General features: G+C 42.0%; 3 protein-coding genes and 2 long non-coding RNA genes across 7 annotated transcripts in view; 3 read left to right on the forward strand and 2 right to left on the reverse strand.

Moving 5' to 3' along the window:
* The window catches only part of Mier3 (MIER family member 3), a gene marked incomplete at its 5' end in the record, with an annotated part of 25,553 nt that extends 22,366 nt beyond the window's left edge, over positions 1–3,187 (forward strand). For both annotated transcript variants that reach the window (XM_027401483.2, XM_035440568.1), the window contains 1 exon segment: positions 1–3,187. This exon segment is cut by the window's left edge and continues 791 nt beyond it.
* A 2,497-nt stretch (positions 3,188–5,684) lies between these two features.
* Setd9 (SET domain containing 9) lies at positions 5,685–10,476 on the reverse strand. Its single transcript, XM_035438782.1, is given in 12 exon segments — positions 5,685–5,923; positions 7,461–7,497; positions 7,500–7,565; positions 8,249–8,305; positions 8,308–8,350; positions 8,606–8,666; positions 8,668–8,701; positions 9,446–9,522; positions 9,524–9,635; positions 9,638–9,701; positions 10,161–10,307; positions 10,441–10,476. Coding segments are annotated over 12 exon segments (822 nt in total). The 3' UTR covers positions 5,685–5,835.
* Positions 10,477–25,155: 14,679 nt separating this feature from the next.
* On the reverse strand, positions 25,156–86,255 carry Map3k1 (mitogen-activated protein kinase kinase kinase 1; the record flags this gene model as incomplete). Its single annotated transcript, XM_035438784.1, is given in 22 exon segments — positions 25,156–27,627; positions 29,301–29,432; positions 30,123–30,265; positions 31,351–31,482; positions 33,170–33,332; positions 34,112–34,264; positions 34,585–35,851; positions 36,120–36,309; positions 36,572–36,663; positions 37,537–37,658; positions 39,492–39,770; positions 40,644–40,827; positions 41,046–41,127; positions 41,688–41,809; positions 44,735–44,883; positions 45,265–45,381; positions 46,055–46,255; positions 49,609–49,809; positions 53,242–53,392; positions 85,786–85,899; positions 85,901–86,090; positions 86,093–86,255. Coding segments are annotated over 22 exon segments (4,497 nt in total), but the record flags the coding sequence as incomplete, so codon positions are not given.
* Positions 86,256–87,075: 820 nt separating this feature from the next.
* LOC113834145 lies at positions 87,076–92,648 on the forward strand. Of its 2 annotated transcripts, XR_004768526.1 has the most exons (4): positions 87,076–87,214; positions 88,708–88,945; positions 89,484–89,711; positions 91,641–92,648. It is a non-coding gene; the product is annotated as an uncharacterized LOC113834145 (long non-coding RNA). The 2 variants fall into 2 exon arrangements; XR_004768525.1 differs by lacking the exons at positions 89,484–89,711; positions 91,641–92,648 and having other exon boundaries at positions 88,708–89,079.
* A 6,396-nt stretch (positions 92,649–99,044) lies between these two features.
* Positions 99,045–115,569, forward strand: LOC113834145. Its single transcript, XR_003482500.2, has 4 exons — positions 99,045–99,208; positions 100,364–100,442; positions 106,140–106,258; positions 115,515–115,569. It is a non-coding gene; the product is annotated as an uncharacterized LOC113834145 (long non-coding RNA).
* The last annotated feature ends 28,610 nt before the right edge of the window (positions 115,570–144,179 follow it).

The raw sequence follows: 144,179 nt of genomic DNA on the forward strand, positions 1-144,179 counted from the left end.
AGAGGCCACAAGCTCAAAACCAGCACAGATGTTTCTGAACTGATGTGTGGCTTCACTTCGTGTAAATTCCTTTTGCCGTAATGGATGCAGTGGAATAACAATGTTTACAGGTACCAACCCCCAATCCCTGCTCAATGTAGCATTTTTTTTTTTTTTTGGTTTTATTTTCTTTATTAATAAAAGCAGGGGTAAGTTTCTTTAAACTGCACAAACATGCAAGGATTTTTTTAAAAATGGAAACTTCTCTCATGTTATTCAACTAGAGCACTTCAGTTTACAAAGCAGCAAGACCATCTGTCTAGAAGCCAGCACGAGGAACTGCGTGCAAATGATGAAGACTCTTGCTTGGATCCTGTTTCAAAATTCTAGACCAGGGCTACCTTACACAGAGTTGGTCATTTTACTGCCGGGAGACTTCTGTGTCATTTTCTTTCTTCTTTTTTTTTTTTCCCCCCACTAAAAATTTGGCATTTGAAGATGTGGTGTTCATATGAGGTTTTGTCCACCATTGTCAAGATTGTAATATTAAAAATCATCCTGGTCACTGATAATTTAGTTTATTCCGAGGCAATTGACTTGCAGAAGCAGTCTACAAAGCCTAGGAAGTTCCACTCGGTGGTATACGTTTGGAACACCTCTTAAGTTTGGAGCACTGCAGTTCAAAGTGTTAATACTTAGAGAGACTTCTAGATGGTATGCATAATGCAGAACCTTGAAGTATATTTGAGCTATTTTGTTTAGCTTGAATAGTTGGGAAGAAAAAAAACGTGAGTTTCTGTCTGAAGTAGAATGGTACGTTACCACTTTTAAGTTTTTAGAAGTGACAGACGTTCACATGCATCTCAAATGCGATTTTACTTTTATCAAAACGTGAATAAGAAGCCATTGCCATAAGCTTTGACCATTTTTGCTTTATTAGACATACTCCTTTTAAGTTTTAAGGTGAATCAAACTATACAATACAGTATTAGGATATAATAAGCTTTGCTTTTATAGCACAGTTAAAGCAATTACTTTTTGCACCGTCTTAATTACAATTTTTGATTTTATTACTAGTTGTATTGCTTTGCAAAAAACCTTACCATTTGACTGTGTTGCTGTTTGTGTGTAAGTCGCTTCAAGGTTGTGCTGCTGACTAGGTAGGATGTAGTGGTCTTAGTGATGGAGGGGAGGGTATTTATTCTAAAAACTGTGAACTGCAATGACATCCTTAGTTTTGGATGATGTGTATTGTTTTTCTTTGCAGCATTTTAATGAAGATTGCTTTGAAGTGTTTATGCAGTAGCACATTGACTATAAAATTTAGTTTAGCACAGAGGACAAAGGGTAGTTAAATTAATAACTTAAAATTGGTCTCTAACTTATACATCTAAAATCTAGTATTCCTGTATGCACACAGTAAATAATGGGTAGCCTGGGCTCTGTGTTGCTTTCTGATATTGTTATCCAAGTGGTTAGCTTCTTTTTGCTGTGTTGTGCTAAACTTTGAACCTTGTCTCTTTTATTCCCTTCAGTATACTTTCTTTAATGTAGGAGGATACTGGGCATACTCTTCCATTGTTATAACTTTAATTTTCACTCTGGGTTTACAGTGGCTGGTCTGTATAAATAATTTACACAAAGATGACTGAATGCTAGTACCAGTTGCACTTAAATGAAGATGCCCATTCTCATTAGCTGATGCAGTAATATATCCAGTTTATCTATGCATTGCTGGGGTCTTGATACAAGATGGAAACAGTGTTTCTTATCTGAGTTTTGATTATCAGCAAGTTGAATGGACACTTTAGTTATTTAAATAGAATTTTGACCAAAATCCAGAAAATGATATGAGAGAAAAATAAATTCCAGCTAGTTTAACAGATTTTTAAATGCTAACCTGAATTTAGCCTCTTAGAGAGTGCTACCTAGCTGGTAACGTTTACTTTTAATTCCTTGTTAAAATGAGGCAATAATTTGCAAGATTTTTGTATATATATGTAAAGTAAATTCTTCATATCTTTTTAGATCTAATTCAATATTTTCTGACTACTCCTGCCATGTATAATACCATTTTTGTGCATGCTTGATGTGACATTCATAAATTGTACCACTATGACTTTATCCATGTAAAATAGCTATTTATTGAATTTTCTTTCAATGGCTGGACTTTTTTTTTTTTTTGTCTCCATTTAAACATCTTAACAGAGAATTTGTTACTGTTTATTAAAAGAATTGAGTTTGAAAGCATAAAAACATACTCGATTTGCAATTGTATGAAGAAAAAAAGCAATGCCTTTATTATCAAGCATTAAGCACAATTCTTATAGCAAACTGTGATAAATTCTTTGTTTTTTTTTTTTTTCATTTGCCGCAATATTTTCATATGAACAAACCAAAAATTCATGGTGAGCAGTTGCAGTGTCGGCTGATCCATCCTTTGTGTACAGGGAACTCGAGAGGACGTGGACTCATTCAGAAGTGTAACTGGTGCTGTGACTATAGCAATACTTTACTTTTGTTAGTTGTGCTTCGCCTTGCTCATGCTAGCTTTTTAAATGTTTAGTTTTCCTCTTGTCACGGTCAACTGCTGAATTTACTTGAAGGATGTAGAATACTGTTTAAAAAATACTAAAGTCTGTACAATTAGGTCAAAGAATTGTGCAATTGTTTCCTTTTTAATTTTTAAAATTGAAGGTCATAAATATTTGAGAACATCAGACCTAATAGAGTAGTAGTACTATTTAATTTAACCAAAGTCTAGTAAATATTTCAACTTTGAATGTAAACTAACAAACCCGACCACCAAGGAGATTGTTTGCCCAGAGTTTCAAAGCACATTGTCTACGAATGGAAATTGAAATAATTTATAAAATATTGACATTACTATGTTTTTTAAAAAGTTCCTAATTTTTTCACTAAAAGGAGGGAAACTATTAGTTTTATTGTTAAATATGGTAGATATTAATATTCCTCTTAGATGACCAGTGATTCCAATTGTCCCAGTTTGAAATAAGTATCCTGTGAGTATGAGATAAATTAGTGACAATCAGAACAAGTTTTAGTATCCAATGTTCAAGAGGAAGTTGCTATTGTTGCATTGATTTTAATATTTGTACATAAACACTGATTTTTTGAGCATTATTTTGTATTTGTTGTACTTTAATACCTGGTGTACAGTTCCAGAAATAAAATCTGGAAATCTGTTTTTCCTGGTTTGTGTGACTATTTACCAAAAAATTTATAGCCATCTTAAACTATATATACCAGATATGTAGATATTCAGCTTGAGAGACAAAATAGCTTTCTTAAATCCTCTCTACTAGCTTTTGATCTATATACTGATTCTAAGAGAACTCCTAAGTGAGGATTCTCACAGTTCAGGAGGCAGTTACTGAATATCTGGTACAGACAGTCTGAGGCAGCTGTATTTTAGGAAGACAGAACTGAAATACAATAAGACATCAAGACCTAATTACTCTTTTATTATAATGTTCATAATCCCATTGCCTCTGGTCATAACTTTCCCAAGCCTTCATCTTTTCAAGCTAAAGATCTTATTTAAATCCTGGCATTCCCAAAGCTAAAGATCTTATTTAAATCCTGGCATTCCCAGTTCCCATATTAATATCCAGGCTGCACATAATATCCAGAGTTTATACAAAGCAAGGTAACGAGTAAAAACCTTAAAACCCTTTTGCTTTCATTGCTTGTCCAGAAAGAACTACATCCTTCCACTTCCAAACACCACAGTGCTTTCCTGTGACACATCTGTGTGGGCACAAGCTCCCTGAGTATTCTAAATACAGTTAAGTACCATGTGGCACCTACATGGTACTTCAGGCTTTGGGGAGGGAGAAGCCTGTGGAAGCAGGAAAATCTTTAGTGACTTCTAGGGATTCTATGGCCCAAATGACTTTCTGACTTCCTTGTGTCCATTCCTAATTGGACCTAACATAAACATGAGCCTTCAAGCCTTCCTTACTATAGAGAAAATGGGGATAAACAGGGCTGTCAGGTGGGAAAAGGAGTTAAGGGTGCATGAGTCAAGCGTCAGTGAGGCTTAGGGTCCCAGGTGATCTGGGGAGAGGTCTCCACAGGTAGAGAACCAGGGGCACAATCCAGAGGTGGCTGTGGGTATGCAGCATGAGTGAGCAATGGGAAACAGCAAGAGGTGCTCTGAAGTCACAGATCACCTGTGTGAAGGAAGGAATCCTTGTTTTCTCCAGGGTTTTAAGTAAGAATGTGTCAAGTTAAAATACCCTTGGCTGGGTTTGGTGGCACATACTTTAATCCCAGCACTTAGGAGGCAGAGGCAGAGAGATCTCTTGAATTTCGAGGTCAGCATAGTCTACAGACCTGGTTCCAAGTCATCCAGGACACCCTCTCCACAGAAATACAAAACAGGAACAGGTGTCCTTGTTTCAGTGTAGTATTCCCACACTGAAACAATCTCCAGCACACCATTTTATCACCCCGCTCCCAGCCCCTTGTAGAAATGTTCAGTGAATAGTGGATGGAGGAGGATGACTTGTATCCAGCTGGAACAATCTGTAAATCACACACTGAGAAACTCAAAAAACCAACCAACTAACCAACCAACCAAAATCCCTCTCTTGGTGATATATTCTGTAAGGGGCAAGAGTGGAAAGAGATAGGCAGATTAGAAAGCTAAGAATTGCAACAAACGAGGCAAACAAAGCTAGTTGCATAGCTGTGACAGTGGTTAAAATCTGATTCTGCAGTTTCCCTAAGGATGGAGGGGCTAAGTGAATGATGACATCCTATCCAAGCTGGGAAGTGAGTTGGAGCAGGACTCAGATGGATTAATCAAAGAAACCATTATGAGTAAAACTGTGGGACGCAGCTTCAGGACTGAGTGTGGCTGGGCTGGCTTCATAGTATAGTACTTTACCTCTAAGTACAGTCATTTTGTCAACACCTGGGCTGGTGGCTCTGCACAGTCCAGAACACTGAAGGGTGTGAGCCACAGATACCTGGCTCTCCAAAGAAACTCCCAGAAAGTCACCCTTCTCCCGTGGGCAGAGAAAAGGTAAGCCCCCTCCACAGAAACGAGACAGGAACAGGCGTCCCTGCCATCAATTTTGTCCCCTTATAGTATTCCCACACTAAAGCAATCTCTCACACTCCTTTTTATCACCTACCTTGGTGTAGATAGATGGAGGAGGAGGATGACCCCATGAACAGTTTGTAAATTATACATGGAATAATTTACATGGAACATGATAGTTTCGTTTTTCTTCTGTAAAAAGGAAAGTTTTCACAGAAGCTTGCACACATCAACAGTACTGTAAGAATTGCTGGGGCTGGAGAGATAGCTCAGTAGTTAAGAGCATTTTGCGTCTCTTCCAGGGACTATGGTTCCTAGCACCCATGTCTGGCACACTGGGTAACACATAATTGCCAGTTAACCCAGTTCCAAAACATCTGACACCCTCCTCTATCTCCATCAGAAACTTGCTTAAGTGTATACACACACACACATACACACACACACACACACTATAAAACCTTAAAGAATTGCTGTTTGGCTAGACGTTCACAACTATAGAGATATGCAAATAAAAGAAAACCTGAAATGATAAGTAGTTTTAATAAATTATTATGAAAACCAATTAAATATTGGAATTGTATTATAAGTTAGAAATTATGAAGCAAGTAGCTTTTACCTTGAAATTGGCATAACTATAACATCAACAAATACAAAAAGTCCAGTTAAGTCTAAGAACTTTTGCCCTGCAGGTGGAACTACAAAAGTGACAAACAAACAACAACCACGAATTTAGAATGAACACAATAGCTGCTTAGTAAACCTTAAGTTTTTAATTCATCACATTAGCTGATAACCATGTCATAGTTTGAAAAAAGCTCCTGTCCTTGCTTGATGTCTGTAAGGGCAACAGGAACAACACATTCAAGTGGGCTGAAAACAAAAAGAGCAAAAAGAAGTGTTCAAAGACTAGTTTGCATTTGTCACCAATGTGGATTTTATCAGTGCACCATCCTTTGTTCAGATTCCTAAATGGCAGTACAGGTCCTCTGTTTCCATGAGGAAATAGCCCCTTTCCTTCAAGGAGGAATTCTATAGGGAGCCTATCATAGAACCTTTCCAAGGATCACAATTTAGTAAGTTTAGACCACCAACCACATCTTTGAAAACATCTCTATGGTTCCCAAGACTGGAATTACAAAAAAAAAAAAAAAAAAAGAGAGAGAGAGAGAGAAAAGGATTTTTAATCCTTTTAAAATAATTATAGCTTAAAATTTATTAATGTGTATCATAGAAATTCACTTAAAATTAATCGGGATGTTTAAAAGCACCATTTTTTCCCAGACACAAGACACCATTATTATATACACCTTCAAAATTCTCATGACATCACTGTGGAGAGCATACAGGCAGCACACTCTATTGTTAAGCACATACACACACACATAGGACCCAAAGAGAATATATTTAGTATTGTTGGTATCTGGATTCTTCTGAGTGTTATCATGTAGCCCTAGACGGTCTTGAACTCCTCTGCAGCTGACGGTGTCCTTGAATTCCTTATCTTCCAACCTTTACCTTATAAGTGGAAGCATTACTGACATGCACCACACCAGGCCCTCTGCAAGAGTGACAAGTGCTCTTAACTGCTCAGCCATTTTTTCCAGCCCCAACAATCCAAGTTTTAAATAGTCATCTTAAAAGGGTATTTATTTTAATAGGTGTACCAACCCCCATAAAGTTCTTTAGCACCTCAGTGAAATTATGTAAAGGACATGTCTTCTGAGCCGAGTAGTATGTAATTCTAGCATTCAGGCGGCGAAGGCAGGAAGATCTGAAGGCCAGCCTGGGCTACAAAGTAAGACCCTCCTTCAAAAACAACCACAGTATAACAAACAAGTACCTGACAATTTTACGAGGAGGAAAATCATAATAGAACCACTTGAAATAGGCTCTAAGGCTGATACTGACAAATACTACCCACAAGGAGAAATGGTTCCTAATAAGCCGAATGATTTAGTAAGTAAAAGTCCTCATCTTCAGATAAACCTATATTAAAGAAATATAGTGCTACGGATACACCTAAGTTTCTTATGATTTTTATTTTAACAATCCTGGGAATCAATTATTTAAGAATCTGGGTGGTGGTAGTATACATCTTTAATCTCAGCACTCAGGAGGCAAAGGCAGGCAAATCTAGGCAGTTGTAGATCAACCTGGACCACAGAGTGAGTTCCAGGACTACACAGAGAAACCCTGTCTTGAAAACAACAACAACAACACAAAGCCCAGGGTCTTGAACATACCAAGCAAGTGCTCTGCTTCTGACCCACCTTCCTATCAATTTTTTTTACTAAAACAAAACAAAAACAAAAAACCCTGCTCCTAATTCTATAAAGATTTTTCCTAGAAATCTTATTTTTCAAGTGTAGTGTAACACGGGAGATGGGGCAAGCTGATTTTAAAAAACTGTCTTTTGTCATAGCTGTAGGCAATGTTTGGGAGATTTGCTTCATTTCTACAGGGAAAACTGCAGGCACATCAAATTCCTAATAACACACATTAGTGGCTCTGTCTAGGAAGAGTCACATTCATTTGAGAGGAAAAAGTCACTATAGTCAGAAAAAACACTATTGAATTATGATGCTTAATTATGGTTTTGTTATTGGAACATACTCAAAATATTACTGCTATGGAGTAAAATAAAGCAGTAAGTACATGTGTTTAGATTATACACTAACCAATGAAGTAAATGGAGATGCTTTACCTTGTTTGTTTGAGACAGGGTCTTCTCATATAGCACATGCTGACCCTGAACTCTTGGTCCTCCTGCCTCAGCCTTCCCTGGGATGGAATAATAGCCATGCACCACCATGCTTTGCTTCATAGTTTACCTTGAAAATATCAGGAACTAACGGTTCCAGACAGTCGTTTGGTTAAACAAAGGAGTCAGGTCTCCTGCTTCTACTGTAGCCAGAGGGTCAGGGTTTTTCCTGTGGGAAAGTCCAGCCAATGAACGACTCACAAACGTAGCAGCAGAAAGGGAATACTAGTCCAGTGATGAGTGTCTAAGGCTGTACTACAATACTGACAAAACACGCTGGAATCATTCTAAAATAATAATGATCAAAAGCTACCTTTTCTCAAAATATTACAGTTGCTTAAGTGCAGATATTCAATTGTCTTTGTATTCAGTCACATGGATGAAGAGTTAGCCATTTTGTACCTCCTGTCAAAAGCTCCATCATGCCAACATACTGTCTGAGCGACTGTTGACATACTGTCCTATAGCCAGTGGATTATTAACTTCTGATTTAACCCTGTACCGTCACTCATTCTTAAAGGGCTAAGTTGGTCTCTCTCAGTGCAAGAATTAGCTGAGCATTCTATATATTAAAGTGGAATCCAAAAATACAAAATGAACCCTACAAGTATTGTTTCTTTCTAAAAAGATTGTCTATCAATCAAGCAACTACATTGCCACATAACAGCCATCTAAATGGATTTTTACTTAAAGTATAAATGGTTACACTATAATCCTTATGACAAATATGGCTCTACATCTGATAACTGAATTTGAATATGGACATTATCTGAATACAATTTTTATACTACTTTGTCATTTTCATCAATGCATATCCTATCCAAGCATCTGAAAATAAATGGATTTCTAATGGAAAAAGATTGGCTCATACTTCTGATATACTGTACCTAGTATACAACAAGGCAGAGACAAAGCAACATAAAACTGAAATATTCTGATAAGGACATTTTAAATTATAAATCTAAAATAGAGGAGTCTGTTTTAATACTTCCATCTTTAAACATAACTCATTAGTGTATATTAATTGCATAAAATAATGGGTTATTATGGCACTGCATATGTATGTTCTTCCATCTTTTTAAACAGTTAGTTTCCAGTTGAGAACATCATGTTTTTGAGGGAATTTTCCCCTTTACAGAGTTATTTCTAACAGCTGATGAAGCACAGAACCAACTGTCCATATAGCAGACAGAATCTAATTATCTTACTTAATGAGAATATGAACAGCATATTTTAGGCTCAGTTTTACAAAGTTTTATACACATGTATATGCAGACACATATTTATTGTGTCCACTGAAGAATTAATGGCTAATGTAGATTTATATGAGAATAGATGAATCTGACTGTAATGCTGTTTTTTTTTTTTTTTCTTCTACTGGCAAAGAAGGAAAGGAGAAAATTAATATTGGGACAGTCTTATGACCAAAAAGATGGCCCTAAAATGCAATTATCTCATCAAACATTATACTTTTCAACACACAATTCATAAGGTTAATTATGAAATTATAATTTTAAAAAGTATGGAAACTTGGGTTTTCAATCAAACCTTTGCTCTGATTACAAGGTTAGGTATTCTGTTAAACTTTGGCGATATATAAGGAACTTTGGCAGTACTAAATGAGCTATTACCAGAATACACAGACACAACTGCCCCTTTTGGTACTAGTCCTTTAGTGACACAACACTTCTTTCTATGGAAATCAAGGAGTTGCTCAGGCAACACTGAAACCCAAGGTCTTAAAAAGCATGTCTTCTGGTTTAATGACTTTACTTTGGTGGTGTCTTTATTGCTGAACTCCCTGTAGGTGTTGATATTTGACTCAACAGGTTCTGGAAGCACAGTCAAGAGATCTGATTGTTTACAGCAGTCATTTAAAAATAAAGCCTGCCCAGATGTCAGCATGGCCTCTGGTGGCAGTACAGGCCACTCAGATTATGACCCCAGCAACAGCATGGTCCCTGGACATCAACATGGCCTCAGGCCGGGATGGTGGGTATAGACAATGGGCATCCTAGGCCTTTGGTGGTACTGTGGACCCAGCTGCAGTAGGGCCATGTATTCACACATGGCCCTTAGCTGCAGCTCTGGCCCAGACGTCAGGATGGCCCTGGGTGGCAGTACAGGCCACACCTCAGCTCTCGAGGCCACTACAACAAAAGAACATATGATGGAGAGGTGGAAAAGACAGAGGAGCGAAATTTTATTTTATTTTTAATTTTATTGGGGTGGGGAAGGCTACAAGGGTGGAGGGTAGATATGGGAGGACTGAGAAATGAGTGGGATTGGGGTGCATGATGTGAAATTCCCAAAGAATAAAAAAATTATGAGAGAAAAAAATAGGGCCTGGGAAACCTTCAGTAACATTCCTAGTTCATCTTCACTTGAGATAATTTTGTCTTTGGATAATTTTGTCTTGGATAATTTTGTCTTTGGATTCCTCTGGAATGTGTCAAAGAATTCGAAAAATGGGAAAAGTTTCCATTCACTACCCTATTAATCGACTAAAGTCAGCGTTCTTAATGTTTTCTGGGTTACTGGCCTTAATGAACTAGGCCTTAATGAACTAGGTACGGAGAGGACATTAGGAAAAGCAATTGTTTGGGAAAGCTCCAAGCTACCTAACTCCCAGTTTTATGAAAAGGTCTATTCGGTTCAACATGCTGACATACTTTATTGGGTTTTTGTAAAGAAACCAAGGCATGGAAATGTTGGGGAACTTGCCCGAGGTAGTAAATGTAAGGGTCAGAAGCAGAAATGTAGCTCAGCTTTCCCTCAAAACATTCGTTATTTGAATGTTTTAAATAAGACCCCCCCCAAACTTTATCATAGGCACCTTCTTTTCAAAGGCAAACTAATTCAACTTCGCATCCTTTGTCATATTCTCTCCTAACTTCTTTGACTAGTATCACTTCCAGACTTTTTTTTTTTTTTTTGAACGAACTGTGGCTTCTGAACCAAAAGGAAGCAACTCTTCCCCAATTCTACAGTAACCACGCACCCGAATTCACGTCTCTGTGGTGAGAAGCTTCGGGAAAGCGCTTGGGTGTCGTGTCCCAGTTTTCCAGGAGACGGCTTTCTGGGTCTTCTGCTAGAGTGAGTACTGCGTGGACTGACTGAGGTCAGTCGCACTCTGAAGCGCCAGGCCCGAGGCAACGCACCCCGACTTGCCTGCAGTTACTTTCTGCACGTTCCTGTGCCTTAGTCCCTCCAACCTGTTCTGACCCTATCTGGCCTACTTTCCACACAATATTCCCTTCTACAGAACGATGAGAATGAACCACGGCTTTTCTGAGGAATTTCACGCACCTAACTATGACCCGGCTGAGAAAACGCCACACCCCCGCTTCGTAAGCACCCCATTACTCCGCGGCAGCGTCCCTGCAACGGCGGAATACGAAAGGAGAAAAGCGCGCGTGAGGCGCATCAGCGCGGCGCACGCTGGGAAAGGGTCCCGCCCCCGTAAAGTGGGCGTCGGCCCGCCACCCCAATCTCCTCGACTACCCTCAGTCTCCGGGCCCCGCCTACTTTTGGCCCCACCCACTTCAGGTTCGACCCGCCTCAGACTGAGGTGGTCCCAGGCTCCACCCACCTCAGGTTCCGCCTCCTAGGTCCGCCATCCATAAAACTTTGGCTGCATCCCCTGGGCTCCACCCACGTCAGGCTCCGCCCACTCATCCGCTCGCCTTTCCTTCGGCTTCCCCGGGCTTCACCCACGTCAGGCTCCGCCCACTAATCCGCTCGCCTTCGGCTTCCCCAGGCTCCACCCACCTCAGGCTCCTCCTCCTGGGCCCTCCCGCCAAAAAACTTTGGCTGCCCTCACCCCCCCTCCCCGGGGCTCCATCCACGTCAGTCTCCGCCCACTCGTCCGCTCGCCTTCACTTCGGCTTCCCCAGGCTCCACCCACGTCAGGCTCCGCCTCCTCCGTACGCCCGCCATAAAACTTTGGCTGCCTCCCCCTCGACTCCACCCACGCTAGGCTCCGCCCATTGGTTCGCTTGCATTCGCTTTGGCTTCTCCAGGCTTTACCCACGTCAGGCTCCGCCTCCACCGCACGCCCACCGCACGCCTGCCTCAGCAGGGCCGGCAGCCTTAGGCCTAGTAAAGTTGGCTTCACCCGTTCGCCCTCTCACCTCCGGTGTTGTGCTTTAGGTTAAGCACGATCTAGGGAACGAGGCGGCGCCATCTCAGATACACACCCTGCTAGAGGCCGCCCGGCGGCTGCTGGGCGTGCAGTGCCCAAGAGGGTGCGGGAGAGACGGGCCCTCGTCCCACAGTCGGCTCAGCCAAAGGAAGGGCCGGGTTGCGCTGTCATGCCCTCCGCATCTCCACCCTCGGTGTCGCTTCTGCGACCCGAGGCTCACAGAGCTGGAGCAGCCCGCGATGCCCGCTCTCGGTCTCTGCGTTCTTGCTCTCACGTGCAACACCGATATTGGTTGTTCGCGAAGGGTCACCGGGCTTCAGGGCATCCTGCCCTCTAGGAACGCGCCCTAGGAGTGGCCCCCCTGGTTTCTTCCCAACGCTTGTACCTGGCTGCTTGTCGGCTGTTTTCCCGCTGTCCTCAGTCTCTGCTCAGCCCCTTCTCTCTCTCTGCATCTTCGCAGCCGGAGTCTTCCCGAGCAAGTTTCAGCCCTATCCTAGACATCAAGCGCTTCTAAGAGAGCAGATCCATTCAAAGGGGTTTTTTAAATACTGACTTAGTACATGTGCATTAGTGATTTGCCAGCTTGATGTACCGTGCACTGTGTGCTTACCTGGTGCCTGCGGTGGTCAGAAGACATCGGATTTCTTGGAACTGGAGTTAATAAATGGTTGTGAGCTACCATACGGACGCTGGGAACCAAACCCTGGCGCTCTGCAAAAGTGCTCTTAACCACTGATAAAGTTCTATGTGAATCTATAAACGATAGACAAACTGCGCTGTTTGCACTTCATTCTCCTAAATATCCAAAGTCAAAACACTGGACAAAAATGTTTTCTAAAGGAGCTTTCAAAGGTATAGTTGTTATATGATAAAACACACACACTTTAAGTGAACAATTTGCTAGGTCTTTTGCACATGCATTAATCAAAATCAAGATTGCAAACATACTATCGTTTTCAAAATCTCCATAGAATTTTCTCTTTCCATTCCTATCTGTTCTCTTACTGCCAATGCCCAAGTGACCACTAAGCTTTCTGTTGTTGGATTAATTTGATCATGATATATTATTCTTTAAATTATAATATTGGATTCTTTCGTTAAGAATTTGTTTAGAAGTTTGGCATATGTATTTATGAGAGATGTGGGTCTGTAATCTTGTGTTGGATGTCTTTTTTTTTTTAATTTTCAGGCAAGCTTTATTAGAACATAAATAAGACATCACCACAATGGCCACTCATTTGAACCCATAGCACATTTTCCCTCTGTCTACAGTATTTTATTTTATTTTATTTTTTTATTGTATACGAATTTTTTCCATTCATTTATTTAGCTCATAAATAAAGTCACAAACAATTATGATACATAATACAGTATGTTCACAATGGCATGACTAACTTAAATCAATTAACATGTTATATCACACATATTCATCATTTTGTTTTGAGAACACTTAAAGTATTCTATCTCACAACTTTTAAAATATAGCATATTGTTATCAACCATATTTATCATGCTCTCAGTAGACCTCAAGACATCACAGAGTCCATGCCTCTTGTCCAACTGCAGTTTTATATCCTTAAACCAATCGTTTCCCCATTGTTAAAAGACCCACATTGAAGCCTAATAGCCACAATTCTGCTCTCTGTTCCCATAAGTTCATCATTTCTAGGTTACACATAAAATGAAATTGTGTGACATTTGTCTTCCAGTGTGTCACTTATTTTTTTTGGCAAGCATATAACTTTATTACTTGCTAAAGTTGAAATCAAATTTGCATGCACAGGTGTGCACTCACTGAAACACCTTGGATTCATCACATATTTGAGTTTCAATTAGCATATATATATATTTATATTTATATAAAAAGACCAATAATGGAAATATGTTATGCATCAATAGCAGCAACAGCTTTTCCAGGTTCTGCAGTCATTTGAACAAAATTGTAGAGACATCCAGTACACTCCATTTAAAACAAAAAACAAAAAACAAAAAACAAACAACAACAAAAAAGTAAAAAACAAAATCCCAGAAACCAACACAGTTCTGTTACATTGGATGTCTTTTTTATCCAGTTTTGATATTTAGAGTAATATTGGCCTCATGGGATGAGGTGGGAAGCCATCCCTCCATAGGTGATATTTGAAAGAAGTTTTAGAACTCACCCGGTGCACACAGGAAGCACCCACGTGTATTAATAAGTCAGGTGTCCACACAACAGATTTGGACAAGGTTCAATCCCAGTAAGGACAGCCTATTAGAATTCTGGACATTTTCAAATCAGCATGTTTATTAAAATGTGAATGTGCTGTTGCTGTTTCTTCAGGCTTGGGGGTAGCTTCCCTGCTCTTTGCTTGAGAGTAAATGTGAATCCCAATCTGAAGTTGAAAACAAATGGCTCAGATTCAGTGAAAATTCAGGCAGACGCTGGTGGCCTTCGAGCTGATTGGCTTTATTCCAGAGACATAAGGAGAATGCAAGAATGTCTGCTCATATCTCCTTTAATCTCACTCTAATGCCTTGAAAGTTGTGGGCAAACTTAGAGGTTTTCCCACTGGACTCTGCTATTCACAAGGATATAGATCAGATTTATCTAACCTGCTTAATGAAGTTGGTTCAGTTCCAAGATGTATTTTCCAGTCTTACCAATGGCATGTGAACAGAATGTCTTTATGATCTCCAGAGCTCCACCTGCCTCGGCCTCCCAGAGTGTGGGGATTAAAGGTGTGCACCACCACCAGCAGGCATCTCTGATGCTTCTAAAATTAAAATCAACTTTTAGTTCTCTGAGGAACTTATAGAAACATATCCCTTTTTTTTTAGGAATTTAAAAAAAATATTTATTTATTTTACATTCGGACTTGAGTTTCCTGTCCCTCCTCTCCTCCCAGTCCATCCACATCTCCCGTCTTCTCCCCACAGTCCATTCCTCTTCTGTGTTTCCATTCATAAAAGGTCAGGCTTCCTGTGGATATCAACAAAAGACGGCATATCAAGTTGCAGTAAGACTAAGCACAGCTTTTGTATTAAGACTGGGCCAGGCAACCCATTATGAGGAGTAGGGTCCCAAAAGTCTACAAACGAGTCAGAGACACTGTTAGGAGTCCCACAAGAAGACCAAGCAGAAACATTTATTTATTTATTTATTTTCTTCTTGTGTAACATTGTGATAGGGGAGGTCCTTCTGTGTATATGCTTGTCATATTGGTTGATTAATTAAAGCACTGTTGGCCAATAGGAAAGCAAGATAGGTGGATCTAGGAGTCAAGGAGGATTCTGGGAAATGTAGTAAAGAAGGAGCCTCCTGGCAAGAGAGGACGCATGCCGCCAGCATCCTCGATAAGTTAAGTCTTTATAAAATATATAGATTAATGGTTATGGTTGATACTTAAGACGGAGCTAGCAAATAAGAAATCCTAGTCATTGGACTGCAGACTCTGTGTATTATTTGGGGGCCCTAATGTGGCGGCAGAACTCAGGTGGTTGGTGGAAGGAGTTATCGTTACAACATTGTGCTAGTTTTTTTATTATTATTTATTATTATTACATCTGTTCATTTAGTCTAGGTTTTCAGTTTTATCAGTGTGAAATTGTTCACAATGTTCTATCACTATACATTTAAATTTGTAATTAATTTTCAAGTTATACAATGAAATGGGTTTAATTATGACATTTGCATACTTAAAAATCTTAAACTTTGTTCGTATTCACCCTACTAGCACCATACTCTATTCTTCTACCCTGCCTTGCTGGTACCTTTCCTCCTTGAAAGTGTTCATCTTCTACTTCCATGTCACATATATGCATATATTGTTAAATATAGATTCCACACATTAGAGAATATTATCCATTTTATTTCTAACTCATATTGCTCCCTACTGTTCCCTGCTCTCCTTTCATAGTCACTCTTACAGTTTTATATCATTCATGTATATATTTAAATATATATATATAATCTTCAGCACCATCCATTTTCCTGCAAATATCATACTTTTATTCTTTATGGCTGAATTAAACATCGTAATGCTATATACCAGATGTTGGTTAGCCATTCACCTGTTAATGGGCATCTGGTCAGATACCATGTCATGGCTGTCATGAATAGTGCCATGATAAACATGAGTGTGCAAGCATCTCTGTGGTATGCTTAAATTCCTTCAGGAGAGACAAAACTAGTAGTCATATGGTAGTTCTATTGTGTGTGTGTGTGTGTGTGTGTGTGTGTGTGTGTGTGTACATGCACATGAGCATGCCCCATAGCAATTTCCATAATGGCTGCACCAGTTTCCATTTCTACCAGCAATGGATAATTGTTCTATTTTGTCAATAATTAGGTATTCCAGCTTCGAGGGTTTATTCCTAGGTACTCCATTCTGTTTTGTTGGTTTGCTGGTATGTTTTTTTTTTTCCCCACCTGAAATCTTGCTGGTTTTGTTAGAGTGGCTCTACAATATATGTTAAGATTAGCAGCTTTGATACCTCTGGGCTCATACTTTCTGCTAGGGATTGTTCTGGCTGTCTGAAAACGGCTGTGCTTGCATGTGAATTTTAGGACAATTTTCTACTTCTGTGAATCACAGAGCTGAGGTTCTGATAGAATGTTACAGGATGTTCTGATAGAGATGTTACAGAATTGATATATGGCTTTTGCCGATAGAAATTCTGGCAATTCATGAGCACAGAAGTCTTTTCATCTTCTAATGTCGTCTTCTATTTCCTCAGTTTTTTAAGTTTTATTTTATTTCATGGGTATGAGTATTTTGTCTGCCTGTATGTATATGCACCATATGCATGCCTGGTGTACTTGGGGTTCAGAAGAAAGCACCAGATCTCTTGGAACTGGAGTTACTGGAGTTATCGATGGCTGTAAGCCATCAGGTAGGGCTTTGGTTCTCTTGAATAGCTACAAGTGCTCTTATCCACTCAGCCATCACCCCAGCTCCATATTTCTTCTGTTAAAGTATTCATTGTGATGACTTTTACCTCTTTGAGTAGGCTTATTACCAGGTGTTTTATTTTTTTAAAGCTACCATGAATAGGTTTTTTTTTTTTTTTTTTTTTTTTCTCCTACTGGTATCTTTTTTGGCAGATTTCCTAGTGGTATATAGGAAAGCTGCTGATTTTTATGTTGACTTTGTATCCTGATACTTTATTAAAAGTGTTGATTATAGCCAAGAGTTTCCTGGAAACTTTAGGGTTTCTTAAGTATAGGATCATACTATCTACAATAGGAATAGTTTGGCATCTTCCTTTCCTATTTGAAGCCCTTTTATTTCTCTCTCTTGCTTTATTCCTCTAGCTAACATGTCAAACAGTATATTGAGTAAGAGTGGAGATACCAAGCACCCCTTCTTATTCCTAAGTTTAGAAAGTATATTTTCAGTAATATTGGCTATAGGTTTGTTATGTATAACCATTATTGTATTGAGGTATGTTCCTTTTGTTCCTAGTTTCTTCTGGGCTTTTATGTGAAGGGATGTTGGCAGGCTCCCATTCCTCTCATTCTATGAAGCCATGTGTTTGAGCCCACCCCTGCACCTTTGCTGATGACAGTGATTCCCCACCCAGAGCAACTGAGAACTGCTGCCACTCAAGGCTGCCATAAGCACCTCTTGTCTTTTGGTTTTGGTTTTTTTTTGTTTTTCAAGACAGGGTTTTCTGTGTAGCTTTTGTTCCTATTCATGATAGCTTTAAAAAAAAACAAAACACCTGGTAATAAGCCTACTCAAAGAGGTGAAAGTACAATGAATACTTTAAAGCAGAAGAGATATGGAGCTGGGGTATTGGCTGAGTGGATAAGAACACTTGTAGCTATTTTCTACATTTATGGAGATGATCTGCGATTTCTTGCTTTGATTCTATTTTATGTGCTATATTACATTAATTGATTTGTGTATGTTGAACCATCTTTCTATTCCTGAAACGAGTCAATCTTGTTTATGATGTGTGATCTTTATAATATGTTCTTAATTCAGTTTACCAGTGCTTTTGTGCTGAAAGACTTCAAATGCTTCATTAAAAGGAGAAAAGTGGTCTCTGCTAGGTTTCATGCAAATTAGCAAAAGCCACCTTTTTCTTCAGCCACTTTACTGCCATCTGCCAGGACATAATTATAATAAATACACAACATACATAGTGTTCATAGAACTATGTAGAACACAGGTGCTTGTTGGGTGGTGGTGTTGTACACCTTTAATCCCAGCACTTGGGAGGCAGAGGCAGGTGGATCTATGTGAGGTCTAGGCCAGCCTGGTCTACAGAGCTAGTGCCAGGACAGGCGCCAAAGCTACACAGAAAACCCTGTCTCGAAAAACAAACAAACAAACAAAAAACAAAACCAAATGACAAGAGGTGCTTATGGCAGCCTTGAATGGCAGCAGTTCTCAGTTGCTCTGAGTGGGGTGGGGAGAGATGGGAAATCACTGTCATCAGCAAAGGTTCAGGGGTGGGATTGAACACATGGCTTCATAGAATGAGAGGAACAGGAGAAGAGCAGACATTTTTGTGGGCAGTAGTGGGAAATAAAGCTTTAGGTGGAATGAGTCCAGAGCACTAAAGCAGCAGGCGTCAGGTAGCAGTCCTTGATGGTTTGTGAGCAGAGCACTAGCTAGGAATAGTCTCTAGAGCTCAGGAACAATGATCAGCACAATGCATGAGTGGACAGATGGATAGATGGATGGGTTGGTGGATGATTGGCAGCTAGGAGTAAAGTGTTCTTGAGAGCAGGAGCCCTGGCAGGAAGGCAGTGTCTTCCCTTTGCTACGCACGTTGCAAGTGGGAGGAATAGGTAAATGCCAAATCTAGGTTCTAGTTGGTGAAAATGGAACTATCAATGACTTTTGTGGATTTTTCAGATTTCTGAGATTGCTGGGATTTATTCTGTAGTTTTGAGTAGACAATAACAAAATTTAAGCTTTCTTAGCAAAGTCAACACGCTAAGAAAATCCTTTAAAGTGTTACTCTGCTGCCCTCTTCTGGACATGGCTTAGTCAAACAATTCTGCTTAGTAGGTGCAGAGGAAAGAAAATAGGGGTACTTAGCTTCAAGAGAAGAAAAATAATTTTTTAAAAAGGAAAAATGAAGTAAAAAATTTTAAAAGGTCTAGTCAAACCAAAGACTATTCAGACTTCAACATATTTTCCTGATTTTTCATTTTAGAAATCTCTCATTCTATTCACACCTTAAGTATATAGAAGTTTATTCCCAAATTCTGCATCCTTGCCTCCGTGTGTGTGTGTGGGGGGGGGGAGCAGAAGGGGGGTTGAACTCAAACTCAAGGCCTCACACACACTAGGCTAGTGCTCTACCCTCATTTGATTTCTTTCCTTCTTTTTCATACCAGGAGCCTCTGCTGGCCACCCTGGGCTTTGCAGTTTGTGGACTGAGCAAGCTACCACACACTCCTAAAACTCTCCAGTTATCACCCTGGAATGGCTCATGTTCTAGCCAAGGTGTGTGTGTGTGTGTGTGTGTGTGTGTGTGTGTGTGTGTGTGTGTTTGTGTGTGTGTAAGGGTTGAGGAGATGGGTGGTGGGTGGGTGAAATACTCCACTGCATCGTCAGAATTCTCCAGTCCTTAATGTGCCTTTGACCTTAGGGCTATCAGACAGTACAATTGTCCTCAGGTTCAGCTCCTAGACACTGAAGGTGAGGCCACCAATCACATACCCAAGTTGAGCCTCATGGCACCTGAAACTTTTTGTTTTGTCAGAGTTTAGTCTGTTCCCTCTCCATGAGGGAAAGCATCATGTTCATTGGGGAGGAACAAAGGAAACTGATGGGTGCTTACACCTTGCCTGTAACTCCAGTGCAGAGGATCTGATTCCCCTCTTCTAACCTCCATGGGCACAGACACACACACACACACACACACACACACACACACACACACACACACACACAAGCAGACACTCATAACCAAGATGAATCTTAAAAGCAGGACGTCCTGGTAGATGCATCTGATAGCAAGAGAGTATGCTGATGCTGGGAAACGACAAAGGCTGGATGAGGTGGGTGGTCAGGAGAGCAGAGCTGAACAGACAGCAGGCCATGAAAAGAACCCTTTAAGCTGAGTTAACTGCTGTTAACTCACGCCCATGGCTCTCATCAAAATACAGCCTCATCCTTTCCTTTCTGCTCCACTGAGGTGGTCCTTGTCATTCATCTTCAGAGACCGGGTGTTCTTGTGTTAGTTTTTGTTCCTGTGACAAAATGGCTGCAGTTAAACAGCTTAACACAGAAGGGATCCTCTGGCTCCCAGTTTCAGAGGTCCATGATGTGGTGGCTGCCTTGCTTTAAGGGTTATGGCAGGGCAGAAACACCATAGTGGTGCCAAAGGAAAGCTGCTTACCCCATGAGTCTTCAAGAAAGCAGATGGAGAGACAGGAGAGGCCAGAGATGAGATGAACACCTCAAAGACATGTCCCCAGTGACTTACTCTGTCCAGCCAGGCCCCACCTCCTAATAGCACCTTCAGTGTGAACTCATTAACAGACTTAGTGTCTTTAAGGTTGAGTCGGCTCTCACAGCAGTGCCAGCTAGGAGCTAAGCGTTAACCGTGAACTTTTAGGACACTATATCCAGTCTGTACACTTCTTATTTTCACATTTGTGGCTTTTCAAATCGTTCTTTTCTTTCATCCCATCCCCTCAGAGTTTAGTTTTATAGCCCAGATTGGTCTTGAGTCCAGGAGAGCCTCAAATGTGACCCCTGGGACGGTAGGTGTGACCCACCACACTGCCTCGCCTTAACAACCCCTCCTCTCCTGATTTCCCTTATCTCACGCTTCCCTAGTTTTGTAGTAGGTCCTCTTGTTTTCCACCATCTAATGTTCCACTTCTTTTCTGATTGGCGCTTCAGTGTTCATCTTCATTAAGATCTGGTCTCTATCACTGCTCACTAGATAGTCTCTTTGTCCGCTGTGGTGATTTGAATAAGAATGGCCCCCATAGGCTCATACATTTGAATATATCAGGGAGTGGCACTACCTGAAAGGGAGTAGGAGTGTGGCAGTAGGTGTGGCCTTGTTGGAGGAAGTGTATCATTGGGGGTGGGGTTTGGGGTTTTAAAAGCTCAAGCCAGGCCCAGTGCCTCTTTCCGCTGCCTGATGATCTGGATGTAGAACTCTTAGCTCCTTCTCCAGTACCAGATTGACTGCAGCCTCCATGCTTCCTGCCATGACAATACTGGACTAAACCTCTGAAACTGTGAGCAAGCCCCAATTAAATGCTTTCCTTTGTAAGAGTTGCTGTGGTCATAGTATCTGTCTCTTCAGCATTAGAACACTGACTAAGACAATTCCCAAAGGAAGGGAGAATTCAAATTCTCTATCATGGGGTCCCTTACTTATGTTCACTCTTAAACAAAATGTCAAAACTGAAAAAGGCATTAGATAGTAGCCTATGAGAGCATCTGGATTCTGAAAGTCCAGAACACGGTGCTCTGTTCTTCTCTCCCCACCCTGTCTGCCTTTCTTGGTAAGAACTGTTTAAGTCACTTCTGTGACCCTACTTCTGTGCACAGAGTATTCCAAGAAATGCAGAGCCTTCAGTTAGCATACAAGGTACAGTTTTTAAGCAGTGTGAGACAGAAGGATGGGGATTGGGCTTTGCAGAGAGCCTGGGTAAGGTGCAAAGCAGGTGTGAACATCAGGGTCCTGGGTGTGTCTGTGCAGCCAATCCCCAGTGCTGTGAGCTGGAGATGATGGGGAGTAAAGGGTGGGGTCAGAGACAAAGGCAGGCTGGGAAACTGCTATGTCTGGGAGTGGGGTGGGGAAGAGCCTCTCAAAGGACAGGAAGTCACTTCCCACTGGTTTTAATAGAGCATTTATTTTTTTTCTTCTTCTGCTCCAATCTCTTTCCAATCTTATTCCACACTATGGCTTTTTGACAAACTCAGTTAAGCCTAACGATTTCCCATATAATTTCTTTTGTTTTAAATATTTAAATATTTATTTATTTATTTATTATGTATACAACACTGTTCTGCCTGCATGCATGCTTGCACACACCAGATCTCATTACAGATGGTTGTGAGCCACCATGTGTTTGCTGGGAATTGAACTCAGGACCTCTGGGAAAGCAGCCAGTGCTCTTAACCCCCGAGCCATCTTTCCAGCCCATAACACATTGCTTTAGCTTTTTGTTTTGTTTTCTGTTTTTGGAGACAGGGTTTCTCTGTGGCTTTGGAGGTTGTCCTCGAACTAGCTCTTGTAGACCAGGCTGGCCTCGAACTCAGAGATCCACTTGCCTCTGCCTCCCAAGTACTGGGATTAAAGGCGTGAGCCACTAACACCTGGTGTTCCCATATAATTTCTGAATGTGAGATTTCCAATTATGAACACTTGAAGATAGTCCTTTGTACCAAATACCTGCTGGCCATAAACATCAGTTCTCTACTTGATCCACCCACAATATGAGATTGGCGGAGTCCTTTATTATTATTATTGTGTGCATGGTGTGTGTGCCATGATGCATGTATGGAAATCAGAGGACAACTACTGCTTTGATTACTCCAGTACAGAATTATCTAGGAGTGGTGCATACCTTTAATCCCAGCACTTGGGAAGTACACACACACACACACACACACACACACACACACACACACACACACACTCACACACAATCTTTTAGGACTGGGGAGATGACTCAGCAGTTAAGAACACAACTGCCCTTGCAGAGGGCCTGGGTTTGATTCCCAGCACCTACAGGGTGACTCATGATGTGTAATTCAAGTCCCAGGGAATCCATGCTCTTTTCTGACATCCTCTGGCACCAGACTTGTATATGGCACAGAAAAATGCATGCACGCAAAATACCCATACATATAAAATAGTAAAATAGTACTAATAAAACCATCTTAAGTAGGAGAAAGGACAAAAACATAAGTCAAGTCATGTGAACATGTAGGTGGGTAGTTCTTATATTCCAGTGAGTGGTTCTCAACCTGTGGGTCACAACCCCTTTGGAGTTGCATATCAGAGATCCCAAATATCAGATATTTACATTACCATTCCTAAAAGTAGCAAAATTACAGTTATGAAGTGGCAACAAAGTAAATTGATGGTTGGAATCATCACATGAGGAACTGTACTAAAGGGTTGCCGTGTTAGGAAGGTTGAGAACTCATGTGGTAGACTAGGCTGGCCTTATTCTCACAGAGATCTGCCTGCCTCTGCCTCCAGAATGCCGGGATTACTGTTGTGTGCCCTGCTTACATTCATTTTTTAATATATAACTAAATAATGGTGCACATTAATGGGGTACCATGTGATGTTTAATACATGCATACCAGGCACTTAATTTTGAAATGCTATTGCACATCAAAGGAATCAGTGCATTTTGGGAAACATGGTTGCTATGGGGACTACACAAGATGGTGCCGGGCTGGAGAGATGGCTCGGGGGTTAAGAGCATCATTGCCTGCTCTTCCAGAGGTCCTGGGTTCAATTCCCAGCAACCACACGGTGGCTCACAACCATTTATGAGATCTGGTGCCCTCTTCTGGCATGCAGGCATACCTGCATGCAGAACACTGTACATGTAATAAATAAATCTTAAAAAAAAAAAAAAAAAGCTATGACCACCGGGCGTTGGTGGCGCATGCCTTTAATCCCAGCACTCGGGAGGCAGAGGCAGGCGGATCTCTGTGAGTTCGAGACCAGCCTGGTCTACAAGAGCTAGTTCCAGGGCAGCCTCCAAAGCCACAGAGAAACCCTGTCTTGAAAAAAACAAAAAAACCAAACCAAACCAAACCAAACAAACCAAAAAGCCAGGCGTTGGTGGCACAAGCCTTTAATCCCATCACTCAGGAGGCAGAGGCAGGTGGATCTCTGCGAGTTCGACGCCAGCCTGGTCTACAGAGTGAGTGCTAGGACAGGCTCCAAAGCTAGAGAAACCCTGTCTTGAAAAACCAACCAACCAACCAACCAACCAGCCAAACAAGATAGTGCACTAAATGTACTAAGTATTCATAAAATAATGGTGGTTTGCTTCGAAGGGTAATCTTAGTTTTTATGACTGGATATGATTAACTGAAAGGGTTAGCTGAGGAGAAGCACCTTCTAGTGGCAACTCAGATTTATGGAGGTCCCAGGAAAAGCTGCCTCTGCTTGCTGGCCTTCACTTTTTGCTGGTATCCTTCAGCCTTCCTATATGGTTGGAAGACCAGTGGCTCCCCAGAAATCTTCCAGGCCTTCAGTGCCAGATGGGGCTGTGGAGGTGCTCATCCTCTTGGACTGAGCAGTTCACAGTGACTCAGCTCTATAATGTACTGGCAGCTGTTGGGTCACCTAATGGTAAGCCGATCCAACAAACGCCCTTTGTAATATATAGTCATTCATTCCACTGGCTTTTATGTAGAACCCCGACTAGTACACTAGCCAAGGACAGAGATGCTAGCCCTCAGAAACTGACATTCTGTCACTGTCACTGATTTGTGACAACTTGAGCAAATACATGGTTCAATATACAGTAAATAAATGGAAGAAATTGCTCCCTAATAGCAAAATCCAATTGACACACGTTGAGAAATGAGGAAATTAAAAGAAAAAAAACCCCATTATTTGGCAACTATAAGGATAATATCTCGAGCAAGAAGGCTAAGAGCATATAGCTAAATTGGGTAACAAATGCTATTTATGTGGTCTCAAAGTATCCCTCTACAGAATACTTAACATAAAGGTGCCTGTTGGTTATAAAGGGGAACAGCTTCACAGTGCTGCTCGAAGCACAGAAGGAACAAATGAATGGTGTGTCCCCTCCTGCCATCGTCTTCAGAAGTGCAGCACTGCCCATAGTATTCCAGCCACTGGCATGTTCCCAGTCAGACTGAGGGCCTTCCATAAGTTAACAGCCAATAGGATACAAATACAAGGGCCAAGGAAGGAGCAAGGTGTGGTTCTAGACTGAATGAGACTCAAGAAAGTGGAGCAAAAGCAACACACAATCTTGTTCTGCAGCTTCTGGCTGCAAAGGGTATGACCAGGCAGCTGCAGTTGGGGTGTGACCAGAATGAATGGTAGAAATTTACAGTGGTTTCACAACCTTTCTGTTAGTATGAAGTAATAAAAAAAAAAAAAAACAAACCAAAAAAAAAAAAAAAACCAAAAAAAAAAACCCAAAGTACCAGTTAACTTTTGTTCAAAAACTTTTATTTACTATAAAGACAAAACACCAAAATAGGTACAAATACTATAAAATTGGTTCAAAGGGGTAAAAATTTTAATTAAAATATCTTGATATATTTAAAATAACAAAGGATACACTTAAGCCAAATTTTCTTAACCCAGAGGTTTTTTGTAGCATTTGCTTACACAGTAAGGTGCTAATAGGAGTTAGCCCTTAAGCCCTGGAAGTCTTAGGAATCCTAGTCACACAGCACATAGAATTTCATTGTGAGAGTGAACTTTGGTAGAAGAAAAATCTATAGGACACCTGAGGTAGTAGAAACTGGAATAAACAGCAGTAGACGTTATTTACAACTTGAGTACCAAATAACATTAAAAACACAAAAATAATTACACAATACAATTTTCAGTCCAGCTTTGATCCAAAGAAAATAAGAATATTACATCACATTTGCATCGAAAACAAAACACCACAATTACCAGCAAGCTGAGGGAACTGCAAACAAACCCAAACACAGTGGATCTTGACATGTGGAGACAGTTTGAGTTTGAAATGTGGCGGGCATGTTGATGTACACAGTAATACTGATAGCTGAGGTTCCTCAGTTTCTACAGTTTACACCTGTCAGACAGTGCTAATCTGACCAATGATCTTCCAGTACATAAAATGGCAAGAGTGCGTCCTTTAAAGCTTGCACACGAGACTTGGGAACAATCTGATTAGAATTGTGAAAATTCTAAGTAGTCAAAAGTAAAAATAAAAAGGAAATAAAAAGGAAGTCAAGTACAACACATTTAGCATTACCAAACTTCACATTTCTGTATTATTTTTTAACTCTTCAAATATTGCCAATCTTCCAAAACAAAGGAATGTAAAATTTCACTTAAGAAGCACATTCACAGAAAAACTGCCTTTGAAAATTATCTGCAATATATCCCTGTAAACTTATCTTGGAACTTAATTTACTTCCAATTTGTGTTGTACATTTCAAATGTACTACATATACATAGCTTATTTAGTTTATCCTGAGTCTTTGAGAATAACCAATTCTATTTCACACTGGCTTCTGAAGAGTTAAAACTTAACATTTCAAAGTTACATTTAATAGCTAATCAGTACTTGATTTAAAAGACACATGCAAAGTTCTACCATTTTCCTTCAGGATTCCATGCATCTGAATTCAACTTGAGGTTAAGACAATTAAATAGTTGTGCAAATTCCAGGAATTAGTGTGTAAATGAAATTCAAATTCATGTTTCTCTCTGGACATTCTCTAAATGCAAAGCAACTTTATTGTTTGTTTAGAAACATTACTGATTGGTAGTTGAGTAAATGAGTTTATCAACCAGGTCTAGTATAAAAACAACATGCATGGCAGAAGGAAAATAGCAGTTACATCATAATCAGTGGGACTGAATGATGGATTGTTACAAGAGGAAGATTTCAATGGTGGGAATTTCCTTTAGGCTAGCAAAATAATGAGATAATTCACCTAACTTTCAGATGATCTTGCCCTGCCTTGTGAGCTGCGTCTGAGAACAGCCAACTCTGAAGTGAGTAGATACGTAACCCGCACAGTGAGGGGAGAAACTGACGCTATGTAGCCAGTACTTCATTATACGCCAATGAGAAGAAAACACAACTCTTGCAATAGGCACAGATTTAATAAACTAGTTCATACCTACTTCTATTTTTTTTTCTGGTTTGAAGAGATCACCTTTCCCTGAATATTAAACAAAATGAAGGTGAAATGAAAATACAGAACCATATTTTCCAAAAAACGAAATGAACGGGCCAACAGTAAAATGCACAACAAACCACAACTGACCAGAAGTTTTTGTTTTTTAAAAAAAGGTCAACTGTGGGTCATAAAGAAGTTATTAACTTTTAAAAATACATGTATTTACTGCTACTCATAGCATACTCTGACCTAAAAGAGGCAGACATTGATTTCTTTATAGCCAGTGACAAAAAACCCAAACGGAATTGTAGAACCCCCTGCTGTGATCACTAGATGAAATGGAAGAAGTGACACATTAAAACAGATCCTGAGCCCTCAGCTGCTAATATTGCTGAAAAAGTGCTCCAAAAATAAATTTATGCTTCTGTTATTTAATCATGCAAACTCCATTGCTTTCCTGTTCACCCAGAGCCAGTCCTTTGAAAGGCACGGTTTACAGTTTCTGCACAAGTTGTGGACTTTTGCATATTGAGCTTAGGTACAGATTATGATTTGTCAATCACATACTTAGGTAAGGGTTCCCCACTGGCCTCATTTCTAGCTGTTCAGTGGCATGAGGGCCAGTAGATTCTCAATGTGGTTGCCCACAAGTTCTTTTTATTCTTTCCTTGTTGCACTTCCTGTCTCCATTATAGTTGATTTGAATGAGTAACTACCATGTAGTACGAAAGACAGGATGCTTCAGTAGCTCTCTTGATGGAGGTCTGTCCTGAGGCTGAAGTTCTAAACAACGCAGAGCCACGTCACGAAGACCTGGGGACAGATGTGATGGGATGGATGGCGCAGTCGTCGCACTAGCAATCTGCAGGAGACAAAACCAGAACACTGAACTTTTTCATCGCCTCCACCAGTGTGCGTGCACCTGTGTTGTGTATGGGTGACTGTTTTTTCAGGGTTGGACAAATCTTAATTCTTAGTATTAAACAGTACAAACAACAATTTTGTTTCTTTTGCAAGGTCTCAGCACAGGCTGCTGGCTTGGATCTTTCTGCCTCCACCTCCAGAGTACATTATCTGTTGTGTACCACCATGCCCAGATAAGAGCCGATTACTCTATAAACAGGTAAAGGATAAATCTAAGTAATTTAAACCTACTCTCTTTACTCTTAATCACAATAAAACCCTCCCTTTCCCTCACCTTAGCAACTTTATGAATGATTATTGAAAAATGCAAATTGCCAGAAGGAAAAAAGTTCGTGATCCTGTAACACTGAGTGGATGCATACACACCCATGATTCCCTCTATCTAGAGACACTGAGTGGATGCACAAACTTCTTAACATACCATAAGACAAAACAAAACAAAAATGACATCCCTTTCCACCTGCCTAAGAGTAATCACTCAATGCTCTTATTTTTCTTTCATGGGTGTTGGTATCCTGGCAATATGCTAACCCTGCCCCCTGGCAACTGGCAGGGTATGCACACAGGCATTCAGGCAGATACTTAGGCAGCTCAAAGGGTCCTGTGTTGCACGGCTACACAGCCGCTTAAGGACTCTGTACACATGGGCAAGCTCCCCCTTTTAAGCCAGAACCTCCCCCCCATTTCTGTCTTTCTTCATCTCTGTTCCATCTTCCATCTCTACTCCTCTCTTTGTTCCCTTTTCCCAATAAACTCCACATGGGTTTGTTGAGTCTTGTGTTTCACGTTTCATCACAGCCGCAGTTGCAACTGAAACAAAACAACAATGGGGTTGGGGTAGGGGGAACCCAAACATGTCAGTTGAACACTTCAGTTAATTCAAGTTTTAAGTACTCTATCTATAGTGCATGTCCTGAGTTTGACAACATGGAGTAAATTCCTTACAAGGGGCAAGATGGGTCAAAAGAAGTGCACTTAAAATTTGGGGAATAGAAGCAGGTATGGTGGGGCACACCATTAATCCCAGCCTTCAGGAGGCAGAAGCAGGTGGATCTCTGCATTCAGGGCCAGCCAGGACTACATAGAAACCCCATCTCCTAGCTAAAACAAAACAATATTGGGGATACTAGGGAGCTGGCTCAGTGGGAAAAAAAATGCTATGCAAGCCTGACGGCCTGAGTTTGGATCCCCAGAATCCATGTAAAAACCAGATATGAGGATGCTTGTCTGTAAGCCTAGCATTCTTACAGTGGGATTAGAGGCAGGAGAATCCAATCCCCTGGAAGTTCATAGGCCAGAAATTCTGGAATATGCATTGCAGTGGCCAACAAAAGAACCCTGACTCAAACAAGATGGAGAGTGAGCACTGACTCCTTAGGTCGTCCTCTTATAAGTAAGTATTACTTTAAAATTGGTAAAGGCCAGGGATCTGACTCCCTCTTCTGGTCTCTGCAGGCACCAGACATGCATGTGGTACACAGACATACGTGCAGGCAAAACACCCAAACACTTAACATAAAACAGACAAACAAACAATGATTGGTAGGGACAATCCATGAGAATTTGACTTCTCCCAATTTTAGTACAAAAAAGAAATCATCTCATAAATACCTTAAATATCAAAGCAAGATGATTGGAGTGTTTTTCTGCATTCCAAGGTGGTTTTGCACAAGCCATTTCTATAATAGCACAGCCAACACTCCATACATCACAGCTCCTACCATACTGCTGACCTCTTAGTACCTAAAACAAAGTAATTTGGAAATATGACTTACTTAAAAAAGAGATCTATTTTTTTTTATGTATGAGTTCAGAGCAAACAGTGGTGTAGACAGCAATTACATGAACTACTTGAAATCTCATTAACAAGCTTAATGTCCATGTGGCACAAAGGGAAAAACATCACAGGATTCAAAGGAGCCCCCCTTCCCCCCCAACAATGGGGCAAGGGAACAAGTCATCACTACATTGAGCATGAAGAGCTATGAGCTAAGGAGAGGCCACATTCACAAGCCAGTACTGTGTAAACACATCCACAGACAAGGCCTGTTCATGGTTTGCCTCCCTTCAGGAAGGAAAGGTAAACTTTTGTGTATTTCTACCACAAGCATTTTTGTTTTGCTGTAAAACTATTACAAACCTAAGCCCACAATTCTGTGTTAAATTTACTTTGTGTTTAGTTCATATTAACTGTGTTGAAGTAGCCTTTAAGCAAATCTATGAAATTTTATCTTTTGTAACCTTGTTAAGACACAAATGGGAAGCCTGAGAGGAAGGGTCTAAACTGCAGGGTACTATTACAACAAACTTGTAGGGTCGTGGACTTGCAATTAGTACGTGCATTCTGGATCTTACTGTGAAATAAGCTGGCACAAAGCTGTTACACAGAACTCCACAGTACTGTTCTTCATTACACTCAAAGCCACTCCTCACCTCAGGTGCCATAAATGCAATTGTCCCCAGTAACTGCCCCTGAAACTCTCCTGCTCCGGTTCCTTTTGATGCCAACCTGGCAGCAGCTCCAAAATCTGCAATTCTCAGCCTCTGACCTGTGCTGTCAATGAGCAGATTGGCACCTGTCAACAGAGCAGCAAATGACCTGGTATGTTAAAATCAAGTAAGGACATGTGAACAGCCTCAGGAAGTTCTACTAATGAGCTAAACAATGGGTACAGTCATAGCCTCAGAGAAAGCTGCTCTTGTCTTCCTTTGTTTCATTTCTGCTGAGGGCACACTAGGGATCCCTAGGGCAGATATAACCTAAAGCCTCAGTAGGTAAATTCTGAAGGTCAAGTCATAGGGCCCTTGGAGATAAGGAACACACTCAAAGACCATTTTAAAGTAAGGACTCAAAGCCCTTAAAATGATGATTTTGGCAAAATCTATCCTGAATTCAAACTTTTGTAAATTTCCATTTTAAGACTAAGTCTTGTTGACACATACTAACATAAGCCAATTCAAACTATATGCTTATTTCATAATCACAGTTTAATGGAAGTTAGCATCCTAACAGCACTTCTATAAACTGTCAAATAGTAAAGAAAACCCAAGTTGCCTTTAATAAATATGATCTAAACTGCAAGATCTTCCTCCCAACCCTCTCTCTGTGTAACCACACTGGTTGTCTGGGAACTTGCTCTGCAGACCAAGCTGGCCACAAACTCACAGAGATCTGCCTGTCTTTGCCTCTCAAGTTCTGGTATTCAAGGTGCCACCACCAGCCCCTGGCTATGATTTTCTAAGTTTATTATACACCAATTATCTCAGAAAACCAAGAGCAGGGATCTCCTGAGAATACCAAGATGGGTGATCAGAGACCTTGGTTCTACACTTCCTGTCAAGTCACACCCTTTCTTATATTGAACATACTGTTCTACTTTATAAAATAGGCTGACTGAAGACTTTTTTTTTTTGAACTTGCTCTGTAGACCAGACTGGTCTTGAACTCACAGACATCCTTCTGCCTCTGCCTCCCAAGTACTAGGATTAAAGGAGTATGCCACCACTGCCTGGTGGACTGAAGACTCTTAAGGGTCCTTTTAATTCCAATATTCATAGGGTTATTTAATATCAAACTAAAAAACTTGTGTTAGAAACCATCAAAGGTCAAGGTTAAAATTACATTTGCTTTCTTGTCACTAGAAAATATTAGGGTTCTTACCTTTGACATCTCTGTGAATGATCTGGTTTTCATGGAGATATGAAAGACCACGGAGTAACTGCTCAGTATAGTTAATGACTACTGACTCCTTGAAAGCTCCATATTTACTCAAGAGATGAGCCACAGACCCCCCTGAAAGACAAACAGAACTGTTGTGAAGCAGGCCAGAACTATTATTTGTTTATCACACTCTAGTTCCTTAAGCTTACATTATATGAGCTCACATGAAATGTTAAACTCATAGCACATTATAAATAAAACTGATTTCCTGCATTAACTCAAAACTGTAAATTAGGAAACATTTTTTAGAGAACTCTCATGAAACCAGATTACTACAGGGCCAAAATTTCAGAAAGCACTGAAAGTTCTCTATTTTAGATTTAATTATTTTGGCAATGTAGATTCTACTCCCATCTTTTTTCAAAGTGTATAGACAGACTACTACGGAACCAAGTAAACAACACTGATACATTATTTAGCGGGAAGCAAAAAGCAGGGAAGGGCCAAGAAGGCAATCAGGCATCAGATACCAAGTACCAGCTCTGATGGTACAAGAAAAAAACTCAATTAGTCTCACTTATAAATACTGTAAGAACCAACCTATCTGTTCTGTAGGTCCCCATGAAAAAAAACAGGTAAGGGACTGAAGAACTCCTGGGTGTCACTGGGGAGACAGCTAGGTAGGTGGTGCGCCTGCCATGCATGTATGGAGACCCAAGTTCAATCCCTAGAACCCACATTAAAACCCCAGACATGGTGTGTACGCCTGTAGCCTCAGTATGGTCCAGCCAGCTTAGCCTGACTGATGGGCTTCAGGTTCAGAGAGACCCTGCCTCAAAAAACAAAGGCGAATGACCGAGGGAACACACCACTCTGGACCTCAAATAGCTACATGCACACATGTGCATGCAGATGTGCACACATCTATACTAGTAAGCACACACAGACATGAACTAGAAACACACTCTTAAATCACACAAGAATTTAAGTAACTGGCTATATCACCTAGTTGCCACATCCTAAGTCACTGTTATACATATTATAGAAGTAAATTCAGTCTATGTTCCAGAGGGTGAGGCTTAACTTTATGACTCAGTGCTGTTTTATCTGCACTAAAGTTTTCAAATTATGCATTAGTTTATTTAGTTTGGTTAGCTAGATGGATTTTTGAGACAGATTCTCACCTATTAAAGTACGGGCTGGGCTCCTTCTGCCTCAGCCTCGAGTGCTCTGTCTGTAGGCACATGCCCTGCTCAATAACTTTATTTTTATATTGTTAGAAACATTTCCTAAATCTATACAATTAGTGATGACTATTCAGAAAAATATGGAATTTATACAATCCACGTTTGAAAAAGGTTGCTGGGGGAGCTGGAGAGAGGTTAAGAGCATTGACTGCTCTTCCAGAGGTCCTGGAACTACATGGTGGCTCACAACCATCTAAAATGACATCTGATGCTCTCTCTAATGTGCTGACAGAACACTGGACACACAGACACACACAGACACACACACACACAAAGAAAGAAAGAAAGAAAGAAAGAAAGAAAGAAAGAAAGAAAGAAAGAAAGAAAGAAAGGCTGTTGGAGAATATTTCTTAGTGGTAAAGTACTTGCCTAGCATGTATAAGGCTCTGGGCGCAAGTCCAAGTACAACAAAACAAAACATCAAGATGGGAAAATTTTAATATTTACTATATTTATAGACAAAATATTTGTGAATACTTGTATATTAGGGAAGATTTGTCTTTAGAAACCTAAAAGTTTTTATAAGAAAGTTAAGTTTGTGTTCTCATTCATGTTTTACACTGTGAACATACCCGCCATCCATTCAATGAAGAGGTTGTAATTGCTTTTCTCACATGTGGCACCCAACATCCGGATAATGTTAGGATGGTTCAGGTGGCTCATCATTCTTATCTCTTCCCTTAACGCTTCCACCACTTCTTCCTGTTCAGAAGACGTGTTTCTGACGTAAGTCACCTGTTTTAACAAACATGTTAACAAGATTTTGAATTTTGATGTTCTTTGTTTTCAAAACAACCTGATCTGAAATAGACAAATCCAAATTATCTTAAACATTGACAGCAAATGGCATTTGCCCTTATGGATGCAGTATGCTTTACATAAAACCAACAAACCAACAGGGAAACACAAGTCAGATAATTTTAGACAGTAAGAATATAGTAAGAATATTCTTAATAAACTATAGGAAAATCAGAAAAATGACAAAAAGGGGAAGGTGCTGTAGCCAAGACTGCAACTGTATAAAAACAGTAAAAATGAGAAAAGCCAGTTACAAAGGAACAATCAATATGACTTGAAATGAAAAGTCATTATTTTTGCATGTACTCTTAAGTATGCTCATTATAGAAGGCAAAAACAGACGGAGAAATCACCATCTTGCATTGGTGGAAAAGGGCAGGAATGAGACTGTTTCTCTGACCATCTTGATACCGTATCTTACAACGACCAGCTTCAACTTTTAGTAACAGGATTTTGTTTGGGTTGCTTGTGACAACATCTACTACCGAGTCTGAAGCATTTTAAACTGTCACGTGTGGTGGCACAGTTCTGCAATTCAAATACTAGGGAAGTGGAGGCAAGATGGTCCCAAGCTTGAGGCCAGGCTGGGCTACACAGCGGGCCCTGTCTCCGAAACCAAATCAAACAAAACTCTTGACACTAAAGCATGAACACACCAGCATCCCATCCCTTGTCCTTCTAGCTCAACAGTTGCACCCGGTGCTCTCGATACCAACCTGTTTAACAGCCATTAATGTTCCAGTCCCCACATCCTGTGCTTGGTAACAAGAAGAAAACGCTCCAAGGCCTATCTGCTGGCCTTTCAGCCATTCGGTGTCTTCTCTGTAAGGCTGTTTCGCTTTGGTATGTCCTGGGAGAGTCTCCGGGGTCTGCATGTTAAATAAAAGCAATTGTTGTACTGTTGAAAGAGCAAGGTCTTGTAAAATTCATCTGAGAAAATACTACTGTAATTCCTAAACCACCTATGCATTTGACCTCTGAATGGACAATGTTAACAACAGTATCTAGCGTGTAAGTGATAATCATTTCCCAATCAGCCAGAAGATCTCTGAAATAGGCGGAGTACTGCTATTGCAATGACTCAGAGTTATTATTACACACAGGAAACCCTCACAATCACCTCAAAGGCAACCCTTCCTTCTCTCAGGTCTTAACGAGGAAACTCTAAGACCGTGAAGACTGTACTCACATCCTGCTGGATGATGATAATATCTTCTCCATTTTCCACCTGTAGCTGAGGAACTATGGGGAGGGCATCTTGAGATGCTGACATTGCCATGGCAATTGCTAAAGCTTCTTCTTCTTCAGCTTCCATCTTTTCTTTGCACTTCTGATTATGGTTGACGTCATCTTTGTATGTATCATCGTTTTCTGCCTTTTCAGGAGAGAGGACAGCAACTTCAGACTTGAAAGTGACTGTTGTGTCACTTGAAGGCATCGATGCTTCAAGAAGGTCCTCGATACTGGAGTTGAGCTCTGTGTTGACATCTAATCTGCACTTGTCCTCCACTGGGGTGAATACTGTCTCATCGCTGGGTATAACGGCGTTACCACTATTGCTGTTACTGCCAAAGCTGTCATCGCATTTGGAAGCACTGTTGAGATCGAGTGTCATGCTATTTTTTGAGGCATCCCCCAGTTTGCTTGTACTACCTGGGATGGGTCGAGATGGCTTTGGCCTGTGTATGTTACTGGAGGGTGGGGGTCTTGACTGAGTAAAGACTGGGGAGAGTTTGTCTGAGTCTCTGTTTTCAGAGCAGTTCCTCTGGAATTGTAGAGAAAACTTGCGCTGTGTTTGAGGAGATGCGGAAGGTATTTTGCAGGGAACAAATGCCTGAGGTCTATGCTTAGAAACATCTGTTACAGAGCCAGCTGGGACAGATGGGTCAGATGAACAAGGGGTTGACACTGCTGGAAACATCTGGGAATGAGACAAAGGAGAGGAGTTCAAACACTGACTGTGGGGTCTGCCTTTTGTTTGAACCACTGGCTTTGGTTGTTCTGTTGTTGTTGAACTAGGAAGTCCTACGGAAATGCCAGCCAGTCTGTCAGAAATGTCCTCTGAACTGGCACTCAGTCTCGTAGCACATAATCCTTTTCCAGTTTTCTCTAAATGGACTGTATGCTCAAGGGAACTGTTGTCTGGATAGCTGGTAGGGCCCAATGCTTGCAAGAAGGTGTCCTGTTGGCCATCTAAAGTGTCTTCCACACCCATCTGGATGACCTCAGCGATTTCTACCTCATCTGCAATCGCCAACAAACGCCGGCGCATCCTGGTAAAGTGAGTGGAACCAGACGTAGTCAGCATTGTTACCAGCTTGGAAAACACAGTGGGCACTGAAGTCACCATTCTTGCAGAACTCAAATATATCCTTCGAGAGAGTTTGCCAACCATGGAGTGAGAGTTATCAATGGACTGCAAAGTGAAGGTCAAGAGGGACAGCAGCTTCTTATACCTGAAAGCAAAGCAAAGCAAACCACCTTCAATAAGCAGACAAGTTCAAATTACTGGAAAAAAAAAATACATTTTACAAAATGCAACTCACAGCATGCCCTTGTACACAAAATCCATTTTGGTACCATTTGGAAGACTTCGTAAATGTTTAACTAAAAGTAGCCTCCTCCCCCGGTTTCTATAATCAAGTACTAAAGTATTGGTATACCACTTGGGTGATATGTGAGCAATAGGAAGAGGGGAGTACTGACTTCCACAAGAAAAATTACCTGATTTCAACAGGCTCAGCTTGGGAGACGTCAGAACTGACGATATGAGGATAAAATTCAGCAGGAAATTCCAACAGCAACCTGTCTATAAGACACAGGCGGCCCAGGAGTTCTTGCCAGCTGTTTGATTCAGCTTGGCTTCCAAGAATACAACTTAAGACATAATCAACACCACCAACACCAATGGATCCTACAGAAGTAAAAACAAATGATGGGAGACTAGTGTTATAAAACTCTAAAACAAAACATGATCAAATGATGGGAAGGCTCATAAAAATGCTCTGGGTTATATTAGTCTTAAGGACTTCTTTTAAATTAATTCCTATTTTAAAAACAACCAAGTGAATCAATTTATAAAATTATGTCAATATTTTATAACAGTCCTATGAGAAATCTTATGTCAAGGAAAACAATAAATTGTGCTACATGAATTTTAAATTAGAAGTTATTACCAGCTTTAAGTATTTCTCTACCAACTGCCAACTCTCCTGCTTGGCCCTTGCACAGCTCCAGCAGTGTTGATATGGACAGCTGACTCGTGCGGCTACAAAGAAACAAAAGCAATTCACTGTTGAGCAGCAAATACATGAAATCTCTCTACTATATTTGTTATATTTTCAATTGTTCAAGCAACTACCTCAGATAAACAACCCAAATGCAGAGCTCCAGAAAGTGGGCTGCACAATACTTGCCATCTAATCCCATCCTCACACTGAAAAACAAGGTTAGTTCTGCACATTTACACACTCTCTACAAAACTCACGCATGACTTAGGAAGGGAAATACCAGAGTGAGAACCCTGAATAGAACAGCAGCAGAAGCAAAGCAAAGGTGATGGAGCAGTTCCGGCCAATCAACCATGCAGGGATGTGGAGACGGGAGTATCTACCATGGCTTATTAAATGAAAGTGAGCTTTTCTGCCCACTGATCTAAGAGACCTGGCCTGCACTCACTTTTACTTTCACCACTCTTTACTGCCAGTTTTGAAGGCTACCGTGGGAAGATACAAAACTTAAAAACAGTTAAAAACTCTCAAATTACAGTAAAATGCCATTAACTAATAGAACAGGATTCTTTTCTGTTCCACACAAGGCAGAGGCAGGAATAATGCTACATGCTATCTAAAGTAAGTTTATTTCTTATGGTTCTATATGCCAGTTAGTGTTCCTGTCAATTGGACTTCACATTAAAAATACTACAATCATAATACATTAGATGTGCAGCTCCAAGCAGTGTGCTGGCCTGGCTTTTACTTGCCATTGGGGTTTCTTTTCCTAGTCCTTACAAGCTCTAAGCCCTATGTCTTAATTTCAGATCTCACATTACAAAGTAATAATATTCAAAGAGTCACTAACGAGTATGTATCAAATGTTAAGTGTGAGGTATGGGGCCAGGTATTTTAAAGTGAGGCCTTACCTATTGGCATCTGCACACTTGACTAGGATGGTGTCTACAACTGGCCGCAGGAGTCGCTGAAGTTTGATTCTTTCTGCCAAACTGTGGCAAGGAGTATATACCAGCATGGCTCTCAATGTTTTCTGGGGAGAAAAAAAAACTGAAGGTCAGCTTAACTAGATTCAAAATGCATCAAAGAAAACGTCTTAAGCTGAGGTAATATGAGCAAACAAGTAAGTACTAATAGAAATGGATAACCACAGTGGTGCTAACCATTGCAGTGCTGAGTGACTTAAGCTAGAACTGGAATCAAGGTCTCTTCATCTGCTCCATGTCCAGACATCCTTGGTACTCCCAGTTCAACGAGCACAGTTAGTGTTCTAGTTGTAAAAGGTTCTGAGGTCACTGAACTCTGATTCCAATTTATTCATAGCCACCCATGCTTCTCAAAAGGAACATTCCCTAGACCCAACAATTAGGGTATGAGTTAGAAAAAAAGATTGCAAGAGGTAGCTTAGAGGCTGAAGTTTAAACAAATTTGGTAAGAAATCATGACAATGAGATGGCTCAGTGACCAGTGGCACTTGTGACCAAACATGACAGACTTGGGTTTGAGCCCCTGAACCCATATGGAAGGAGCAAAATGGTTTCTGTAATTGGTCCTCTCATTTCCACACACACCCTTATCCCCCTCCACTGAATGTTTTCTTTTTCTTTTTCAGGAACTACCCTGAGGCAGGGGATGGGGGTGTAAATTTGAGCTCCAGGGGTCATTTGGCAGTCCTGAAGACAAGCTTCATCATGACAGAGTGGAAGGGTTTGCTACTAGCATCTAGTCATTAGAAGTCTAAGTGCTAAACATCCTACAGTGTCAGCACCTCTGGTGTTCCCCCCCCCAGGTCATTATCTGGCCAACCACAACGGTGCTGAGATTGAGAAACAGTGCTCTGAGGACATGATTCTCAGAATGGAAAAGGTCAAATTCGTCTGCAAAGTCATCTTTTCATCATGCTATTCTACTCCTGAAAGATAAGCCAAAACAGTAAAAACTAGAACCATGCAGGTATGATGGTTAGCTCCAATTGTCAATGTGGCAGACTCTGGAATTACCAGAGATGGGCCTCAGGGCCCATGTTGGGGATTCTCTTGATTTTGCTAACTGCTGTGGTTAGCAGGACCTGGCCATGTGGCCAGGATGCCATGTGGCCAGGTCCCAGGAGTTTCTGCCACTGTGACTTCTCTGCTACGATGGACTGTCACCTGGAATTGTGAACCACAACAAACCCTTCCTGCTTAAAGCTTCTTTTGTCAGGGTGTTTTTATCACAGTTATAGGAAAGAAACTGAGATAACATGGGACCATTTTCTGAATTTTCTCACAACTGTATACGGAAGTCAAGAACAATTTTTATGACAATTGTTAAAAATAAATATCCATTAATGCTTCTATACATCAAAACCAACCAACCAACCAAGCAACCACCAACAACAAAACTTAAAGGACATTTTCTAACCCTGGCTTTTGCTTGTTTGTTTCTGTTTCCTGAGACAGGGTCTCCTATTACCCGAGCTAGCTCTGGACTCCCTGGATAGGGATCAACTTATCTCCTAATCCTCTGCCTTCCCCCTTTCAAGTGCTGGGTTTCTAGGCATGGCATTACCACACCAGGCCATTAAGAAGTTTTAATTTGGTCATATATGATATATTCATTCAAGAAAATATAATAGCAAGACATTACTATAACATGAGAGAAAAGTAAACAGTGCATAAGAAATCATGAACAGATTAAAATCAATAAAATTATATGGAGAGATAAAATGGAGTATTTACAATTTCTTAGGATTATAGGATTAAAAACCTGGATTTTCTAAAGTTAATTTAGGTAAAGTAGATTTATTGTTTATTAAAATTAAAACCTGCAAATGACCAAAGAAAAGAAAACTCGTGAAGATATAGTTATGGAACAATGTACTTACTAAAGCAGCAACATACACTTTGTAGACAGGGTCGGCACAGACTATGGACAAGACGCTGCAGCACGCCTCCACCACATCCCCTGAGATGCTCGTCTGGGAAGACCCACTGGTGGCTCCAGCACTCAAGCTGCCTCCACTGCTGCCTCCAGAATTTCCAGTGCTCTCCCCATTTGCCAACAACAGGGCCCCACTAACGTCATGTGAAAGACGCCTGAGGGCCATCTCTCTTATATTCCAGTTTCTAGAAAATAAGCAGCCAACGAGCTCCATTCCAAACACCTGTATTGCACAAACACAATGTGATGAGGGATTAGTGAACCTCTGGTATATTAAGAACTATTTCTGATGATTAAAGAAAAATCCGTCACTTCTCATTTCTTCATTGTATCTGATAGATGATTGATTGTCAAAATTTTACAATTAAAAACTTTAATAATATATACACATTCTTGTGTGGGGGCTTAGGTGTACATGTATATGTGAGCACACTGTGGAGGCCAGGGATCAACCTCAGGTTGGCTTTGGCTCTTTTCTATAAGACTCACCAATTAGGCTAGGCTAGCTTGCCACTGAGCCCCACGGCTCCACCTGTCTCACCTTTCCAGAGCTGGGACTGCAAGCTTTCTACAGGGTGCTGGACATCACTCAGGGGCCCATGCAACCAAGAAAATAATTTATTAGTTGGCCAACCAAAACCTGTGTTTACTGAAGATGAGGAACTGTTCTGAGGAGGTAAAGGCAACCAAAAACACCAAACCCAAGGACATTCTGAACCCTTACTTGTCCTCTCGGCAAGTGCCTGTTATATACCCGTTTACAGAAAGGAGAAACTGGGATTAAATGGCAGCCAACAGACTCACTTGCCAGCAATGGGGATTAAACATGAAGAAAGTCAGCATTCAGGAGCTGCATTTTCCTGTTTGCACAGCCTTTTATATTTGTTAGTTTAGGAAGGCACACATCTAGGTAGGTGACAAGGACAAACTTACAAGTGAAAACTTTGCGACATACATATGGAAAGGAATTAACACCAAGAGCAGGATTAAAATCTTTAGCATGCTAGGAGTCACATAGTGAAGCATCTTCCTAAATTAGAAACAACTGAGGAAAAGGGACAAACACAAGAAATGACTTAAACCAAGAACTGCTTACCTGGATCCACGGCTCAGCCAACTCTTTGTAAGCGGGAGGGATCTGCTGGGTTCCGTAGTGAGTAAGATTAAAATTGCTTTCTTGGTTCCTTCTTTGTGATCCAGCCACAGGCTGCTGTGGGGAGACCGACTGTGGTACAGCTCGCAGGGATGCAGGGGAATCCACGGGGCTTGACAACTCGTGGCTAAAATGAAAGGTCACAAAAACTTTTGGCAAAATATTAACAGATCAAAGTCACACTCTGTGCTTTGAGACAAGGCTCGGGCTAGTCTTGAACTCATGATCCTCCTGCCTCAGCCTCCCAAGAGCTGGGATCACAGGTGTGAGCCACCATGAGAGGCTTGATAATGTCATTTTAATTTTTTGTTAAACATACACGAATCAGTAATGAAAAATCATTACCTATAAAAGTCATGGGATCTCCACTTAGATCTACAAAGGGGACATATTAAAGGTTCTCTATTTCTTCTACATTCTTCTGCCCCTGAAAAATATAAAGAGAAGACTATCACAAAAATGTAAATCTTAACAACATTAAGAATTTCTAAATCCTGAGCGTTCACAACAGCTATTGTAAGACTGCTACAGAAGGAGCCTCATACAATGATAGGTTATCAATCCTGAAGCTGGCCAGTGCAGCAGAGTAAACATCCTGATACCTTACCTCCACAAACGCTGCTCATCACTCATGACAGCATAGCTTTGCTTACCACCCTTCAAAGCATTCTGCCCCACTCCCTTCTGCGGCTAGTCTTCCAGATGCACCCTCTGGAAAGCCGGCCCAGGTCTTCCCGCTACTTGCCGCCTCACAGCTTTGGGCTGGGAGTTTAAGTCTGCCCTCCTGCTATTCCCACCTGTATTACCCTACATACACTTTTACATCTACACAGATCCTAAACCCCAGTTTGTTGAAAATTTCCCATGGTACTGCAGCAGGACTTTCTTCTGCTCTCCTTAATCTCCCCACAAGCTATGCCGCAATCAAATAAAACATCAAGCTAAAAGACAGGCGGGTTGAGCATGGGGACCGAAGGAGCCACCTACAGATGGACATGCAGTGGTGGTGCAGCTTGTTCCTGCAGCCATCTTCACACACAGTCAGGCTTTCCTCATCCAGCATGCCCAACAAGCAGATGGGGCACATTTGCTCCTCTTCATCCTTTATGCTGCAAGGGAGGGAAGCGAAACACTGAGCACCGAGTCTACAACTCCTCTGGACAATGCACATATCAACCAGAGATCCATTTTTGACAGCACCATCTGATAACCGCAGGACAGTTAGTTATTTCTCTGTGGTGATGTACTGTTTATGATGTGACGAAGCTTGCCTGGAAATCAGAGTACAATGTTAGCCACAGCCATAGAGGCCAGGCAGTGGTGGTGCACACCTTCAATCCCAGCACTCAGAAGACAGAGGCAGATGATCTCTGGGAATTCAAGGCCAGCCTGGGCTACAAGAGAGTGAATCCGTCTAAAAGAAAAACAGAGCTCACGCCTTTGATTCCAGCACTTGGGATAACACACCTTTAATCACAGCACTAGGGAGGTGGAGACAGGAGTGATATGGCTAGGCAGAGAGAGAAATATAAGGCAGGAGGAGACAGGAAGGCATGGCAGACTCATTGAGTCTGAGCAGCAGTGCAGTTTGGAGCAGTCTGAGGTTTGGTGGATTGCCCCTTCGGTCTGAGCACTGGTAGAGGTGAGAACTCTCTAGTGGCTGGCTGCTTTGCTTCTCTGAGCTTCAGGCAAGCTTTACTAGATCATAAACAAAATATCACCACATTTCTCCTATCCATATACAGTAATTTAGAAGCAGATCCATAGAATCATATTCACAGAGTGTGGTATGAGTTAGGCTGTACTTACTGTAAATGCAATTCAATGAAGGAACTACAACCCGTGTGTGTGTGTGTGTGTGTGTGTGTGTGTGTGTGTGTAAAGTACAAGATACACATATATGTCATTATACTTGGTTCTAATCCATCCTTCTCCTACCTCTCCACCTAGTGCATTTTTTTATTAAGCATTTTTCAAAATGTTAGTGGGCTGACTGAGCATGCTTGCTAGTCTTTCTTTATGTGTTTTATCTATACAGTAAGGTTCTAGGATCATCTTTGCACTTTGAGTTTTTAAAAAGGTTGTGTATTTTCAATTTGCTTAAATTTTTTTTCCCCCCGAGACAGGGTTTCTCTGTGTAGCTTTGGAGCCTATCATGACACTCGTTCTGTAGACCAGGCTGGCCTTGAACTCACAGAGATCCGCCTGCCTCTGCCTCCTGAGTGCTGGGATTAAAGGCATGCGCCACCAACGCCTGGCTTGCTTTAATTTTCTTATTTTGAATTTTTATTGCAACTGTTCAAGTGTCTTGCCTGTATGTATGCATGTGTGCCATGTGCATGTCTCGAGCCTGTGGAGGCCAGAAGGTGTCAGGTCCTCTAGAATTGGAGTTATGGGTGCTTGTGAACTGTCATGTGCATGCTGGGAACTGAACCTAGGTCCTCTGGAATAGCAGTTGGTATTAACTGTTGGGACACCTCTCCAGTCCCTATCTCTATTTTCCATTCTTGGGAAATACCAATTGAAGTTTTCATAAAATTAGATTCCCAGATAAATATCTTTAATGGTTTTCTTTTTATTGATTTTAGTTTTTCCATAAAAATATGTGATTATATGGAAAAAAAACTTATATATTACAATCTGACAAACTTTTGTGCCCACACTGCTGATATATCAACGCACCTGGAAACCTCAAATTCTGGACCATATTAAGAAAGTATCTTTGATCATCTTAGGAACTTCAGATTTAAGCTTGAGCTATCTAGCTTTAAATATTTATTCTCTTCAACATAAAACACAGTAAGTAAACAACAACAGTAAGTTGGTTTCAGAAGCTCAACACTTCTTCCTTCCTTCCCCCCAACCCCCATTTATTTATAAGAGACAAAGGGAAACAGAAAGAAACCTGAGTCAGGAATCAACATACCCAAATTCTAGTTATACTATTACCTCTCTGGCTTCATCTATTTCTAAGTAAGCCAGAAGCTCTTTAGTTTCACAAATAACTTGAAACTTTAGGATTTTAAAGTCAGTCCACTGAATCCAAACTTTAAAAAATTCAAATATTTCTGTTTTCCAAAGATGAAAAACAGTTTTCCTCTTCACCCAGTGGCCACAGCACCAGTTCACTGTGCTCTGTTTTCTGTGGCGGTTACAACACTAAGAGACTGGTGGGATGAAGATGACACTTGACAGCCAGTGCTTCTCAAACCAGGGTGCCCAGGACCACAGATGCCCTTTCTCCTTCCCGAAGTAACTGAACCATCTCATTTTAACATAGAAAGGTAGTGTCACAGAATAATGCTACACAGTGCATAATACTCTCCATGTAATACTAGAGGCTCGGAAACACCCACATTTATTATTTCAGGCTGCACTGTATCCTGCAGAGCTTATCTTTACCATCTTTCTAGCAACTGGGCAATGTAAAGTTTGTGAAGCAGTGTGGACTTTAAGTAGCAACCATGAGTAACAGCTCCTGCACAGTCCACTATGACTGACCAGTCTACTTAGTGAGAACATGCTTATCTTTTCCCACGTAAAAGTTATCTGAACAAAACTATGAATGAAGTCCTGATGTTACACAACCAAAAAATCCTGCACGTGAAAGTGATTGTGGAAAGCCACTTTGCCTCTTATAATTGATTTCCAGAAGAATTACAGATGCTTCCCTCTATTTCACACTGCCTTAGCTTCATTATCTGGACAGCAGTGATAAAAATCTACCTGACAAGGCTTTTGTAAGAACAAATGAAACAATGCTAAGGCATTGTGTGACATAGCAGCCACTCATTCGTCTGCTACCTGCTTTCTCACAAGACAGGGCACTTGTTAATGTGTCATTTTCAACGTATAGTGTGGAGAGCAAAAAGTCTTCAAGTGACCTTTAATAACCTTTAGCTTCTTGTGAATATGAGAAATCAACACTCAATAGTTACATCATTGTTTAGCAATTTGGTAAGTAAAATAAAAAATTATTCCTAAAATTCAAACACACCACTAGATCGATGCTTAGTTTTGTGTCAAGTACTAACCTGTTTTCTGAACTAGATGTAGACGTGCTAGATGATGACAATGTATGAGAATTTGACATGCGTGAAACAAACTTCTGGATGGTGTTACGAGATGGAGCTTTGATCCTTGAGCTACGCCTACTGTGATATTTCTGGAACAAACTCTCAACCTAACATTGGAAAAACAGAGCGTCAATGACATTGATGCCATAATTATGCATATGAAGAGGTGAATTATTTATCTTTACTTACATAAATTTTGCATAAAGCTGATTTTAAGAGCTTCAAATGTAAGACTGAAGTTTACTAAGGACAATGCTTTTTACAGCAGGGCCAGTGTTTACTCAAGTCCTTTACAGTTTAGAAACCAACAAATAAAAACCCAAACCACTTATCACTCAATAAATCACCGAAGAACTTTAAAGGTGTATTACATTCCCATGTCCAACATGGCCACTGTCTACTTGAATTCAGTGCTCTTGGAAAAACGTCAAGATGTACTATACAAGTTTATTGCCAATTTACACTAGAGTTGCATATTAAAAAATTACCTCAAAATTTTTTAAAGTTTTTCTCCATAACATCGGGTCAGAGGGTTCTAGTTGGAACACTCGGAGCATAACAAACAAGAGGTGAATACAAAATGTTCCACGCCCACAGCTGCAGTTCTGGTGAACAGGAAGAAAGCCCATGGGTTAATAAATTGGGGCAGTTCAATCAGAACATCTATACCTATGCCACTTGGGCATTTCTAAGTCTATTTTATTAAAGTGTCTATTAATATTCTTCATTATCCTCACATACAGATATAGATGTTTCTATGTATTAATCTATTTTCAGTGAATTTATTCAACACATTAAATTTATTTTGTTCAAGGTATTGTTACAGTAAAAACACCATACATAGTCTAGATGCATTTCAAACTCACTTTATAAAATTGAGAGCCAGGCATATACATGCCTGTAATTTTAGCACTTGCAGACAGAAGGATCACTATGAATTCAGGGCTACAAATTTGAAGTAAGCTGGATGTCATAGTGAGACCCTGTTGCAAAGTGAAAACAAAGCTGGAGGTGCACCCCTTTAATCCGAGCACTCGGGAGGCTGAGGCAGGTGGACCTCTGAGATTAAGGCCAGGACAGCCCGGGGCTACACAGAGAAACCCTGTCTCCAAAAACCACATACATACAGAAACAAAACAAAACACCAAAGGGAAGACTAGAAGAACCCTTCCTGTGCATTCAGTTTCTAACCACAAAAAGAAACAAAATGATTTAATAGTACACAGACTTAAAATGGTACCATATACTAATAAAATATAAGACAGTATCAAATACTACCTGTGGCCCAATGAACACCCGGTACTTATTGTCTGGACTGTCTCCTCCAATCAGGAAAGAATTGGGTCCTATCTGCTGCAGGAGGTACAGCCTGGCCCTCATTACTTTGTTCACACGGCGGTTTGTCTCCTCTGGGCTATATGGTGAGAAGCCATCTGGTGACGGTGCTCTTCGAGGTGGTGTGATTCTGCCGCTCTGAAACTTTACAACATTGTTTTTGATTAGGTAAACTTCTCACTTCGTGATAAGAAATTAATATCCAATAAAAGCTCATACCAGAAAGTCATGTGGCAGATTATATTCCCAGAAAAAAAAAGCTCCATGTATGAAGTATAATGAAAAGCAAAATGCTGTTATGTGACACATTCATTTTAGAAGAACTTCTGAAATCTCAGACATTCCTAGAAGTGATGATAAATCTCTGCCCAAGAGACAACAACGGTCATTTTTACAAACTACTCCATAAACTTGGGTCTTTTAAAGTACCATGCAAACCAAACTTAAAGGCATTAACAGTGACCACCATAAGCAGGCAAAGTGCCGTTTCTAGCAGCAAATGTAAACATGAAATCTCCTACTTAAGGCTCTGCAGAGCATTCTCTAGGATGGGATTCACAAACACCACCATGGACTCCTCCCCAGCTACTCTGTGTAGACTCTTCCTCCTTTAAAACTCCCTACTAGAGGCTGACCAAAACCTTCTGTGATCAGAGTCATAAACATCATGCTCACCACACTACTCATTTCCCCCAGAAACTGGTCTTGTCATCAACACCCAGCAGGAATTACGATTGGTGGAGACACCTGGACTGAATAAATGGCAGCAAAACAATGCAGCATCCCAGAACCCTTTGGTGTGTAAACTGTGCAGCTGCTGTGGCAAACAGTACAGCAGCTTCCGAAAATGTTAAACTTTCCACCCAGGAACCCCACCCCTAGTTATGCACTCAAGAGAAATTAGGACGTATCTACACTCAAACCTGTATGTGAATGCTCACACCAGTATTACTGGTAGTAGCCCAAAGGGAGATGCAGCCCATGTGATGAATGCATAAACAAAGTATGATATACAATCGCACAGAAGAATACTCAACAATTGAAAATGGAGCACTGATACGTGCTGTGACAGGACCCAAGTCAAAGGTGCCTGCAACAGAAAACTATCCATAAAAGGAAAACACAGACAAAATAGGCCAGTGGTTGCCTAGGGTTAATGAAGAGATTGTTGTTAACAGAAACTGTACATAAACTACAGTTTACTTGAGCAAGGAAATGAAATGGGCTGCACTCAAAACCTTGAGTTTCAGAGAGTTGATTTAGCAATGTCCAGACAGCTTTTATAGGCTGAACACAAAGCAAGGTGAAGCAACTGCTGGACTGGCTACCATGAGTTTTTGCCATATTGGGGTACGTGCAATGAGCACATCCTGGTTATGTAATGAACAGTCTGTCTGTGACTGACTAAAGTTCAGTCTGATTTCCAAGTCTAGAAACAACTTCAGGTTAATGGTGTCTAGCTCATCCTTGCTGTGCTATAAAATAAAAATGGGGTGGTTTGGGAGAGGAGATGGGAAGATTCGATTCTGCTTATATTTATTCACAGTCCCCCTTTCATGAGGCTTGGAGGCCTCATGAAATCAAGATGCAAATGGGGACTTAAGAAGAGCTGGAAAGCCAGCAGCTTCTGCTTCAATCCAGCAGCCACGCCAGGAGGTAGATGCCAACAGCCCCAACTGTTTGAGCTTTGCAAATGAAGCCATGCATGAACAGAAGCAAGGCTGGCTTGAGCACAGGCTATCAGGAGCAGGGACAAGCTCCTGCCCCTGACTCTCAAATGTCTGAGCTAGTCACAGTGCTGGGGATAAAAGCGTGCTTCAACAACCATGCTCCCTGCCACTCATTCACTCACTCTTCAAACTCGCCAAGTGTTCATGTGCACATCCACCACGTTTTTACCACCTGGTCTTTACTGTCCTTGTGCACATCTCTTTGATGTCAGATTTAACACAAGAAGCTGTATTTGGTGTGCTGATTAAAGTACACATATGAAAAAGAATCTGGCTACCAGAGGAAGGAGGATTTTAGAGCCTTCCCACAAAATTATGTCAATTTTCTATGATACCCATTACAGGGTCCCAAATATGAGCCCAAAGCTCAAAGAGCAGATTGTTTCTTTAGATCTATTTTCTTTTATTTCATGTGTGCAAGTGTTTAGCTACATGCATGCTTGTATGTTCAATGTCCACGAAACCACAAGAGGGCATCAGATTCCCCAGCACTGGAGCTACACTGTGAGCCACCTTGTGGGCACAGGGGATGGAACCTTGGTCCCCTGGAAGAGCACAAGTGCTCCTAACTGCTGAGCCATCTCTCCAGCCTCATGGAAGCAGTGGTGATGTGAATATCAAAGAGAAGCATCTGCTTTTTCCAGCTGGCATAATAAATCCCCACGGTACACTTCATACTCGGAATGGATCTTATGAATAATAATAATTTGGAAAATATTAGTTTACTAAGTCACACAGATATAACTAGTTATATAATGTTAAAAAACATTTTATATCATCAGTCTTGGAAGTCTAAATACCAAGAAATGGTAAAGCATAGTGGAAATAGTTTCTTTTTTTTTCTTTAAAGATTTATTTATTATATATATTATACATGTGCTTACATGCCAGAAGAGGGCACCAGACTCATTATAGATGGTTGTAAACCACCATGTGGTTGCTGGGAATTGAACTCAGGACCCCTGGAAGAGCAGCCAGTGCTCTTAACCTCTGAGCTATCTTTCCAACCAGTGGAAATAATTTCTAAAACTTTAATTTTTGCTTTGGCACCTGGAGCCTTGTCAGTGGTAAAAACACTTTACTGTCCTTGATAAGGCAGTGTCATTTGGTTAACTTCAGTGACAATGTCGACTATACATATGTCTGAACAACCAGACTCTGTTGACCATTCCTTCAATGAGTAATTTTGTGTCATGAAGACAGGATGGTTGGTTCAGCTTGCAACTCCAACAGCTGCATAAGGCTTTTCCTTGAGATGGTGACCATATTTTAGTGTGGCAGAAGTGCTTTACACTAAAGTGTCCCATTTCATCACACATCACAGAATATTTTACAGGGTTAAGATTTAAACAGTAATTTCTCTGACAAAGGCATTCTTAAAACTAACTAGCCCTTTTCTTTCATGGACAATATATAGCAATGAAGAGCAAAACTTCTCTAAGACAGAGTAAACACAGGGAGGACAACAGGTATGAAAATGCCATATCAGGGGAAACCCCAATTCTAATGCTGCAGTCTAGGGTTAGCTAGGGCGAGAGCACCAGCAACTTCAGCAATCACCAGAGGCCTGAGCCAGAGAGACAACACATTGGTTTTAGTACAAAACTAGCTTTGGCCTGACAGAGACCAGATCACACTTTGAAAACCATGGTTTATTGCATAGCTGGGCAACCCTTCCTGTGTCATGAGTGAGTCAAAAAACAAAACAAAACAAACAAACAAACAAACAGACAGACACCAACAAACTGGGTTCAAATCTTAACTTACAGGCACCGGGGAGACTCGTTTCCGTCTCACTCCTGGGGATTCCGGCTTCACTGAGCGCCCTGATGGGGAGCTGCCAGGAGATGGGCTGCGGCGGCCTTTGGAGGCTGGTGAAGCAGAGCTTGCTTGGCCCTCTCCCTGAGGCTCAGCTGCCAAGTTACTTATTTCAGATCCGTCTCCTTTAATAGGGATTGGTTTTACCACCTGAATCAAAAAAAGTTCAATATTTTGATTACTTAAAAATACACAAAGTACACTTGAACATCACAGTGCGGGAAATAAATCTGAGTGATTATACATTAGTAATACAACTATACCAGATAACAGGTCCCATTTTGTTTGAGATTACTTTGTTACTAATGTTGGGAGTTACAAATGTCATTATTTGTGGTTTACACTAATTAAAGTACTGTACAAAATTTTAGAAAAACTACTAGTTACTATTTATTGTAATCTCTAGCTTATCTATTATTCAGAATTAGCATGAATTAGGAGCTGAATGTAAAAAAATTAGCACTTCAATAAATGTTCAATGCAATTGAAGAACTCCTTTCTATTTGTTTTGAAAAAAATGTAGGTCATAAAAACAGCAATAATGGGTATTAATTTAAGTAGTCAAATATAGTTTAATGCCATTAAACTATCATTAAAATGTTATTTTACAATAATTTTAGGGAAGGGCCAGGAGCACAGCTCAGCAGCACAGGGATTGCTCAGCATGCATGGGGCCCTCCGTTCAAATATCAGTAGTAAGAGGCAAAAAAAAAAAAAAAAAAAAAAAAAAAAAAAAAAGATTAAGGGGCTGGAAAAAGCCAGGGATGCTTCAAGCTTAAAGACCAATTTCTTAAATTGGAAACATGTAATTTACACAACCTGCTGCTGCTACTGCCAGGTTTAAATATAGGCCTCTCAGACTGAATCCTCAGTACAGTTGAAGCCTCCTGGCATTCCCTCACCTTCTCCTATGTACGGCCAATTTCACCAGCAGGAAACTCATCCACCTTAAGTTTTGGTTAAAGTTCTACTGTTCATAAAACCTCAGCTAAAATAGCCTATATTCTTTAAAAGTTTCTGTAGTTTAAAAAAAGATTTATTTTTATTATTTTTAACTATGGGGAATGTGTGCACATGGGTGCAGGTGCCTGAGGGTAATAGAGGCAGTGATCTCCCTGGAGCTGGAGTTACAGGCAGTTATAAGCCACCTAATGTGGCTGCTGGGAGCCAAACTCAGTTCCTTCAAAAGAACAGTGTGTGCTCTTAACAGCTGAGCCATCTCTCCAACCCCTACAATCTTCTAAGAAGCTGCATGTATTTATTTGTACGTAGGTATGCATGTAGGTCAGAGAATGACTTGTGTGAGTTGGTTCTTTCCTTCCACTGTGGGTCCTGAGGGCCAACCGCTGACGACCTGACCTGGAGTAAGCTCCCAGTCTACATTTTCATCTCGCTGATTCTGTGTTGTTCTTCTACTCACTTCACACATCTGGCACCTACTCATTAAGTGCTTTGCATTATTTTACACATCACTTAACTTATTGTGTATAAGCCTTAATTTCCTATCTGGAGCTACTTGTTTTTTATTTGCTGTTTCGAGAAGGTTTGAAGGCAATTTAATAAAAAATAAAAATAAACAAAATTAGACCTCCCAAGTAGACAGTAAACTTCTTAAGGTTAATTTGAAATCTGTGAGCAATAAAATTCAGGAAGGGCAATTATACTTAAGGATTACATGTTATGTTTCTTATACATCTCTTCTCTCTTCCCTACTGCCCTACATACACAGGAAGGTATTTATGTATTTGCTGCAAAGTAGACAGTGAGAAAAATTTTGTTTTAAATGATCTAACATTAGTGTGGTTGTCTTTGATACAGGACACCACAGAATAACTCCAGCTCCAGGAGCTTGGAGAGCAGAATGCTATAACTTTGGATGGTTTTCATTGCTCAGGAGTGCTTTACAAACTGAGTAGAAACATGCCCTTTTTATTTTTTAATTTTTTTTTTTTTTTTTTGGTTTTTCGAGACAGGGTGTCTCTGTGTAGTTTTTGAGCCTATCCTGGCACTCGATCTGGAGACCAGGCTGGCCTCCAACTCACAGAGATCCGCCTGCTTCTGCCTCCCGAGTGCTGGGATTAAAGGTGTGCACCACCAATGCCCGGCAACATGCCCCTTTTTATAACTTATTTATTTTTATGTACAATGGTGTGTGGCCTGCATGTATGTCAGTATAAGGGCATTGGATCCCCTGCAACAGGAGTTACAGACAGCTGTGAGCTGCCATGTGAGTGCTAGGAATTGAACCTGAGTTCTCTGGAAGAGCAGTCAGTGCTCTTAGCCATCTCTCCAGGTTGAAATATGCCCCCTCCTAACTGCCACCTTTACAAGCTGTTCCAGTGAAACATTCTAAGTCCATGACTTCTCCATCTTTTGCAATGAATAAAATGGTGAAGAATCCCATCAGAAACCTCAAGTGCAGGAAAGATGCAGAAGCTTAGCTGGGCATAATGGTAGCAAACAAGGATGGCAGGGAGGGGACAACGAGATTTTTCCTGTGGCATTTGCACAACAGACAACAGCACAATAGAGGAGTCCAAAGCCTCTGGGCTATTGAGAAACTGAAATAGAGGCCATTAGCTGCAAGGCCTCCAACAGCACTAGGACAGTGGTGACTACACTGGCCCAAAGGCAGCCACTACTCACACATAATTATCAAGCACCAGAAGATGGCTAATGTGACTGACAACTAAACTAAAACTTTGGTGGGGTCATCGAGATGCTTTAGTGGTTAGTAGCACTGGCGGTTGCTATTCCAGAGGACCTAGGTTGTGAATCCCAGCATCCACATGGTGGCTCAGTCATCTGCAAATTCAGTCCTAGGGGATCCAAGGCCTTCTTCCAACTTTGTGGGCACTAGGTATGTACATGACGCAAGGATAACATGCAGGCAAGACACCAATATACATAAAACAAAATTTCAAAGTTTAAACTTTTACTCTCCTGTTTAGTTTAATCAAACTTATGTAGGCCTGTGGGATGAAGATGAAAGCTAGAAGATCATGTGACTGGGTTTAATCAGGTCCTAGCTGGAGTGTAATGAGTCTTATCATTGCTATCTCTACTTCAAAAGAAAAACTATAAACAAAATTCGATCAACAGACTGGAAGCAGGCACTTCTTCCTGTGTATGAATGCAGAAGCAAATTTCACAATACCATCCTTAGCTGTTTCAGCACAAAAATCATAGCACAGTATACATACAGTGTCCTTGTCTTTCTTAAGCTAGTTATTCTTTTGACAAACTCCATCAACTCTATCTTTAACTCCTAGGTCTACTTAATCTAATTGTTTCCTGCTTCCCTGAAAAGAGTTCTGGAAATAAGATTCTGAGGCCTTGTAAGAGCTAAAGCATCACAAATAAATTAGAATTTTCATTCAGAAAGCAGGTTATAAAGCTGAGGGGGCAGACACTGACATTAGAGGGCAGTATTGCTTTAAGCACTCCAGCAAACACATTCCCACAGTAGTTTAAGTTGCTTAATGAGCAGGGTTAATTGACTTCAGTAAATAGGAAGTGACTTCTGGGTGGGTTCCTGACTTCCTCTGTGCTCCCCTCAAGAGCAGTGCCCACAGCACTCACCACAGGGCCTCTCCTGCTTCTCCTTTCCAACCACTCATGCTTCCAGGCAGGCATACAGGTGGCCTTTAGTTTCTCCCTGATCATTCGCTCCTCTGGGCGATCGTCCATCTTGTGCAATCCTTTGAGGGTTTCTTTGTTCTCCATCTCTCGGCTAAAATCAAGGGAGAAATAAGACAAAGAGAAAAGTCAGATAAAAAAATAATTTCCAAGGACAAGTGAACAGTGTGGTTGTTTTACACTCTAGTTATAGGTACCAGAAAGGACAGGTGAAAAAATCCACAAAAGATTGAGAAACTATGTACACGATCATTACTGTGTTTAACGTGGATACTGCTGAATGTCTTCTGCTAACATCATCAATTTTAATAGTATCCTTTAAAAAGATGTTCTACTTAGAGGTTGTAGGCTTACTAATAATATCAATGCAGGTCCTTTCTCAGCACTACCAAAACAAACCCAAAACATTAACCACTGCTTTAACAGAGACTGCCCACCGTATCAATATTATAATACTCAAGAAACAAATATTTAGGCTGTATCTTATTACCCGTATTCTAGGATTTCTAATTATTCGTGTTAACACACAAAGAACCAGGAGGTGTGCTTATTTTCTACAACAAGCTAAGTAAAGGTTGAACAAACTACATAAAATTTAACCAGAACATATTCTGAAATAACTTTTCATTGCCTGAATGCTCAAGTCTGTATGTTCCTTGAACAAGAAAACAGTGATGATGCACTTGGAATACTTCATAACCACAGAGTGAAAATGACCTGCCACAAACATTTTGACCACCAGAATTAAGATCATCTTTAAGCTAGGAGCTTCTGCGAACTAATTTGACAACGTCTAACAGGTGAAGCAGCACTCTCTGGAAGACCACTGATTTTAAAAACGTGCTCATCTCGATGTACATGCTTGTACACATGCACACTGTATAGATTTTAAAGACATGTTCTTAGGGAAGACCAAGTACCTCTGTTGTGGGAGAAGTACCAAGCTTTGTAATTCTAGACTAACTTCAATAACTGTTTTTGGAAAGCCAGTAAAGCTAGAGGATAATACTTTCTACCCTGGAAGGAAAAGGAAGTACTCGTAGAAACACTGGCAATGATAACCTCGACACTCACTAAAATGTCAACTTTGAACTTGTCCAGGAATTTTCCAGTTAATCCTAACTCAGAGGCAGCAGCTTCAGTGAAACACACAAAACACAAAATAAACAGGAGCAGAGAGGAAATGCTCATCTGACTCCAGTGAAATACCAGCACTGTGGAGGGTTGGGAGTCACACAGCTGGCACAATGTCAGAAATGGCTCAAGCCATATTTAGGAAGACAAAGAGCACCTGCCCTCTGATCTGAATCTTATGAATGGGCAGTCAGGCCACACAGCAAACATTCCTGTTACCAAAAGTGTTCCAAAGAAAGAAGGCATACGGGATGAAAACACTGTCTAACTGCTGGGTCAGTTACTTAGCAGTATCTGGTTGTTTCTGTTGATTATGTATTGTGTTGCCACTGGTGATGATGTCACTGTCAGAGTAGGAGAGGAAGTAAGACAGGAGGTAAAGGGAGAAGACCGGAAAGGAGGCAGAAGTAGGATGCAGGGACCTATTTTCCTCTGAACACCTCCCTGCCTGAAGGTGGCTCCCTTAAGACTTGAAGCAAGAACACTTCAAGGACCTGGAAGGAAACAAACCGAGGAGTCCCAGGAAGCTGCTCAGCTTAGAAGCGTCACTGGCCTTGTTCCATGTCACAGTAACAATTGCTGGGGACAGGAGGCACTCCAGTCTGGCTGAGTCCCTTGCAAAACCACAACTGGCATCGTCTCGGAAGCTCTTAATCTCACAACTCTCCTGCATCCCAGCTTGCCCTCAACCTGGTCTCTGCAGGGTGGGTGCCTTTCCTCCCAGTCTCCAGAACACCTGCCTGGCTCAGGGTCCTTCTACACAGGCTATTTCCTGACTTCTCACTGGATTCATTTCTACTCGCTCTAGTTTCCCACAATTATTCAGAGACCTTGCCAGTTCATCCTTTCACAGCCCTCCTTTGAAGGGATCGCTGTGATTTACTGCAGTGGTTGGCACACGCTTTACTATCTATACTCTATGCATCAAAGCACAGGCAGTGAGTGTGATACACAGGGTAGGTGAATGACCATTTAACACCTGAGGGATGTCCTACTACTTTTAACATTAAATGACTTCCATATTACTTAATATTTTTATCACTCTGTACTTAGGATTAAGTCTGCAACTTTGATGTTATTTATTAAGATAATTTTCCATCATTCCTAAATTAATCTACAAATATAAACAAAGTTTTCAGTTTCCTTAAAATAGTTTTATAGGTTAATCCTGAAATATGCATTTTTTTACACATTATCATCTGAAATTTGAATGGCTCCACGCAATCAAAGGTTGTAATTTTATGGGTAACTTTTCTTACTTCACAGAATATGAAATAGTATAATTTACAAACACTGGGTCTCAGAAACAATGAAACATGCAGTTCATCCCATTTTTTCACACCAGGAAGAAGTCAGACCTAATTGGTTTCTTTTGTGTCTGAAATGGGAACCCGCCTGCTGGAAGGAAAGCAAGCCTTCTCCACAAGCTTCCGAAGCTTTCTCACAACCCTAACTTGCCTTCCATCCATGGACAGATAGGGCTTCAGTTCTGTCAAGTATGTATGCTCATGTACACAGTGACCATCTGCCAGAGATTACAAACTCCTTTTTTGACCAAAGCTACTATAATCCGAAAACCTTGACGCCTAGGAACTTCTAATGGCTGGTTAAGCGGGGCAGGTGTGTATGTAAGTGTGTGTGTGTGTGTGTGTGTGTGTGTGTGTGTGTGTGTGTGTGTGTGTGTGTGTGTGTGTGTGTGGGGGGGGGGTACCAGTGCTATTATTGTCTCAAAACGTGCTTGTTTTAGATAAAACAGCCCATGAATTTCAGGCCTTTAAACCTAAAAAGAGTAAACACTAACAGATGGGGGGATCATTTCTCATTTATCTGGGGTACATGTAGTGCCTAAGCATTCATCAGAAGACTTTTTATGCTTGACCTAGAACTTTAAAGGTCCGTCAGCCTGATGTTAGGTTTCTAATGGCTCTTTCTACACTGACAGAATACAGCTGCTACACACTAAGTGGAGCCTCTCCCTCCCTTCTTGCAAGAGATCATTTTCATACTTATTATTATTGTTATATTAATAGCTGGGTCTAATCACCTTCAAACCTCATCAGGTCCATAAAGTAGGCCCCTTCCTGGAGCGCCTTACATGCCAGGCATACCCGGTTCTTATTGCATTAAGATGCTTCCCTTCCTAAGTGACACCAACAGTTCACGCCTTTGCAGATAGTACACATACATACATACATACATACATACATACATACATACGCATGCACGCACGCACAAGCACACATACACAAAGACTCATTCACACTTACTTTTCCTTGCCAGGAACAGCCATTCCTATTCTCAAATGCCTTCAGTACAAAATTTCCTTCCACAATTCTATGGTCCCTAGTTAGTCCTTCCTAGCAGGATACATATCCACTGTAATACAATATAAAACTGAGGATCTGTCTAAACTTCTGCCCTCCTCGTGGTACTGGGAGACCTTTTAGTAATGGGCTGCATTTTCACCATTTTCCTATGGGTAGAACCAAGTGTGCTGGGCCTGATACACTGTACCTTTTAGCGACATGATGGGGGGGGGGGTTCCCTAGCTATCACCTTTTCTTCTGTTGTGTACTGAACCCATCCTGTAGTTCATGATTGGCCGGTACAATAATGTGTCTTGGTTCAAAGACACTCTATACTATATGGTATTGTAGATCGTGGATCACTCTCTTTGGGAGTTTGAAAGTAGGGTACATGGAAAGTGTCACTGCACAAATAATGGCATCAAAATAAAGCGAAGTGACACTGTAGATACAGAGACAGAATAAGGGAGAAGACAGAACTCAGGGAGCACACAGCTACTGAAGGAGACGAAATAAGAGTAGGCACAAGGGTTGCACTAGGTCCCTCGGCAGCTATTAAGACAATTATCGATACCCTAATACTGCCCCAAGTGACAAACTGTAACTCTCTCTCCAGGGGCCACACACGTCTCAGTGAGGGAAGCATTTCCTAAGATCCTTTAACCAGCTAAGGCAAGATTTCAATCTTATATATTAAGAGGGTTTTTCATCATTCCTAAATTAATCTACAAGTATAAACCAAAGTATTTCTACTCTAGAATGAAACACTCTAACACACCCTATTCCCTGAAAAAATCCCAAAGAGCCTGACGAGGACTTCAGCTGTGCACAACAAAGACACATAAGGCTCTCAATAACACACAGACTCCATTAAGAAAAAAAAAGAGGTAGTTAAGTAATTAATTTTAGCTTGGAAATACTATGCTAACTACTAACACGGAGAGACCCCTGAATGGCTTTATGGTAGCAGAAAGGGCTAAATGTGCGCTAGGGAGTTGCCTCAGTTGCTAAGGGCACTAGTCCAATTTTGTGAGCCAAGTTCTGGGTCATAACTCTGCAATCCCAGCACCTGGGGGGCTGAAGCAGGAAGATTCCAAACTCTAGGCTAGCCTGGGCTACATTAATTACACTATCTCTTTTTGTGGCAACCATTTTACTACCAGAATTAAGGAAGTGTGTTAATTCTGTTCACTGTTAGAGTGCATAACAGAAGTTATAATGTCCAAACCAAAGCTTTCTGGCTATGGCTAGCATAGAGAATTAGCACAGATAAACACTTGTTAACAGTGGAGACTCTGGGAAACTTTGGAAAAAGACCTGGGTTACCTGAGACATACAGTGCTCACAGCCACTTGTAGGCCCTCACTCCAGCAGAAATTCATGCATCAAATGCACATAGTGCTGCCATGGAAAGAGGAGAGAAGGGCAAAGGAAGGCCCAGGGAAGGAAACAGTGAGTGCTCAATGAGACCTTCGGGCTGAGAACGAGCACGGCGCAAAGCACTGGCTGCTGCAGCTGAGTTAGGCTCAGTTCTCAGGAGCTGGGACTCACACCGGCCCACTGCACAGCTGAGGAAAGTGGAGGGAGGCAAAGTTCTATGTACACAGTGAAAAAGTCCCTCGCTAAAGTAAAAAACAAAACCAAGAACAAACAAACAAAACATACCCACGAGCGACTTCAGCCTCTTTTCCTCTACAGGTGGCAAAAAGGAATGAGTAGTCACAAGTGTCTGAAATCTACCAAACTAGATGTGAACATGTGCAGACAGGAAAACAAAAACAAAACAAAATCTGAAATTCTATACTTCAATACTGGGACAGTTGTGTGTTTTCTGGACGGACTGTCACCGGCCACAGCTGGCTTTCTCTCCCTGAGCAGGAAGAACCACAGGGAAGGGCAGCCCTATCACCTTTGCCCAATGCAACATTTATCAAGTCTGCACAGGCAGTAATGCTACATAAAATGCTCACACTATCAAATCAAGTTCACGGGAGATTTTATTCTAGGCTATTCAGTAAAACTTGAGAGTGAAAAAACAAACGACTCCTATTTGCCTTACGGAGAAATAAGCTAACCTGCTCCACGTTGGGTGAACTTTGGCACAACAAAAACTGTGACTACTCCTTCTTTTCCTTTCTTCCAGGTACAGTGCCACTGTAGCTCTGGCTACATCTTCCTGCCTCAGCCTCCAGGGGTGCTTGCATTAGAGGTGTGAGTCTTCCTACCCAGCTGACTGGAGTTCTGGATTTTCAAGTGTGTGTAGGCAGGTATCTCCATGGGGGTCAGACGACTCTCTGCGTACAGCAGGCTGGCTGAAGAGCGAACTTCCAGGATTCCTGTCTCTACTCTGCTTCTCACTGTGCTATCCTAGCTGTAAATTAGTCTCTGGGGCCTCCTACTTACAGAGCAAGAGTCTCACCCATCAAACCACTGCTCAGCCATGACTGCTGTTTCTTAATGGGTACATGACTGCGGGTTTACAAGTTTCTTTACTGGTAACCATTGGGGATGGGGTTGTTTCTATTAATATGCAAAAACTTCCTGAGTCTTTTGTGGATAAAAAGAATTCACCTTCAAAAAGCTCATGTTCTGATTAACTACACTGCAATGTGTGACTACTTATACTGTCCCATGGCTACACATTTTTATTATTTATTCATTTTGCATGTATGTGTGATGTATGTTTGTGACTTCTCACACAGCACACTTGTGGAGGTCTGAGGAAAACTTGTGGGTGTAAGCCTGTTTCCTCCAGGATCAAACTCAGGTCATCAGGTGTCACGGACTAGTTCCTATTTAAGAATCATCCGATTTGATTTTAAAATTAAAAGTAATCTTAACTGTGGCTGCAGGGTTTTTGCAATGTAAAACATGGTACAGAAGTGCCAAGGTTATGTGTAACATTAACCAAACACTGCACAGACATACTGCAAAAGCTGGCTCACTAACTGACCCAGGAAATGGTGCTTGGAAGCAGGTTTTCTCCTGCCCTCTGTGCATAAACCACATAGCAACAGAGACCATGACCATCACCTTTAGTCAACACAGACCTGAAGAAATATTGTGTGATGGGCATTGCTCTTGAAACCTGGACCTCCTACCACAGATTAGTAAACAATTTCAAAGCAAACCAGAGGATTCCAAAAAGTCTCCCTACTTCTAAATTAGTCTCTGATGAGATTGTTTGAAAAGCCACCATACACATTCAATAATAGGGATTTACAAGATGTCAGAGAGCTACTACTTAGCATAAGCCATGTTTCAAATTTACTCTATGTACATGTATTCAGGTGCCAGTGTGAACGTGTGTGTATCGGTGCCGACATGTGTGTGCCCTGGTACACATGTGGAAGCTGGCTGTCAACTTTTCAGGAATCAGTTCCACCACCTTGTTTTGAGGCAGGTCTCCTGTTTCTGTCACTTTCCTGTCCTCCAGGCTAGCTGGCCTACAGCTTCTCCTGTCCCCAGCTTCCATTTTGCCAAAGGACTACTGGGATTGGAGATTCAGACAACATTATCTGACTTTTATGTGAATTCCAGGGCCTGAACTCAGGTGGGCAGGGTTTTATGTGCTGATCCATTCCTCTACATCAGTTTTTAAAAGTGAACTGTTCTACATGGCTGCCCCCTTCCCTCCATCCTTGTCAGTCACCTGTGACTTAGTCTATAAAGTTAACTAGATGCCAAGTTTTCTGGAATATTTTTCACATGTATTTACTGTGTGTGCGTACGCTCACACATGCACAGAGATTGAAGAACAACCTGTGGGAACTGGTTCTCTCCTTGCACGTGTGGGTTCAGGCACTGACCCTGGGCTGCCAGGCTTGCTAGCAAACCCTTTACCCACTAAATCATCTTGCTGTTCCCAAGTCTCCCTACAAGGCAACTCAATGACCAAAAGAAACCCACATCTCAATTATGACGTTTTGCTATACTATGTGTCCTTCTACCTTTGTAAAGTATGAGCATGCTGAATAAACTATAAGGGTTCAGTAGGTAAATCATTACCAGTAATTCAACTCAAAGACCATGTAACTTTAGGATCAATTATACAGAATCCTACAAGGGTACATAATTTAGAAATGAAAATTTGATTATGTGAAAAGTTGTTTTAAAAATAAACTATACTTTTGTTGAACTCTGCTCGAGTATTTTATGACCAAAAAGTATCATTCTTGATCACAAATATTCACATGAGTATTCAAGTAAGACTTGGAAAAAACTGCCTTGAAGCAAAAGTAAATCTTGCAAAACTAGCACACAGACATTTAGCCCCCAGAGCTGCTGACACACTTACGGTAAAGCAACAGGTGGTCATGGTTACAGATAACCATCACCAAACTCACAAGCTCTAGTCCCTGTGGCTTAAACGAAATAAAGGCAGAAAACAATGGAGCGCAAGCATTTTCCAAATGATCTCTTGCTTAGCAGGCCAAGAAAGAAACATCATAATACTGCAAAAGTTAGGCTACAGTGATTCCTAGGCATCCCCAAGAATTCCAGATGTGGAGCTGAAGATTTTAGCCAAACCCACCAAATTCTAGTTACTCAAATGTAGTATAAGCCTGTCTAAGCTATGAAATTGGTGACGTCACTGAAATGTCACATGCTGTTCCTACAAGTGGGAAAATATTTTTCTGAATGTTACTGAATATGACAATCAATAAATTTATAAGAATGAAAATACAACAAGTGCCCTTTGTCAAGTTATGGGGACAGTTATGTACACTGAAAAATAAACATCAAAATGCAACAGAAATTAAGGCTTGCTAGGAGGAAAAGACAATTCAGACAAATTAAACAGGCACCAGCAATGGGAGTGGGGGTGACCAGGCACCTTCATTATTGAAACCGAAAAGCGTAAGAAATGCCAAGGAGTAAGACAGAGCAGTTACCAATGAAGTGAGTCGGTCAGGGAGCAACCAGCCTGGACAACAGGCGATGCAAGATGAGCTTTTTAAAGGCAGCTGTGGAGGACAAGTGGGCGGGGGGAGGGGGGAGCAGGGAGCAGATGTGCCTGCTGTCAGGGTAAAACGAGTTCGAACATGTGGACACGAAAGGAAGTGAAACCAGCCAGTGCTGGTCTTCCAGTTCAGTGCAGCCTGCTGCCCGTCAGGAGCTAGAAACTAAAATTTCAGTTTCCAATATTTATGTGGACAGTGGGAAATGGTAGAACTGGACGGAAATATGAGTAGTGCTTTTCATGATTTGTCATTGTATGAAATGTATGAGAACTACAGAGACAGTAAAGCAAGTGTATCTTACGATGATAGACAGACAGAAGGGCTGTAAAGTCACTGGCTGCTCCCGGGACACTTACTACTTAAAGAAAGTTAAATCCTTTCTCACACATCAAAGAAGTCATCTTTGTAACAGTACTTCTAAACGGTTTTCTTCAGGGATTTGGAAGGGCTGTCGGATTTAATGCAAATAATTTCCAGGGTGACCATATTTTCTAAGGGAGCTTATGATCAACACAACTCCATTTCCCACTTGTTCCTTTACAATAAACACATGAGAGCTTGTATTCTTTTGATAGACACTGCTAAAAATTCCAGTGTTTATATTTTTCCTGGCTGAGTCCTTGATACTTGATAATAGACCCTTAGAAACCTAAGGGGGAGAATGGGATGCTGTGAACATCCTTTTCCTTAGTAAGCAAGGAAAAGGATGCTCTTTTACAGTGTTTGGCTATCTATTTCCTCCCAAGAACCCTGCCCCTTTGTGTTGACACATTCAGGGCTGGGAAAGTCTATCAGACGGCAGTGCATACATGATGAGAGCTCACACTTCACCAGAGAAGCAGACTGGATCTCCACTGCTTGTGGTGCAGTTCTCAGCAAGGCTGCTGCTACCTCCCACCAGTGCTCCATTGGGAAGCACTGCCCAGTGACAAGAGGCAGGTAACTGGCAGAGATGGCAGCCTCTCTTTCATTGTTTTGCTTTATATCCAGAAGATCCCAAGTGTGTGGTGTGGAGGTGTGGGCTTTTCTTTGGGACCGTCTCCAAATGTGTGAGCAGCTTTCTGAGAGATCCACTGAGCAAGGCTAGTGCAGATTCCTATCTCCTATTTTAGGGAAAGTGGTTAAATACACAAACATTCTGAAATTAGTAGAGGAGTTCCCACTGAAGTAGAATGCAATGCTCTCTTACAGCCTTAGCTAAAGGGACTTCTTTGCAACCCTGAGGGAGAGCCAGGGCTTCAGTCCTTCCTTCTGGTGGGTGGGAAGGTGTGTTGGCTAGGGTATTCAGAATTAGAAGAATGGTTTCCTGACAAAGCTTTTCCTCTCTATGCTCCTAATGCTAGCAAACCACTCTACTCAGTGAGTGGCACACCTACCCGTGTAAACACTAGGTTAGGCAGAAGAAACAAATGCAAAGGCTATACTGGACAAAGTTCAAGAGAATAGAGAAAAAGACACCAGCTCTGCTGTCCCAGAAATACTGGAAGTACCATAAGGCAGCAGCAGGAGCCATCCATTGTTAACTTACGTATGGAAGATCTAGAAGAGCTACTGAGGTGGTGGTGCCTGAACAGTTATCAGCAGCATGATGGGCAGACAGAATGAGCAAAAGATGAAAAGTACTGAACAGTGTACAAACTACTCAGAAGCCACACCTTCTCAAGAGACAGTATTTTATAATTCCAAGTATCACACATGTACGCAGACCAGGAAATGCTAGCTGAAACAGACACCTGAACTTGTTCACTGCAGGGTATCTCAGAGCCACTAATGAAAACCTAGGTTCATGGCCGGCGGCAAGAAGGCCCACAGCATGGAAATTCTTTTTAGAAGAATGTATCTGATAGGGAGGCGATGCTCATGGGACACACTGCAAGAAATCTGCTCTGGATTTTGCTTAGAGACTCCTATTCCAAGAGCCAATATTCCTTAGAAGCAAAGCCCAGAGAAGAGCCCGATACTAACTGTCTGAAATGTTAACACAGGGCTTAAGTGATCACAAAACTCACTCAGGGAAAAGATTACTTGGTGTGTGCCAGCAGTCTCCAGATCTGAGTATTTGCCTACCACCCATGAAGGATACTGGAACTTGACTCAATCTAATCCCTGGCAGAGCCAGAGTTCATCAGCTACACTAGTCTAATGCATTTATTTTCGGCCAAGGAGTTAGTTGTGGAGTAAACCCACACAAGTTAAAACCTCTCTACTGTTATGAGAAAGCCCCATCATACAGATTCTTTAAAAGAGGCCTCAAGAGTGTTCTCTTTTCACTGTAATAGACCCTGGGGTTCTGACAAAACACAGCATGAGTGCATCTTCAGCACACACAGCTGAGCCACTGTTAGTGACTGACCTACCATGTCAGAGGATAGTCAACATCAGGCCCTGGAGAGGACTTCAGGCTAGCACAGCTGAAGGAGGTGACGGTGACAGCTGGAGAGGTAGTAATCTCCAGAAAAGGAATAAAGAACAGGCCACATTCGCTCACCAACTTACACTCAGGACACGTGGCAGCCTTATCAGGTGCAGTGTTATGAGGTGACTAATTAGAGGTACCAATGGGACAACAGCCACCAAATCCAGACAAACTGGGGGAGTTTCCATCAAAGAGACACCACTTGACAAGCTGGACTCAGTGAGACAATTTATACACACATTATTCATACATGCACCAAACCTCAGGAGGCTTCGGAGTGCAAAGCATGTTCCTAGGATGGTGTGGACAAGGTCAGACATCAGCTCAGTGACCAGGGGTGTGAGCTCTGAGCCAGGCTTCCTGGGGTCAACTCAAGGTCAGATCTTCCTAGCTATGTAGCTGAGGTCCAAGTTATTCAACACTTCTACTCCCCAATTTCCTCACTGTAAAGTGGGGCTAACGACACCAACCATACAAGGGGGGTCCAGAGCATGGACTGTGTGCATAGTACTTAGGAGGAAGCTAGCTTCCATTCCTCCCTGTTAATCCTTGTGTACAATGGAGACAGTGGAGTGCCTGTAACTATGACTACTGCTACTATTGTTAATGCTATCCTTAAGAGACCTCAGTCCCAGGTGCTGCTCCAGGTGTTCATATTCAGTGGCTCCAGGCCTGAGCACAGCTATGGGTAAGATTCATGTCACTGAGGACAGACTTTTACAGAAAGATTAAACAGTCTAGGGAACACCCAGCTTTGCTGGGATCACAGACATGTGTCACACACCTGGTTTTGCTGGGATCACAGACATGTGCTACACACCTGGCTTTGCTGGGATCACAGGCATGTGCCACACACCTGGTTTATGGTAGCCTTTTGAGGGCTAATCTGAGTGCATAACTATTGTCATAACCAGGTATTTTATATTGTTAAAACTGTCTTCTTAGGACTATTGCTATTCAGCCAGTAAATATTCATTACTTAGACATCTATCGCTTCAAGATACACCTAAAGCACGAAAACCAACAAAGTCTTGTGAATAATAACATTCAGTTTTCTGGACACAAAGATGACATATTTGACTTAGACACAGAAACATTTTATATTAAGCTCTAATATCTGATAGTTGCAGTGTTTTAAAATATTTTTTGTATGTATGAGTGTTTCCATGTTTGTCTCTGTATCATGTGTGCACTGTCCATGGAGGCCTGAAGAGGGCGTCAGATCCTCAGAACTGGAGTTACAAATGGATGGGGCCACCATGTGGGTGCTGAGAACCAAACCCAGGTCTTCTGCAAGAGCAAAAGTGCTCTTTACTGCTGAGCCACCACTCCAGTCCCTATACTTATATCAATCAGTTCATGATATTAATACATTCATGAATTACACAACACAAATGAACACACCATCATGTACAAACCCATTTGGCATGTAGTTTACATATCCCCAAAGAGTCATCTTATACTTGCATAATCCAGCAAAGCAGAAAAAGCTAAGATAAATGCCTAGTAACTGATAAAGCCATGCTACCAAAAGTGTATCAACAGACTAAAAGCAGTGGCTACAAAATTGTGAACTAACAAGCCTTAGGTCTGAGGCTGAGTGTTTGCTGGTGTTCATGTCCTTGACATCTCATGAGAGAACACACTGTTGTTAAAGGACTAATAATGGAAAAGCCCCACGAGGATCTTTGGATCTGTGACTGGCTCTCATCAGTCCTTCCAGTAACCTGTAAGCTGAGATCAGTGGCCCCTTCCCCTGAGAATGCAGCCTCCTAATAGATCTTGACCCAGGCCATATGCTCTTCACTCTCTGCTATTCACTCTTCTTCCTATCATGACACAAGACAAAGACCTGAGCTCGTTAGTACATTACAACGATGGCAAAGCTTTGAAACTTGCCAAGTGTGGGTGGTCTCTGGAGGGTCCTGGCTGATGTAGACCCTCTACTGCAAGACGGACTCGCTAGAATCAACTGCCATGGCTAGAAAACATCACGGGAAGGGGAGGGGTTCAAGAGAAACAACACTGTACTCAGCAGGGGGCGCTCTTTCCTTACAAATATAATTGAAGCAATTATTAATAGCTAAGGTACCTGCCCACAAATCCCTGTTTTCAATCTGACATCCTGCTCCAAACACAGCCGAAGTCACTGTCTTCCTAAATAATATCTTCCTCACCTCACTGGAATCCTGAAGCCATTCATAAACGTCAGCTTTTCACCTTAGCAAAAGCCGTAAGAACAAACTGCTTCCATTCTACACTCACAACTGTCGGGTGCTTCAAAACCTCCCCTCATAACCATTTTCATTTTAAATACAGGTGGACATTGAGGGGGAATGAGACAGAAACCATTATTCCCAGCAAGCAAACAGAGCGACTCTTTCATAAGTATTATCAATCATTCCTTTTATCAAGGATAAAACTCCATTAACTATCATTTAGGCTGATGACGGACTATGGTTATAAGCCTTGAAACTTTCAAATTGAAACACGAAAACCACTTGACAGTGGGTAAAACTCGAGTTTACTTAGCACTAAGGAAGAGAGAACAAAAGAAAAACCCTGCAATTTGCTTTGCTCTTCCTAGGTATGTACACTGGTCTTTTAAAAAATTATTTTTAATTTTTTTTGTTAGAATTATTCATTTTATGTGAGTGCTTGCCTGCATGCTCATCTGTGCACTGTAAAGTGTGCTAGGAACCTGAGGAGGCCAGAAGAGGGTTTTGGAGTTACTGCAACCAGGACTGCAGCAAATCAAATCTGGGTTCTCTGTAAGAGCCACAGCGCTCCTAACTGATGAGCCACCTCTCCAGTCCCTCCAACCTTGGCCCTGGTCTTTTTTTTAACAGCCTATAGGGTCACATTTCACAGGCCCTAGGGTCACCCCATTACTTGGAGAAACTGTCCCAGATGCCACCTCCAGCTCCCCTGCTAGTCACAGTCCCTGTAATACAGTGAAGAGAACCTTCCTCAGGCCCATTCAGCACACAGCACCATTCACCTGCCCTAGCATCAGACTATGAATGAGATCCTTGAGGGCAGAAGTGGGTCTCAACTTTATTATCCTTGTCTTGGTAGAAAGACTGGCACAAGGAAGGACGAGGTAAATACAAGCTGAACAGACAGTGGGCTGCTCTTTCTCCTCTGGCAAGATCTGTCTTACTCATCTTTCAGTCTACAAGATAGCCCTGGGATCTGCACATGCTATGAGCAAGCAATGCCCTTTCAACAGGAGCCTCAAACCAAAAGATCCCCAATAGCAAAAAGCTTCTCTGAGGCCTCTGGGTAAGCATCTGCCATGCACTCTCAGAGGGGCACTGCATGAAGAGGAGAGTTCAGACACTAGCCCTGGTTTAAAAAGAGAGTTCATCCCTAGCAAAATACCAAGTCATGATCAGGTAAAGAAGCCACTGTGAGTCTAGATAATTTGTCCTCAGTGAGAAGGGCTTTCCAGTGCTTGAAACTTTCCCTTGTAATTTAGTTAACTTGATTTTCCTGAGGTTAGTGAGAAACCAAAGTCTTGAGGAAAATCTCAAGGTTTTGTGTCTAGGAGGGAGGGGGTGGAAGCCCTGAGCTGTGCCTTGTAAGGCACATAACCTGGGAGGCAAAAGGGAACTAAGCCAGTCAGGGAGTGATGTGTGTGTGTGTGTGTCTGTGTGTGCGTGCGCCTGCGCACACACCAGAACTGGGGATCTTCCCCCAGACACAGGGGAAGAAAGGGCTGGCAGGAAGCATCTGAATTCAAAGTGTAAGAACCAAGACACTGAGTTGTGTTGTTTGTATATAGTAACTGTATGGTGAATTTCATTATGACATTTTCATACATGTGTGTAACATACTTTGATCATCCACCACCATTACCATCTTGACACCTCATCCCACTAGCCCCCTTCTTATCAAATAGCCCTCTTTCTACTCTGAGGCCCATATATATATATATGTATATATATTAATTATATATAAATAATATATTAATGAAATGTTTGTCTGGCTTATTTTGCTTAACACAATGATTTGCACTTCTGTCCATTTTGCTGTACATAACATGGCTTTTTTTTTCTGAATAAAACTGCCTTGTATATACTCACACCACATTTTCTTTGTGTATTCATCTGCAATGGACACCTAGGCTGGTTCTATGCCTTGCAGAGTGTGCAGGCATTGTTGCTGTATGGAGACTTTAGACTCCTTAGGAATCTACCCATGAGTGGTATAACTAGATCGCACAGAAGTCTACTTGTGTTTTTCTAAGTACCTTCCACAGGGACCACTCAACATTCCTAGTAGCAGAGTAGGAGGGTCACCACCAACCTCATTAGCAGTTGCCTGTTTTCCAGACGACAGGAATCTCAGTGCCGTTTTTCCTTTTGAGTTTCTATGATAGTGTCTTATGTAGCTGAGGCTGGTCTTTAACTCTTTATGTAACTGATGAACTCAGGCTCCTAATCCTCCTCTCCTTGCAATCTCCCCAATGCTGTTCAACACTTTTATTTGTTGGTCACTTGGACTTCTTTTGAGAACTGTCTATTTATTTGTTAAACTATTGACTGGGTTATTTATTTTTTTCTTTTGGGTTTTTTGAGACAGGGTTCCTCTGTAGCTTTGGAGCCTATCTTGGATCTTGCTTTGTAGATCAGTCTGGCCTTGAACTCACAAAGATCCACCTGTCTCTGCCTCCCAAGTGCTGGGTTTAAAGGTGTGTGACACCACCGCTCGGCTTTGACTGGGTTATTTGTAAGGATTTTAGTTCTCTGTATGTTTTAGATATCAATTCCATCGGATGAGTGGCTGGTAAGCATGCATATAGCAGCTTTTAAATTCATGCAGTCATTTCCTGAGCCACTGCATATTTTTTCAGAAAGTCCTAAAAAAAAAAAAAAGTCCTTGTCTATGCTTCTATCTCAAAGTAATTAAGTCCCATGTTAAGATCTCTGATTTACTCTGGACTGATTTTGTGCAGGATGAAAGACAGGGAACTAGTTTCATTCTTCTGTGTGTGGGTTATACAGTTTTCTCAGCACCATTCAGAAAAAGCCATCATTTCCCATGAATGAATGAATGAATGAATGACAACACTCAGGAACTTGCACCTGCAGGTTTTTTTTCCTGGCCCTCTCTTCTATTCTGTGGACACATGCCAGGTTGTTTCGTTTTGCTATTATAACAGTGGCACTTTTATTTCCAATTTTCAACTTTATTCCAAGATTTGCAAGATGTGCAGGTACACAGCAAAAGTTTAAGTAAGAAAGTATGTGACTAAACTACACAATTCAAATGAATCGAAGCCACAAAACTCAATTTTGCTCACTATTTCCAAGTACGATCTGTAAGACAGACTGCACTCTGGAGCTGGGAGTGTAATTCAATGGTGCAACCCTTACCTAGCAAACACTACAAAAGAAACCAAAACAAGAGTAGGAATGAACTGGTTGTGATCCCAGCACAAGTAGGAGGATACATTGGGGCAAGCCATGGCTATTTAGCAGAATTGTGTTTGAAAACAAAACAATCAAATAAAACTTTCACATCTTATTAGCTGTGGCCTTACACTGTGCACCCGAGGAAGCTATCCATGTACAAGAGTGAACTGTAGATAGCACTTTTATGTAAGTCTCAAACTTTAGAATCTCCTCATTTTTTTGAGTACTCACACTACCCACTAGCTGCTGCCCCACCTCTGCTTCTAAGATAGCAAAGTTTGATTGTTACCAGACACAGACATGCTGAGCAAGCTGGACTGTGGACAGACACAACTGTACAAGGTAATTTAAAAGGAAAACTGGATGGCAGAACAATGGACTGAAGTGTTAAAGGACGAATTTACAACATTCTAATACAAGTCCCAAAAAAACAAGGAAGGGAAGTCATGTGACCAGACCACACTAATGGGTTGGAGCAGACTCAGCATCACTTCCATTTGGGTGTAATGTCTGTGAGGCAGCGACCTGTGTTTTGTCACTGCTGTATTCCTAGTGTTTGGCACAGTCAATTCTTGATGAATCTGCTACCAGTGTTTTGTTACACCGTGAACTATAATAATTTAAACATACTTCATGTCATTATTGTAGCAAACTAGCTTCCTATTAACTTCCAGTCAAGTCCCTCCTAAACTTGCTCCTTGAGAAATATGTTTCAGAAAAGCATGCTTACTACTTAAAACTCTTTGCTACAAAAACCTGTGAAAATGCTTAGTCTTTGCAAACCACCTGGCTTCACATTCACACCTCTCCAGCCCCCCTCCTCCCCAGGCTTGCCTAGAGCTAGCCTGTGCTTCCAGCTACCTCCTGACCCACACTCAAGTACAGTAGCTACCTCTCCATCACTCCACTCAGCTGCTCTATCTTGGCACAGTCACTGGCACCCTCTGTGGCCCTCATCTGGCCAAGCATCTGCTATTTGGAAAAGTCCTCTTTCTTGCATCTCCTGTGTCCCTCACTTGGCAATGTCCCAGTTCCTCTGCAGGTCTCCCCTGCTCTCTTCCAGGTAATACTGGCCTTAGGAAACAACCAGATGTAACATTCCCTGCTGCCCTCTCAGAAATTCGGACATGAACCTGGACCTACCCATCAATGAACTACAATTGTCATTAGGGACCATACATTAATTTCTCCATAATCAGTGCTTTGTGTCAGTCATGTTCTTAGCTAAGGTAACATGAGAGGGAAACACAGTCCTGAAGGTAAATTACTGAGTGTATCCAGACAGGAGATCAACTTTACACAAGTTCTTTTCGTCTAGGCATCCTCAGACCTAGCATGCCCGGGAGACATGGCCTCCCAGGGGAGCACACAGCCATCCCTTGATTTTCTTCAAGAACTCTCTGTGAGACTCGCTCCCAGGAATCAGAAAGCAGCTAGAGAGCTAAGCTTCACACCGAGAAGACCTCCCAAACACCAGCTTTGGCTTGGGGATGGCTTAGTTTCTCGAATAGTGGCATCCACACAGCAAACTGTGCCAGTCATGCACTGAGTTAAAGCGCCAATATACACGACTTATGGGGTGGCAAACACATGTTCAGTGCTGAAGTAAACAAGACACTGGGTAATGTGAGAGACACAGTTAAGGGCAAAGACCTTCCCCAAGACTTCATTTTATCTGGGCGCTGTCTCAGTAGTTAAACTCAAAAGCAATCGCCTTTGTTGGGACAGCAGATGACTGAATTCTCGAAGAGCCATTAAGTTCTTTTACTTATCAAAGATGCCCACCGAGCATAAAATAAAGGTCCCACAATTGGCAGGCATGCATTTGTTAAACTTACTTCACCAGTGAGACAAATATCACTAAGAGAATAAATGATCTGAACTCTATTTAGGCAGAACTTTATGCTAGATGCTGGTCTTCAGTCAAACTAGTTAAGAGATGGGACCAATAGTTATAACATACCAAAAGAGAAAAAAAAAACTGGTCTGAAATGAGTTTAAAAAATAATAATTGCTTTCTTCCAGCATTCTCAAGACCTATTAATACGGAGCCTATGCTATGCTAGCGCTAGTTCATTAAGAAGTGACTTCCCACATGCCTGAGGAAGCAGAGGAAGCTCCAGGGAGTGTGCACAGTTCACTGGGCAAGAGGCAAGGTTCAGGCCTGGAACTGTCCCTCTTTCCCTTCCCACCTAATGTCCCGAATTATTCCCATCTGTGAAACAAGAATTATTCCCCCATGACAACCAACATTTGGGCAAGCTCTCAGAGCGAGGTAAAGTGCTCCACAGGTGCTAACAATTACTTTTAATGAAGGAATACACCCACACATCTCTCATTCTGCTGGCAAAACAAAACAAAATCCAAAAAGCAGTGAGTGTCTAATAAGGAAATTTAACCACATTTGGAGTCTAGTCTCTTGTCACAATGAACATACTTAAACCTAAAATCTGTGTTTGGTTTTCCAAGAATTGTAATGGTATAGCATGTGTGTGGGTGTGGGAGCCATCAGCCTATGTGGAAGTCAGAGGACAACCTCTTGTGTCCTCACCTTCCACCTTAAAACTGGGTCTCTCTTTTGTTGTCACTGCAGAAATCAGGTTAGGAGGCCCAGAGCTTCTGGGGATCATTTCTTCTCTCAATATCTAATCCCCTAGAAAATGGGTTTTGAAGTTCACTGGCTCTGGGGACTGAGCCCCACCTTGCTGCTCTCTATTTCCTGCTCTAGCCTAAAAAGGAATGCCAATGGCTGCTTTGGTACCCAAGCTTGTGCACACTCCTGCTTCCATTCCCACAGCCTGGAGTGTACACACTCCCGCTTCCATACCCACAGCCTGGAGTGTACACACTCCTGCTTCCATTCCCACAGCCTGGAGTGTACACACTCCTGCTTCCATTCCCACAGCCTGGAGTGTACACACTCCTGCTTCCATTCCCACAGCCTGGAGTGTACACACTCCTGCTTCCATTCCCACAGCCTGGAGTGCACACACTCCCGCTTCCATTCCCACAGCCTGGAGTGCACACACTCCCGCTTCCATTCCCACAGCCTGGAGTGCACACACTCCCGCTTCCATTCCCACAGCCTGGAGTGTACACACTCCTGCTTCCATTCCCACAGCCTGGAGTGTACACACTCCTGCTTCCATTCCCACAGCCTGGAGTGTACACACTCCTGCTTCCATTCCCACAGCCTGGAGTGTACACACTCCTGCTTCCATTCCCACAGCCTGGAGTGCACACACTCCCGCTTCCATTCCCACAGCCTGGAGTGCACACACTCCCGCTTCCATTCCCACAGCCTGGAGTGCACACACTCCCGCTTCCATTCCCACAGCCTGGAGTGTACACACTCCCGCTTCCATACCCACAGCCTGGAGTGTACACACTCCTGCTTCCATTCCCACAGTCGAGTGCACACACTCCTGCGTCTGTACTCAACGCTGCATGTACACTCCTGTGAGAGCTGCTCAGTACCCTTCTGAGCAAGGCTTGTTTTTGAGGACAGTTACAGGGTATCTGAACTCTCCTTCTGGGGAGGCCACCCGGCTTCAGTTGAAGTCCTGCAGCCCAGGCCTCTGCTATGCAAGACCTGAAGTGTATCTACACAACCTCAGTTGGCAGATTTTAAGAAAGATTCTAAAATGCTACTGTTGCTGGAGGCAGTGAAAGCCATAGGAGCTAGAGTGCTGCTGATAAGACAGGTCCCCAGCTCCCACCCCAGGTAGGAATCCTAGGTGACAGAAGCCTGTTTGTGAGAGCTGCCAGACTCTGCCATTGCAGACCACAGTCTCTGAACTCCAAGTTCACAGTGAACCAAATAAATAGCAAGACCAGTAGAAGGCCAAGTTAGAATAGCAAGTGATGAGGTTTTAAGACAATTTTAGTTATTTAAGGAAAGTATTATATACAAAAAGATTCCAACTAGTGTGGCTGCCTAAGTATGAGGGAAAAGAATGAATCGACATTTAAAGCAGGTTCCTAAACTGAAATCCTTAAAAGTCACACAAATGCTGTCATCAATGCTTTTTTATCAATGCATAAAAAATTCCTAAATTAGCATTACAAAAATTCTGGTCATTATAAAATTAGTTCATGTTCTCTGAATACACACACAAAAAGAAATAGCTGGGACAGAGGGAACACAAAGCATAAAGGCAGAATTTAAGATAGGTAACCCTAAACATTAAAGACAAAACCAAAAAAGCCTGTAACACGGCATAAATGCTAAATCACACAGTGTTTGAAAAAATGGGATCTATTTTAAATAGCACACTGAGAAAACAAAGGGAAACAAGAGTGCATGGACATACTGCACACCTTGGCGCTTCAGACAGCTTGGCATAAAGACCCTGTGGTAGCACACTGCAGAGCAGCATGGGGGCCGGTGGGGAACAATCTTTCAAAAATAGTAAGGGGAAATGAATTTTTAACAAGATGATCACTATGTACACAAATGGCCTTTGCTAAAACAAGAGTAGCTGAAAGGTAACCTTGAGGGAGTTCTTCCTTCCGTCCCATGGGAGCAAGGGTTAAACAAGCCTTCAAGATCATGTGTGGTGGCATCAAACACAGAGAATGAGAAACTTGGAAATAAATCTCATCTCACTATCATCGACTCCCACTGTGAACTCCATTTGGAGTTGAGAAATATGAAGGAATGGCTTTCATTGCCAGGAGCCTGACAGCACTCGGTGGCTGATGGGTCTGGCTCCCCGCTCCGCAATCCCTCCTTTGAGTTTGCTGACCCACTTCCTGGTGCACTGTGGTTACCTGTCCAGCTACAAAGGCTTTTTATTTTGTTCACAGCACTGAGACCCAAGGATCAGTCAGTGGAGGAAAACCCAAGCAGAGAATTCTATCTAGCTCTCCAGCTGACCAGGGTCAGGGACCTTGTCCTCAGCTTGGTCTCTGAGCCCCATCTTCACCCTATTCCATTCAGGCGGGGCTGCCTGACCTATACCTGGCACGTTCTAATCATCAATGACCAAGGACTTCTGGGCCTCTGTACTTCCCATCCACTCAGTCTGTGAAAGCCCCTTGCGAGTGTCCCACTCTTCGGTACTTAGCACCACCCTGCACTTCCCAGCTTCTCCCAACACCCCACCCCGTGCCAGGCTGATGACAGCAACACACCCTTGGATAGGGAAAACAAGGGACAGCTGACAGCCAGAGAGACATCCTCTGAACTGTGTCCCCAGGACCTTGATATCTGGCTCACAGAAGGTATGGTGTCCTCTGTCAGGAGTGGTGACAGGACTAACACAGGTCACTTACCCTAGCATACTCACTACTCTTCCGTTTCTCTAAGAACACCATTCCCAGTCCCTGGTGAGGGGCTGTGGGGGCTTGACAGCTGATACAAACCTGCCACAGACGGGTTCATGATTAATCAAGCTCTCTGCCTGAAGCATTTGCTCGTATTTGTCTGACCCGTGATGGCCTTGGATTAGTCTCAAGGGCAGTCTCGGCTTGGTACCAACATTTTTCCCCTGCCACTGCACGTCTGAAATTTTAACACCAATCAGTTAGAACATTTGATTCATTTTACAACAATGAATGCCTCAGACACTCTCTTTGTAAATACTGTTGTGCTCAAAGTCATGGTCACGGATACAATGATAAAGAGAAAACTACAAAGCTTTAAAAATAGTGAAAATAGAGAAGTTTTAAATCAAAGAGTTCAGCAGTTTTTACAGCACAGTACTGACTTCCACAAATAGACACATTTATTTTTAGTAGAATACCAATAATTCTTTATTTCAAAGAGAACACCCACACACAACCTACCTACCTACCTAACTAACTAACTGAGGAAACAGACAAGGCATTCCAGACAAGAGTACTCCACATAGTGGAAAGAACAAGGGGGTATTCAATGGTGAGCATGGGAGGGAGCAGGTGTTCGGTGGGTAGGGATCTGGAACGCCAAGAGATGAGAAGAGGCTGCCTCCCAGGGCATCTACACTGCATCACCAAGTTTGGGTGTCATTTTCAGGATGGAGACAAGTCTGACGGGTCAGCCCCTGGGTAGATGAAGTTGATGGTGTGGAAGACAGAATGAAAGCAGAGCAATTAGGGAGATGGTGGCAGCATTTCCCCAGGAAGGAACCTCATAGGCCAAAGAGACTCTGTGAGGACAAAAGGGCTGGGGGAACAAAGCTCAGGACTGACAGAGGACTTGGAATTCATGACAGAACCATCCTCCTATCTCGGGGAGCTACCCAGGTGACAGCTGGATGCAGAGTGCCATCCCCAAAGCCAAGACATTTCAGACACCAAAACACCATAGAGGATGAGTCAGCATAATGTCCTTGTTTCTGGGCAACGGCTGGCTTTCATTTTGTCTTTCACAAGATATTGTAAAATTTGGTGATTTAGGAATGTAGAACTCACACCTCACCCTTACCCAAGCAAGAAAAGATCTGAAATATATGTCGTTGGGAATTTTCAACTGTGTTGAAAATTTAACAGATGGTAAAGGTAAACAGTTTTTCTTACCCAATAAACAGTGCTGAGACATTTAGCCAGCCATCTGAAGAAAATGATGCTACCTCTTAAAACAAGTCACCTCTTAAACTTCAGGTGGGTCTGAGATTTAGTTTTTTTTTAAAACCAATAAAATATTAATAGAATAATATTAATCATTTATATTGCATTTACAGTTTACCAAGCACTTTTTAAAAGAGTCACATGAATGTAATTCTTCCAGCCTTCCTAACAACTCTGAAGAAGATTCAATCTATAGTTTACAGTTGAGGAAAATGAAATATGAAGTAGTCAACAACTTTCCAACTACAATGCCCGACCTGCACACAGCTTTTGAGACCTGGAAGGCCTTTCTATGACCTGAACATAGAAGGAAGAACTGAAATATGAAAACAAGAACGTAATGATTCTTAGTGGGAAAATACTATAATCAACTTTTAGTCATAATACAAAACAAGAAAACTGCAACAAACGTCAGGGATAATATTACTAACACACAAAGAGTGCTTAGAAATCAAGAAGAAAAGTAATTTTCTTCCATGTGTGAAAAGAAACACAAAAGCAGCATGAAACCGTCTAGAAATGCAAGATGGACACTCATACTAAAAATCCAAGACATGAAAATTAAAGTGAGACATTTCTTTCGTCCACCAGGTTGACAAAGACAGAAGATGAAAAACAATTGTGATAATATACAATATTGATAAGGCTGGAAAAATGGGCTCTGTCACTGTGATGGGAATGTAAACTGGCACAATGTTTTTACAGGGCAATTGGCCACATTATTACATTTTTAAATACATATTACTTTTGACTGAGTAATTTATGCACAGTATAGTCATTTTATGAAGCTAAGGGCACAAATATATAAACATATATATACTTATCTGTATATATATTTAATTATTAAATTTATATGGTAAGTCACCAAAGCTTAATATAACAACTCAAAACAATATAAATGTCTAAAGATAATAAAACTGTCCAATCAGCAAAACATTATTCGATACTATAATGTAGTCCTTAATAAACAGTTATGTTTACTAAAAGTTAGCAAAATACTGCCAAGGAAACGAGGCAACTTCTACAGTGCTGTGTATAGCAAGATCCCATTTTGTCATTTTATTGATGAAGTTTACTTCTGTCAATGGTGACTAGTACTGAGATCTGGAAAGATGACAAATGCCACTGGATCTTCACTCTAATATAAACAGCAGGGAGGTGCCAGAATACTAAACAATAAAACAGTATTGCCAAAATTCAAAGTAAAATTAGATGAAGACACAGAAATTCAGCCAGGTGTGGGAGCACAGCAAGCTAGCTCAAGGCTGACAGGCTGTACACTGGGTTTAAAGTGAACCTGAGCTATCTAAGAAGACCCTATGCTAATGACCTTCCCCACAAGGACACAAAACCTCTTTCAAGCATATTACTAAGGTGGGATCCGGCTCAGTGGGAGAGCCCTTGGATAGCATGTAGGAGACTTTGTGTTCAATTGCCAACACTATATAAAAGAAGAGAATGTCCATACTGATCGGCAGATTTTTTCTATCTGTCCGTCCATGTGCTTTTCTTTGCACAGCCTCTGAGCACGCCAAGCACACTTTGACTGAGCCACCTCCCCATCCTGTGACATCTTTTTAAAAACCTAAGTTCCAATAAAAAAAGCACCAATTGAAATGATGAAAACCAGTAAAATATTTTTAGGAGGGAAAAGAGTAGAAACAGAATACTATTGTACAACGCAAACACAATTAATGTTTTGCTGACCCAAAACCTTCAGTGATTTACACAATTTGGTCAATGCTGGGAAGCTGCAGCTGACTGCTTGACCCTTGGAAATCTAGGGAAAAGGTCAGGATATACTGGTGGCAGCTTAATGCTTATTATTGTTTCAAATAAATTGCAGGGTTTAAAATGACACAGATGAACAAATAAAACAGAGGTTTTCTCACACGGAGGACCCACAAGGTGTTTCTAACGAGCAGCATCCTCTTCTATGTAATTCTAAAGTGCACTTCATTTCCTCACCATCTAGACTGCAGGCAGAGCTGCAGCTTCCAGACAGTCAAGAGAGGCTTACCCCGAGGCATTAAAACACTTTCTATAAATATGAGAAAACTTCCTTAATACATGTTACAGGCTCCGAGATGACCGAAAGATGACAACTTTAAATAAGAAGCCACATTTACTTATTTATAAATCAATGTGATTTTATACCTAGATTCCATTCATTTTACAGGTCAGGAAATACTGATGCCCCAAATAATGATGCTGAATGGTGGGGTGCTATGATCTAACAAACGCCCGTCTATCCAGGAGGAGTTAACTGTACCAGCACCAGGTGGCCCTGCCAATCCCTCTGCCATAAAAGAACCTGCCTGCTTCTTGCAAAGCTCACACTGTGCTCCTTCACCTACTGTGAGGTAGGAACACCTAACACCCTAGATAAGTGTCAGTCTGCACAAATGCCCCCGAGACTTTTGTAAAATCAAAGCACTTCACCGATCCACCCTTCCCCGCCCCGCCCCCTTTGGCTGCAGGGGCCTTCTCCAGTACTAAACCGTGTTCGAGGGAAGGATTGCTGGGTTCAGTTACCGCCTGTCTGGTTCCTGTTACACGGCTCTACAGCGCCTGAAATCTCATACAGTGCTTGACTAGTAAACCTTTTCTCTAACGTGAATGGGAACTTCTACTCATCCCAAGGTGACATACCAAGATTATAAATCTTAGAAGCCAGTTTTCAAAGACAAAAATCCTGCAAGTGTATCTTAGGTTTAAATGACACCCTGAGAACTTGGTAAAAGAATAAGTTATATTAAGGCACAATGCCCTTATGGGTGAACTTATTCCTATGTGTGGGCCCTCAAGACTTCAGGAGGTAAAGAAGAATCTTCGGTACTGGGCAAACTCTTTCTGAGAGTGACCAGGTAGTACAGCTATGTGCTCTGGATGACACTGAGGTGACCTACTTAATGGAGGCCCCCAGGCACTGCTACAAGTCCAGGAACTGCCCAACTAGCCTACCAAGAACCTGTAAGCCCAGTCTATGCTTTTGCTGCTTGAGCCCTTCAGCTGGGCCATAAACTCCATCTGAGCAGAGGGAAGAACAGAGGACCCATGTGTTTGAACATGCCAAGGGGCTCTCCCGCATGTTCTGCTTCAACGTACAGCTGCCAAGCATTCAGTTAAGTACCCAGCATTTTGCTGGGTGCTACGTTCCTTCCCAGCCATAGCCCTGCCCACCAGGTCTCATGGACTTCTGGGGCTAGCAGTGATTCAACAATGGAGTTAACTTTAAAATCTCAACAATGTCAACAGTGACACTGCAGACACAAAAGCCAGACAGGGCAAGTGGAAAGCTTCCCTAAGAAAGGGACAAGGAACTAAGACTTCAACAATAAGTTGAGTGATTTCAACAACGATGGAAGAGTGAAGACAGAGAGAACATGCAAAGTACAGACACCCTGTTCGGAGTCTGAGGAAATGAAGGAAGGGAGCCTAGGGACTAGAGTGAGCCAGGATGGACCTGAGAGGTAGCGAATCCAGCCAGAAGGACTCCTGAGGGAGTGTTATGGATTCATTTGTTCTTTGTTTCAATGAAAAGCATTAGAGAATTTCTGGACTTAATAGAATTCGTTCTTTCTGGAGGGAGGAAGCTAATAGGTTAGGTTTACATTTAAATGGTCACTCAGGCATATAACATGGAAAGCAGTCTGGAAGGGCAAGAGTGAGGTTCAGGGTGCCCAAGAGGCTGACCTGTAGGTCTATGAGAGATGGCAGATGCCTGAACTGGGGAGGGGGCAACAGGCTAAACTGCCAGGCACATGAGGGTCAGCAAGACTGAGGGAGAGGGAGGCAGGTGGCAAGGAGGGTTCCTAGGACCTATTTCCATACGTGGTGAGTGGGAGCCGCTTAGCAGAAGTGTTAGGAAAGAAAAGCAGTTTGGTTCTGGTGCACTCTGAAGCCCAGAGAGGTCATGACCAGTAAAACAAACTCTAGAGCTATTCTGAATGGTCAATGTAAGGAGACTGAAGAGGGAAGGCTCAGGGTCACCCTGAGGACTTAAGTCTAACGTCCCAAAGGACAGTCTCCAAGGAAGAACTGCTACATTATTTTGTAAATACACTTAAGTTATTGGAATATGCTAATAATTGTTATAGCTGTGGCATATTTGTCAACATTTTCTCTGACTGCTTACTAAATACCAGCAAACTGCTGCTCCACACCAAGTGAGGTACAAAACATACACATTCATGCTGGGAAAAGGGATGAAGAACCAGGGTCCTGATATGATACTTAGTATTCAGAATGCTGTAAGACCTGTTTGAAGACAGCTTGCTAACACATCAGATCATGATTACTTCAGCCATCCAGAAAGCCAAGCTCCCACCTGCCATCTAGTATCTACCCCATCCTCACTCCACACTTGCCCCAGACATTTAGGCATACATGCGACAAACTTACTTGTTTAACTAACTACAGCACAGTGTATACCGTACCATGCAGCTCCAGAGACATCCTCTTGATCGTCAAGAGGTCCAATGTCCACAGGAAGAATTCTCAGCTGAGAGCCATGCACTTTAAATGTTTGTTTGTTTTTTGAGACAGGGTTTCTCTGTGGCTTTGAAGGTTGTCCTGGAACTCACTCTGTAGACCAGGCTGGCCTCGAACTCACAGAGATCCGACTGCCTCTGCCTCCCGAGTGCTGGGATTAAAGGCGTGTACCACCAACGCCTGGCCATGCACTTTAAATGTGTACCTAGTTAGGACTTAAAACTTCTGCTTGGCACTGTGTACTATCCCAGTCTATAAATCAAAGTATCAAGGCAACAACTCAACGATGACAGCACCGGACTCCCTACAACCATACCCAAGTCAACTGGGGTGAACCACTGGACAGCAGGGAAGACAAGGCTATCCTGATCAGCTTACACCCTAGTGCACATTTTGTGTTCCCTGCATCGTTTTCCTAACCATCAAGAGCTGCTTTTACTAATAATAATGACAGAGTTTTAAAATCAGTGTTGCAAATGCTGAATTCCCTGCTTCCATATGCTCATTTTAATTTTCTCTTTGAAAAGGGGAAAAAAAAAATCATGCCTGAACTTGCAGCTTTGTCGACATCCCTCTAAATAAGAGCAGGCAGAGAGCGTGAACCAAGTCTATATCTACCTACTGGTGCTGCAACCCAAACCTACAGCGTGTCTGTCCTGAGAAGGAAACTGGAAGAAAAGAGCAAAAACCAACAATCAGACTCGCACGAGAGGGCAAATCCACCTTTCCAAGCTACTGACTTAGAAGGCTGGGTTACTGGCCTCAGGGAGCTAAGAAGGTGTGGCTGTGTTCACCTAATGGTGTGGGCGAGGTCCAGAGCACTGGGTTTAGTCAGTCAGTCTGTCTGTCTGTCTTGGTCTCTCTCTCTGCACTTAACATGGTATGGTGAAACGTGTTCACTCATGATACACAAGCTGAAACAGAGTCTCTGTACTGGTGACCTTTCTATCAACCAAACCACTGTCTTGCAAAGTTCATCTACACTGAACGAATGAAATCTGAGACAGTGAGGACACTATCCCGGTTTCTTTGTCTCCTTCCACTTATGATTTAATGCTGCACTAATCTAAGAAACATTCAACACTAATCATTTATTCTCTTTGCTGAAGTAAGTGTGTGTGTGTGTGTGTGTGTGTGTTAAACAGTAATTACTTGTAAAATAATGGTGCCCGTGCAAGGCTGGGTTACAGAAATGTGTCATGGATGTACTGGCAGGGGAAGAGTCCAAGCCAGTCCTCTCACGACTCCTACTGAACAACTCCCTTTTTAAGGTTCACCAATTAACTTAATAATTAACTTGAACACAAAAATGGAAACAGCAGAAACTGTCGAAAGGAACTGGGCAACAGAGGCAGTATGACTTGGGTTGAATCCTATCTCGTCTGCTAGCTGAGTGATCATGGGGTTTTTATATCTCCAATTAATTTTTACCTCCCCAGACAGAACTAACTCATCATGCCTGAGAGGCTGCAGTGGTGATTAAACAAGCTGGCCTACATAACCTGCCTGCCACACAGAAGGCAAGGAAGGTGACTATATTAAAAGCATACCCATCAATCAACAAACTCAGCAAATGGGTTTATGTTTAGCAATCAGAAGAGCACCAGACTGCCAGGGCCTCAATTTTTTCATGATTAAAAATGTTCTCAAATTATTTCTTAAAGACAACTTTGTTATTTTTAATATTGCACATTCAGCAATCAAACCCTAGGCCTTGCTCATCCTGCTAGGGCACACATTCTTCCACCTCTGAGCCCCGATACAGGCCCCCTTTACATTCTTAGGCAACTCTAACTTTTAACTAAAGATACAGAAAGGCTGGGGCTAAGGGGGACAAGCAAGTCTAAAGGATATACACGACACATGTGATACAAACAAAGCACTCTACGGTGAAAAGTGAATAGACATAGGGCTCAGGAGCACTCTCTGTGGACCAAGACTTTCCCATGCTGTGCTTTCCCACTTTCTTCCATACATACACATCACCTACCCCTCCGCCCAAGCAGACACAGAATGCAAAGGCAGTACTAACTCAGCACTGCGGGATGCCCCCTGCTTTTCCTCAGGATAATCTATTTCCCCTGACTACTTGTCCCTCACCATTTCTTCCTTTGGAACTGGCCATCAGGGTCAAGGGCAGAGCAGCAGAAATCAGCCTAGACAAACTAGCTGCAAACATCCCTTTCTCTGCACATTTTGAACTCTTCGGGGCCACAGTTCAGTGACCAAAACACGCAACACATCATGCTTGAAGAGCTACAGAAGTGAGTCCTAGTCCCAGCTAACAAAATGGAGTCATTATAGTGTATTGGAAATCATATAGCAAGGAATGCTGGTTAACCAGTCACCCTTGCCAAGATCAGATATGAAGAGAAAACAAAAGCTGGCAACCACTCTAGCTCTGATATTTCTCTTCCAGAGTCCTATTTAATAAGGTTAATCTTTTAAAAATACAGTAATTTCCTTAGCTGGTTTAAAACAAAACCTGGAGAGAATTCCTGAGTACAAAATCCTAGGAAATCATGCAAGGCTGCTCTATGATTTTAGGGCATCATCCACTTTAAGTTTGAAAGGATTTATTTTTAGGTTTATTATTAATGTTCTTATAACTCCCTTTTAGCAAAGGGTCAGTAATATTTTTAGCCTAACATCTTCTAAAAGGAAGTGAAACTGAGGCCGATGAGGAAGCAAAGGCGGCTTATGAAATATCTTTAGTTTTCAGCAACACTAACATTAACAAGCACAGCATATCTTGCTCTTTCACGGGGCAGCAAATTGATAGTTTGGTTGAAGCAACAAAAATAGGATGGAGTAATTATATCTGCCAAACTCACAACAGCCTGTTCAATGGAGAGTAACACTGTAATTTTTCTTCAAAGGCAGTAAATAGGAAGGAGAAGCCCCTCATTCTGAAGTATAAGGAAAAATCCCTGGCCCTTGGGCGCCACTTACAGGCACAAACTTTCACTGACTTCAGTTATTTCTCTGAAGGAGAGAGGGCAGTCACACAATCTTTGATTCTAATGAATTTCCCATAAGTTATCTTTTACAAATGTGTATTTTCTACACTTTGAATTTTTAGACTCAAATTTGAAAACTGGATTAAAAAAATAAAAAGGATGCAATAGGTCTTTAGACACATAGAAAGGGTCTTCAGCCCTTTACTACCACTGAAAATAAACCCACAAAATACTAGTATTAAATTTTCCTCTTTAAAGTATGAATATGAACTACTTGAAAAGGGGGAAACAGTGTTCAACTGGGATTTTATCTCACTGCTTTATAATCATTTCCCCAAGACTTTAAATGATGAAACAATAAAGCATTGTAACAGGAAGCACAAAATACATGGCAATAATTTCATATACCTCTTCTTTGTGATATAAGTTTTATGCCAGCAGATTTGAAATGAATTTCAACATAGTTCTACAAAAACGGGAGGGTGTCACTATTATTTCAAAAGGATAGAGAATCAATATTTTACTGCAAATGAAGTTTTCCCATATGACATTTGAGATGCAAACAGCTTTCTAGCTGCTTTTCTTTTTAAAGACTGACTGAACAATTATAAGCCACTATATGAGAGAGAGGGAGAGAGAGAGAGAGAGGAGAAATAAAAGAGAAGAAAAAGGAAATGCAAAAATTAATCCTAGGTTGCCCAGTCATTCAATTCTATCTGTCTTCACCTTGGCCCTCTGATTTTGTGTCTAGAGGCAACACTAAAGTTCTATATGTCATTTTTGTAGTTGTTCTCATACTATACTCACAGGCCATTATATCGACTATAATAATGCTTAAGTGTGGCAAACTGCATTATCATCTAGAAAAAAAAAACAGGTTTCACAGGACTAGATAAAATTAATTCCTCAAAGTTGGAGTTAATTCTTCCTTTTTTCTTCTTTCATCTGCAGATGACCTACAGTAATTGTTGCCACTTAAGAGTTATTCTGGTTAGGCTTTCTAATCCTCACAGAAACAGGAAATCCTAGAGGAAGGTATCTGCTGTAAAATACGTGTACAAATACACACACACACACAGAGCTGCAGCAGGGTTACTACCCACACTGCCAGGGTACAGACCTGGCTCAGCGTACTTGTTACTACTGGGGGTGGGGGAGGGAAAACCACCTCCGAGCAATAAATGAACCGTGATTTAAAACAATCTAGTGCACAAAAAAAGGTCAAATTACTTTAGATAACTAACCGAAACCAAGGATTCCCACTGTCAGATTCGACACACAATAAAACACTCTCCACCCATGGTAAATGTCAAGAAATTCTACCGGGCCACCAGGCGACTATCACGAAAACATATTCAGCAACTTCACGCATCCGTCAAGATTTTGTGGTCAGAATCAGAATTTTTGAAGTATCATATACTTCAAAGAATTTCCTTTAACAGAAAAATTTCCAGTAGCCAAAAAGAGGGCGAGGCCAAAGAGCCGTTGGTGTAAACTATCTTACGCACATCCTACTTCTGGTGCACCGGAAGACCCCTGCCAGCGAAGCCCGCAGCTCTGCACCGTCCCTGTCCCCGCCACGCAGCGGGGCTGCGGGGCGCAGTCCCCACTGCTTTGAAACTGAATGGCTGACACATCCGGTCCTGGATCCCATAGCATTCCGCCAAATGTGAACTTCAAAGGCGGATTCAAACTCCAAGCACCAGGCGCTCTAGCCTCAGAGGTGCAGTAGGAATTCCCAAGGACACGCAGCGAGGGGAGCCACGAGTCCCCGCAGACCCGGGCGCCCCGCGAGCCTGCAGTGTCCGCCCACGTCCATTTGACAGGCGTTCCCCGCAGTCCCCCGGAATCCCCTGGCCGCCGCCCGCGGCGCGCCGCCCGAGCCCGGCCCGGTACCTGGCCGCGGGCGCGTGTCGCCGTGGGGCCGAGGGGCTCTTTCCTGTCACAGCACGCGGACCCACAGCCGTCACCTTCGCGCTCCGTGTCCCCCACTCACTGCGCGCCGTGGGGGGCTCTCACGACCCTCGGCCCGGCTCCGGGAGCCCCGCACCTTCGCGGCTTGCACGCCTGTCACATGTCCGCAAACAATAACAAACTCTCCCGCACGTTCCCGTCCCGTCCCGGGCGCCGCCCGACCTTCAGGGCTCGGGGACGCGGGGCCCCACGAGCCGAGCCCCGGAAGCCGCGCTCCGCGCTCGCTTCATTCATTGCCCGCCCGGCCCGGCCCGGCCCGCCGCTCACCCGGAGGGGGCCGCTGCAGCAGGAGGCTCGGTCCCCGCGGGGCTCCGGGCGCCGCTGTCCCGCGCGGCCGCCAGCTCGGCAGAGTGGGCGCCGCCGCAGCGACTCGCCGCTCCGGGGGCGGCGGTCCGCCGCGGGGTGGAAGCCGCTCGCTCCTGCCGCCGCGTCCGCGGGCTCCGGCGATGGGGAAGTGGATGGGCAGGGCGGCGAGGCGGTGAGGAAGAGCGGCGGCTCGGGCAGCTGGTCCAGCTCCACACTCCGCACTTTGCGCAGCTGCCGCCGCCGCCAGTCCGCGCGCTCGCGCCCGCGCTGCCGGGCTCCCGCAGCAGCCCCGCGCCCGCCGCGGACGTGCCGCTTCCCTGGAGAGCTCCGCCGCCACCGCCCGCCTCGGGGCTCGCCGCCGCGGCGCCCGGGAATCCCGACGACGAGCCGCGATCGCCGCCGCCGCCGCCGCCGCCATTTTCTCTCGCGGGCTACATTCGCTCGTGCCTGCGGGGGGGAGGGGGCGGGGAGAGCGCGGGGGGCGGGCGGAGCGGCGAGCGGGCGGGCGGGTGCGCGGGCGCGCGCTGCGCCGAGTGCGCGGCGCGAGCGAGGCCGCGCCGCCTGGCCCGGGAGCGCGGAGCGGCGGGTGGCGCAGGTGGGAGGGCAAAGGGGCTGCTCGGGGGCCGCGCGGGGCGCTGTGTGCTGCGAGCCCGCTGAGGCCAGGTAGTGCGGGGCGGGGTCGCGGCTCGGCGGGAGCTCGCTCACCCTTGAGCAAGCAGTCACAGGGGCTTGAGTCGATGGTGCTGGAAGGGTACGCGAAACGGGAGGACTCACAGTCTGTCACTGCATGCGCTTAGTAGCCGGCTCGGGGCTCCCCCCGCGCGCACCGGCCCGGCCCGCGCCCGCGCCAGCGCCCGACGCGCAGGTGGCGCCCGGGACTGTCTCCTGCAGCCACCGAAAGGCCGTCGTTCCACCGGAGGGACGCGAAGCCTTCTGTTAGGAAAGCAGACCTCTCGTCCCGCCCTCGTGCCACAAATAACACAACTTAAGATTTCCTGTACTACCTTGTGCACAGCTGAAACCGCTGGTTTGGGACACCCTTCCCCCTCCCACCGGTCACGCAGAGGGACCAACCCGGGTCTCTGCTAGTGGTTACTCCCCGGTCTTGGAAAGGCAGGCTCCAACCGAAAGCGGGTGAGCACGTCTGGGGAAGGAGCCAACGCTGTGCCAGGAAGCTCTGGAACTTGCCATCTTCCACCAGTACCACTCCCCCACCCCCCGCCTTCGATGCTCCCCGCCGCACGTCCGTCTTCCTGGCAGTCAGGTGACAGACCGGGTTCCCGGGTCCCCCACCCCCGCTGCTCCCAGGTTGTCCTAAGCGGTGTGTCCGTCGCCGTTCCACTGCCTGGGAGTCTTTCCAGAGAAGGTGCTCGGGATAGAAAAGCAGTATGTACGTAATAGTGATTTTTGTTTTAGATCACATTACTACGAGATAGAGCTGCTGTGTTTCTATCTCTCCGCCCCTAGAACAGGCAACTCTCGGAACCCAGGGTCTCCAGATTTATTTTGTGAAACATTAAGACATGAGGCGTGGGGGAGGGGTAAGAAGGGTTTCTCTCGCAGAGAAAGGAGAAAGCTTTCCTGCATTTAGACAAAAGCCTGAGCTATCTGCAAAATAATTCACTTAACTTCTCTAAAATAGATCAAATGAAGCCCCACCCCCTCACGTGCATAATGCAAGCCGGAGAGTAAGGTGATACAAAGGGATTTTAAAAGGGTCCTGACTTCAACTTAAGCTCAATGTTTTGAACAGTGCTATAACATCTGGCATACTATAGTTTTCAATGGTTACATTAAAAGGTACACGTTTTGAAAGTTCAGATTAGTCTGTTCAAGATCCAGGTCTACATTTGGGCTATAATTATATGCTCTTTTAATGGTAGACAAGCATAACATCCAAACCAAACAGTAGTTATTTCCCAGGTCTTCCTAGATTGCCGCACCCACCAAATCCTAAATTGAAAAGGATTAGCTTTCCTGGTTTCTCCTGAGATCTAAAATAAACTTTTAAATTGGCACACTCATGGATAGGTACCTGTAAGTGAGAAAAGCCAGTGCAGGCCCATGAGTCTTTGTTTCCATCTTTGGACAAGTTTTAAAAATTTGGTCTGAGTAGCAAAGTTAAAAAAAAAAAAACAACAAACAAAACAAAACAAAACAAAAAACAACAGGAAAATGTGACTTTTACCTCTTTATTTTTAAAAAATAATTTATTTCATTTCATGTGCATTGGATTTTGCCTGCATGTATGTATGGGTGAGGGTGTCAGATCCCCTGGAACTGGAGTTAAAGACAGTTGTGAGCTGAAAATTGAACCAGGTGCTCTGGAAGAGCAGTCAGTACCTTTAACCACTGAGCCATCTCTCCAGCCCCTACCTCTTCATTTGTAGAGTGGTTGAGCTGTGCAAAAATAAAGGGGCATCAAATGAAGCACAATTGATTAATCTCAGTTCTCTGGTCTCCACACACCACATAACTCGATGGAGAAATTTAAGTGCTATTTTTCCCACAGTTCCTGGTGTTTTGAGATCCATTGCCTTTCATCTTTCATGGACATATTCTGGTTGGACACAGTTTTCCTTCAGAGATAAGTAGCGAAAGGCCCAGAATGGCTAAGGAAGTCTTCCCTTTACTATATGTTAATATAAAGTCGTCTTTGAAAGCAGTTAACTAATTAGGTTCCTGCCCAACTTTGTGAGTCTTAAGCACATTAAATGTCTCCCCCAACCACCACACACACTAACTACACCCACCTCTACCCTAGTCTTTGGAGCTGTTTGGATCCTGCCTTTTATTCCTGTAAGGGGCTTATGTCAAATTGCAGGCTGCTATAGGCTCTGCATTACATTAATTTGATTCCATTTTCCCCTCTTTTCTTCACAGCTATGATTTCCAGCCTCTTGATTTCCAGTCTCACTTGGACTTAAACTTAGCAGTGATTTCCTGTACTCAGACAATTTCAGTAACTTTTACACCGAGCTTTCCAGGTCACCGCTCCCACAGAGTGCTGCCGGGAATGGCCCAAGTCACACTCGAGCTGCTACACCAAGTTCATTTGGAGGATAAACACGGGGCATTTCCTCATTGTGCATAAATATCAGGGCGTGAAAATGAAAAAGACGTATGTGCTAGCAGAATATTTCAGCTTGTATGCATCTCTTCAGCACCTCTCTTGTGCATGCAAGGCTTTTTATTCCTCTCAGCGGGTATCATGATTGTTTTAACAGAATAAAATGTTTTCATCTACAAATATTATTATTGGTGGGTATTTGTCAGGCTGACTGACATATTTTCAGACCCACGGGTATGTAAACATGCTCACATCAGAGCTCTGTTTGTGAGATCCATATGTGAGTAAGATAGTCAAGACTAAGAATGAATGGCTGGAGAGATGGCTCATTAAACAAGGGTGCTTGCTGCTCTTCCAGAAGGCCTGAGCTTGTTCCCAGCCCCTGATTCACAACCACTTATAACTCCATCTCTAGGAGATCTGACACCCTTTCTGGCTTTCTTGGGCACCTGCACACAGCATATGCATGCACACATACATACATGATAAAAGCTGGCATTTTGTCATGCTGATACATATTTATTTTGGATACTTGATAGAGAAGTGAAGCTAGATATTGTTTTCTTCATGTTTTGTTTTGTTTCTGCAGACACACTATTATCCAGGTGATTCCAGATGTTTTAACTCATCTATGGGCACTGTAGGTGATGTTATAGTAGCAAATCTAACTAGTGTCCATACGACTAGTTCATCCAGTTGCACACACTAGCTGTTACTGTGTGGTAGTGTGCCATGCAACATGCAGAGGGAAGCCACAGCATAGTAGATACTCATGGCCTGTGCCAGAAGTGTGCTTGCGTACTTCTGTTCACACTAGGTAAGTTACAGGGCCCATGAGAACCTGACTTCACCTATTGTAACTGCTCTTGGGAAATTTAATGACATATTATTCAATTGATTATTAGAGCAATAAAATATGACTATGAATGAAAAATGAAAATTGTCAATGAAAACTAAACTAAGTGCTTCAAAGAACGAATGTGGGCAAGGCATGGAAAATATTTGCTGTCAAATCAATCGTGGTTATGACTGTTATAAAATATGGGGAAGAGAGTATTCCCATTTACAAGAATTTACTTTGTAAGTATCTTTGCATACTAGCTTATAATGACAATGCAATTTGCAGGCAGGGTGAACTGTGAGATGGATACATGGAAGTATAAACAGATCTTATACACAACAACAACAACAACCACAACAAAACCACCATCACCACCACCACCACCACCACCAACAACAACAACAAACCCAAAACAAGGTCCTGTCACCAAATCCTAATCCCAAACCAGCAAACTGAACAAAGCAAAGCCCTGCTATTTAAATGAGAGTAAAATGGCCAAAATACATATATGCATATAATTCCTTTTGAGTAGGGAATATCTAAAGACTTTTCATCAATTTACCTGCACTGTAATTAAAATCAGAAGCTAAATTTTCTGATAATGAAAAATAGTCAAAGAGACTTTAAATTTAAGAATAAAGCAGAAATTTATTTATTTTGGAGACAGGTCTTACTGGGTAGCTCTGGCTGGCCTGGAACTCATTATGTAGACCAGACTGGCCTTGGACTCACAGAGATCTACTTGCCTCTGCCTATTGAGTGCTGGGTCTAAAGGTGTGGGCCACTATGCCAGGGTGGAAAGTCATTAAATTTAGTCATTCTTTGTAGAAAGTTTTACCCTTCCTAACATGCCCTGATTTTCAAATCATTTGAATGAGCCATGTTGGTTCCTAATGTTAAGAGGATTTGTTTGTTGGGTTTGTGTACATGGTCTTGCTTGGTAGACAAGAATGGGCTCAAATTTGTTATCTTCCCATTTTCCCCCTTCTAGGTGCTGGGATTACAGGCATGTGTCATCATGTCTTGTAGTTGCTTTTTCTTTTCTTTTTTTTCCCAATTTGAGACCAAAAATGTAAATAAGGTATTTACTAGAGGAATAATATTCAGTAAAATATGATGTAAAACACATTGAAGCAGCACAGACAATTTTAGTTTTCTATTAATCACACTTAAGAGTGAGAAAAATAGTAAAATTCATTTCAACAATGTATTTTATACCCTAAATATTTAAATGCATAGTCACACAGTACACAAAACATTGCCAGTGATATGTGTATCTTCTTAATCAAAACTTGTATATTTTATGAGCATTTTATATTTATAGAGCATCTCAAACATCTTAATTCAGACTCTAGACTTTCAGCCTTCAAGATCAGTGGTTCTCAACCTATGGGTCGCAACCCCATTGGGGATGGCATAGCAAAATTCTGCAAATCACATATTTGCATTATGATTCATAACAATAGCAATGCTATAGTTTTGAAGTAACAACGGAAATAATTTTATGGTTGGGGGTGACCACAAAACGAGGAGCTGTGTTTAATGTCACAGTTTCAGGAAGGCTGAGAACCATTGCAGATGCACATGTTGCTCGTGGCTGCTGTAATGCACAGCAAGTTCTGTAACTGTCATATCTAAGACTGTGAGTTTTATGGATTGCGGGGTGTCTGATTAGAGCATATTGGTGTATGACAAATATCCAGCTGTATATGTTCAAAAAACAAAGAAATGGCAGATTCGTTGGTAACATATAATTAACTCAGCTTCTCTATGTCCAGGAATCTAACCTGTCAAGTAAATTTTGATGACTATGGTCAGGGTATCTTTCTGATTCTGTTTTCTTTCCTCAAACTCATAGTTCAACTCGGCATACAGTAAAAACCTATTGTTTCATACCTGACACAGGGATACCAGACATCAATGAACATGGCTTCTAGCCCTATGGAATGCTAAGCGTTCTCATCTCTATCATGGCACCATCAGCTGTTCTGTTCTCACCTCGGTTCCACATCAGGTTCCTGTTCTTCAACCTTCTGAAAGTAAGTCCACTTCACCCACAAACCCTCACCCTCCTGATACTGTCAAGGACAGAGCAGCATTGCAAGAGGAGACCCCACATAACATCTTTAATTACTTCAGAGGTAATATATGAGCCAACCGTAAATGCATTCCTGAGGTTCCTAACTGAAAAGAGTGTTTTTTTTATAAAGACAAAATTGAACTGTGTGTGCAGCTTTAGATTTGATACGACTGGTGTCTTATATAGGTTTCTATTGCTGCGAAGAGACACCATGACCACAACAACTCTTAAAAAGGAGAACATTTAATTGAGGAGGCAGCTTATACTTTCAGAGGTTCAGTCCATTATCATCTTGGTGGGGAGCATGGTATCGTGCAGGCAGACGTGGTCCTGCAGAAGTAGCTGAGAGTCCTACATCTTGCAGATAACAGGAAGTGGTGTGATATGCTGGATGGTATCATGAGCATATATGAGACCACAGCGACATACTTCCTTCAGTGAGGCCACAGCTACTCCAACAAGCCTCCTAATAGTGGCACTCCCTGTGAGATTATGGGGATCAGTTACATTCAAAATATCACAACTGGTGTGACAAAGTACCAAGATGGGGTTGTATTTAGCTGCATATGCTGATGGGCTGATAGTTTTGGAATGAGGAATGAAGTCATACATAATTTTAAAACTTTTAAAATGAAAGTTGTTTAGCCTTCTGAGGTAAAGTTTTACTATATAGCCCTGGATACTCTCTAACTCACTACTATGTAGGCCAGGATATTCTCAAACTTGTGGGCATCTTCTTTCTGCCTCCCTAGTGCTTGGAAGAATTACAGGTGTATATAACTCTGCCCAGTTTTATGAAGAGACATTTAAGGTTTTATTTTTAAAATTCTAATTACATTTCACATAGCTTATGTTAAATCCATTGAAACAATTCAATAAGGTATTAGCTTTTTAAATTTAATTTAAATTAACTTTATCATTTTTAAAAGGCAAAAATAAGTTTAAAATACAAAGTTCATGTCTAGTAAAAATTTGAATAATAATTATTTAAATGAAATGGTACTAAAACTTCTTGAAAGTTGAGTGCTATTAAATACTTTATTAGAATACAACTGTAATTCTATCAATCCATAGTTAATAATGTATAGAATAGCAACACACTTCATATGTTTTGTTTTAATTGTACAACTATACATTTAAGTATACATATATCTCAATATTATAAAATGATCCTAAGCATTCTTTAAAAGTTTTATTTGCATTTTATGTGTATAGGTTTTTTTGCTCTCTCTCTCTCTCTCTCTCTCTCTCTCTCTCTCTCTCTCTCTGTGTGTGTGTGTGTGTGTGTGTGTGTGTGTGTGTGTGTGTGCACATGTGTGCAATGCTTGTGGAGGCCAGAAGAGGGTAGTAGATCTCCTAGGACTGGAGTTACAGATGGTTGTAAGCTGTTTTATGGTTAGGTACAGGGAATTGAACCCAACTCTTCTGCAAGAACAGCAAGTTCTCTTAACCCCTGTGCCATCTCTCTAACCCCATTCTTTAGCATTTGTATATAGGTGTGAATATGCTGATGTGTGAATAGTTTTGGGAATTCACAACATGGGCCACAGTCAGAAGTAACAGTTTGAACCTTCAGATGACTAGGGTATCCTGTGCTGCTATTCCAGAATCTACCAGCTTTCTGCTATATTAAGAGATAGATTTGGCAAGTTAGTACATTAGTCATTTATTTTCTTACTAAACACTTCAGCCAGTGAGACCGCACCTGGTTACAAGCCGATATTCTCTAGCATCAGTAGGAGCCCATCTGTGAACCTTGGTCCTTTCAGCATATAGGCAGGCATGTAAAGTAACCTTTCCCTGCCATTTTGTGAAGCATATGCTTAGGGTGATGGGCTATGCTGAGCCGCCACTGTGTGACAGCACCGAGTGACCAGGTGTCCTTTAGTAAATTTGCAACACACAGAACACTCCAAAGCAGAAAGTCAAGTGCAGAGTTTCCCCCTGCTCAGATCTGAAGGAGGCACTGCTGGGCACCGGCTAAGAGCCAGGCACTCTTCTAGGTTCTTGGAGTAGAGAAAACGAGATAGTGTTTGTTAACTGGGGCAATTTATAAAATCTTGTGTTAGGACCACTTGTGTACAGGTCCACGTTTCCAACTGCTATAAGCCATAACTGGGAGGCACTTCCTCTTCACCATCCTCACCCACCTCGCAGGGTTTCTAATTAGCAGATGCTTAGTAAATAGGAGTTGATTTAGGTGGTTACAAAATGCTGTCTAAAAGTTCTTAGGTTATGCCCTTCAACTCCCTCCTACCCCGCCTCACCCTGGACAAACATGAAATTTCCTTGTACTATTGCTTCATTTGCAAATTGGTGAACTCAGTTTAGAAAAAAATCAGAATTTGTTTTTACATAGTCTAATTGTCTTTTCTGTGTGTATGACACATATATGTGGGTTGTAGGTGTGTATATGTGAGCATGTGTGCAGTTATGTGTGGAGGCCAGAAGCAGATATTAGTTGTCTTCCTCTGTTGCTTTTCATCTTATTTGTTGAGACAGGGTCACTGAACCTGGAGGTTATTGATCTGGCTAGGCTGACTGGCCAGTGAACTTCAGGGATCCCTCACCTCCACCCCCATCCTCACCCTCCCAACACTGGAGTTAGTCATTCTTGGCTTGTACTTGAGTGCTGTGGATCAAACTCAGGTCCTTCTACTTGCATGGCAGGCATTTCACTGACCTGAGCAATCTCCCCAGCCCTTCTAATGGGCTCTTTTGAGAATAATTGGTGGGGAGGAGAGATGAAGAGCAGAAGAGGAGCAGAAGGTTTTGCAGCCAATCCCTTAGAAAGCTTAAGGAAGAGAAAGGGTGGTGAAGGCAGCCTGAAAGCTGCCTTCTGCCATCGCTCGGACTGTTGGTGGAGGAGGCAGAAGGAGAATGCCACCCATGTCTGTGAAATTCATTCTACACATGGATGGGAGAGAGGCCTCTGGGGCCAGGAGCTGGTGGTCCCTGCCCCTCAGTGAGGACAGTGGGAGTCACCACAGGAAGTAGAGCCTTGAAAAGTGGCTTGGGGTTCACGTGGTACTGTGGTTCATAAACACAAAAGGCAGTGACATATGGAATAGAAACCTAGAAAAAAGACTCCTCTATAACACAAACACATTTCAAAGGATAGAGAAGAAGATTCCAAAAGTGTGTAGAGAGCAGGTGCTAAATATTATTAAATATAATTAATGTTTACTGAGTACTTACTGTGTGCCAGAATAGTGGTAAGTGCAACATATTATTAACATTTAATCTATACAATAACCCAATGACACAGGTATTATAATCACGTCCATTTTACAGACGTAGATGAAACACAGAGAGGGTAAGTAACTCAGCCAAGGTTATTCAGCTAGTAACTAGAAGACATAAGATTTGAACTTAGATAGTCTGTTTCCACATTCTTTTAACCTCAAAGCTGCTTTGATGTCTTTCTGAAGTTAGTTGCTATTGTTTTCTTACTAGACATAAGCACATTCATAAGCCCTTTCAAAGGCCTTGTCTCTGTAGACATAATTCCCTAGTGGCTCATTAAACTTCTCAAGTAAAAGTTATACCAAGAAAACCCTTTGAATGGGGAACAGGATACTACACTTTATGGTTTTTTTTTTTTCCTAAATTCAAAGTTGAATCAAACCTCCAATTTGAAAAACAAAATTCTGACCGGACATAAACTTCAAAGATAAAAGTTCCAGATTATTACAGATCTTAAAATCCATTATAAAAAGAAATAGAAAATAATAACAGCATAAATGGTTGATGAAAAAGTATGGTAGAGACAGCTGCTTATAAAATTCTCTCTCCACCCACTACCAGGCACAAGTAAGAAACAACTAACTGCCTTGGCAGGGCTTATGTATCCCAGAATGCCTTGCAGCTAAGTCCGTGAGCTGTGGTTTAGAGACACGGCAGGCACATCTGGATGCAGATGACTACAATAGTGCAGCAGTTGCAGGAGCACAGAACAAAAGGATCCCTGAGTGTACGGGTGGAGGACAGTTCCCTAGACAGCTTTAATTTATTTCCAGGAATAAAGCTATTATCTTGAGCCATTACTTGAATATATGGATCTATTTGATATGGTAATCTTCCTGAAGTCATGCAATATAATTTTCCAAGGAAAAAAAATCTCACATGTTATGAGACTTACAGCTTTTTATGGCAGAAGGAGCATGACACAGTGACAAGCAGGCTGTGGTACCTATCAGGCCCATGTGTGCATCAGCTCTCCCATGACAAGCAGTGGACCTTCATATCAATGAGATACATACGCTTTACCCACCACTAACACGGAAGGTAGCAGTCACCATGGGAGGCTTCCCTGTTATCTCTTTTTCATACCACCACTCTGGTGCACACAAAGCTGATTCCACGGCAGTGTCTGCATCTCTCTGGCCCCTGAGGTTTGCTTTGCTGACTGCATGGCAAGCCAGAAGTGGCCTCCTACCCTGGGCAGTACTCAGCTAGTGATAGGAATTGTGGTAGTGCCTTGCAGTGGGCTGGTACCAATTTATGAGATCCTAGAGTTCATACTTCTTCCTAATTCTAAGTCTAGAGCTATTACTCGGGTAGCTTGAATTTGGCTATTATGGGAATATATACACAACAGAAACTGGCAGGCACACAAATCAGGGGGCTCCCCCACCCTCTTTCAGAGGGTTAAATATTGACCAGGGTGTGCTAGTTCTGTCACGCTGTGGGTGAGATAATTCAGGGGTGTGTTCTACAGATCTCTCTATGTATGTATGTATGTATGTATGTATGTGTATGTAATTTTTTTTAACCCAAGCAGGATTAGGATCCAATCACCTGAAGTGGTGCCAGCTTGGAAAGGCAGCTCTTTTTGGTTCTCTTCTCTGTCCCAGGTCTCCACTCCCCTGTCAGAGTTTCTGTCACTTTTCAAATTGACAAGAATCCTGCATCACAGTCTGCATTTGGGGGAGCTCAAAGCAAGAGAGGAGAGAGCAACTAGAAAAGTTGAAGTCATAAAAAATGCATAAGCAAAGCCCCCTACAAATGGTAGCTTTTCTTGATGACTGAACACACCACCAACTGACACTTGAGCACAATAGCTAATAAGACATCAACATAGTGCATTTAAAACTCAATTGTTTTAAATATGTGAATTGCCTTCAATGGCTCCTAATTTTCCTTATTTTGAATAGTTTCATGATCATTAAAATAGAAGTCTCTGCCCATCCAAGCAGATGATGTTTAACTTCAGAACATACTCTTGAAAGACGCCAATCTCCATGTGTCATTTGCTTGGAGGATGGGGGCTTCTAAGAGCTTTAAGGTCTCTGGTGTGCTTTGTTTATTGGTCCTGGTCTCTGTCAACAATTCTTGGTTTGTTATTTAATTTAGATACTGTGTTGGCCTCATATTTTGTCATGTTTTTAAAGTCACGTGTGCCAGGATCCCAGTGATGCAGTAAGAAATGGCAGAGTCCTTAGAAAGCCCCGCCACAAACCCACCACTGCAAAGATACTCACAAAGATAGAGCATGCTGGGATGGTTTTTCTATACAAAGTGGTTCTTTATGATACCTTTGTGGTGATCTTGTGTTTAATATTAAATGATATCCACTATTATTTGGAACTTCGTAGTATTATGTGTTAAAGGCATGGTCCCCAGCCTATAGTTCTCCTGGGAGAGTGTGGACCCTTTAAGAGGCAGGTAGCTCCACCAGAAGGAAGTTAAGTCATTGGGGGATAGTGGAGATACTGTCTTTGTAGGGATATTGGGGTCCTTATTCCTTTTCTGTCTTTGCTTCCTGTCACTGTAAGGTGAACAGGACTTCTTTACCACAAAGCTGCAAAGAGCCCAAAGTGACAGGGTAGTAACCATGAACAGAAATCTCTGAAAATGCCAGCCCAAATAGACCTTCTCAGGTATTAACCTGAGTGTCTCAAGTATTTTGTCAAGCAGTGGAAATGTCACTGATACAAGGTCTTATCAGCTACCAGAAGTGAAGATGTTGTAGGAAACCTGATACTCAGTTGGAAAGAAAGGGCAGGAAAAGCCCTCACCAAGACTCAGCACATAGCAGCTGGACCACTGGGGTGGTGTTGGATGAATCATTCAGGCCTCTGTTCTCACTACACTTCCCAAAGGGTGAGTACTGAGCTAGAGATGTGCATTCATTTCAGCTGTCAGCTTAGTGAAGTCTATCCAATGTGGACAACGGCCCAAATTTTAATTACAAAATCACAACCTGCTCATCCTGTCTGAATCTTTTAGGGGCTGGAAGCAGGAGGAGGAGACATCTGGTCCCCCCCATTTCCCTATCTTCACTCTTGAGTGAAAATTAGAAAAGAGGGCTTTCATCCAGGAACCAAAAGGAGCAACAATGTGGTCTAAAGCTTTCATTATAAGAGAAATTAATGATTTGACTTGATTTTGAGACATAGTATCATGCAACCCAGACTGGTCTCATACTTGGTATGTAGTCAAAGCTGACCTTGAATTCTTAATCTGTCTGGGATGACAAGAGTGAGTCACTACACTCAGCTTTTATTTTCAAATTAAAAAATAATTACATTGTGTGTGTGTGTGTGTGTGTGTGTGTGTGTGTGTGTGTGTGTGTGGTGTATGTGCATGCGTGTGTGTCTGAGTGCCTATGTGACAGTGTGTGTGTGGGGGGGGGGTGAGAGGACAACATGCAGGACTCAGTTCTCTTCCTTCCATTAAGTGTGGACCAAGGATTGAACTGAAGTGATCAGACTTTGCCAGCAAGCTTCATTACCTATTATACATATAGCTAGTCCCACACTCAGCTTTTTAAAACTAATTATTTATTTTATTTGTGTGTATGTAAATGTATGTGGTCTATGTGTGTGGGATTTACAGGTGTACATGCAAGTTCATGTGCACAAAAGGCCAGAGGAAGGCATCTTGTGTCCTGCCATTGCCCTCTACTTATTCTTGAGACAAGGTCACTTGCTGAACCTAGAGTTAGGCTGGTGAGCAGTAAGCCCTACCAATCCTCCTGTCTCAGCTCCCTTCCCTCAGCATTGGGTTAGAGTTGCCTGGATGACCACACTCAGATTTTTCTGTGGGTTCTAGGGATTTGAATTTGGGTTCCTGAGCATGTACAGCAAGTGCTCTTATCCACTGAGCCATCTCTCCAGCCCCTTCTCTGCCATTTTTAGAAACAAGGTCTTACTCTGTAGCCTGATGGGCTGCCCAGGAACTCATAGCAATCCTCTTACTCTAGTCAGCTGTGTGCTGGAATCACAGGTGTGTACCACCATGTCTGAATAAAAGAAATAATTTCCAAGATGGATAATAAATCAGTCACCAAAACTATAACTCTACTGTGCAAGTTCTCTCTGTAGAGCCTCCTCTCGCCGCCCTCGCCACACATATTTTTTGGCATTGAGGAATACAGCTGTTGTAAAAGGTAATGTAATGGGCAGAAGATCTATTGGTCTACTCGGAAATAGAATATGTCATGGTGTCTTACAGGTGAGTGATCAAGGAAGGCACCCAAAGGCATGTATTGGGCTCCCACATGCATATTTACCCATATGTACATGCACCTCACACACATGTACCCACACACATGTGCCCCCCCCCACATATTCACCACACGCAGATATACATAAAAATAAATATACATATAAATAAACAACCCTAAACATTGGACCAAGCAGATGAACCTTGGGAATTTCTTTTTTCTTTCCTTCTTTCCTTCCTTCCTTCCTTCCTTCTTTCCTTCCTTCCTTCCTTCCTTCCTTCCTTCCTTCCTTCCTTCCTTCCTTCCTTCCTTCTTTCCTCCCCTCTCCCCTTCCTCCCTTTCTCTCTTTCTTTCTTTCTTTCTTTCTTTCTTTCTTTCTTTCTTTCTTTCTTTCTTTCTTTCTTTCCTCCTCCTTTTTGAGTCAGGATTTCTCTGTGTAGCCCTGGCTGTCCTGGAATTCTCTCTGTAGACCAGGCTAGACTTGAACTCATGAGATCTGCCTGCCGCTGCCTCCCAAGTGCTGAGATTAAAGGTGTGCACCACCACTGCCCACTTGGAAATCTCTTTTTATGATTATTCTAAATCACTTTCGAGATATCAGAGGTTCTGAACATTTAGTTTTAAACATTTGCTTCCTTCACTAGGATATTGATTAACAGGATATTGACAAAATGAATTACATCTAAACTGGAGAAGATTCAGGTTTTGTTTTTATTATTATTTTTTAATGTTCGAGAAGGTGCATAGAAATATCACTAGAAATGAAACCTTCCTGAAATATAGCAACTCTCAAGCCAGATTTTTAAAGATTCATGTATTTTTATGTGTATGTGTGTGTGCCTGTGTTTATGTATACCACCACATGCAGGAGCCTGTGGAGGCCAGAAGAGGGCATCAGAAACCCTGGGAAGGTAGTTACAGGTGGTTTTGAGCTGCCATGCGGATGCTGGGACCCAAACCTTGGTCCTCTGCAAGAGCACATAGTGCCTGTAAAACCTGCTGAGCCATCACTCCAGTCCCATCTTGGACAGTATTTTTTTTTTTTTTAAACTATCATCTTCTAAAGTAATTTTTTCTTTTTCTCAACTGGTTCTTAAGCTCCTGCTGAATGATGCCAGAGGAGCCCCAGGACATCTATGTTTTTGATCCTGCAACTTCTCTGCAGTCCCCTGGACAGGTGAGAGTTCCTTGGTTTGGTTTTAGGCACAGCCCCAGTTCCTGTCTTCACCTGTCAGTCACCCTGGCAGGAGGGAAGGGAAGCCTTCAGACGGTCAGGCTAGTCTGGATCAGACAGACTCCCGGCAGCCAAGCAGCTGCCTAGAGTGGCCATTTCTAGCTCAGAGACTAGGCCCCCTTCATTTTTATTTCTTCTTTCTCCCTTGGATGCTGTTTTCATTTGACTTGGTCATGACTTTTCATGGTTCCCCAGCCAAGGATGATATTGATGTTAGCCTTGGGATGGAGCTGTCAAGGCCTTTCTTTGTGAGAGAACGGCACAGCTGTACAACCCCCTGCATCCTCAGTGGAAGCCCAGCATCATCCTTCCCTGGGAGTCTCTGTTGGATTTGCTCCGGGCATTCCCCACATCCATGCAGGAGCCCAGGCCACTCTCTATGGTGATACTGATACATCCTAAAGAAGATTTTAATCCTTTTATGATCATTGTCATTTTTAAGGTTCTCTTCATTTTTGGTTTACTTCTGCAATTTGTCAAAAATCGGAGATTGCTTCAAATAGAGGACTAAATAATCGAGAAAACAAGATACGTGTATTATAATTATTGATGGCAAGACTGAGGGACAATCTCTCCTGGCAAGGAGAGAGTGTTAATTAAGGGGCTGCTGTGGGTGGCAGTTTTGCATAGCAGCCCTTTTTTGTTTTGTTTTGTTTTTGTTTTGTTTGTTTTTCGAGACAGGGTTTCTCTGTGTAACTATCCTGGCTGTCCTAGAACTCTCTCTGTAGACCAGGCTCACCTCAAACTCTCAGATCCATTTGCCTCTGCCTCCTGAGTACTGGGATCAAAGGCGTGCACCACCATCACCTCTGGGCAGGACCCTGTAGAATGATGTGATACTTGTATTCATATATTTTCTTTGCTTTGTAAACTGAATACTTCATATTCATCTTTTTAGCAAATCAGTTTCAGAAATCCAGCCCTTCCTTCCTCTAAAGCAGTTCTTCTCAACCTTCCTAGTGCTATGACCCCTTAATACAGTTCTTCATGTTGTGGTGACCCCCCAACCATAAAATTATTTTTGTTGCTACTTCATAACTGCAATTTTGCTACTGTTATGAGTTGTAATGTAAATATCTGTTTTCCGATAGTCTTAAGTGACCCAACGGACTACACTAATTGTATGAGGTAGGTGATATGATGCTCATTTATTTTCTTGACTAGGTCTCATTTACCCAGAGGACTGGCTTGAGATTTGAGCATTTTGCTATCTCTTGTCCCTGTGCAGGCACTGAACATTCTCTGTTTTCTATGATAGTCTTCACTGCTCTGCTCCATCTTCATCCTTTCTGGCTGTTGTTCTTGGACTATTGTTATGGTTGAGGAATTTATGTCCCAGCTCTATGCTCTCATCATATCATCCTCTTCTGTTTTCTTAAGTTTTATCAATGAAATCAGCTCAGGGAATCAATCAGTTGTATGAGTTTTGTTGTGAAAAAGACTGGTTTTGTGATCCCATTCTCACAAACCTCTCTGAGGAAGCCATGATCACCACTCAGCTACTGCTTTTGGCTGATCTTTGTGTGTCCTTTGAAAACATGATGTCACTGCTTCTTGGTTATTTTGACCTGGGTATATTCTGCCTTCTTTTCATGAGAGCAGAAGATGGTTTAGGTTCTCCCCCCCCCACACACACATACACTTTGCCACCACTCTCACCATAACACTCCCCACCCATGTCTAGAATTGAGCTTTAATTTGGGTTTTGTAGGAACTGGGTGTTTTCATGACTGCAGCTACTGTTCATAGTTAACCTATGAAGAATAATTATTATTTTCCCTGAAGTTAGTGCTGAAAATACTATTGTTTCCATGTTTTAGTTTCTGCTCCTCAGGATGGTGATGAACTCACCACATGGGGTTATTCCTAACCCCCACATACACAGACAGCACAATGCTGCCAGTATCTGTATCATCAAAGTATTATAATACTGCCTGTCAGGTGTTAATGGCTCAGGCTTTGCACTCTCCCCAAGGGTCAAGTGAGGAAATAGCTTCAGCCCTGTCTCAATTGTCTTCTGTTGTCCATAGTTGAAGCCCATGAGTGCTCTGTAATTCAGGCTTAATGATGAACCTGCCATAAAGAACCCCTTGGAGCCTACTATTGTTGGTCTGTAAATCCATTTCTGCTTGCTAGCAACAAGTTTGTTTAGTCAGCTTTCTGTTACTATTTTAAAATACCTGGCACAATTAGCTTATAAAGAGAAAAGGTTATATGTGGACTCATTGCTTTTACAATTGGGGAAGTGTGTCTGATGGCAATGGTAGAGAAAGAAAGCATGGCAGAGGAAACTGCTGATTTCATGACCAGGAAGCAAAAGAAGAGGAAGGGGCCAGGCTCTCACAGTGCCCTCCAAGGTAGTCCTGCTGTGATCTAAGGATGCTCTGCTGAGTTCCACCCTAAGATAACACCATCTCTTGATAGTACTACCTTGGAGCCAGAGCCTTTGGTGTGTGGACCTTTTGGGGACATTCAACATCCAAGCTCTAACAAGCTACCTCCTCAGACTTGCCATTGTGACTGCCTTCTCACAGCCCCAGACAGTGTTGAGAAGTGGTTTAAAACCAGGTTTGCTGCCCACATAAATAATGTGCTGCCTATTTTTTTTTTATCATTTTTCTTGCTCATTGTTAGCTTATGGAGAGGTCTTTCTTGATATGTTTTAAAACAGTTTATATATATATAATATATATATATATATATATATATATATATATATATGTATATTTGATGGCTTAAAAGTTTGGAAAATAATCAAGTCTCTAATACCAGGGAGTCTTCCTTGACACAGGAAAATACTTGTTAGAATTTTAACTAAAAGCCATTAGTCTCAGAGTTTCTTAAAGGCTAGTATGATGATACTGTGTGTCCTTCAGGACTCAAAAAGAATTGACACAGATACCTTAATGCCCTAGGAGGGACAGCTTCTTGCTAGTTTGAACTAAAATTTATATTCTGTAGGAAACTAATTAGTCAATTAGGAAAGAAGTTATATGTAGAAACTTACAAGTAGAAATAGGTACCTATGTATGTATATGTCTCTATAGCTCTCATAACATAATTTTTAAAAACTGTATATATATATATATATATATATATATATATATATCTTTACCATTATGAATTTCTTGTCTCTGTATGCATGTTTTATATACACACATTGAAGACTATTCCAAAGAATCTGTTATTAAGAAGTGCACTCAGTTCAAGTTTGAACAATTCAACTGGAATAATCATAGACAGAATAATTATCTTAAAGGAAGGCCTCAAGCGTTTAAAACAACAACACCATGAGGAGAGACCTGGCCCAAGAACAGATATGAGGAAGAAGGAAGATCCACCGCTATTACAGAGAGCCTTTTGTTCACTGGAGTTGACTCAGACAGTTCCAGAAAGGGCCACTTTGCTGATTATGGCAGTCCCCAAAGGAAGCAGCCAGGACATCTCCACAAGGAGGAAAAGATGGCTTTTATGAAGAACCAAATGAAGGACTTTGCTAGTGAAGTCAACTATAAAAAGGATATGTGCATAAAATGAAATAGGTTTGAAGTGATTTATACATATTGTATATATGCATCACACAATCATGAGAAAAGAAAGTTGGAAGACTCACACTTCCTGATAGCAAGTCTTACTCCAGAGTGACAGTAATCAAGACAGTGTGGTACTGATGTAAGAACGAGAAATGGATCAGTGGAATGGGCAGAGACTCTAGAAGCCAACCTTCACATTAGAACCAATTTACTTTGACAAGGATCCTGAGAAAATTCAATAAGGAAAGACATTATTTTTTTTCCACAAATGATTCTAGAACAACTGGATAGTAACATGCAAAGGAATAAAGCCAGATCCTGGTCACAGCTACAAAAATGAACTCCAAATGGACGAAAGACATAAGCATAAGAGAAAAAAAACCTCAACAAAAAACAAAACAAACAAACAAAAACAAAACAACAAAACCTTAGAAGAAAACTCAGTGGGGGAGATGGGGAATATCTTGATATTAGATGTGACAATAATTTCTTGATATGACAGAAATAAAAGAAAAAAATTGGTAAGTTGGACTACACTAAAATCTAAAAGCCTGTGTCTCAAAGGATACCATCTGGAGATAGAAGAAATACTGATATAGGGCTTCTATTTAGAACATAAAGTATTCACATAGTTTAATAATAATGAAAAGCTCAATTTAAAAATGAACAAAGGATTAAAATGGACATTTCTCCAAAGAAGATGTCTTAGTTAGGGTTTCTATTGCTGTAAAGAGACACCATGATGTAAAACATTTTATTGAGATGGTGGCTTACAGTGTCAGAGGTTTATTCCATTACCACCATGTTGGGAAGCATGGTGGCTGGGAGTATGGCAGAATGCATACAGACACGGTGTTGGAGCTGAGAGTCCTTACATCTTTATCCAAAGGCAACAGGAAGTGAACTGAGATATTAGGTGTGGCTTGAGCATACATGACATGTCAGAACCTACCTCCACACTGACAGACTGCCTCCAACAAGGCCACAAGTCCCAATAGTACCACTCCCTTTGGGGGCCACTTTCTTTCAAACTACCATGTGGATTCTACTCCCTGGCTTCCAAAGCCATATCATAATGCAAAAATGCATTTCTTTTTCTTTTTCTTGTTGTTTTCCTTCCCTTCCTTCCTTCCTTCCTTCCTTCCTTCCTTCCTTCCTTCCTTCCTTCCTTCCTTCCTTCCTTTCTTTCCTCCTTTTTTCTTCCTTCCTTCCCTTCCTCCTTTCTTCCTTTTTGTTTGTGGCAGAGTTTTATATGTAACCTACCCAGGCTGTCCTTGAGTAAAGTTATTCTTACAGCCATAATCTTTATGCTTCAGCCTTCTGAATTCTTGGGTTATAGTCTATGCCACTAAATTGTCCCTGTCTCTCTGTCCCTCTGTGCCCCTGTCTGTGTCTCTGTCTCAGTCTCTCTCATTGTGTGTGTGTGTGCACTCAGTATGTGTCTCAGTCTCTCTCATTGTGTGTGTGTGTGTGTGTGTGTGTGTGTGTGTGCACTCAGTATGTGTCTTAGTCTCTCTCATTGTGTGTGTGTGTGTGTGTGTGTGTGTGTGTGTGTGTGCACTCAGTATGTGTCTCAGTCTCTCTCATTGTGTGTGTGTGTGTGTGTGTGTGTGTGTGTGTGTGTGTGTGTGTGCACTCAGTATGTGTTTCCCCATATCTGCATCTTTAACATTTGGTGTGCTTTCACCCCGGGTTATCACAGACAACAGTGCTGTGAACACCATGGTAAGTTTTTGTGTGGAGTGTTGTCACTTCTCACAGATGTGTACTTAGAGGAGGAATCAGTGGCTCACACACTGACACCATGTTTAATGTTTGTAGACTTTGCTGTCATGGAAGTGAAACCGCACATCCTGTGTGAATTCCGTGTTAACCTAGGTTTGTGAAAAGGAAGTCACCATTTGTCTATTCTTTTTAAATTTTCAATTATTATTTTTTTCTAACTAGATACACAGCCTACAGTTGCAATGAGATATAGTTCCTGTCTTATCCAGAGTGCAAGCACAGATTCTCTTCATGTTTTACTCTTCTGTGAGAGGAGGCAGGAATAGGCCCCCACAAGCCCTATCTTATCTCTTCTCTTTCATCTTTCTTCTTTGTTCTCTAGGTACAAGGGTCTGGAGATAGTGAATGGACAGTATCCACGCTTGGAACTTGATGATATCCATGACCATATCCCCCAGGTGTTGGCTTAACAACAGACTGATTTCTTAGTTTTAAAAAAAAGTGAGTATTTTTGTTAATAAGAGACAGTTCCAGTCCAAGTTCAACTTAAGTGCATGTTTAGTGATTTGGGTTAAGTCCTTTCATGTACCCAGTTTTTGATTTTTTTTCCCTCTGGGGTTTAGAGAGCAGACTTGGTGGTTGGAAATGCTTGCTGCTCTTATAGAAGACCAGAGTTCAGTTTCCAGCACCAACAGGTCAACTCACAACTGCCTATAACTCTAGCCCCAGGGTATCAGATACCTCTCCTCCTTTCTTCTTCCTTTGTCACTCCTCTCTCTCTCTCTTTCTCTCTCTCTCTCTCTCTCTCTCTCTCTCTCTCTCTCACACACACACACACACATAGTTAATACACAATTAAAAATATTTTCTTTCACCCAACAGTCATTTAACAATACCTACCAGGAGCACTTGTGTATAAGTATAGGTGTTCAATGTTGCCTTATAAACATACACCCATTCTCTGCTCCAAAGGCCTTTTCAGACTAGCAGCGGGAGACACACATTTGAAGCAACAATTATGACATGGAAAGTCACTTGTTATCACTCAGACACTATGGGAGCCAATGCACACGAACCCTTTCACTTCCTGGTTAGTTCCAGGTTTTCTAGGTTCAGGTTAGCTGGATTCTGGCTTTAGATTGCCTGGGGTCCAAGGATTTTCTTACTTCTTTGTACTTATGTGGCTGTGGATAGATGAAGAGACCATCTGGCCTTCAATTTCATCACCTGAGAAAGGAACACAATAATTATACCTTCTGTATAAGGCTATTACCAACATCAAACAAGTTAATATGGTGGGAGCACCACAATTAGTAATATTTAGCAGTATTTACGTGCACTATGTGAATGTTAATTATGGCTATCACTCCTTATTTTCAAATAAGTTCAGTATGACAACAGAGTGAGAGCTCCACAGATAACCCATTGGGGGCAAGAGGAATACACTAAAAACAGAATTCCTATGTATTCTTTTTTATTCTTCTATTTCTATGTTTTCATGTTTGGGGGTATATCTATGATGTTTGTAAAAATTTCTAAAAAGTTTCTTAAATTTTATTTATTATTGTTGTTGTTGTTGTTGTTGGTGTGTGTGTGTGTGTGTGTGTGTGTGTGTGTGTGTGTGTGTGTGTTCAGGTATGCATGTGAAGGACAGAGGACAACTTTGTGGATTTGGTTCTCTCCTACCCTTACATAGGTTCTGGGTGTCGAACTCAGGCATCAGGCTCTCCTAAGTAAGTATCTTAACCAGCTGAGCCATCTTGCCAGCCCTGACTGCTCAATGGCTAAACACATGTAGTTATTTTTGTTGACAAAGTCCTCAAGGAAACTTAAAGATGATTGTGTTACGGGGTACATGATGCCCCTCTCCACAGAAGGGACATGTAGTTTATAATTTACAAAGCACCTTGATTGTAGAACATATTAGTTATGAAGTGTTTGCAACTGCTTCTGGTCCTCATGACATTCGCATGGACAGACGGTCTATGCCCTACCAGCATCAGCACCAGCCATCCTCCAGGCCTTTGCTAGGTTTTGCAGGTTCCCAGAGGATTGGCTCCCATTTTCTTGGTCTATGTTCTCACCCTGCCCTCACAGTTGTGGCATGGTGTGTCACATGAGACATAATCTATTGCAATTTGAGGTGTCCGTATCCTTGGCCAACACTTCTCCAGAGTGACAGTTAATGATCTTTCGTTACTGAATTTTCTTGCAAACAAGAAAACCCTAGGAGAAGCATATGAAAACATTTACCATAGAAAGCAATCTGGCCCCTCTGCCCGATTCATTTTCAGATTTTCTTGTGTAAAAGAAGCTAACAAAACAACAGCTGCTCAGCCACAAATTAGTAAAACAAGCTTTCATACCGGATGGCTATTGACGGCTCTTACTTAAGGCAATTTGCAAATTCATGAAGAATTTCCCTTCACACATTCGCACTTGTGCAGCTTTTGAAGCCTTGCTGAGAATTTGGAGACTAATTTATGTAAACAAAAAGGAGACCCACATTTTCTTGAGATTCCATAAGCTCACTACATATTTAATTGGAGTTCCATAAAATCCGCTCATTAAAAAGCAGAGGACATAGCTCCAAGGAGAGAGGTTACCATTACTTTCTCACTGGATGCAGAAATAACAGAGGGCAATTAACGGGCTGCTGGGGGGCACACAAATTATTTGCTTTCAAAATTAGTTTTCTGTCCTTAGCTTCTAAAAGTATCTATTCCTTCACCAAAGCTCATTTTTCTAAATTGAGCTAGTTGCATATGATTATGATTATTATTGAGATAAGGTCTCATGAAGCCTAGATTGGCCACACATTTTCTATGTAGCAAAAGATGACCTTGAATTTCTAATCCTCCTGCCTCTGCCCCTGTATTGTTGAGATGATAGATTTGTGTTATGCCTGGTTTATGTGGCACTAAAGACTGAATCCAGGACTTCATGTTTGTTAGGCAAACACCACACCGATTGAGTCACATCCCTAGTCCTGTAGCTCATGATTTGTTTTACTTTATTTTGGAGACAGGGACTCACTATGTAGCCCTGGCTGTCCTGTCTAACCTTGAACTCACAGAGTTCCACTAGGCTCTGCCTCCTGAATGCTGGAATTAAAGGCATGGACCACCACATCTGGCAATATCTCCTGACTTTTAAAGGTCAAAAATCGAGAAAAACTCTCCTAATGCACAGACTGCTCTGCCTTGGGAACTGATGGAACCCTGCCTTGGGTTGGTCTTTATCTTTCTTTTTCTATTTTCCAACTATAAAACAAACATTTGAATACTGGCCTCACAAGTCTGTGAGCTGATGCTGGGGAAACATTTTTAAAGATGGAATGTGCTGATCATTAATTTTGATATATTTTTATTTATATAATTTGAGACAGGTTGTTTTTTTTTTCCATGAGAATAAATCCCCTTCAGGTTTCTTCTTTATGATTGTGTGTATGTCAATGTGATTTGGTCTTTTAATAAAAGCAAGATTTATGACAGGTAGGTTAACTTGTGAGTGAAACATGTCTTACTTACCTTGTGTGCTGAACTGACCGGTGCATTCTGTCCTTACAAATGTGTCTAACGTGCTCAGAACGATCACTGTGTCTTGACTGTTGAAGAGGATCATGTTGGCACCTCCTGTTTATGTCATTTTTGTATTGTTTTGACAATTTGCATTTTTCCTCTCGTTGAACACAAGTAAGACAATTTGGACACCTGATTTGATACTTCCAGATCTATTGAATTTTACCCTTTTGATGTGAAGAAATTTCTGTAAAGGATTCCAGAGATTTGTGACACCCGGGCACCCCTTACTGGGCATTTTCTATGTACTGACTATGGAGTAGACAACATGTACCAGTGGATCTCTTTCTCTCTCTTTTTCTTTTTTTAAAATTTAAATTAGAAACAAGCTTGTTTTACATGTCAATCCCAGTTCCCTCTCCCTCCCCTCCTCCCTTGCCCCCCACAAACTCCCAATCTCATCCCCTTTCTGCTTCCCAGGGAGGGTGAGGCCTTCCATGGGTGAATCTTCAAAGTCTGTCATTTCATTTGGAGCAGGGCCTAGACCCTCCCTCATGGGTCTAGGCTGAGAGAGTATCCCTCTATGGGGGGTGGGCTCCCAAAGTTCATTTGTGTACTAGGGATAAATATTGATCACTACTAGAGGCCCCATAGCCTCCTAACTGACATCCACGTTCAGGGGGTCTGGGTTGATCTTATTGTGGTTTCCCAGCTATCAGTCTGGGGCCCATGAGCTCCCCTTTGTTCAGGTCAGCTGTTTCTGTGGGTTTCTCCAGCTTAGTCTTGACCCCTTTGCTCATCATTCCTCCCTCTCTGCAACTGGATTCCAGGAGTTCAGCTAAGTGTTTAGCTGTGGGTGTCTGTTTCTGCTTCCATCAGCTACTGGATAAAGGCTCTAGGATGGTATATAAGGTAGCCGTCAATTTCATTATGGGGGAAGGGCATTTAGGGTAGCCTCTCCACTATTGCTTAGATTGTTAGTTGGTGTCATCCTTGTAGACTCTGGATATTTCCCTAGTGCCAGATTTCGCTTTAAACCTATAGTGACTCCCTCTTTTATGGTATCTCTTTTCTTCCCCTGACTGGATCTTCCTGCTCCCTCATGTCCTCCTCTCCCCTTCTCTTTCTCCTAACTCCCTTTCCCCTCCCCATGCTCCCAATTTGTTCAGGAGATCTTGTCCCCATGCTTGTCTTTTTTGTGACTAGGTAACCTCACTCAAGATGGTTTCTTCTGGTTCCATCCATTTGCCTGCGAATTTCAAGATTCCATTTTTGTTTTGTTTTGTTTTGTTTTATTTTGTTTTGTTTTGTTTTGTTTTCCACTGAGTAGTACTCCACTGTGTAAATGTACCATGTTTTCTTTATCCATTCTTCAGTTGAAGGGCATCTAGGTTGCTTCCAGGTTCTGGGTATTACAAATAATGCTGCTAAGAACATCATTGAAGAGATGTCCTTGTTGTAGGAATGTGCTTCTTTTGAGTATATGCCTAAGAGTGGAATTGCTGGATCTTGTGGTAGACTGATTCCCATTTTTCTGAGGAAATGTCATACTGATTTCCAAAGTGGCTGTATGAGTTTGCACTCCCACCAGCAGTGGAGGAGTGTTCCCTTTTCTCCACATCCTCTCCAGCATACACTGTCATTGGTGTTTTTGATTTTAGCCATTCTGACAGGTGTAAGATGGTACCTCAGAGTTGTTTTGATTTGCATTTCCCTGATGGCTAAGGATGCTGAACACTTTAAGTGTCTTTCAGCCATTTTAGATTCCTTTATTGAGAATTCTATATTTGGTTCTGTACCCCACTTTTTAATTGAATTGCTTGGTGTTTTGGTGGCTGGCTTCTTGAGTTCATTGTATATTTTGGAAATCAGCCCTCTGTCAGATGTGGGGGCTGGTGAAGATCTTTTCCCATTCTGAGGGCTGTCGTTGTCTTGCTGACTGTGTCCTTTGCCTTACAGAAGCTTTTCAGTTTCAGGAGGTCTCATTTATTAATTGTCGACCTCAATGTCTATGCTACTAGTGTTATGTTCAGGAAGTGGTCTCTTGTACCAATTCATTCGAGGGTATCACCTACTTTTCTCTTCTAAGAGGTTCAGTGTGGCTGGATTTATGTTGAGGTCTTTGATCCATTTGGACTTAAGTTTTGTGCATGGAGATAGATATGGATCTATCTGTAGTCTTCTACATGCCAGCATCCAGATATGCCAGCACCATTTGTTGAAGATGCTTTCTTTTTTCCATTGTACATCTTTAGATTCTTTTTCAAAAATCAGGTGTTCATACATGTTTTTCATACAGGGTTTTCATTCAATTCCATTGATCAACCTGTCTGCTTTTGTGCCAATACCAAGCTGTTTTCAGGACTATGGCTCTATAATAGAGCTTGAAGTTAGGAATTGTGATGACTCCTGAAGTTCCTTTATTGTATGGGGTTGTTTTGGCTATCCTGGGATTTTTTTGTTTTTCCATATAAAGTTGAGTACTTTTCTTTCAAGGTCTGTGAAGAATTGTGTTGGGATTTTGATGGAGATTGCATTGAATCTGTAGATTGCTTTTGGCAAGATTGCTAGAGGGAGCCAGTATAGGTTTGGAGAGAGGCCTGGCACAGGGAAAATGTTAGGGGATCCACAGGGATGACCCCAACTAAGAATCTAGGCAGTGGTGGAGTGTAGGGGACAGTAAGCCACGCCTGTTAGAGGCTGGCTACAGGTGTGCCTGACCACGCCTGTCAGGGAGTGGTCAAGGTGAGGTCCGGATGATGCGTGATAGGTTTTTAAGAGGCTGCAAGGCACACGGGCCTTCTCTCTGGCCTGCCTGCCTTGCTGTCCCTGGCACGCTCTGGCTTGCGTTTGGCTGGTGTTTATCTGAATAAAGATATCTTAACCTTACAGACTATGGACCAGCTCTCGTTATAGTAGAGAAGCTGCCTTTGATGCCCTTCCCCTATAATGAGATTGATGACTACCTTGGTTGCCATTCCTAGAGCCTTCATCCAGTAGCTGATCAAAGCTAAGGCACCCACAGCTAAACACTGAGCCATAATCCTGGAATCCAGTTGTGGAGAGGGAGGAGGCATGAGCAGAGGAGCTAAGATGGTGCTGGAGAAACCCACAGAAACAGTTGACTTGGTGAGAGCATGGAGATGCTAGTCAAAAAGCTGGGGAATCAGCATTGGACCGAACCAAGCCCTCTGAATGTGGGTACCAGCTAGGAGGCCAGGGCTGTCAATAGGACCTCTAACAGTGGAGCCAGTGTTTATCCCTAGAGCACAAATGGACTTTGGGAACCCATTCCCTATGGAGGGATACTATTGTAGCCCAGATATGGGAAGGAGGGCCTGGGCCCTCCCCCAAATGATGTGAGGGACTTTGATGGTCCCCCGTGGAGGGCCTTACTATCCCTGGGGAGTGGGTGGGGGTGGGTTGGGGGGGTTGGGGGGATGGGAGGGCGAGGGAATGGGGGATTGATATGTAAGTAAGAGTGCTTCTAAAATAAAAAATATATATATTTTAAAAAGGCCTAGACTATTGTGCTGCTGGTTTGTCTTTGAAATACATACCTTCAGGACCCAAAGAGAGTCATACATGGACCCCCCCCAGAAGGGGAAAGGGAAAAGATCTCCTGAGTAAATTCGGAGCACCGGGGAGGGGGGGAAGTAGGAGAAAGAGGAGGGGAGAAGGGGAGGGGGAGGAAGAACATGAGGGATCAGGAAGGTGGAGTTGCGGGAAGAACAGAAAAGGAGAGCAAGGAAAGAGATTCCTTAAAAGAGGGAGTGTTATGGGCTTAGCAAGAAACTTGGCACTAGGGAGATCTCCAGGGATCCACAAAGATGACCCCAACTAAGAATCTAAGCAATAGTGGAGAGGCCACCTTAAATGCCCTTCCCCTATAATGAGATTGATGACTACCTTAAATGCTATCATAGAGTCTTCATCCAGTAGCTGATGGAAGCAGAAGCAGAGATTCACAGCGCAGATTCACACTGAGCTGAACTCCTGGAATCCAGTTGTAGAGAAGGGAGGAGTGATGAACAAAGTGGTCAAGACTATGCTGGGGAAACCCACAGAAACAGCTGACCTGAACAAGGGGTTGCTCATGGACCCCAGTCTGACAGCTGGGAAACCAGCATAAGATCGAACCACCCTAAATGAGGGTGGGTGTTGGTTGGAGGGCTTGGGCAGTCTATGCAGCCTCTGGCAGTGGAACCAGTATTTATCCATAGTGCATGAATGGGCTTTGGGAGCCCTTTCCCTATGGAGGGATACTCTCTCAGCCTAGATACACAGGGGAGGGTCTAGGTCCTGCCCCAAACGATGTAACAAATTTTGATGATCCCCCATGGGAGGCCTCACCATCCCTGAGAAATGGATGGGGGTGAGTGGGATAGGGAGTTGGTGGGGGAAATGGGAGGATGGTAGGGAGAGGGAACAGGCATTGGTATGTAAAATAAGATTGTTTTAAATTTAAATAAAAATTAATAAAAAAAGAAATACATACCTTCATGTAGGAGAAGAATTTCTAAGAGCTAGAGCTGCTAATTAGAGTTGTGAGTTGGCCTGGTCCAACTATTGAGCTTCTCTCTAAACATGGCCACATTATAGTCCCCACCCCAACTGTGTCTTTATGTTCTCTACAGGGGAAGTTATTCTGATGAGGAAAACATCATCGTGTTTCCAGTCACATCTTTTAAAAATGACAATTTGAGTATTTCTTTTTTTCCTCCATTTTTTGTTTAAATTAGAAACAAGATTGTTTTACATGTCAATCCCAGTTCCTTCTCCCTCGCCTCCTCCTCTGACCCCCACTAACAACCTTCCTATCCCATTCCATTCCTGCTCCCCAGGGAGGGTGAGACCTTCCATGGGGGGGTCTTCAGAGTCTGTCATATCTTTTGGGATGGGGCCTAGGCCCACCCCCATGTGTCTAGGCTGAGGGAGTATCCCTCGATGTGGAATGGGCTCCCAAAGTCCATTCCTATGCTAGGGATAAGCACTGATCTACTACAAGAGGCCCCATAGATTTCTGAGGCCTCCTCACTGACACCCACATTCATGGGATCTGGATCAGTTCCATGCTGGTTTCCCAGCTATCAGTCTGGGGACAAAGAGCTCTCCCTTGTTCAGGTCAGCTGTTTCTGTGGTTTTTCATCAGCCTGGTCTGGACCCCTTTGCTCATCACTCCTCCTTCTCTGCAACTGGATTCCAGTTCAGTTCAGTGTTTATCTGTGGGTATCTGCTTCTACTTCCATCAGCTGCTGGATGAAGGCTCTAGGATGGCATAAAATTAGTTATCAATCTCATTATCAGGGGAGGGCATTTAAGGTGGCCTCTTCACTGTTGCTTGGATTGTTACTTGGTGTCATCCTTGTAGATCTCCAGACATTTCCTTAGTGCCTGATTTCTCTTTAAGCCTATAATGGCTCCCTCTCTTATGGTATCTCTTCTTTTGCTCTCCTCTATTCTTCCCCCTACACAACCTTCCTGCTCCCTTATGTCCTCCTCACCCATCCTCTTCTCCCCTTCTCATTGTCCTAGCTCCCTCTCCCCTCCCCCATGCTCCCAATTTGCTCAGGAGATCTTGTCCCTTTTCCCTTCTCCAAGGGACCATGTATGTCTCTCTTAGAGTCCATCTTGTTTCCTAGCTTCTCTGGCAGTGTGGATTGTAGGCTGGTAATCCTTTGCTCTATGTCTAAAATCCATATATGAGTGAGTGCATACCATGTTTGTCTTTTTGTGACTGGGTTACCTCGCTCAGAATGGTTTCTTCTAGTTCCATCCATTTGCCTGCGAATTTCAACATTCCATTGTTTTCTTTTTCCACTGAGTAGTACTCCATTGTGTAAATATACCACATTTTCTCTATCCATTCTTCAGTTGAGGGGCATCTAGGTTGCTTCCAGGTTCTGGCTATTACAAATAATGCTGCTATGAACATAGTTGCACAGATGTCCTTGTTATATGAATGTGCATCCTTTGGGTATATGCCTAAGAGTGGAATTGCTGGATCTTGTGGTAAACTGATTCCCATTTTTCTGAGCAACCACAATACTGATTTCCAAAGTTGCTGTATGAGTTGGCAGTGGAGGAGTGTTCCCCTTTCTCCACATTCTCTCCAGCATAAGTTATCTTTGGTGTTTTTGATTTTAGCCATTCTGACAGGAGTAAGATGGTATCTCTGAATTGCTTTGATTTGCATTTGGCTAAGGATGTTGAGCACTTTCTTATGTGTCTTTCAGCCATTTTAGATTCCCAATTGTATCGAATTGAATACCCTGGTATTAACCCACATACCTATCAACCCACATACCTTCGAACACATGATTTTTGACAAAGAAGCTAAAGATGTACAATGGAATAAAGAAAGCATCTTCAACAAATGGTGCTGGCATAACTGGATGCTGGCATGTAGAAGACTGCAGATAGATCCATGTCTATCGCCACACACAAAACTTAAGTCCAAATGGATCAAAGGCCTCAACATAAATTCTGTTACACTGAACCTCTTAGAAGAGAAAGTGGGAAGTACCCTTGAACAAATTGGTACAGGAGACAGCTTCCTGAACATTACACCTGTTGCACAGACACTGAGATCGACAATTAATAAATGGGACCTCCTGAAACTGAGAAGCTTTTGTAAGGCAAAGGACACAGTAAGCAAGACAAAATGACAGCCCTCAGACTGGGAAAAGATATTCACCAACTCCACATCTGAGTTGTGGAGGGCTTATCTCCAAAATTTACAAAGAACTCACAAAGCTAGTTTCCAGAACACCAAATAATCCAATTAAAAAGTGGGGTACAGAACTAAATAGAGAATTCTCAATAGAGCAATTTGAGTATTTCTTAAGCCTTTCTGAATTCTTTTGAGAATTCAGAGAACTTACTGAGCTTCCTTTTTGGGTTTATATAACTCTTAATGAAACAAAATGTGGCACATATGCTTCAGTTGACTCTCCATGGAGTTTGCAGGGATAAATTAGTCACTCGTGTTTATTGATCCTGCGTTTCTTATGTATTTAGTCTTTCATATGAAAAAAACACAAGAGTTCTGTATCTTGCAGCTCTCATGTACCTGTCTTGGCCCCATACCCTCTTCCACCTGGAACTTGTTTCTGGTTGGGGAGAGAGGTCAATCTCTTGGGTCTCAGTAGGGATGTGTGAGAGAATTTGGCTGGGAGTCTAGGAAGGCTTTGGTTTCAGAACCAGGGCCGAGGTTGTGCTAAAAAGGAACCACATTGCTAAGGCAATGTAAGAACAACAGCAAAGCAAGCTAAAAGGAGCTTGGGCTCCTCAGGCCGTGGGTGGGTAAGTTTTATTTGTAAAAGGCCAGAGAGTAAATGTCTTTAGAGTCTCATTGCAGTCACTACCTCCTGGATTTCCAGGTTAAAATTGTCATTTGAGAAAATATAAACAAATGAACAGGGCTGTATAAGACTTTTTGTGGGAATTAAAATTTGAATTTAATGTTAATTTCATTTATTCTAAAATAATCTTTTGTTCCCATCTCCGAAGTTACAGAATGAAAAGTCTGTACAAAAAGCTTATTTGAGCTACATAAAGATTATTTTTTGTTTGTAACTGGTAGTTTGAATAAAATTGTCCCCAAAGGCTCAAGGGAATGGCATTATTGAGAAGTGTGGCCTTGTTGGAGTAAGTGTGTTACTTTGGAGGCAGCCTTTGAGGTCTCATATGCTCAAAGTAGGCCCAGTGACAGTCTCCTGCTGCTGCCTTTGAATCAGGACATAGAATTCTCAGCTCCTTCTCCAGCACCATATCTGCCTGACCACTGTCATGCTTCCTGCCATGAAGCCCCAATTAAATGTTTTCCTTTATAAGAGTTGCTGTGGTCATTGTTTCTTCATAGCAATAGAAACTCTAAGACAACAGCATAGCAAAACTAGTGATTAGCTCTCAGGTGTGTCTGATATAGGCTTAAAACGAGTTCATAATTGAGCAGGTAGACCAGCACTAGCAATTGCTGATTTCTATCAGAAACAATCTCTCTGTTCTTTGGTTATTAGCCATAAAATGTGTTCTTACTTGATAAAGCAATATTGTAGTTAATAGCAGCAATGAAAATTTATGGTTGGGGTCTCCACAGCATGAAGAACTCTATTAAAGGTTGGGAACCACTGCTCCAGAGGCAACTCCTAGATACAGAAGCAGAAACAGAAGCATTAAGCCCTGAGACCACCTGGGAAAGAGGGAAATTCCAGAGCCTCAGCCTTAATTCTAACATGAAAAACAGACTTTCTCCTGGTTAGGATCAGCTGTCAACACAACCCAGAGTTGTCTGAGAAAAATCTTAATTGGGGGTTGCTTCCATTAGACTGGCCTATGAGAATGTTTTTAGCACTTTTTTTTTTTATAGTTAACTGATGTAGGAGGGCCTGTCCACTATGGGCAACTCTCTCCTTAGGCAGGTGCACCTGGGCTGCATGAACGGACTAGACAAGTATGAGCCAGGCAGCAAGCAAATAATCAAAGTTTCTCTGTGGTTTTGCCTTGAGTTCCTGCCCCAGATTTCCTCAAAGAAGGACATGGAACTTGATGCTAATCTAGACATAGGAGAACAATGAATCTCAACTGAGGAATTGCCTCCATCAGACTGGCCAATGGGTGTGTTTGTGGGGGCATTTGATTGATTGCCAATTGATGTGAGAGGGCCCAGCCATTTGTGAGTGGTTCTATTTCTTGGCAGAAGGGCCATGGACTGTGTAAGACAGGTAGCTAAGCAAGCCAGTAAGCACCATTCTTCAGTTTCTGCCTCCAGGCTCCTGTCTTCAGCCCCTGCACTGGCTTCTTCAGTGATAGACTGTAATCTGAAAACCAAATAAGTCCTTTTCTCTTTGGGGTGGTTTTTGGTCAGTAGTTTAGCACAAAAATTAAAAGCAAACTAGGACGAACTATAAGATCAAATATTTCCTCCCCAAGTTGCTTTGGGTCAGAATGTCACAGCAACAGGACTTAGCCCCATGTGTGAAGAGACATTCTTTCATGGCTTTGGGACCACTTCTCAAAGAAGTTGAGGTCTGAGTGACAAGTGGCTGTCAATACAAGCAGAAAGGACATGTAGGCTAAATGACACAGTGCCCACAGAGCTAGCAGTGTTAGAATGGTGACTGTTGGTTGGAAATGGGATGCAGGATTGTTGCTTGTGAGAATAGTGTTCTGGCAAGGCAGCCCAGTGGGGCTAAGTGAGTTTGGGGTTTAGGGTGACGAATGTAGGTAAACTGTGGGAAGAGAACTCTGGGTGGAGCCTTGAGGATTTCTGCTACGCTGAACACATGGTGTATCCCAAGGTTTAGTGATCACACTCAGACATTTATTTTACCAAAAGGTAAACTGACACAATATGTAAAAACTCCAAACTGAAAAACTACTAATACCTGTCATTGACAGGCATTTATATTTAATAATAGGCATTTGCATTAATGGTTATGTAAAGGAATGAATAAAATATGACTCTTCACAGTGGAAGAGAATCCCACAGACATGATGGGGGATGAAGGCAGACATGGGAAAGAAGGTGTCTGTGTGACTTGACAAATACCTTTATTCCATTTATGTGGATAACTAGAATGGCCAACCTCGGAGGAGCCTGAAGGTTGCCTGAGCCTAGAGGAGGATAAATAGGGAGATAACTAGTGGTTTGTAGTATAGTTTTGCAAGATGAGGAGTGTTGGTGGATGGTGGTGATAATGCTGTGATTGTACTCAATGCACAAAACTGTACATTTAAAATGGTTAAGGCAGGACTGGGGAAATGGCTCAGCAGTGAAGGACATAACTTTCTTGCAGAGGACTCATGTTTGTTTCCCAGCACCAACAGGCTGATGGCAACTGATTATGAGGATCCAATGCCTCTGTCCACACTCATGGACACAAACCCCCACACAGTCACAGAATTAAAAAATAAAAATAAATTGTAGTTGGAAATTTTTCTCTGTTCCACTGATACCCATGAACCAGTTTTTCTCCCCCCCCACACATCCCTATGGTTGCTTATGAAATTATCACTCAGAGGTTACATTAGATGTAATTGTTTGGCCAATGGCTCAGGCTTATTACTGGCTAGCTCTCTCTTATTAATTAACCCATTTTTAATAATCTGTGTATCACCATGTGGCCATGGCTTACCAGTAATGTTCTGGCATCCTGCCCTATTGGTGGCTACATGACTTCTCTCTGATTCTGACTTCTTTCTTTTTCTATCTTGGTTCGGATTTCCTGCCTAGCTATGTCATGCTTGGCCATTGGCCAAATCAGTTTTGTTTATCAACCAATAAAAACACATATTCACAGCATAAAGAAGACATCCCATATCAATAAATCTTCAAAAATATATTTTAAAAGGGCTGCACATACTTTTAATTACAGCACTCAGGAGGCAGCAGATCTCAGTGAGTTTTAGACCAGCTTGGTCTATGAAATGAGTTCCATATATTTAGTGATGTCTCAAAACAATGGCTAAGGTAGTAAATTATGTGTGTGTGCGTGTGTGTTATCACAATTAAAATATCTAATTTGAAACAAGCATAGCATCACTGGTGTAATGGCCACTGCCAGCTGGAGGTGGAGCTGTAGAGAGAGACTGGAAAGGAGAGTCTCTGAAAGTATAGAATGTTCTGGATACTTAAACAGAGGCTTATAGATATGTGAAAATTCAAGTTGTGTATTTGTGTGTACTTCTGCATGTGTACTATCCTTCAAAAATTACTTTGAAAGAAAAAGCAATGAAACGTTTTAAAGTGAACTAATTTGCAACAGATATACTATTAAGTACTGGGAACAAGGTAAGCTTCTAGAAACTCAGTTGATCTTCTATAGACCCAAAGATTTGGTGATTTCCAGAAGAGGAGACTGAAGCAGGGGACTTGCCACAGTTGCAAGTTATCTGTACACTAGCAACAGATTCTCAAGTTTGTCAACGCATAGCTGTGGGAGAATATGCCTTTCTCTATTTAGTTAAAATTATGTTGTCTTGAAACAGAAGCATTTAAAATATTTATTTCATTGTTTTATATATCGTAATTTGATCATATTTACCCCATCCCAATCTTCCAGATCCATTTCTCCATTCCACACCCAACTAACAGTTTGCACTCTTTGACACACTGAGTCTAATTAGTGCTTCGTATATGTACTTGGGTGTGTGTCCACACACTGGAATGTGTTCCATCTACCAGAGGCCACACCCTTAAAGACAACTAACTCTACCATTTCCCCCTTCCCCTGCCTGGCCAGTCACTATCAATTAACAGGACTTGCCCTTAAAGTTTATGTGTCTCAGGTGAGTTGGAATATTGGTGATGGTCTTAAAGTTTTTAATAGGTGCAGAGTCAAACAAGGAAGACATTTGAAAAACTTCAGGATCTCAGATTGCCTTTCACATTGATGCATCAGAAGGAGATATATTAAAATGCACAAGATACAACAATCAAGAGTTGTCTTCTTGTTCATTTATTTTTTTTTTCTGAGCATGGGACTCTTGTCTTTTCTGAAGCATTCTACAGTCTGTCTTTGCGTGTCCTCTTTGTTTCTGTATTTGGTTCCCGAGGGCACACTTGTCCAGCTTGTTGGGTCTCACCCAACTTTGCAACAACTCTCCCACCCACCTTCAGTCTCGGCCACATGCAGTTCATTCTTGTTGCCCCAGGGCTGAGCAGTATGGGTGGGATGAATTGCAGTTAGGACAGTCATGTGTCTATGGCTGGCTGCTCTGGGCCCTGTTCTATGTCACACCTGATCAGATTCTTGAGACATCTTGCCCGAGGGACTGGGTCTGGTTAAAATTAACTGTCTAGAACACTAGGAACCATCCATGAGAAAAGTTGTGAAAGAAAAATAGAAAAAAAGAGAGCTGTTCTCGGGAAGATGAAGGAAAACAGAACAGGAAATGGATGAAAGCTGAGGCAAAGGCTCCGTTCTTATCACAACCAAATTGGGGCACATCATGTTGTATCTGAGTATCTCATGACTGGCGCTTTACAAGCTGCTCGCTGGTAACTGCTGTTTATTTCACAACTTTGAATTTATGGATGCTCACAAGGGAAGAATACAGCATCTCTTGCGAGACTCCCCCATGAAGCCCGTGGTGCTGTTCCCATAATTGTAGCCTGCACCCAGGCATGCTGACGTATTTTACACGGAGTGCTGTTGCATCCTTATTTACTGCGTCCTGCAGACAACCGTTCTCCTGTTAAGTGGAAACCTCTCATTTCCCTTCCCTACTGTGCTTTCGGTCAATACTTGTAAACTCTCAGACAGCTGGCTGTGTATTAAAGTCTATTTTTAACAGCAATGGACAAGTGATTGTTTGTGGGGAATTGTCATTTCTGTTTGGAGGGCAATGGGGGCATTTCTTCTGTGCCCGGTGGGTTCAGCTGCTGAATGCTGCAATCGTTGCCTTACTATGCCTTCTGTATTCTGTGGGCAGATGTTGTCAGTGATACTGATGGGCATTTCAAATTCAACAGAGGCCACAGACGCTTCATGACAGGGTCTTGGGGGTTGTGCCACAGAGTAGTAAATGTTTTGTGTGGAATGGAGAAGTGCAAGAATGCTCATAGCATTCATGCTTATAATCGACATGATAAATGTCTACATGAAAACAGATTATTTTTGTCATATGGATCCAGTTAAAGTATAACCATATGCTTACAAAGTTCTATTCTAGGCCCTCAGATATTTTTAAACTTCAGAAATGTTTTCTTCAATTAGAAAATACAACAATTTTTGACCAAACTAAAATGTGCTGGTCATGCATAGGCAGTAAAGTAAAAATGCAAATGGGAAAAATCTGTTTGGATTACTTGAGATGTTTTACAAGTATATTTCTTTTTCAGAGGAATATTTACTTGATGGTATGGAAAATATTCATTTTATAATCAGTGGAAAAACGTTTTATGGTATGTAAGAAAAGAAAATAACTACAATTATACATACCTATCTGTTCATAGAAAAGGAATAAATATGGGGAAAATTCCGGTTGTTGGGCTTTTGGCAGATTTTCAGTTAGACCAAATTGTTCTAAATTTAATTATTATACAGGTTTTTTCTTCTTCTAAAAATAGATTTTTTCATATAATATATTCTGATTATGAATTCCCCTCCCCCAGTTCCTCCCATCTCCTCCTTTGTCCCTAATTAGAAAACAGGCATCTAAGGAATTATAATAAGATAAAACAAAAATGGATCAGACTAGGACAAAACAGATAGAAAAAGTACGTGAAACACAGACAGATGTAGAGACAAACATGTTCATACACACAGGAATCCGTTAAAACACAAAACTGGAAGCCATACCATATACACAAAGGACCTGTAAGGTTTTTTTCTTTAAAAACAAAACCCCTGACACACACACACACACACACACACACACACACACACACACACACACAGAGTTTGTTTTCTGGTGGCCATATTTCTAAGGGTCGTTTGTTTCTCCAATGAGATTCCCTTGGAGAAAAGTGAGTTTTCCTTTGTAGTGGTTATCAGCGGATAGCAAGTGGAGCTGGCTGCTGGGTTAGGGATGGGTGTGTGTTCAGCTCTAGGACCCCATCTGGTGCAGACCGGTGCAGGCCCAGTGCCTGCAGCCGCAGTCTCTCTTCGTTCATATGTACATCATAGTATTCTGTTTAGAAGGCCTTGTTTCCTTGGTGTCCTCCATCCCCTCTGGCTCTTACAATCCTTCTGTCTTCTCTTCAGTAGGATTCCCTGAGCCCTGAGGGGACAGACTTGATGGAGACATCCCATGCATGGTAGGTTTTTTTTTTTTTTTACTAGCTCTAACTTAAGTGTGAGGTCTTCATATTTTTCTCCAGTTTTTTGGAAGACAGAATAAAATGACATTTCATTTTATTGTAAATAAATGTATTGCAAATAAATTTCAATGTATTGCAAAATAATACATTCAGGTTTTAACATTAGAAAAAGCCTAGAGAACAATTAAAATGATTGATATCCTCATATTCAGATGACATTTGTTATATTAAGAGTGTCATTTGCATATGGTTAACAAACTCAATGAAGAGTTTTAAGCTGACCTTCAAGCAAAAATGACTAGGTCCTTCTTTCATAATTGCCAGTCTAAGAAGAAATAGCTGCACACATGAACACAAGTAAGTAGAATCCATGTCCAGGGAGGAATTTTGCACAAGAATACTTAGATGGTGACTTTGATTTCTCTGTGTCCATCTTATCTATTGAATCTTGGTGTTATCACATTTATGTCGCTGCCTTCACATCTTCATGGGCAAATCAGTATGATTTGGGGAGGCTTTTAAGAGTACGGAATAAGTTTTGAAGTTTAAAGATTTCAAATTCTCAGTCCCCCCTTTTTTTTGTTTAAATCACTTCATTGTAATGAACTCACAATTAGAAACATCCCACATCCTGATTACGGTGGCCACTACTCACTTTTAAAAATCATTTCTAAAAGCCATGATTGCATTTTAGTTACTTATTTTGTATGTGTGCTCGTGTGAATGTGTGTGGGAGCACATGTAGAGGTGGGGGCAACTCTGGGGAGCCTCTCCTCTCCTTCCACCATGTGGGCCTCAGGGTTGGAACTCAGATTGCCATGTTTGGCACCAGGCAACTTTTCCTGCTGAACTCATCTTTGCTTTGCTTTTCAAATCAGTAAGTTATTTCTAAGTGACTGTCTTTTTGTATTTGTATGTGTACATAATTCAGTAACTTCTTTAAATACACACACTTTTCCTGTTTTGGAGTATATGAGGGAGCAAATTAGAATAGAAGTAACCTTGTGTGCAGATGTAGGGCTGAGTTCCAGAGGCAGCAGCGGTAGTCTCTGCTTGGCCTTGCGCTTCTTGGAGGAGGCTGTGTCCTTGGGTACTTCTGGATCTATTGCATCCACAAAAAAGGAAATGAATGATGAGGGCTCAGTGGCAGAGCCAAAGCCCTGTCAAGAGGACCCCTCATGGAAGCACAGTGGTTCTGTTCTCAGCCAGGGCATAGTGTTGGATTCTTCTCCAATGCAAAACTTGAGAAAGGCCCTGAAGAGTCTGGAATTAGCTTCAGGTTTCTGAGGAGATCTTCATCTTTATCCCAGGTTCTCACCCACAGGCGGAGAGGAAGTTGGGCTGTTTGAAGCTTTCCTTGGGGCCATGTCATGTCAAGCTGTCAAAGATATGAAGAGAACACCATTAATTCATCTCAAAAGCCCCTTTCTGTGGGCTTTATTGGGGAAAAGAAACATTCTACAGTGGCTGATAACCTCTGTAAGTTTCAAGTGGAAATTAACAACCAAAATGAGACAACAAAGTATCAAAGAGGCCAAATGAATTCCAAAGAGATTTGATTTTTTTAAAAATCATATTTTAAGGTTAGCATACAGAGATATGGATTCCATAATGGTGTTTGTGGTGTTGGGAATTGAACCTTGCACATGTTAGGGAAGCTTGCTCAACCAATGACCTGTATTATCAGCCCTGAGAAGCCAGTATGTTGGGAATTATTCATTCACAGACATAGAACACACGGAAGGCCTTAGTCAATGGAGACAACAATGAATTTCAAGCAATTAATTACTTAAATCACCTTGTAGCTTGTGTGTGTGTGTGTGTGTGTGTGTGTGTGTGTGTGCACATGACACACACACACACACACACACACACACACACACACACACACACACACAGAATATGGAAGCAAAAGGTTAACATTTGTTGTCTTCCTGGATTGCCCTCCACCTTGCTTTGGTGATAGGTTCTCTCACTGAACCTGGAGCTCATTGATTGGGCTGGGCTAGCTGCAGGGACCAGCCTGTTTCTGTGCTCCCCAGCTCTGGGGTTACTAGTGAATGCCATCATTCCTGGCTTTTCACATGTGTGTGGGGATCCAAACTCGTCTGTAGCATGAATAATAAAAGCCCAGAGACAGATATTGGGTTCAAGCTGAAGATAAAAACAAAAACAAAAACAAAAAAACACAAAGAAGCTAACCACTAGAGAGTTCTCACCTCTACCAATGCTTAGACGGAAGGGGTGATCCATGGAACCTCAGACTGTACTGTTCTCTACCAAACCTCCTACTGCCCTGTACTGAGCTCCTGCCTTATAGTCCTTTCCAGTGCTGTAATTAAAGGCATGTCATCCCAAGGGCTAGAATCAAAGGTGTGAGCTCTGTTTCTCTTTTAGATTTATTCACTCTCAGGTAGTCCAGGGTGGCCTTGAACTCACAGACATCCATCTGCTTCCCCTACCCTCCTGGGATTAAAGGTGTGGCACACTGCCTGTCCTCCATGGCTAGCTCTTAACTAGGTATGTGGCTAACTAGGTAAGTTTTATTAGAGCATAAACAAAATATCACCACTCAGGACCTCCAGATTGTAAAGTACTCTATCCACTGAGCCATTTCCCTGCACCCTGCAGCTCTATCTGTAGTACAGTTTAATCAGTGAACTAGTCAAGTTTTCCCTTCCAGAAATTACAGTGCTTGACACTTCCAAGAACTGAATTCTTAGAGCAAAAATGATGTCAGCCAGGCAGCTCTGTGAGAAGATCAGGCATGGGATTCACAGGTAGGGTGTTTCTATGAATGATGGATGAATGGTGATCTGGAGAATTATGTACTCCCGCCCCCAAATTCTTATTGTAACCATGGAGAAAGAGGTTTCCTATGCACCCTGACATGATGGATTGGATGCTGCTTCCATCAAGCCTTCGAGGAAACTTTAAAAGGAAGAAGGGTCATTCAGGAAAGAGACTTAAAGTCATCCATGAAGGGGTAGGGGCTAGGAGAGAGAGGACAGAAGAGGCAGCCTAGGACGGGAGTTGGGTAGACAGAGTAGAAATGCCTGGGGCAGGGTGAAGAGGTCACCAGTTCCACACAGAATCAACATGGAAGCCTATGCCACTTCATTCTGCCTCATTAGACCCAGAGAGGCCTTGGTCCACCCTTACCTAGGACATTAGCTCCTTCAGGGAGAGGATTGAACTACATTTCAGCCACAATGTCAATTTCTGATCTGGGAACTAATACATGTAGGGTATGATCGAGAGACTATTTCAGAGAGATCCTTAGGATTCCACCACGGAAGCCCTCATGGAAATTAACTCTGGGGATCATGATGAAGGTAACAGAGACTCCATGAAGCAGCTGGGAAGGTGATACTTGGGGCTTAGAATCAAGCACTGGATCCAAACACCGCTTCAGTCATTTACCACAGTGTGTCCTCGGGTAAATTAGTTTAAGTCCTAGTTTCTCCATTTACTGTTAGTTAATATTATTTGTAGCTCTAGAGATCAAAGGCAGGACTTTGCATATGCTAAGCAAGGGCTCTTTGACTGAGCTGTGGCCCACCTCTTCTTTTATAATACAAGATAATAATCCTAGTATGATTCATTCTGTAACTTCCCCACCTTGTGTATTATTTGATAAAGTAAAACACAGCAATTATAAGTTCCTTTATTTTCCTCCTTCATCCTGCTGTTAAGCCTAATTTCTGAAAACAAAACATAAAAGCTTAAATGTCAATCGTTTTGTAGCTATTTCCATGCTAACTTTGTTAATTCACTTCATGACATATTAACAGACTGTGGACCCCTGTTTAATTTTCTGATATGTGCTATGCACTGTGCAGTGCTGGTGGCCCATTGACTTATTTTCTCTTTTGCTAAATCAAAGATTGAATGCTGGCTTGTCTCAGTGGGGTTTGAGGTCTATCAAATGCAACAGCCTTTTCTACAAAGGAAGAGTTACGACATTCCCATCATTTAGATATTAATTGAACCTGCCAAACAGTCCCATGACTGCTCCGTTCAATCTTTACAATGTTCCTTCTGGGTTGTTCCGAAGGGCCTTTTTTAGATAAGGAAATGGAAACTCCCAGAATTGAAGTTATTTGCCAAGGTTAGAGAGCTAGGAGGGAGAGAAAAAGGAATTCTATCTCAGGTAAGGCATAGCCTGTTTGTCTTGGTTATTTATTTATTTATTTGTTTATTTATTTACTTATTTATTTATTTAGCCCACTGTGGTCAGTGCCACCCCTAGGCAGGTGGTCCTGGTGTAAGTAAGAAGGCAAACTGAGTAGGTCAGGAGGAGCAAGCCAGTAAGAAACACTCCTCAATGGCCTCTGCATCAGTCCCTGCATCTAGTTCCAGACGTGGCTTCCTTGATGGTGGATTGTAAGCCAGATAAACCCTCTCTTCCCCAAGATACTTTGGGTCATGATGTTGATCACAGCAACAGAAATTCCTACTAGAACACTGCCCATCACCACTGTCTTTACAGCCTCCTCCCCACTTCGGGGATACTCAGACTCAAGGGATTCTTCAATGACATAGCAATTTGAGGAGGGGGAGGAGTATGAAGCTTTGCCTCTGTCTTGCTAGGTCAACTTTCCTAACATGGGAATTAGGTGGTCAGTTCTAACTCAACTTTATATCTTTTGGTATATTCTTATAAAAAAGGGGCAAAAATCAGAAAACAAAAGCAAATATAGCAGAGTCTATTTCAAAAGGCACATTTACACATGAAAATCCCCAGAGGAAGAAACTCTAAAATAATCAACATGAAAATGTTAGTAGAAGTTGACTCTTTCAGGTAGACTTGGGCTGATAGTCATTCTGTTCTTTCTAATTCTTCCATAAGGTGCATGCATTTAATTTTTGGTAAAATATCTGAAATAAATCCCCATTATAGAAAACATAGGAAAATAAAAGAAATGCAAACAAGCAAGTGGCACTCTTCCCATTTCTACCATCAGCTAAAAGAGTTGGTGGCATTTTTTGTTAAATTTTTGTTAAATTATTTCTAGTCATTTATTTTTATAGCTTGTCATTTCTAAATGTATGCATATTGTGAAAAGCTACATGTTATTTAAATTTAATGACATCTTTTTCTAAACATTTTTAACATTAATATTACTTAAGTGTAGCATTATGGATCATATGCATAATGAACTTATTTTTTCCTTATTTTTAATCATGGCTTTCAACATGTAGTCAACACCTTTGTTCATGAACCATGGACTAGATTTCAGATTGTTTCCTAGTGAACAATCATAATTCAGTTATCTATTGCTACATAATAAGTTGGTATAAAATTTAATGTCTTAGCACAGTAGCTTATTGTTCCCTCTGGTAGTTCTGTAGGGTGAGTGGGTTGAACTGAGATTTTCCCCCTTGGGAGTCAGAAAGGATGGGGCATTTGACATGACTTCTACATGGACATGGGTTCTTTCCCATGGTACTTGGAGCCCTAAGAGGCAGGAAATAGAAAGTGACAGTCCTTTTAAAGATGAGGGTCCAGATCTAACGCAGTGTCACCTCCACCATATTCTACAACTGACAGCAGTCTCAAGCCAACCTTGAGTCAAGGATGAGAAGAAGGAATAGAATCCCCAAGGAAGAGTGGCATGTGCTTTTAGAGAAGGTGACAAAGATTGGCAGCCATCTTTGGAGTCCAGATCATTTTTGAAAATGTATTGAAGTATAGTTTGATAAAATTTCATAGACATTTAATGTTTCCTCTTAAAAGATTCTAGAGAAGGTAATATTGTTAATGTCTCTTTAAGGAGAAGCAGACATTAGGCTGTTGGGGTTGGCCCTTCTCAATAGAACCAGGGTGCCATGTGAAGTCACAGCTGGGATGGAATGTTCACAGGTGAAAGTTCTTGACCGCTGAACTGACTAGTTACCCTCAGGCAAACACTGAACTTCCCATTCCCCCGAAAGTTCAGCTCAGGCTATCCCTGTCTAATTCAGATCTCCAGGCCAAACCACATCATGAGCAGAGAAGCCAGGAGGTAAGGTATAGAGAATACTCTGTCGGCCCTGAAGGGAACATGGCTAGCGATGCCACTGCTGGGAACTGATCAGAGATGTGGCTGAGAGGGCTGAGGGGAAAGAAGGTGGTGTTGGACAAAGTGACCAATACAGAGAGTTCTAACCCCACCTTAAAGAGACAAGGTACCTGTGGAGCTTAGCAGCACTGGGCACATGCCAGCTATGATCATTGAAGCTTCTCCTGGGAAAGAATAGAGCAACTAGAAATAATACTGTGGCTTCCACAGAACTAACCTGGCTATTGCAAGGCTCTGGGTTGTTTTAGGATCAGGACAAAGGATTTCTGTCTATTCTCCAAGCACCTCAGATGCTCCATTGCCTTTTCATGAAACTCTTGAGAGTCTCAAGTACCACTGGCCGGCTCTCCCTGGCAGTGAACCTTTCCTGAACTTCCACTGCAGTGCCATTCATAATGGTTAGATGTGTGTTACTCTGCTCAGGTTTAATACAAGCTTCTTAGTAACCAATGAAGGTCTGGGTAAGCTAGGGCCCTTCTCTGCTCCTTAGTTCCCTCACCTATAAAAAGATTTAAAGGTACTCTCTTCCTTCAGTGAAGAATGAGTTAGTTCACATAGAATTATGTGTGGCCTACTGTTAGACCCCCGAAAACTCAAGTATCCGGGGTCCCAGGCCACGTTCGCGGTCACCCTAATCACCAGGCGGATTCGAGAACTTGCTGCAAACTGCACGAGGCTTTATTGTAATTTAACGAGCTAACCCCATGTTAGCTCGGGTCTTTTACCCACCCGCCATGGCGGATGGCTAGAAAAGACGGCTCCTAGGGTCTCCCGAAAGATCTTATAGGGCAGCATAAGGGGAGTGTCTAGGGGTACGCACAGGCTCACGATTGGTGTGCCTCCAGGCTTGGAGGGCTTGCCCTGTGTTGATTGGTCAACTGGTTGTTATGGCCCATAGGCCCTCCCAGGGTGGTTGCTATACTCTCTACATCATTGCTGTGCACTTGTCCGTAAAGCACCCAGGGTCATAAAGCATAGCGCCACCAGCTAACTTCCGATTGGGATTGGTTCCTTGTCACGAGACAGGCATCTGACCTCTAAGTGACCAAGGCAGGTTTATGGCAAGCACGTGTTCGGCTGTTATGGCTGCCGAAAGGGAAGCTGGTCCCTTCACTACAACATACATTCAAGAAGCATTGGCTATTTTAACTTCTATCAAATTTTTAAAAGCTTACTCTTTTTGAGATTAAAGCACACTTGATTTATTTATTTATTTTTTTAAGAGTTGCCGAGGCAGCTGGGCATTGGTGGTGCACATCTTTAATCCCAGCACTCAGGAGGCAGAGGCAGGCAGAGCTCTGTGAGTTCGAGGACAGCCTGGTCTACAAGAGCTAGTTCTAGGATACAGAGAAACCCTATCTCAAAAAAAAAAAAAAAAAAAAAAAAAAAAGAGTTGCTGCAGCCCAGCCTGTATCAGTCCTATTCTACAGAGGCCATCTATTCTGGACTGTTGTCTTTGGGAATGCAATTGGAGTTATCCGAACAGCCCTGGGTCCATCCCTGAGTGGGAGAGTGTGGACCTGGGAAACTCCTAGCTACCCGGTAACGTTAAGGATGACAGACATATCTTGTCATCTCAGGAGGGCTCTCAGTCCATGCTGGGGACTAGAGTCCTTGGTTTATTCAAGCATCCTCTTAAATAGCCTTCCAGCAGTGGAGGTGATCACAAAAGACATCTACTATCATGTATAAAGCTGATATCAAATATTTCCTTTAATCCAAGAGGCACCCCTAAAACTGCAAGTCCTCACCAACCTTTCACTAGTCCCTAGGCACGTACATAAGCCCTCAGAATAGGTGTGGGCCCACCCAGGGCCTAGGTCTAATGTTATGCAAACTAGGAGACATTCTCCACTGAGGCCAAGCCATCCGGTGGTAACCAGTTTGACATCTAAAAGACAATGTGAGATTCGAACTCCTGGGATAGAGTTTGAGGCCTGTATCCAAAATACCGTAACTGATGTATTCGGGCCCCCGACAAAGAGCGGTTTTACGTTTTATAGCAAAGTCTAAGAGAAAGTAAAGAGTTTCACGTGGCATGACTACTGTCTATAGCTTACTTTTCTGTAGCTACCCTGCCCTGGTTGTACATTTGTGATAGTCATCGAATAAAACATTGTCACATCAATCATCAAATCTGATTATCACATCATAGTTGGCACTGAGGTTCATGTTTAGTGTTGTCCACTCTATTTGTTAGAACAATATATAATGACATTTACCATGATAGCGTTATGTAGAGCAGTTCCCTTGCCTCAAATCCTTGTGTTCCACAATTATCACTTTTAATCACAACTTGCCTCCAATTACAAATGACATTTCTTACATATCTTTAAGTCCCTCTTCTAAATTAACTGGAATGAACTATTCCACGGTTCTATGCACAGCACTTGGCAAATGTACACTGAATTGGTAGAGGAGGTGAATAACCAAAAAGTAGACCCATGGATTGAGGTTAAAGACTCAAACTTAGGTCAGTTTGTATTTTCTTTTCAACATATTTTTAATGTTTACCACACTTCCTCCATTTAGTATATTACTTATATTTGTATTATTTTATATATTATATTTTAGAAGGAAATATTAGGGTGATTTTGTGCATTTTAAAAAGGTGTTCCTTTGTTTTCTCTTCCTTAACTAGTTCATATTCACAGCTACTCAGCTCTGGTCCCTCTGTTGGCAGTCAGCCCTTTGCTATGTGTGGCAGTTAGCACCTCGTTTCCCCACCAGTGTTTGTGCTGTGTAGCAGTGAAGCCACAGTCGGTATTCCTCCTAGTTGTGCAAACTCAGCCAAAATACCTACTTCTCAGGGTCTGCTTTGTCTTACACAAAGTGGGTATGGCAGTCATGGAGACTTGTGAGGAGTTTCTCCATAAACACATGTAAAATGGTGGTGCCTGGTATGAGAAGGCATGGGTGTTGGCTCTTGTTTCTATCATATGTTCAGTCAGCCCAGAGGTGGTTCTGTGCCAAAAAATGACTGCTGGGAGCATTGTTGTTTCCTGCCTTTTTAATGGCCATACGGAAATGCTGAAGAAATACAATGGGGGGGGGAGTTTTGTTTTTTTATACAACAACACTAACTTTCAGGTTGTCTTTTGAACTCAGCTCTCTAACAATGAACACATAGAGAAGACAGAGGCTTCCATCTGCTTACTCCCTTGTTACTCTCAGTTCCCCTCTCAGTGCTTTGGTTTACATGTGAGCTGTCCTCCATAGGTTTATGGCTTGAATGCTTGTTCCTAGCTAGTGGCCTTGTTTTGCAGCCTCTGGAACTTTTAGAAGGTAAGCCCTAGCTGATGAAAGTAGGTCACAAGGGGTGGGCTTTTGAAGATCTACATGTCTTTGGTTCCTGTCCTGTTCTTTCTGCTTCCTAGCCTGCTATGAAATGAATAGGACTTCATATTCTCGCACTGTCATGCCTTCCCCATCATGATCGGCCACAAACTCTCTGAAACTGTGAGGCCAAATAAATCTTCCCTGCTTTGTACTTGTACAGTATTATGGTTATAGTGACTAGGAAATCACAAAAACAAGTAGCAACAGCAAAAATGTAACCATCAAGACAGGAATGAGAGTTACCTCCCTTCAGAGTGCTTTTGACTGGGTACCTGTGTCCCAGGTCAGTTTCCCAGCCAAGGCATAAGCCACTTGTTTGTTTTTATCACTAGCTATATATCCAATATTGCTGTTTTCTAAGCAAAAGTCAAACCTGAAGCTAAGCCCCAGTCAGAGGTTGTTATGCTTGTGTGAGTCTAAGTCTTTCCCCAGAGTTTTTACCCTGAGTAAAGTTTGATTTAATCAGTACTTAAAAATCTGAAAACAAAACAGTCCTGTCCTTAAGAAATGGTTGGTTCCAGCTGTAGGAAGGAAGGGCTTAGAGGTTAAGAGCACTGTCTGCTCTTCCAGAAGACCCAGGTTCAATTCCCAGCACCCACATGGCAGCTTATAACAATCTGTACTTGTTGTATTACAGGGGATCTGAAACCCTCGTTTGGCTTCTATGGGCACCAGACATGAATGTGGTACATAAACATACATACAGACACCCCCTATCATCATCATCATCATCATCATTACCAACAACAACAACAACATCATCATCAGCTAATAAATTTTAAAAAGAAGTGGCTGGTGTGTTCTTGTGCCTAGTGGGTTTCATTTGATCAGCAGATGTTCTTGGGCAGCTCTGGAGTATTAGGCACTGAGGCAATTACTGAGAATCCAATGGCAAATAGGCCAGGGAAGCCTCTTCCCCTGGAGCTTCTTGTGTGGACAATAATCAAAGCCAGACTTGTGAGTCAGTCATGTTCAATGTCTCAGCACTGAGAGACAACAAAAGCCACTTTTCTGTAAAGCTCCTGAACTGTTCATTTTAACTCCAGGCCACATCTCAACCAGGACTTTCTAATCTACTCTTTCCCTTTCCCTCTGCCAATCCCTATTTCTGACTCCCTTGCCACTCCAAATTCCCATTTAAAACCTGAGGATGATGCTTCTGGTGGGTGGATATATCAAAGTTCCTCAGAGAAAATGGCATGGAACCTAAAGAGAGGGCCTATGTAAATAAGTAAATGCCTCACATGGCTATGGAGGACTAGGAGAGTCGAGATCTGTAGCTGGCAAGCTGGAGGGAGACTGGGGAAACTTGGTGACACAGCCCCTGTCTAAGTCTGTGGGCATGGGAGTCAGGAGAGCCAGTGGCATACGTTCCAGATTGAATTGGAAGTCAGGACAAGACAAATGTTGACTCAAAAACAGAGAAAACAAAATTTCTCTTAGTTTCTTTTTATCACTCAGTTCTTCAGTGGATTGGATGAGATCTACCCACATCAGGGAGAGGAATCTGCTTTACTTCGTTAATTGATTCAAACGCTAGTGTCCGCCAGAAGTACCTTCACAGGGACAGAATAATGTCTAACCAAACATTTGGGTACCTAGTACCCAGGTAAAATTGGCACATACTATTATCCATCACAGTGGAACTTAGGTCAGGCACCCAACCTAGTTGCAAGAGAGGCTGGAAACATTAAGTGTCTGCCCTTTTAAATGTACACACACTGGAATGTGTTCTTTGTCTTAAGATGAGGGATTCCTAAAATCTCCAAAAAGTTAATTAGTTAATTTTAAAAGGTCAGATATTAGTAGTTGAAGAGTGGCAATTTTTTTTTTCCCAGACTACAACCCTGATTACAAATCTAGGACATTCTTGGCAACACTATGGTTGCTACATTGTTGATTTTTTTTTTTTTAAACTTTCAGAAAGCAAGCTGATGGGGTGAAAGAGCACTGAGAATTCCATTCTCCTGTGTGTATCTAATTATTTCTACACTGGAGCAAATGCCATGGACTGAAGTTTTTTTCATGGGAATTCAGGCCCCACTCTTTGGCAGTGAGTCCTAACTATTTTTGGAAGTTGAAAAAAAAATGCAGAGAATCTGGTTTACTGTTGGTCATGTACAGTAATGTTATTTTTGTGTATCTAGGACAATGACATGGTCAATGCTTGTTTTTAATTGGCTTTCTTGGAACATAAGAGTGGGCTAAGAGGTCCAGAATAAGGCAGAAGAAACACAGTTGGCTCAGATCTTGTCCCATTGGTCTGTACTCACTCACAGGAATCCCTTTTTCCTGAGTGCCTGGAATGGCTTCCCTGCAGAGCCAGACTGCTTTCTGGCTTTCCTTCCATTCGACTATAGCAGGTTTGTTCTCTAGGAGTTTCTGGGAAATGCTCAACATAAGAATCAGGACACTAGCAATTGAGTTGTAGCTCTGTCACCTAATCACTGTGCTATTGGGCAAGTTGTTTAGGCATTTAGTCTGCTTCTTCCTTTTTTTTTTTTTTTTGTTTCTCTTTTGGGAAGGCAGGGTCTTGTGAATCTCAGTTGCTTTATTTATGAAAGAAAGTATTTGATGGAATAATTCCTAATCAGGATGCTTTGGGATGTAAAACAGAACACACAAAATCTTGAACTCTGTCTCGAAGTGGTCATGCCTTTAACCCCAACACTTGGCAGAGGCAGGTGAATCTCTGTGAGTTTGAGGTCAGCCTGGTCTACAGAGTGAGCTCCAGGACAGCCAGGACTGTTACATAGAGAAACCCTGTTTCAAAAAACAAAGAATCCTGGACTTTTGGTTATTCCAGGGGCCAGTCCATGGCTCAAAGATGAGTAACATGGTCTCTTTTGTTCTTTTGTTTGTTGATGCTGTCATCTGTAGCATATTGGTGGTGTGTTTCCTTGGGTCCAATGACTACCATAGTTATAGACGCCAAGAATAGGTGAGAGGAACTTCTTCCTTGTGAGTGCTTTTGTGAGGAAAAATTCTGGGTAAGCCTAGTTTCTAGGTCCCATGCTATTGTCTCAAAGGAAGACAAGAAAATTATGACTATGATCTGAAATCTATCAGTGAACTGGAAACACAGAACTGCAGAATCCTTCTTTCCAGCTTCCAACATCCTATTTGTCTGTGGTTCTTGAAATCTGCATCAGTGAAGGCAATGGTCAGGGTTCTGGCCTGGTGCTCTGGCATGGGGGCTTGCATGACTCTCGAAAGGTAAACAACAGTAGTCTTCTCCCATGAAAGGTAATAATACATAAGGTGACATTGTTAGACCCCCGAAAACTCTTCGGGGTTCCAGGCCACGTTCGCGGTCACCCCAATCACCAGGCGGATTCGAGAGCTTGCTGCAAATTGCACGAGGCTTTATTGTAATTTAACAAGCTAACCCTATGTTAGCTCGGGTCTTTCACCCACCCACCATGGCGGACAGCTAGAAAAGACGGCTTGAAGCCGCTGCGCATAGATCTTTATAGGGCAGCGTAAGGGGAGTGTCTAGGGGTACGCACAGGCTCACGATTGGTGTGCCTCCAGGCTTGGAGGGCTTGCCCTGTGTTGATTGGTCAACTGGTTGTTATGGCTCATAGGCCCTCCCAGGGTGGTTGCTATGCTCTCTACATCATTGCTGTGAGCTAGTCCGTAAACACATCCAGGGTCATAAAGCATAGCGCCACCAGCTAACTTCTGATTGGTTCCTTGTCACAAGGCAGGCATCTGACTTTCTAGTAACTAGGTCAAGGTCATAGAAGCACATGTTCGACCGTTATGGCTGCCAAAAGGGAAGCCGGTTCCTTCAACATGAACAATACTTTCTACAACCTTCTTCATGGGACAGGGGTTTAATGGAAATGGTACCCATAGGCTCTTGTGTGTGGCACTATTTGGAAAGATATGTGGCCTTGTTGGTTCAATGTGGCCTTGTTGGAAGAAGTATGTCACTGGGGTGGGCTTTGACGTTTCAGAAGCTCAAGCCAAGCCCAGTGTCTCAGAATGCTCTCTTTTCCTGCTGCCTGTTGATCTATGCATAGAACTCTCAGCTACTGACTGCTTCCCACCATGATAATGACTAAATCCCTAGATGTAAGCCAGCCCCAATTAAAGAGTTGCCATGGTCATGGTGTCTCTTCACAGCAATAGAGACCCTAAGACAATGGGGGAGTATTCAAATAATGTGAAGTGGGGGGTGATTGCACTTCATGGCAACATAGAAATATAGATATAGCAGATAATTTCATCCTATTTTGTTTCTTTCCTATCTCTTCCTGTACTGTATCTTCATCATGTGACAAAGTTGGAAGAATCCCAATGTACCCTGATCACAAGTTGGGTTCTCAGAAAGTAGACACAGACATCCAAAGGGTGAGGGAGAGTGGGGGATAAATATTGCAGCGCAATTCTTCCAGTGGAACTTGTCATAAATCCCTTCTGGCATCTTTCTTGTTACTGTTTGAAATGTGTTTGAACATTTGCAATCTTTGAATTTGGGATGCTAACCCAGTAAAGACCATGCAAATATTCCAGTTTTTAAAAAATGCTTAGAAACTTGAAAAATGCTGAAACACTTCTGGCTAGACACTTTTGGATAAGGGATACTCATTTTAATTTACAAAGACTGTTCAGAACAGTAGCTTTAACAGAGCAAGGCTCAGCCATGATGGACGAGGTAGAGATCAGGCTCTGTCATTTGTTTATCCACTTTGGTGGCTTACATAATGTAGTGCACTTCAGAAGCACTAAATAAACATTGCTCAAGACATCTTCAGTATAAGTTTGATTTTCTTTGTGGAAATGGCCTATATATGTTTCAGATGCAATAAGGACTATGTACTCATTTTAGGTGGTGCTTTTGATTTTCTATCAATGAAAAATGTCTTGGAATTACTTGACAGAGCAGTGTTGGATTTTTTTGTTAGTCTCACTCAATGGCTAGATTGCCTTGTAGCAAATCCCAAAGATTCCCAATCTTCACCTCCCCAGGGGTGGTGTTACAGGTATATTCATCTAGGTGTTCTTGCTTGCACAGCAAGCACTTTACTGACTGAGCCTTCTTCTCACTTTTTAGACTTTTCCTTTAAAACTATATTGTCATCTGAACTTGTGGGCCCCAAAGCAGTGGTGGGTGAATCTGTAGCTGTTTTAATGCAGATCAGTCCCTGATGGTACTAGCTATCATTGTCTTTTTCATTGCCCACAACTGATACACTTTTTAAAGATTCTGGTGATGGTGTGGAAGTTCTATTTTGCTGTCAGAGAAGGTTATATTGAAGAAAGGCAGTATAAAAATCTTATTTTATTTGGGGAATAGTGTATTTACTCTAGTAAAGTACTTACCCTTGGCATGAAAAACAAAACAACAAGAAACCAAAAAAATAAGACAAAGCAAACAAAACCACTGGGTGTTGGTGGCATATACCTTTAATCCTTGTATTTGGGAGGCAGAGGCAGGAGGATGTCTATGAGTTCAAGGCCAGCCTGTTCTACAGAGTGAGTTCCAGGACAGCTAGAGCTACACAGAGAAACCTGGTCTGAAAAACCAAAAAATCAAACCAACCAAACAAAAAAACCCAAACCAAACCAAAAGCAAAAATCCATACCATAAACAAGATCCTAGCTATGTATGGTGGCATGTATCTTTAACCCAGGAGGCAGATCTCTGAGTTCCAGATTTTCTCTTCATTTTTCTCCCTAACCCTCTCCTATGTCTCCCTTCACTCCCTCTCAAACTGATTGCCCTTTTAGTTTATTATACACACACACACACACACACACACACACACACACACACACACACACACTGCAAATACAATCTCCTGAGTCTGTTTAGTATTGTTTGTGTGTATATGATTTCAGGGCTGACCTCTTAGTGTTGGATAACCAATTAAGGGGCTTATACCTGGAAAGACTGTTTCCCCCCATTTTAGCAGTCATTAGTTGCCTATAGCTCTTTCTAGGGGTAGACCCTGTGAGATTTCCCTCTCACACATTAGCATGCCTGATGTCACTGTTCAAGTCTTGTTTTGGTAGCCATTTTTTTTTTTTGAGACAGGGTTTGTCTGTGGCTTTGGAGCCTGTCCTGGAACTAGCTCTTGTAGACCAGGCTGTCCTCAAACTCACAGAGATCTGCCTGCCTCTGCCTCCCAGGTGCTGAGATTAAAGGCATGCGCCACTACCACCCAGCTTGGCAGCCATATTTTTGAAGTATCATAGGTAAAGCTTTTCTGTCATTTCTAGGAGACACAATCTATAGCACACTTTCTGGTCCTCTGGCTCTTAAATTCTTTCTGACTCCTTTTCCAAGCTAGTCTAGAGTCTTAGGTGCTAGAGCTGTACTGTGGACACATCCACTGTGGCTACTCACTCCATGGCCAGTTGATGTCTGCATTGTAACCAGTTTGGTTTTCTATAATGATCTCTGTCTAGTAAAGTACTGCTAGTAGGTTCTCTTCTAATATCAGTGACCTCACTAGTCCTGGGTGGTTGGCTAAGTTTCCAGAACCAGGCATGATCTCCTCCCATTGAGTTAATCCAATTAAATAGCTATTGGTTACTGCTAAGACATGCATGCCACTATTGTACCTGTAGATAGATCATGCTGGTAATTGTTGTGGTTCAGAGGTATCACAGCTGGAAAGGACTATTGATTTCTTCCTTCTCTTGGCAGCCTGCATAGCACCTTCTGGAACTATGACAGCTATACCTCAGGAAGGAAGCTTTAATCATTTAGAATAAGCAAATTTATTATTTTTTCTGTTTTACCTCCCAGTACAGTAGCCACTGGTAAGTGTAGCCTGTTTTATAAAACAAAATGAAACAACCAAAACAACCAAGCTTTTTAGGGTCTTCAGTAATTTCTAAGTATGTGACGGCGTCTCAGGACCAAAATTTGACAAGCATTATTCTATTACATAGACTAATGTACTAGTAGGGTATGCATAAAGTCTGGAATACTGGCAAGTTATACATAATGAATGGATTGCATACTGTATTATGACACATTAGTATCCTTTGGATGGTTCATCTCTACTGACACAGTACAGTGGGCAAAACTGTAATGAACACAATGTACTAGATACAGATTTTCCAGCAAGCCCCGAATTTGCATCTGTGATGAGAGGTCCCAGAAGATCTCTGATTCAGATTGTGTGCCTTCCATATAGCCCCTCTCCGATGCTAAACTGACCAAGGGGTTCCAATTATTTCTTTAATTAAAAAATGTATTTATGTTACTTAATGGCCATCCTGTAATTCTGATCCCAATGAAAAGGCACGTTTTTGTTTTGCCATTTTCTCCCTAGATGTATGAGGTTAAAACATGTAATTAAAAGAAATATGCTTAAGATTTATATAGTTCACCACTGTGATTTAACAACACAATTGCTCCTCAATGGGATTTTGAAAGTATTTTCTTTGTGATTGTTTATTTTAAAAGGACCATTGCTTATTTTCTGTGCCTTTGCAAAGCTGCTTCATCTCAGTATACCATTAGTGCCTTCAGGGCCTGATAAAAATGCTGCCCAAACCCAGGGGGAATGAATAGGGCAGCAGTTTGGTAAGGGCATTGTCACAGAATTACATTTTATTGAGAAATGTCTTTTTGAAACAATGTTGTTATCTTAGTTACTTTTATATAACTGTGATTAAAATACCACAACCAAGGCAACTGATATTAAAAAAAAGTGTTTGGGTTTACATTTTCAGAGGGTTAGGGGTCCATTATGGCAGGGCAGCGTGCCAACAAAAAGCAGGCATGTTGGCTGGAGTGGCTGAGAGCTGATATCTTGATTACAAGTAGGAAGCAGAGAGAGAGAGAGAGAGAGAGAGAGAGAGAGAGAGAGAGAGAGAGAGAGAGAGAGAAAGAGAGTTCTAACAAGGTCACACCTCCTAATCCTTCCTAAACAGTTCTACCAAGTGGGGACCAAATGCTCAGACATATGAGCCTGCAGGTCACTCTCATTCACTCTACTACATACAAAGTCAGCATAAATTGTAATTTAAGGCTGCAAACAGATTTAGATAGACTGAATTTTCTGTTTTGGCACTCCATTCAGTCAGCATCCCAGCTTTTTTCTTCTTTGTCCACCCTGGGCACAGTCTCTTCCCATGACTCGCCATACAGGTAAGGGTGATCCTCTGGGCTACTGATGACTTCTCCTTAAAATCTTCTACTTTGTTGGGAAACATCAGACCTAGGAAGGAAGAGGAAAGTAAGTCATTTAAGAGGAATTCAACTCCTTTTAGACATGATAACATGCTAACATGCTAATGTTTGTCAATAGCATGTCCCATATTAGGTCTGTATTACAAGGTATTCATGGTTCAGAAAGAAACCCTAGAAGCCATTGAGATGGTTCAGTGGGCAAAGTGCTTGCAGTGAGATCTTGATGACTGGGGTTGGATATCTGGAACCTGAAGGAGAGAACTGATTCCTGGAAGTTGTCTGCTGAGCTCCACTTCATGCCCACTATCATCTTACACACACAATAACGAGCAAAAGAAAAAAGGGATTTCAGCAAATTCCTGCTATAAACTGCTATGTGGCCATTATAAAAGGTATGAAGCATTTAACAAACCAGTGATCCTCTGGTCAAACAGTTCAGGTTCTCTGCCACAAGTAAACACTTTTTACCATGACATTAAATAGTTAGCAGACCTGTATGTGTTTAATAAACGCTTCGAGGGAGAGTGAATAAGAGCATATTATGGAAAATGTTTGCTAAGAAATCATCTCCGTTGTATATCATCCTTCTGTGAGGCAGTCTGGAGGAGCCCAGTTTGACACCATTTCTGCAACAGTTAGCAATTGCCATTACTAGGAGAGAGCCGTGGTGGCTCATTCCTGCAGCCCTAGCGTGTAGACTGAACCAGAGGATTGTCTCAAGTTGTGGGCTCTGCAGTGTCACCTTGTCTTAGAGGGAGAGCTAGAGGAAGGGAAAAAATAAAATAAAAGTGGTATCATGGTACATAATAGGGCTCTGTGGCTTTGGATGTATTTAATTTACGGAGATTCCTTGAAATTAGGAGGTGAAGATGATAATGTCTTTCAAGAGCTATGGTATAATTTACATGAAATGTCTACAAAGGGTTTGCCACACTATTTTGGGTACCATAAAGTGTAGCCATTAACTCTTGCTATTATTAAAGCTAGTATTCTGTTTGGAAAAGCCCAGCATACAGTCCAAAAAGTGTCATTAGCCTAGAACATGTGTCAGGTTCTTAGCTTGGATTTAAGATGGCTTGACCTTTGGAAGTCACAGACTAATGAAAGATTGAGGAAGGCTGCAAATAGCCTTGTGCTACTTAGAACTTCATTGGAGACAACAAAAAAGCTCAATGGTAGGATAATTACAGCTGAGATGTTCTCCCTCCTGGCCACTGTTGTTACAGAGGGAACCTGCTGGGGTACTAACCAGAGATGCAGAGGGCTTGCCCCTGTGTGCTAGTCAGCTAGGTGTCCTTTAGGCTAATTCTGGACATCAGAGCATCTGAAAACTTCCTTAGATTGGCACTGGGGGCCTGCAAGACAGAACAGATTCTAAACAATTCTGGCAAGAAATCTTCTCCTAAGGGCATTTTCAATTTAGGAATTAATCAGTCATTTTATAGCAAGTGAAATTATTAGGCCCCAGTCTGGGATTATCCTACAATTTAAAAAATGCCAGAGAAGCTGTTCAAGGACTATATAATTAAGTAAAGTGACTTGTCATCAATTGAAATTTGTGCCGCAACAATCTCTGTTTCAAAAAACATTTGTGAGAAGAGGAATTAGTATAGTCCAAGTCATGCATTTATTTTAGATTTTGGCAGCAGAGCCAAAAGTTTCCAGGCAGTATTATTTAAATAAGATGAAGTCTGTAACATTTTCAATATGATTAGGATTTAATTCTAATTTGACCTTATACTCATTTATCAAACAAAAGAGCAGATGTTAGCAATTTATATGCAAGAATCCTCATGACTTATTTCAGCCCTTTATTATTTAGTGGTATGTAATTAACTTAGGGTTTCTTTTGCTGTGATAAAACACCATGACCAAAATCAACTTGAGAGGAAAGAGTTCATTGAGATTGTACAATTCTCAAGTCAACTCCATCACCAAGGGAAGTTGGGGCAGGAACTGAAGTGGAAACTACAGAGGAACACTGTTTACTGGCTTGTTCAGCTTGCTTTCCTATACTCTCCAGGACTGCCTGGCACTGTCCACACTGGACTAGCCCTTTTACAACAACCATCAATCAAGAAAACATCCCACAGACAAATATGATGGGGACCATTTCCTCCCTCCTGTCAGTTGACTCTAAATTGTGTCAAGTTGACAAAACACTAACCAGGACAATAATTCAGACTATTCATGCCAGTTTGAGGCATCTTGGGCTGCATAGTGAGTTCAGGCCAGCCCAGCTATCCCACAAGTCCTCATCTCAAAAACCAACCCAAACCGAGCAAATAGAAGGAAAACGTCAGGTGCAAGTTAACCTATGTAGATTATTACCATTCTTAGGATTTTTGCTGCTCACAACTTGGACTTAACATCATTATCACCTGCGAATTAAACTGAGACTCTCAGGCCCCTTCAGAACAACTGGATTGACATTTTAACACAATCCCTAGATCATTTGCACAATGAATACCAGCTCTAGGAGGCTTTGCTTTAGACCCCAGGAAGCTAATCATGTGATCAGAAGACCCACTAGACAAGCAGAGCCCCAGATTCTTCAGAATGAGTCTTGGGACACTTTCTTTGGAGATTTTTAACAGTTCACAATTAAGGTGAGACATTTTAAATGCACCTGGAAATGCAGGAACTCATAGAAATAGAGCTCTGTCTACCGCTGGGTTTAGATAGGATTAACTAATATTTATAAAGTACTCTTTGGACTTGTCACAAAGTTTTTAAAAAATCAAAATAAGGAACATTACAAGCTGGGAAGATGGATTAGTAGTTGAGAGAGCTTGCTGCCCTTCTAGAGAACCCCACTGGGTACAGCACCTGTGTTAGGCTGGTTATAACCACCTGTATCCTCAGTTCTTTAATATTTTGTCATATTTGACTTGTCTCTCTTGACTAAAAACACTTTTATTGAGATTATATATAACAATATATAACCAACAATATGTATATGTATAACAAAAATGTGCATTTTAAACATAGGTCGTGTACCATTCAGTCAAATTAAATGTGTTCACACTTGAGGCAATGTCACCTCTATCCATCTTCAGAATCTTCATTCCACACCCCTAAGTCAAACTCTGGCCCATTAAGCAACAGCAATCATTCCTTCCCCTGGCCGATGGCCACTACGTGTGAATCTTCCTAGGCTAGGTAACTCCTCTAAATGAAACTGGAGAGATGTGTTCTTTCTGGTGTGGCTTTTTTCACTTGTGGCTTCCAAGGTTCATTCATGTGGGCATGCACCAGAAGATTTGCTGCCTTTTAAAGGCAGAACCATATTTTTCAGCATGCTTACACCATGTCTTGTATCTATTTATTCATTGTTTGTGGAACTTTTGGGTGGTTTCCACCATGGCTTTATGAATGATGTTACTACGAATACTAATGTTTAAGTATCTTCCTGAGTCCTGTTATCAATTTCTTTTTTAAACTCACCTAGAAATGTAAATGCACAGGTCATATAACAGTTCTGTGCTTCAGCCACATGGCTGTTTTTCAGAGTGGCTGTGACATTTTGCATTCCTGTCAAAATGGACACACAAGCTTTTATTTCTCAACA

Source organism: Cricetulus griseus, chromosome 2, assembly GCF_003668045.3.
Source record: "Cricetulus griseus strain 17A/GY chromosome 2, alternate assembly CriGri-PICRH-1.0, whole genome shotgun sequence".
Classification (NCBI taxonomy): domain Eukaryota; kingdom Metazoa; phylum Chordata; class Mammalia; order Rodentia; family Cricetidae; genus Cricetulus; species Cricetulus griseus.